This window comes from Lissotriton vulgaris, chromosome 7, assembly GCF_964263255.1.
Source record: "Lissotriton vulgaris chromosome 7, aLisVul1.2, whole genome shotgun sequence".
Classification (NCBI taxonomy): Eukaryota; Metazoa; Chordata; class Amphibia; order Caudata; family Salamandridae; genus Lissotriton; species Lissotriton vulgaris.
In genome coordinates, this window is record NC_141695.1 from 1,666,386,706 (window position 1) to 1,666,526,077 (window position 139,372).

A 139,372-nucleotide genomic window follows, 5' to 3' on the forward strand; every position below is an offset into this window, starting at 1 on the left:
ACACGCATTCTTCTCTGCATAGCAGACATCGAAGCACAGGTAAGATGTAATTTTGCCAGATTGGTCTGAATGAAAGAAACCAGGTAGTATTCAGATCTCTTAGCCGGGCCAATCCGAGGACCTTAGTGATACGGTCTCAGTATCGTATTGCTAGGATCGTTTCTTCCATCGTAGCCTGAGTTTTGTCTGGGACTTGGCTTGCCATATCTGAGCAGAAGGAACAAAAATAAAATTCCTGCTACGAGTCCCAAAATAAGAGGCAGGCCACCGAACAGAGAATGCACAAAATTCGGGAAGATGCCCAGAACTGTTTCAAAGGGTGCTAACAGTCTCGAAAAAATTGTCTTAAATACATGTGCGATGCCACTGGTATCTGACATGTTTAGGATTTGGCTTAACATTTCTACGAAATGCACGGGGCAATTTCTCGATAAAAGGGTATGTATCTCTGCCGCTGTCCTTGCAACTTGCAGGTCATACGTCTCTTTGGACGAGGTTAAAGGCACAGTTGTTTGTAAAAGAATAGACTTCATTCTGCTTAAAGTATCAATTCAAATAGAAGAGATATTCACATAAGGCCATATTGCTGCCTCCATGTCTGGATTGTTGTTTGGATACAATACTTGCATACAACAAATGACCCTGGAAGTAACGCTCACGTGATAGGCTTTTCCTGGCATCATGCCACAACAGCTGTGGTCACTTAATATAACATAGCTACCGTTGGAAAGTTGTCGGAAAAAGGGCTTTATCTGTGTAGCAGGGGTGCCGTGCAGATAACATGAAAGGTTGTTTGATGAACCCTCGCAGGCTCCATGCAAGTTAATACCTTGACACAGAAGTGTACCGCTTAGTGATTTTTTACAATTGTTACAACTAAGAAATACTTCTTTTTTCCCTTCACTATAACATCTATGTATATAAGGTAAATTCCAGGTTGACTTGATGTATCCTTTACCCAACCTTTCATACAGGCCTGCTGGTATATACTTTTGGCAGTATTGAAACTGAAAAGTTGTTATCGGGATTGTAATGGTGCCATGTATTATCCATTCAATTACAGGTCTTTCTGACATCAATGGTAATCTTTCTAGTTTTTCAATGCTCAGCACCGTATAGTCTGCTCCTTTTTGTGCCAACGTGATTTGTCTATCAGTAAGGTTAAAGATAGAAAATAATGACGGTGTTGATTAGACGCCATGGCACGTAGCCTGAACGGAGGTTTTGTAACGTCCAGCCTAGCTGTACAATAGAACGTAATTGGGACTGGCCATGTTGTAACATTAGCATATCCTGTTCTATTATATCAATAGCAGATGATACAATGCTGTCCAGTGAATACATTCTGGAGGACAGAGTCGTTAACCCATTGTCCACTACAGAAAGTGATTTTTCCAAATTAATACAATCAATTTCTCGTATTTTTTCTGCAGTTTCTATTTGTGATACTTTCGAAGCTTCATTGTAAGCTGCGTATATACCGGCGTATATAAAATGTTTTTGACGCTGTTTGCGAGGTCCCATTATGAAATCTCGCAAGTCAGCACCTTCTTTAAGTAAAGTTAAGTGTTGCTTAATTTCGGAAGTGTGGATCTCTCTAGCCAATCGAGGCATAGTTTTCCTACATTATATGTTGTAATTATCTCTGGATGTTGTCTCTGGGAATATCTTGGGTCTGGCCTGTTCCGTTTGAACCCCTGTATTTTGTTCAGGAATCTATCTTGACAGCTATTAGTGTCTGTGGGCCAGATCAACCATTTGTTCCAATCAGGAATTGTTCTGTTTTGTTTTAAAATATAGGACACGTCTAACCCCTCATCTGTAGTGGTGTTTCTATCAGGCATAGGCTTTGGTATAGACGGGTTGTTTAAATCTTTTATCTTGGCTAAACCAAGACATGTTGTTTGTTGAATGGTGTCATTCAAGAATATTATTTGTTCTGGGATCATGCAGGCTCTAAACAATGATTCAAGACCTTGTACCTGCCACTCTTTTGTATCCCAGATGGTTTTTGTTTCAATGTTATTTTTCCAAAATTCAAAACCAAATGTAGATATATTTTCATAAAATTTTTCAGAATAAATCAGTTTAGTATTTGTCAACATGTTTTTCACTCTTGTCTTATTTATCATTTTGTAATAAAACGTTTCTGGATTAGTGTGATTAAACCCCGTGAAGTATGGAAATTTCTCATAAAATGGTTTTTGAACTGCCTTTTGGCGGAGTTGGACAATGTTCCCATTGATTATAAATGAAAACATTTCTAGGATTAGCAGATTTATGTAGATAACGATGCCCAAAGTGATTGAAACAATACATTTCCTCATAATTCGATGAACCCAGTAAATAATCATGTGCTGTAAATTTTGCTGACATTTCTAAATCTGACATCATATTATTAATATTTTCAAAGTCCCAATCATTCGAGAAAGTACTAGGTGATACAAAGTCACTCAAGGAGATCTTAAATTGGTGTGGATATTTCAAGAGCTCAACCGGGCCATAGATTTCATAGTCCGTTTCGTCCCAAGCTATACCACCAGGTATAGGATGGCTGTGATGTTCACTGATGATAGTTCTCTTTTTTCGAAGTGAGAGGATCTGTGTGGTTTCAGAACCAAGTTGATGTTCTGACTTGCTGTGTCCATTGTACTATGTTTTCCATCAATAAATCTACCCAAACTTAAAACTAAGATGAGCCACAGAAGGAGGAAAAGTACACCTAACACAATCCATAAATTAATCCATGGTGAAGTTAGATATGTTTCTCTGAGTTGATGAAAGAGCTCTGTGATTTTCTTTTTGAAAGTTTTTGTTGCTGGCTTGTCTCCATGTTCACTTGTATCATCAGAAAAGTCATCAAAGTTGATAAAGTAGCCAGATGCAGTTCTGTCAATTGGTGGAATTGCTACCGGATTTCCATTGATCTTTGGATTTTCTTTTGTTACATTTGTATAGTCAGAGGCTACATCGTTGTAGACAGGTGTTTCTTGACGAACTGTTGCAATTTTGGGTTTCAAGAGGTACAAGTTCCATGGCTTTGTTGCATAGTCCTTTTTTATTCACTGCAGGTTTATCAAATGTGATTAGTCTCTCAGTTTGAACCTCTTGGATTGTAGCAAGATTTGGTCTTCTGCTATTTCTTGGGAGTCCACTGGGCCTACTACTTAATATTGGCCACATGGTTGTGGTTTCACCGGGTCGATTGATACAACTCGGTTCTCCTTTTTTACTGATCTTGTTCCGCTGACAGCTAAGACAGGTACTGCTTTTCTGTAAGAAGGCCCAAATTCCTTCTTAACCGTGATCTTTTCTCTGACAAGATCCCCAATCTTTGGAATCCAGACATGTCTTGCTGGGACAGGTGGTTTTGCTTCAGTGGTCGTTGGCTTTAGCTTTTCGTTACTCAGACTTTTTCTTGTTTCATTTAAGTCCTGTAAAACAGCCAAACAATCTTTGATATCAAAGGTTTTTTGTTTCACCACTGAAGTCTGACAATCCAAATCCTGGATGATCATTCTAGTACCAAATAAAAGTTTGTACGGACTGATACCTCCTAGAGAATCTCTTGGCATGTTATTGAGACTACGTTGGACACTTATTAGATGTTTGACTCACCCGTCACCCGAACCTAATACCCTCGCTGTTATAGATTGCTTTATGTCACAGTTTTTTTTCTCCACTGCCGCATTTTCCTCGGGATGGAATGGACTAGAATACCGCAATGCAATGCCCATGCTGGCCATGGCCTCCTTGTAATCCCGAGAGCTAAAGGCAGGACCCTGGTCAGAATGTAGTACGCCAATTGCGTATGTGCCGATAAAGACTCGCAAATCTTTTATAATAGTTCTGGCGTCAGCCGAGCGCTGGGGCCACATCTAAATGAATCTCGTCTTAATAATTATGGGATCGCATTTTTCCGTCTGGATGTCTGCGCATAGCCTGATGCTGTCTAATAGTGGTGTCTGGGCAGGTGTCTGGTCCGGTTCACAACTGCGAACTCTGTTGCAGTCCAGACAATCCATTGCAAAGTTATAAATTTGCACGCTCATCCCCGGCCACCAGTATTTTGATTGTTATTCTATTAGAGATTTCAGGATCTCTTGGTGCCTCCGACCCAATCCCATGTGTGTTTCTTCAATCAAGAAGACTTTCCGGTTCGTGTTTGGAATTACTCTATCCCCCACTCCAGGGATTTGAGCAAACGGAACGGAGTTCGCATCAATTATGTATGTATTTCCGAGTGGATAAGTTAGAGGTAACGCCTCATAATTGCCTTCCATTGAGGCTTTTACTGCAAGCAGTGTTTCGCCATCTATTTGTTTTTCGTACGCTTTTTTGTAGCTACGGAAGCCGAGTGATCAGCTGAAGCTGTGGCTGTCAGCCGATGAATTCCCTGCAATGTGAACGCCATCACGTTGAAGACTCTGCGTATGTATCACGTGAGTCTTTTGTAGTTCTTTCTGCAAAATAACTACTTGTTCCCATAGGTTTTTATGCTTTATTGTGGCACCCGTCTCATCTCTGTAACTTTTTTATCCAGGTCTGCATGGAAGTATTGTAAGACCTGACGCAGTAATGCGAATCGCACACTATTAGTGTCGGGAATTCGCGATCTGCCTTTTCAAGCGCCATCTTTAAAGATCTTATTTCAGCTCGCTGAGCTGTACAGTTTGAGTGATTCAGTTTTACTGACCATCGGTCTGAATTTACCTAAGCGCCAGCGACCTTTAACAATCGCGCACGCTGCATTGTAAATCTGTTTTTCCACAACGTAGTGTTGTGCAAATCTGTCCGTGTAGATTACACAGGTGTACTGTTCGAGAGGCAGAATTTTGATTGACAGAGGGCATTCATGTTCGTATTCCAGATTTTCGAGTTTTTTCATTTTCGTATCAAAAGCGTGTTTCACGTCTTCTGTAGCAAGAGAATTTTCCCATTGTATCCATTTTGCATCTAGAGCTATAGCATTTGGAATACCTGGTCTTGTTACTGCCTCAAGGGCTGATACTGCTGTTAAAACAGATATCCTTTTCCCTTGGGCTAGGGCTCTTTCCTTTGCTACAGTAGTTTGAACCGCAGTTAGAATTTTTTCAGTAGAACTGAATGTCATTTCAGCTTGTGTGTACAAGTGTGATTTGTAAGCTATTGGTACAGTTTTTCCCTCATTAGAGGTCAGGTATGTGAATCCGCATCTTCCTGGGATGACTCGGATTACAAGGTTGCGTTCGTTTGCGCGTGTTTACAGTTTTGTTTTAGTTAACATGTCTGTCTGTAATGATCTTAAAATTTCTGAGTGTTTTTGAGTCCAATTAATTGGTTTGAAATCAGGTTTTATTAATTCGTAGAGCGGTTTAACCCTCTCTGCATAATTTAGAATGTATGTTCTTCCGAAATTCAGGAAACCTAGTATAGATTGTAAGCTATTCAGCGTTTTTGGAGCTTGGAGTACTGCACACTTCTCTAAGAAGTTGTCTGCTAGGCTTTTGCCTCCACTTGATAATTCATATCCTAAAACTAGGACAGTTAGATGGGCAATTCGTGATTTTTTAAAGTTGAATTTGTACCCTTCAGCTGCGAACCCAAGTATTATGGTGTTCACTCTTTTCAAGTGAGTCTCCAGGTCATCGTCTGTAAGATACATGTCATTGACATAAGATAATGCCTCATCATCATATATTTGTAGTAACTCTGTTACCCTGGCTGAAAATAATCTTGGGCTGTTCTTGAATCCCTGTGGGAGACGACAAAATTGTTTTTGGGTCCCCATGCTGGAGAATGCGGTCAAATATCTGCTTTCAGGTGCTATGTTTTGACAGAAGAAACCCTTTGAAATATCTAATGTTGTTTTATATTTCTTGCGCACAATGTTATTCATTAGTGCTGCACTGTGTTTGTTTTGTTCTGCAAATGTTTTACAGAAGGAGTTTAAGTGTCTGTAGTCCAAAACTAGGCGATCTGAATCGTCTGGCTTGGAGACAGGAAACAAAGTATTGTTCATTTGCAAGGTGCATGTTTCAATCACCTCCCGATATTCAAGTTGATCTAAAATTTCTCTTACTTGTTTTTTAGCTTCTTGCTTAACAGGATACTGCCTCTGTGCAGTAGGTTGATTTTTTAACTGGATTTTATGGTGAGGAGAATCCTCCTCCCATCCAACATGATTTTTATATAATGCAGGGGCTTGGGCCACTGCCCATTTTCTAGCACGTGTGTATTTTTTATGAATTGGAATGTAATTTGAGAAGGTAGGCATAATCATTTCTTCGCCATGTGGGCACTCCCTGACAAACTCTGGTGGCCAGTCCTTTTCTGCTAGAAGGATATCATAGCCTTTAGATAGATTCTCCCAAAAGAGACCTTTTATTTTCCTAGTTTTATCTCCCTCTATACGTAATGTTATTTCATATAGTTATGGGGCACGCTAACTCGGGTGTCTGCAGTTTCCACTTGAATGTATTCATGAGTGTCCACTGTATCCAGAAGATTCATCAGGATCTTGCGAGCTATGGTCACTTCTGCTGCGCTGTCTAGCATTGTCTGGGCCCACTCTCCGTTTTTCAGTTGTGTCCTCAGGATTCTCAGCATGTTTTATTTTAATACTGGCTTCCTTCTTTCTGGGAAATTTTAATTTTTTACTTTGATGAGCAGGTTCCTTGTCTTTGGACTTGACGTGCTCTTCTTTATGTTCTGACCATCCTCTTCTTTCCGCTTTCTGTGAGGAAGTCTGAAAAGATCGAGAGGGACGTGTATCAATATCTTGATATGTCAGATTTTTTCAAATTGTCCCTATTTCGAAGGTTGTATCTTTTTTCAGAGGGCTCCCGTTGTGGAGACTTGCCCCCCCCCCCCTTCTGGAGATCTATTTCTTCGTTGGGGAGACCTTCCTCTGGACTGAAATGGTTTTTCTCTGGGAGTGGTTTGTTTATTACCCTCCCACTTCTTCTTTTGAGTAATTAAATTATTTTTAATGAAAGTTTTTTCAGGATTTTCTGTTAGTGTTTTTAGTCGGTCGGTTGTACCGTCAGCTGTTAATTGAACTAAATCTCTATATGCTTTTGTTAATTCATTTATTTTAACTAAGACTTCTTCGCTTGACATTTTCAATGTCGGGGTGTGGTGTATAGCTGGCTAGAACCGGCCATGTGGCTCCTGGTCTACCTAGTGGACCGAGCCTGGTAATGTGATTTTGATGTTTTAGGGTGCCATTAAAGTAGAGCAGGTGCTCTTGGTATGTTAGTGGAATTTCAACTTCCTCGAAAGGAGAGTATTCCTCTGGAGATTCTGCTATTTTGTAGTAGTGAAACTCATGTGTTACAGCATGTGCTGCTGGGAAATTTATCCAGGAATAGAATACCTCTGGCTGCCGATATTCATGTCCCTCTACCACAAATACGACCGTACCACTTCTTGATGTTACTCCATTCTCTATAAGTTTTATAGTTATGGTTTTTCTTATATTGACCGGGATGATTATTGCATCCGGGTCGTTATCTTCATTAAACCATGTAACGTCTGCACCCGGTTGATTCGCATTTACTGCGGCTTCACCGGTTTCGTTGTTGTCGCCGTTATTTGACATTGTTTAATGAAAGTTTGCAGAGCAAGTTTTGAGGAAACAAAGATTAGGTGCACAATATTTTGGAACACTTCAACGTTGACTAAACCAAAAACTAATACATAGGAATCTCTTCCTACTAGGTTTCAGCGGATATTAACCTTTCACCCATTCCAGACGTTTATTGGAGTTTTTACGGGAAAAAGTGGTCTGTGTGAAAAGCACGACTGAGTTACTCTAGTATGTTGCGTTAGATTATCGCCTTACCAATCGTTGGGCGCCATGTAGTGTAGTTCCTATATTCCCAATAGGCTCTGCGCATTGGAATAACAAACGGCAGTTTAGACGTAGGACTGAGGTCGACTAGGTCTCTACTAAATATGTTAGACTTAATTAGGAATGCCAGCTAGCTCAGAGGTCACTAGAAACTTTCTCGAATGAACAGGGAGGAGTTAACTTCCCTGATTAGACAATGAAGGGATTAGCTTCTGACAACCGCATAAACATGACAACTTCGCTCCCTCCAGAATAAGGAGTATATCTCCAGAGTGGTGTGAAAACAATAGATAGCTATTTCACTCAGTCAATAGTGCATGCTTAGTTTAACCAGAGTGCAGAGAAATAGAGAGACGGGCGTTTTCAATAAAAGGTGTTATTTATTGAGCAGTCTTCTTTCTCATGCAAGAGAAGTGAATTGCCACAATTGCAATACATGTCATAAAGTAAAGTGCGTACAGTAAAAGGAGTATTATGGAATACTGTAAAAGCATTGATATGGTTTCTGAGCCATATGATACTTAAAACGGATAAAATATATACAATTATATACAATGATAAAAGTTGACTAAACGTACTCAACTGGTGCTTCTAAGATACGCCTACCCCAGTGTACCAAACCTAAGCCTAGTACGTGGGAAGGAGTAAGGGAGTTGCAGTTTAAGTTAAGTTAGTTTTGCCAAGAGTCTGAATCAAGAATTCTCAAAGGGTCTAGTCAGCTCCGTACCTTGGTTTTAGAATGAAGGAGGTCTTGTATCTCGTTCTCAGGACTCGATTTCCCAGTAACCCGCAAGGGTGGCTGGAAACACTGGAGCTGGAGTTTCTTGGCAGGAGAAAAGACAGCGTCTTTCTCAGTGCGTCAAAGGGGAGGGACGGCTTCCTTCAGCACTCGCATCAGCTGGGCTTCGGGTAAGTAGATAGCCGCTCTGCTCCAAACCACTGTGTGTTGCTTAAGGCAAATGCTGGTATAGTTATCCTGGAAGGTGCCGTGTTTGACATAAGGTTGGACAGAAGACGTCAATAAGAACTGTCACTAAGAACTGGCAGTTCTTTCAGGACTCTTAGGAGTTCTAGGACAAATCAAAACAAAAGCAGGGGGAATTCCCGGGTTGCTGTAGGTTTTTGGTTTGTTTAAAGAACTCGTTGTACTTTCTAGGAGTCTAAGGAAGTAGCCTTGCCGTATTTGGACTGCATTGGCTATTACTAAATAAGGATATGATTTGTTATAACCACATGAGGGCATACATCGGAAATATTTAATTAGGGTCCTAGATACGTTCACAACGCCACCGTCGTTTCCATCGCACTGCCCATCGAGTCCGTGGTATCCAGCCCACACCGGATGGAATACCGTGCCGCATCTCGACCCTCCACAAGGGCTTGGGTGAGTTTAGTCCGGACCCCCTCCAGACATTGTGGCAACACGTCCGCAATCGTGTCCCACAGAGAGTGGGTGTAACAGCCCAAGAGGCATGCGGTGTTGACTGACCGCAAACCCAAACTAAGTAAGGAGAATATCTTTTTACTATACTGTTCGTACCTCCTGGATTCCCGAGCGGGGGGAGCCGTCGGGAATGCGGTCTGGGAGTTAGAGGCCTGGATGACCAGGCTCTCGGGGAGGGGTGGGTGGACAGGAAGCAAGGATCGCCCGGAGCCAGGCAGTGGCACCTGGCCACGTTCCTATCTACAGGTGGACCTGTAGCGGGCTTGGACCAAGTGCCCAGAAAAACTTCTGACAAGGCCTCATTAAACGGCAGCAGAGGCTCAGCCAAGCTTGCCTGTGGTTTAAGAACCTCAGTGAGGAGGTTAGTCCTCACGGCCGCGACGGGGAGCTCAAGGCCCAAGGCATTGGCAGCCCGCGTAAGCACCACACTAAGGAGGGGAGACAAAACTAGTGTCGGGGGAAGTGTCCCGACCACTGGCCTCCCCTAGCACACCTGACCATTCCTGAGAAGACTGGCACTCACGTGCCAGAGGGTCCTCGAACCCCTCCCAATCCTCCTCGCCACCCATCTCCTGATACTCAGGTTCAAAGGATGGGGCTGAGTCGTAAAGATAGAAATCTGCTAGCGGCGTCGAATACAGCGCCGCTCAGACGCCGGACCTGAAACAGAGGGTAGGACCGGGGGTGGCGTCGTCCTGGGAAGGCGCCGGGGGAGACAACCAGAGGGCCGGCGCCGGCAAGGTTGTGAGGTCGGCCGTTACGAGCAGGATACAGAGCCGGATCTGGCGGGGCTCTGTGGCATCGGGATCGAAGTCTCCGATGGCGCTGGAGCACCAGACGGCGCCAGGGCCCCGAGCACCAGACGGCGCCGAAGCACCCGGCCCGCTTGGGGACCCAGTCGGGCCACTTGGCCCGAAGGCGCTGCGGTACCAGACAGAGGAGTGAACAACCTCATGGCCATGAGGAAGGCCTCGATCTCCTCCGGCGTCGCGTTCTGCCCAGGCACCGCCGGGTATGGAGCAGGCCGCCACGGGGGCGGTGTCGGCGGAGGCCACGGGGGCGGTGTCGGCGGAGGCCACGGGGGCGGTGTCGGCGGAGGCCACGGCCGGTCGCGCGAGTCAGAAGAGCGATGTCGCCTCTTTCGACTTCTTGTGCCTTACCTGAGGACTTCGAGCCCGAAGACTGATGACGACTCCCGGAACTGTGGTGACCGGTCCCTCGACCTCCTTCCGGACCAGGACCTCGAGCGGCGCGGGGCTGACTGCCGGTGCTCAAGTCGCTTGCGGGACCGCTCCAGTCTAGATTTAGACGTCAGAGCCCGGCCGTCGGAGCAGGACTTGTCGTCGGGGTCCAGACAGTGAAGGCACCAGCGATGGGGGTCGGTAACCGACATCATTCGGCTACAAATCGACGAAGGGTTTGGACCCGGGAATCCCTACCGGCACAAGAAGAACTGACGTCAGTGTGCGAGGGCGGCGTCTAAGTACTCCGGCGACGTCATCCCCGCGCCAACGGCGCAGACGACGGACGCGGAGCCGCAGACGACGCCTACTGACGCGCAAGGGTACTGCTACGCAAAAGCTTCCGGATCCAGTCTGACACCTGGGGATATTCTAAGGTAAGGAATCTAATACTAACCTGTTTCTTTCAGATGTCCGCCCCTACCACCATAAGACCCTGCGGGAGGGAGGAGATCACTTGTGTAAGGTGGCAAAGTGTTGGAGACAGGAATGGAGGGGGAATGTAAAGGCATACGAGGCTCAAGAAGCACCCCTCAATGGTTCCCGAGACGGCCACATAGCGGCCCTGCGCATCAGACTCGGCTTTAGCCAGGGTAAAGGGAAGCCCTTTCCTCAGTAAAATGGCCACCCCCCCCGAGAGCCTCGTGTAAAACCAGAGTGCCAGACCCTGTCAAATCCATAGCGAGCTAGGAAGTTGCATTGTGTACCTAGGAGGTGCGTCTCTTGGAGGAAGAGAATGTCCGGCGTGGGGCGGTGAGCAGCGCGGAGGACAGCAGTGCGCTTAATTCGGTCTAAGAGGCCATTGATATTCCAGGAAAGGATGTGGATAGGTCTAGTGAGGGTGTAAGTCATCGAAGGGAATGGACTGTGGAGGGGCGGATAACTACGTGGGACCTTACCCACCCAGAGGGGAACACCCACCCGAATCCGAGCCCAGAAATAGGGCCATGGAAATTGGTGATCTGCTCGTCAACTGTGGAAACCAAGGAAGGAGGACACACAACTAGCGATGGGAGCCCCCGATGGCAGCCCATGGTGGCCAAAAATAACAAACTGATGGAAGATGTGATCTGCGTGTCAACTGTGGATCAATCAGAGAAACATAGCGACCAAGAAGAACTGCAACCAGCGGCCCGTAGGCGAGGAACAACGGCCCCTGTCCCTCCCAGCCCCCCCAACTCACACCACCGTACACTTCTGAAGTGGAAGTATCTGTCGCCCCAAAACCCCAACTACTAACTACACCACAAAGAGGTGATTCGCTACTCTAAAACGGTTAGCAACAATCAGTCAGGAGCATGGCTGAGTCGGGCCCCCCTCCATGTATACGGATGCATACCCACAATAGATAAGCATGGAGTGGATAACAAAGAAGTGGCAAGATGGTTTGGATCCAGGATGGTAGTGAGAAGGTAAACCCTGGCCAGTTCTTCCAGGGGAGAGCCCCGTTCCCGGGGTCAGGGAAAAGCTCACTATAGCAGGTCCTGAAGGGTGGAATGAAGGCATACAACTTGTAACACTGATCACACCCCCTCCTCCCCACTAGAGCCACGGATCACAGGGCTTCCAGACAAATCAGAGTCTGAAATGGCCCTCTGCTGGGTGACGTCTGATTGCAGGTCGCTACCCATGTCGATAAGGGAAGACACCAGAGTAGGGGAGGAGGCCCTCTGGCTCAAGGTCTGAATCGGGGAGCGCCGGTACCGTGTCCCCGGCGACTGAGAGTTCACCCCCCGGCGGTTGCCCAGTCGTCTGGATCCAGTTCGGCGCTGCTGCGCCTTGAGTATCACCAGGCCGGGTTGGGTCATAGTTTTCAGGTCAGGGGAGGGGGCCGCTCTTCCATAAGCCAGGTTCACGCCGCCTGTGGGGTGTCAAAGAAAAAGGTTTTGTCTTGAAAAAACACCTTAAGGGAAGCCGGGAAGAGGAGTCCATAACGGAGGCCCATGGCCCTGAGTTTCTGCTTGATCTAGTCGTAGGACCAGCATGGAGTTTGCACCTCCCTAGAATAGTCCGGGAAGACCATGATTTTGGAGTTTTGGAAGTGCAGTGGACCTAGCACCCTGGCGGCCTCCAGAATCCCATCCCTTTCCCGGAAGTTGAAGATTCGCAGAATAATGGGGCGAGCTGGAGCTCCAGGAGGGGATTTAGGAGCAAGGGAGCAGTGAGCTCGCTCCACCGCAAACCAGAGGGAGAGTTTCTCTTTGGGGATCCAGGACCGGACCCATGTCTCGATGAAGGTGTCAGTGCGCCCCTTCTCCTTTCCCTCCGGAAAACCCAGGAGGCGCAGGTTGTTTCTCCGGGTCCTATTTTCTGCGTCCTCGGCCCTTCGATGTAGCTCCGCGGTCTGTGCCTGCAGGCGGCCCACTTGGGATTTGAGAGTGCCCATGTCGTCCTCCACCCTGGAAAGACGAGACTCCGCCTCTAATACGGGCCGTGGCATTACGGAGGTCTTGCCGAATCAGTGCCACGTCAACGCGCACTTCACCAATCTTTGTTTTTCACCAAGGCCTGCGATGCGCTAATCACCTGCAGGATAGTGGAGAGGTTCCATCCGGCCGCCCCAGGTGCAGCCGCAGACCCAGCCGCTAGGTCGCAATCAGGCTAAGTGAAATGGTCCATTTTTGTTTGGGTTGAGGGAGTGGTGGCCTGAGAAGCGCGGTTCCTGCCCATGTTCCCAACGAGTCAGGTGGAGGTGCTCGACTGGGGGGGAGGGGGATGCAGCAGCGGCACTGCCACGGCACCCGCCACCTGGTATGGTGGCCGATCCCTCTCCCACTCCCCTACAATGGAGGGAGGCGGCCGCTCTCCAGGGTAATACTCCTCTTCGTGGCAATGGTGGCCCTCAAGGCAACCTCGGTGGGCCCAAGACCCCAGGGCCCCTCCACAGGCCTCAACCTTAAGATCCTGGGCCTCCAGGTAAGAAGGGTGCAGGCACACCCGTGCGCCACCCGACACAGCAGCCGATCTGCCCCTCCCCAAGTCTCAACGCGCCTCACAGCCTGCAGTCAATGGGGGGGGGGGGGGGGGGGGGAGAGGAACATCCAGTCCGCAGGTTCAAGGTAGGCCAGGGAACCAGACGGGCCCCTGGAGTCGGGCACCCTACCTCTCCGGTATCCGGGTGGGTAAAGAGGGTGGCTCACTTCACTGCAGGGCCTGCCGCCCGCAGCTACCTGCCTCCATTGCAAGAGGAAAGAGTTCAAAATGTCGCAGGTCAGACTCCCTGCAGCCGCTGGGGGTCACCCAGCGCTTCTCTACACCTCGCACCCCAAAATGGCGGAGGGCACGAACATCACAGCTGGTCAGGGGGTGGCGCACCCCAGCGGGGGACGCATACGGGGGTTCAATGGGGCCTACGCAGATAGCGATGCAAGTCCAGGCCCCAGGGCCGGCCCGCTGCCCACCGCAGCGCAGTCCCGCTGCCCACCTCAACCACAGTCTTGTCGTTTCTCGTCCACGCGGCCCGACCCGGCCACCGAAGGGTGCAGGAGGGAAAGGAGACACGCATAGCAAACCCCGCCTCCTCCAGGCTGTAGCACAGGCTGCCCCCAGCTCCAGGCGCCTCTTCAGCCGCTTCGGCAGTCACGTCACCCAGGGCCCGGCATCCAGCCACCCCAGCAAGGCGTCAAGGCCACAGGAATATAAAAGTTTCCAGAGAAGACTTTCAGATACGCCGTGGGTGTGTGTGCCCTGTCCAGCCTGAGACCGTACCTAGTTGTGCCCTGTTATCTTGGGCACCTGGAGTTTAAAGGGTAACTCGGACACGCTGGGTGCGTGTTGTGGTGCAGCCCGGGTGTTGGTGAGGAGCGCCTGTGCCTCGTGTGCACCAAAGGAAGAAGCGAGACTTGGACATGCAGTGTGCATGTCGTGGTGAAGCCAGGGAGTTGGTGAGGAGCACCTGGACATCGTGTGCACCAAAGGCGGAAGTGAGACTCGGATGTGCTGGGTTTGTGTCGTGGTGCAGCCCAGGTGTTGGTGAAGAGCACCAGGGCCTCGTAGGGACCAAAAGAAGAAGGGCGTCTCTGTCGTGCAAGAGAGTCTGTCGTGGTGCAACCAGGGCATTATGGAAGAGCGCCTGGATATCGTGTACACCGGGAGAAGATTTGAGATGCAGACGCGCAAGAGTGTGTGTCATGGTGCAGCCAGGGCGTTGGTGAAGAGCACCTGGACCGTGTGCACCGGTAGAAGATGATAGGCTCGAACGCACAGGGCGTGTGTTGTAGTGCAAGCAGAGCATTGGTGAAGAGCGCTGGATTGTCGTGAGCACCAAAGAAGAGGCGAGTCTCGGACGCGTTGTGTGCGTGTCTAAGTGCAACCTGAAGGTGCTGGTGAGGAGTGCCTAGTTCGGGTGTGCACCGAATTGAAGTAAAGTCTCCACAGTGCCGAGGGCAGATCTTGGTGTGGACTGAGAATGCCGGAGTGAGGGCCAAGTCATTGGGGCCCTCGGAGTCAATTAACAGTGGCCCGGACCAGCAGCCACAGAACTGAGCCACCGGCCAGAGTCCGCCGCAACCTTTAACAGAGTTCTGGATTAAGACTAAAGTCGCTGACGTTGGGGAGGAGAGAGTGGGATCACATCTACCAGGGAAATATTTCTCATTTTGTGCTTTGTATGGCATCAAAGAAAGAGTCATCTAAACTGTGCCATTTAGCTGGAGGTTCTCAATCCTAGAGACCATGAAAGCTATATTATCCATGTGGCAAGCATTTACAGAATTTTTGTTGAGTGATGATGCCAAAGGCAAGAAATGTGAAGATCTTCAGTTGCATATTGATAGTGATGTGAAGCCTCACTGTGGTACTCTGCACAAGTTTTAGATCCCTTCTGTAAAGGGGAATTTTCTCCAGACTTTCAAAAGCACTGCTTCATTTTTGACCGCTTCAATAACTATACATTAATCCAAAGAAAAAAGCTGTTTCATCTACAATGGCCGTCCAGTTACTCCATCGGACAGAAAGCCATCACTTGCACACTGGCTAGTCATAGGAGATTCCAATCTCAACTTATTCCATCAGAGGAACTTTTTGAGGCAGTGGGTACCCTCCCTGAGCAGGCAATGAAATTGAAAAGCCGGAAGGATACCCTCGGAAAAGAACTAATAAAAGCCTGTGAGCTATGCGTCCTTCTGGCTTTGAACAGTCAGAAACCAGCAGATACCCCTCCCGTCTGGATAAGAGTCAGGACAACGCGGCCTCAATCTTAAGACTACACACTAGTCTCAATGTCTTTTTACAAATTTGTCTGCAACATGACTATAGTTCATTGCATTGAGAGTGACCACTATCCTCCGGTTATTATCGTGAATGCAACCATGGGTAATCGGGAGGAAGTCCGTATGTTCCAGGGGGAGATTTGCACAGAAAATCTCAAACTTCTGAAATGGACCGCAAACTGTGTTAACCACATAGTCGAGGAGGCGGTCGCAAGCCTTCAAGATCTAGCACTAAAGCGCCAAAATCCACTTGCAGTGTGGGAGATATTCTCAGACAATATAAACAAAATCCAGAAAGAGAACAGCTATAAGGTTTCTTGACTTGCCTACTATATTGCGAGAACTATGCCCGTCCAGGTTCGTAAAATAAGGAAAGTAAGTAAACTCTTCCCAAAATCAAGGGTATTTAGAATTATTGCAACAATTCCGCAATAAGAGATGTCGCCTAAAAAAAATAAAATAATAATAATAAAAAAAAAAAAAGATCTGGGAACTTGAACAAGCTAAATAAGAAACATTATGGGTCCAGCTGCTCTATGCCACCAAAAGAAATGATTCGAAAAGATTCTGGCAAATCATCAATAAGAGCGAGAAAGGTCCCGCAGTGGCTAATAATGCGAACATCAGCAAGATGGAATGGGTGCAATACCTGAAATCACACTTCAAGGAAGATTCAGTGGTTACAACTTGCCCTCCTAGCCTCGAAAAAGATAAAACTGCCTTTCTGAAAATGACATCAGTGGAGATTGAGAGTTATTAAAAAATCTCGGGCTGACTGTGCCGCCAGCCCAAATGGGCATCCCCAAGCACTTTTTAAGCACTTTAAATCGCACTGGGCTGGTTTTCTGGGGGTCAATGTCCAACTACATTCTGGAAAAAGGAATCCCAGACAGCTGGAGTTCAATACTTCACCCCAAAAGTGTCAGGCAAGCTCACCTAGTAACTATCGACTAATCGCTCTGATGGACATGGAATTTAAATACCTCTCCACACTACTACTTCATGACTTGGAACTCTGGTCCTATGAAAGTGGAATACTCCCCTTAAATCAAACAGGCTTTTTAAGGGACCAAGGCACTCTAACCAACCTGATGGCCCTGAGCCTAAGCAAAGGCTACAGGGACATCTCTCTACATGTGTTTTGCAGATTTTAAGGCAGCTTTTCACTATGTGCCCCGGAACAGGTTATGTGTGAAACTATAGCTATGGGCCATTTCTCCCAACATCCTTTGTGCTATCAGGCTGGTTTATTCAGGTACATAGATCAAGATAAAGGTCGGTGATGGCATGCACATATCAAGGAAAGTGCAAACATCTGGCGTAAAACAGGGCTGCATGCTTGCCCCCCTTCTTTTTAACTTGTACCTGGCAGGTCTTTCAGCCGAACTGGATGAGCAGACATCTCATGCCCAAGCATTGGAGGACGACCAATGTTGCGCATCTTATACACGGATGATATTCTGCTGTTAAACAATACTCGAATAGGCCTACAAAGGCTGCTTAAATCCCCCAGCACTTCTGCCAACAAGAATGGCCTGAAGTAAATTATAACAAAATTATTGTGATGGCTTTCGGGGCCCCAACAAAAATCGAAAATGGCATCATAATGGAAATAAAATAGAGGAAGTCCCCACCTAAATATAGTTGGGGGGGGGGGGGGGGGGGGGGGTCTAAGAAGATGCAAATGGTACATTTGCATCCCAGAAGAAGGTGATTCAGGTAAAAGCCCAGCCCATCAATTATGTTTTTTCAACACAGGCTAAATCAATAAAAGGCCATGAATTGAAATCAATGGGAGCAATCATGAAAGACAAATGGTTTCCAACCCTTGCATATGGATCGGATATAATGCTAGGTTATGAGGCCCCTTTACTTGATAAATTGGTCATCAGAGCCTATAAACAAATCTTCAGGCTACCAAAGTCAGCCTCGCCTGCCCAACTCGTTTAGAATTTTTACTTCCGAAACAGACAATTGTCAGGCCAGCTGCATTTGTAAAGCTTTGTCATAAATTACGTGCAGCGGCCGATGACACCTTGGCAAATCTTGCCTGGTTCGAGATTAACCTACAAATGGCTCCCATAAAAAAAAAAATCTTGCTACTAGCATTAGGTCATTGGAGTTGGGCGACCTTTGGAACTCAAAGATCAACGATCAGACCTTTAAGAAAGCTGTCAATAAGTCGATCAGACTGCAGAGCTGGTCCGTAGACAAGGAAACGTCGTCCAAACGTTGCCACGGGTGGCTGGTGTTGAAATTGTACTCATCTCAAAGAAAATCGCACCTGCTGGCCGAAGGTCAAACAGTCATTCCTGGCCCTTTGATTTGGAGAGATTCCCATGTTAGATCTTATCCCAAAATGGAGGGCGGGTGATCCTTCCGAAGTCCAGACTTGTCTGTGCCAAGTCAAGTCAAAAGATTTGTATAGCGCGCTACATACCCGGAGGGTCTCAAGGCGCTTGAAGAAGGGTGGGGAATTACTTGTCAAATATCCAAGTTTTAAGTTGCTTTCTGAATGCTAGGTGGTTCTGAGTGAGACGAAGGTGAGTGGGGAGTGAGTTCCAGGTTTTAGCTGCGAGGTAGGAGAAGGATCTACCTCCCATGGTGGTTTTATTGATGCGAGGTACGGTAGCAAGGGCTTGGTTGGAAGATCGTAGCTGGCGAGAGGGGGTGTAGAAGGAAAGTCGTGTGTTGAGGCATTCGGGTCCAAGTTCGTAAAGTGCTTTGTGTGCGTGGGTTAGGAGGTGGAAAGTAATCCTCTTATTGATGGGGAGCCAGTGGAGGTTTTTCAGGTGACTAGAGATGTGGTCTTTACGCGGGATGTCTAGTATGAGTCTGGCTGATGCGTTCTGGATGCGTTGGAGTTTTTTCTGGAGTTTTGCGGTGATACCGGCGTATAGGGTGTTTCCGTAGTCCAGGCGGCTTGTAACCAGTGCATGGGTGACTGTTTTTCTGGTTTTGGTGGGGATCCAGCGAAATGTTTTTTTGAGCATGCGAAGAATGTTGAAGCATGATGATGAAACGGCGTTGACTTGTCTGTTCATAGAGAGTGAGGAGTCCAGGATGACGCCCAGGTTCCGTGCATGGTCCGTTGGGATGGGTGCTTTTCCAAGGGCCTCTGGCCACCAAGAGTCATCCCAAGCGGAGGGGGAGGTACCCAAGATAAGGACTTCTGTTTTGTCTGAGTTCAATTTCAGACGGCTGTGCTTCATCCACTCGGCTACTTCTTTCATTCCTTCATGTAGGTTGGTTTTGGCGGTGTTAGGGTCTTTGGTGAGTGATAGGATCAGTTGAGTGTCATCCGCGTAGGAGATGATGTTGAGGTTGTGTTGGCGTGCGATGGCCGCGAGGGGGCTCATGTATACGTTGAAGAGGGTGGGACTGTGTGAGGACCCTTGGGGTACGCCGCAGATGACTTCAGTGGCCTCTGAGTTGAATGGTGGGAGGCGGACTCTCTGGGTTCTTCCGGTGAGGAACGAGGTGATCCATTCCAGTGCTTTTCCTTGGATTCCGATGTTTCTGAGGCGCTGTAGAAGGGTGCTATGGCAGACTGTGTCGAAGGCTGCGGAGAGATCGAGGAGGATGAGGGCGACTGTGTCTCCATTGCCCAGTAGAGTTCGAATGTCGTCTGTTGCTGCGATGAGGGCGGTCTCCGTGCTGTGTTTGGCTCGGAAGCCGGACTGTGAGGAGTCGAGGGATTTGTTGCTTTCGAGGAAGGCGGCGAGCTGGTTGTTGACGGCTTTCTCGATGACTTTGGCCGGGAATGGAAGGAGCGAGATGGGGCGGTAGTTTTTGAGTTCGGTGGGGTCCGCTGTGGGTTTTTTCAGAAGGGCGCTAAGTTCTGCGTGTTTCCAGCTTTCTGGGAAGGTGGCGAAGCTGAGTGAGCAGTTGATGACGTCTCGGAGGTGTGGTGCTATGATGGAGTCTGCTTTGTTGAAGATGTGGTGAGGGCAGGGGTCTGTGGGGGATCCTGAGTGGATGGAGTTCATCAGGTGGATGGTGTCCTCAGTGGAGATTGGGTTCCAGTCATTAAGGATGTTCAAGGGGGGGTGAAGGTCCTGCAGAAGGTTGGGTGGGTTGGTCTCCGGGTCGGTTGTCGAAGCTGTTGTGGATGTCTGCGATTTTGTTGTGGAAGAACGAAGCTAGGGAGTTGCAGAGGGCTTGAGAGGGGGTGATATCATTGGAGTTGGCTGAGGGGTTGGTAAATTCTTTGACGATGTTGAATAATTCCTTGGTGTTGTGGGCGTTGTTGTCTAGTCGGTCTTTGAATGCGGCTTTCTTGGCAGATCGGATTAGTTGGTGGTGTATGCGGGTGGCGTTTTCGAAGGCGTCCCTGGTGCTGGTGTTTGGGTCTTTTTTCCAGGCCTTCTCGAGGGAGCGACAGAGTTTCTTCGATTTCTTAAGATCATCGTTGAACCAGGAGGCGTTTTTGCTGCCTAGTTTGATTTGACGTTTTTTCAGCGGTGCTAGGATGTCGGCGCTGTTGGATAGCCATTGGGTGAGGTTAATGGCTGCTTGGTCTGGGTTTGAGGAGTGGGCAGGGGGGTTTTGAAGAAGCGATGAGATCTGGTCGATGGTGATTTTGTTCCAGTTTCTTCGCAGAGTGGGTTGAGGATGGTTGTGAGTTGTGGTTTTATTGTAGATAAAGTGTACGCAGCTGTGGTCCGTCCAATGGAGAGTAGTGGTGTGACTGAAGGAGACATGTTTGCTGGAGGTGAAGATAGGGTCGACCTGCGATGTGGGTGGGCGTAGTGACAAGTTGTTTGAGTCCGAGGTTGGCGAGATTGTCCAGAAGGGAGGTGGCGTTGCTGTCATTGCTCTTTTCCAGGTGAAAGTTGAGGTCTCCCAGTAGAATGTATTCCTCGGAGGGGAGGGCGTGTGGGGTGATAAAGTCGGTGATAACGTCGCTGAATTGTCCACGGGGTCCTGGAGGTCGGTAGAGGAGTGTGCCTCTGATTGTACAAAACGCGGCCGCACGCCTGCTATCCAAAACACCCAAATTCGCTCCTATCTCAGACACTCTGAGAACCTATCACTGGCTCTCTATCCAAAATAGGATAAAGTTTAAAGCCATGTGTATAGTTTACAAGGTAATGCAGGATCAGGGGCCTCGTTTCCTGAAAGAGCAATTAAAACCTTACAAACCAGTCAGAGCACTTCGATCCTCTGTACTGAATCAACTAATCACTCCACGTAGTAGGACAGTTACATGGGGCGACCGTCGCTTCCTTGTCGCAGCCTCCAAGATCTGGAACACCCTACCTCACCATGTTAAATCCAGCCCCTCACTCCTACAGTTCAGAAAAAAACTGAAAACGTGGTTATTCGACCAGTAACACACTCACTCAGTCCACCGTTCCATCTTCTAAGGAGAGACATTACTGCAGTCTAGCGCCGAGACACCCAAGGGTATTTGGTTGCGCTCTATAAATGCCAGTGATAAATAAATAAATAAATAAATTGTGGTCTTGGGGTCGGTGTACATCTGGAAGTGAAGGTGTTCGGCGCTAGCAAGGTTGACGTCTGAGCTGGTTGAGATGCGGATGGAGTTCTTATGGACGATAGCGATGCCTCCTCCTGTTTGGTCGGTGCGGTCCTTACGGCAGAAACTAGAGACTCTGCTTCACATTATATGCATCTGCCCAAAGTTTATTGACCAACGTAGAAGTCTATTAAGGCGTGAATTTCTTGACAGGGGAATCTGATCCTGTAGGACTGCGGTTGTGGAGTCAATGGACCCCACGGACTCGATAATTCTCGCTCCGGTGCCTTCTCAACTCACGGGTTCACACTCTGCGACTCTGGGCAATAGCTTGCTTAATCTCGACAACGGCCCCTCGCGGCGGGATGCCTGGCTTTCACCTTGTGGATACCCTGCCGGGGTTATCTCACAGGGGAATACCAGGACGGGTTCCCTAAGCAAGTGCCGGGAAACCCTTTGTGGGTAGCTGTGCGCTATATAAGCTCAAATACATTTACATTTACAATTAACACAAAGTTGAACCTAAGACTAGTGCAGTTTTTGGCTATTTTCAAAAATCTTGTAACTGATGAATATATAGTGTGATGAGTGAACTCCAGGAGGAGGGGGTCCAGGCTCTTGATTCTAGGCCGTGTAAATTCTGGTATTTTTTAGGCAAAAGTTTACGAGCTGGTAAACTGCAAGGTCAGGCTGCTTTTAGTCCCTATCGCGTCATAAGGCAATAATGAATTAACATTGCACCTTTGTCCATTATATTGGCTCAATATCGAAGCAGTTTTGTATATAGGTATCATAAGCACTTTAAAACCCATAGTAGTGTTTTTATCAGAACGATAAACAGCAGTGCTTCAGATTTGTTGCTGCTGGAGTCCACCAAAGGGGCTGTTCCCTACCGCAACAATTTTACTCAATTTGGCACTACCGTCTTGCATATTTTTTTTTTCTTTTAAAGCAGCCTCGTACTCGGGTATCATATTTGATTGAAAAACATTGTCCACTTAGCATATCACCTACTACTGCTGCTGCTTGAATTTGCACTTAAGCACCTTAACTGATATAGTGGTGTTTTTAGGAGGACGTTATTTGGCAGTACCACAAAATTTGCTGTGGCTTGATCAACTCATTGCAAGACTTTATTTACGGTATTGACCTTGTTTTATTTTAATATACTGGAAGGGCTGAAGGAAAACAAAGCCCATAAATATAAGGTTTTTATGGGGATGTGAATCTATGATGTTTTTTTCTTACTGTTTGGTATTGTGTAATGTGCTAGGTTTATAGCTTCAATTGACTAATAAATGATATCAAAACAACAACAAAAAATAACTCTGAGGGCATATGCGTCCAGCTCAACGAATTTGTTGCAGAACCTGTCCCAGAGAATCGCAATCTTCAGGTTCACCAGTATTGGCATGGAAAGCTATGTCAGCGGGCAGAATTAGCAAATTGTGTACTGGTTGTTTTGCCGTTGCCCATCTCAAGTGACAATGTTCAGAAGACCTTTTCAGAAATAAAAGTTTACATTGGAAGGAAAGAGCGAGCACGCATGACCAAAGACTCACTGAAGTATTGTATGGTGTACTACAATAGGTTTGATCAGTAAAAATATATTTGGACCCATGCACTTTCAGAGCAGAAAGCAAGCAATAATAACACCAAAACGTTCCCTAAACACTGGAAAAACATTTTTTTTTTTTTTTTAATGGCGGGAAGTGTGTAACCACTGATAACCAGTTTAAGGTACTGAAATCACGAAAACACTAAAAAAATACATCTGCAAAAATTTACCAAAAAATAGAAACTGGAAACAGGAAAGCCTAATTATAGGCATGTCTCCCATAAGAAAGGCTTATGGAGGATTGAGGCAGGGAGCTATGAGGTAGGGCATATGCTTTTAGTCTGTCCTGACTAACCCTTTCAGATTGTCCTTTTCCTGTGGAAAAGTTAGTATCCCCATTGGCTAACACAAAATTATCAGCTGACCCCCTCAGCCCGGCTAACATGGGCACTTTAAGGTATCAAACTAATCGTGGCATTAAACCGATTTCATACCCAAGTCTAATTTCATATCACTTTTATGGAAGAGCAGCTTTTATAAAGTTGCCACACGGAAACCCAGTTTGTCGAGAAGTCTCAAACGGCTGATGGCCACCACACAGCTTTCTACCTTCTAGGGGAGTTTTGTAAACAATACAAGTCTTGGGAACAATGGTAGCTGCTACAGAGGCAGGCTTGACCTCCTCTCACAGGAAGCCACTCAGGGCGTTGGCCCAAAAGGCGATCTTCAAAGACAAAGCTGCCTTTGGTGAGAAAATGGCAACCATACACCTCAGGGGTTGCCCCTCAGTTCAGGTAGACATGCTGGTGATGGGAACAGAAATGGGAAACTTGTCACCAAACCAATAGGTGGACTACCAAGCTCCTAATATCAACTGAAGAGTGAACATCTTGGTTGTGGGCAGAACAGTGCACCCTGGGATTGCTAGATGGCACACAAAGCCAGAAGTCGTTGAGGGGCAGGAGGGATACTGGTAGCCCATTGGCTAGTGACCAAATCATCCCCACCAGGGCACTTTCTGGGCAAAATGATGGCACCCCTGGTACCCTGAACCTTAGATCACGTCGGAACAGGAGAAAAGTCTGAAGGATTGCCCTGCTGACTCCTGGACTTGACAAAGAGAGGCAGCACCCTCTACTGGACTACACCTGCCCCATCTAACGCTATCAAATAGAAGACTGTGTCTGTGGCTCCTGGTAAGAGGAAACGTTGTTCACAAGCCCCAGACAAAAGTAGTGACTCCAAGGGTCAGTTAGCAGACTCCCTGGGACCAGCACCAGGTCAGTCAAAGCTGAAGTAGCCAAACTGCAAGTCGGTAGCCACCTCTTGAAAATTGCCACTGACTGCCGCTGGGTGCTGTAGGAGAGTAGGGTCTGCTTCCTATGGTTACCCCCACTTTTTGCTGTGATTCTCTGGTTTTTCGACATTAGTGTGGCTGTGGACCTGCTAATCAGGCCCATAGATCAGCTGTTCTCTCTCTAAATTGATACCATGTACTTTAGGTACATCCCAAAATGGTTACTGGGTCACCCTTGTAAGCCCCTGTATAGTGTAACTTAGGTACCCAGGGCATAAGTGCACTCTAGGCCTACCAGGGGCTGCAGCATGTATTGTGCCACCCATGGTTTGCCTTCCAAGCTGACACCACAGTTCTGGTCACACAGCCTGGGTAGGGTGGTGTAGTCACCCCTTACTTAGATATAGTATACCTATTTAGACACATATATACCTATACGTCACTCCTATGGCATGCCTTAACAATCCTGGAGGCAGAGTGCTTCGTTTTATGTGAGAGGGTGCCCTAGCATGAGCTGAGCCCCTCTACAGCTTTCAGAAACATCTCTATAAAGCTGTTCTATGATATAGCCATACCATATACTCTTAAGTGCATTATACTTCTCGTGGTTAATACTAACTTTGCTTTGGCTTTAACAAAACATGTCATGTAAGGTGTCAAACACTTTGGAATACTACCCCCCCCCCCCGCCAGTTCTGGCGGCGGGGAGGCATTCCACCCTTCTAGAGGGAGAAGACATGTAATGACTGGTAAACCTGGTTAAAGTTAAACAGAGCCTCAGCATCACAAAATGGATGCTGCTGCCACAGACACGAGTCTGACCTGCTGCTGGACGGAAACTCTGGCAGGGGAGGCCTGGACAATAGGCTTCCTGTCCAGGGAGATACTGGCACCTCCCTAGGCTTTAATGTATTGGGGTAGGGAGGGCTGCATTCAGTGAATGCTTTCCAGACACTGCCTGGGGCACACTAGGTGCTCCATGCATTTCCCAGTTCAAACTGGTTGCTGTAACCATCCCCTTCCCAGGTCCACCCATAGGAGTGACCTTAAAGGTAGTCCAGCCCCTAAATATAGTATAAGTATAGGAACCCAGTCCCTAGGATTTAGATTACCCTGGATGAAACGCTGAAAGATATAACCTGGACCTTCGGCATTCCATTTCGACTGGAAGACGGAAGATATCTCCCTTGTGGTCAAGGAGTGACCACCCTGTTCCAACCGGCACCAACAGCAACTTTGCCAGTCTGCATTTTCGAGGCTCCCGCCGGATCCTGAAGAATCTGCGAAACAGGACAAGACTTCCAGACATCTCTGACCCCGACCTTCACTCACAGCAAAGCTGAGACCTGTGGCGGACATGAGACGTGGGACCAGAACTCCTGGACATTTTGCAAGCTGCACCTACTTCACAAGGTATATCGAAGTTGTGCACTGGGGTGCTTGAAGCCCCAGACCCGAGCACCATTTGCACTGAAGCTCCGAGGCCCCCCACTTCATGAGTGTCCCGTGGGCCCCGCTTTTGAATTTCAGCTCGACACGTCTTCGTGGTTCCTTGCCCGTTGGCTAGTGATCCCCCGAAGACTTTTCTTTGAATCCAACTTGCTTTCCTGGTTGCTCCAGCTTCCCTGCAAAAGAGAAGTTCCTCACATCTTGCCGGTCTGCACCGAAGCCCATCTCGACTTCCTGCGTGGGTTCCGTTTGACAAGGCTTGTTGGGTCCAACCTGGATACAGACACAGCAGTCATCTAGATCCTTCGTGGGACAGCTCAAATCCATCTCCTGGTCGTAGTCGATGCCTCCTCGTCCTCGTGGCTGAAGAGGCAAGCTTCACCTCCTCACCTGAAATCACCAGACATCTGTTGGCATCTTCCTATCGCTTCCCTGGTCACTGGCAAGTGACCCACACTCTGTCCCTTCTTTTAGCTTCTACATATCTTCAATCCACCCTTGGATCCTCCTGGACACTTTCCTCTGGTCGCCTGCAGCACTTCGTTGCAGATCTCCATTGAAAGCGACGAAACCAGATACCAAAAGAGACCTATACACCCAGCTTCCGTGGGTGAGGTAACACAAGTACTCGGGTAGTCTCGAGGGTATTGGTCCTCCTAGTGTCCAAGTCTAAAAGGGTTCCATCGTTGTTTATTTAGAAGTGTCCTTAAATTAGAAATTTTAACTTGTTTGTTCCCCATAGAAAGTCAATGGTAACCCAGTCACTACAAGCGTCTCCCGTGGGCCCCCTACATCCTAACCTTCGGTTGTTTAGAGTAGCCCCAGCGATTCCACAGGCCGGCTTTCTAATTCTCACGTGGTTCTTATACCACTATTTTAGTATATGGTTTGTGAGGCCCCTGGGGCAAAACGTATACTGTGCAACTTATCATATGCCAATTAAGTAACTTGTACTGTACCTTTACCTCTGACCTCATAAAGAGTGCAGATGAGTTATGTTTAGAATATATACATATATATTTGATATATACCTTGTGTGGTGTGCTTTCATTTGGTACTCAAGGGATTATAATTGGTAAAACAACTCACTTAATTCGCTCTCTGAAGTCTTACCCTGAAGACTGCTCATCACTGCTACCTCTAAGATAGCTTTCTAGAAGGTTGACTTAACAACCACCATCAATAAGGGTCGATTAGACTGGTGCAAGGTGCCCACTAGAACTAGTGGACATCATACGCCAGGCTAACTTCTCACATTGGTGTGCAGCGGATGGGATAAGAGCTTACATTGTTTTACCAAATAATCTTAAGAATATCATTTGAAAAATCACATCAAGGTACATATGAATCAAGTCTTATAATACATACGTTCCACTGAACTTAGCAGCTGTAGGTGTTAAGGGTTAGTACACCCACACTACAACTTCGAGAGGTTCTAGTAGGAAAACAAGTAGTGTAGGTAGTGCACACACCACACCTCACTAGTAATGTCCTTAAGAGCAGGAGCTAGTGGCTCTCTGCCAGATGTCAGCCAAGTGCAGACATCCAAGTATGACACCTTCTCATTCCAAGATTTGAGAGGATTATGTGTCACAAGAAAATTAAGGCAAAGACAGAGTCCAACCACCCAACACCTCATAGATATACTGGTGGCAGATGACTTAGCAAAAGCATCAGATCCAGGTACCCTAGGTAGTGGGAGGGGGGGGCCATCCATCATCAGAGGAGGAGGAGGAGGAGGAGGATCCTAGTGGGGTTCCCCACCAGGACTCTGAAGAGGATGCAGATGCACACCAGGCACTGGGTGATGACCCAGACCTGGGAAAACAGGACTAACTGGAGATGGCCATGAGGGTCACTCCTTTAATTCCCCCAGATAGGTCTACTGGTGGACCCAGAAGACAGATCTAACTCAGGTGAATCTCACCATTCTGGTTCATCAATAGGGTCAACTGCCTTATCTCTCAGGAGAATGAGAACATCCCTCAGAGAAAAAAGCATGAAGCAAGAATGACAGAAGTCTATCTTAGGATAAGGAGGCAAGAAGTTGCCCTGGCCAAAGAGACCCTATCTCTTGAAAGTGAGAAAATTGTGTGGGTTAGAGCCCACTAGTGGCAGCAACAACCCTAGCGCTTGTCTTTTTGGTGCTATTTTCACTTAAATCTTTGAAAATTAACATCTCCAGTTTCCCCTGATCATATTTTTCTCTTTTCGGTGCCAGTTTTCAAATTCAGTTAGAGGGTTCTATGCTTGATTTTATTACTGGTTTTGGTGCTGCATAAATACTGTACACATTGCCTTAAGTTAAGACTGTCAAACTGTGCCATAGCTACCAGGGAGTGGAGTTCAGGTTAAATGAGTGACAAAGGTTGTCATTACTCGCTGAGATGTCAAAGTATGCACTAAAGTGATGGATGGAATGCTTGAATTAATCTCAGCCACTGGTAATTACTCGTGCTGGACCTTTTAGGAGAGCCCTCGAAATGGGTCAGACGCCTGTAAGCCTGTTCAAACTACTAGAAAAGGTCTTAATGGTACTAACCGGCATGCAGGGGATCATTGAATATACCAGTATCTGCAGTCTAAAGACTTGATCAAGGAGGAGGAGGGGGGGGGGGGGCGGACCTCTTAAACTAAGAGGTGTCAAACGATTATCAAATAAAAATAGTTTTTCCTATTGTCAGGTAGGTGGTTCATGAAAAGTTTGCCTAATTCCCCTAAACAAATTGAAGTCAAGACTTCAATATTAATTAGTTTAACACAAAAACATTGCCCCCGTCAAACACAGAGATGTCAGCTATAAAGCAGGATATCTTTTCAGCAGACAAGGAAAGCATACAATTCTCAACATGAACATCGTCAATTAAAAAAAAAAATCTTTATCTGTTGACCATTCCCACCTGAGACACAAATTCTTCAGAGTGAATAATGTAAAAAAAAATCTGATACCTACTGCATTAAAAAGGTTTTGTACATAGGTTTTTTTTTTTTTACTTATGAAAGAAAATAATTAATTCATTTAGAGACCTATTGGAAGTATAGCTCTTCTTGGACTGTTGGATCCTCTATGGTACATATTTGTTTTCTGGATGATTTCAAGAGGGAAGTAGCCTGAAGGAGTGAAACCTGCACTGGTTACCCACTGGTGATCTTGTAGATTCAGTTAGTACACTTATCCTGTGATTTCAAATCACTATTAATGGGCAATCAACCAGATTTGTCCACTAGTTTCACAAGTCACCCATGAGTGAAATCCAGATCGACAACATGGATCTGATCTCATTAGTCGCTGAGGCACATTCCATACATTTGAACATAAGAGAAGCTACAAATTTCTCTTCATGCAAGCCCTAGGTGTCATTGATAAAGCCTTGTATAACTACATTACAATCAAATACAGACTATGCAAAGTGAAGATATCCTACTGCAGTTTTCCCACTATTCTAATATTACCATTGAATCCATCTCCACACCCTTAACAAATGGTAACTTTCTATAAACAAAGTAAACATTAGGAGCCTAAGATTAAACACTCCATTATTAATTGCCCATGATTAATCTACCTGAGAAAATCACATGCCTCTGAAAGTAATGAAAAGCTCATCAAGAGAACATGTGCCAGTTCTAACAACGTGAAAGAAGAAAGCACATGGGGGCATCAAAAACACGAAGAATCCCAGACAAAAACGTTAACAAATAACTATTTTAAGATAATTTGGCTGCATCTCGCAAACAGAAGTGGAGCGAGTCCTCAAGACCAGCTTGCCCAATTAAACATGATGCATGGTTATAAAATTCAAACTGCTTAAAAGTACAAATGGAAAGTCAAACTGAGGTCAGGGAGGTTGTTTTCAAGAAAAGGAGCAAAAGATCACAGAATGAGTTTTGCATCAATTTGGTCAAGACCCAATTATGGTTCTAAGAGACCAAAGTGTGTTTCCTGACAAACCAATGTGCCCGAGATCTCACATTTCATACTAGTACCTCAATGTTGGTGGACTACGATGTAGCCCTAACTCCACCATTACCTCCAATGAAGGACTCACAGAAAACCACCTGCATTCTGGGCTTGTATACTCGGAAGAGAGACCATCTACAACACAAGAGAGCAGACATTTTCTGTGGCACGGCATAGTAGCTGCACCTTACCCGTGTGCTCTGCTTGAGGACTTCCTGGCAGCCTCCAAGATGACAGCCAGAGCTCTGGTGGGTAGCTAAAAAGTCACTGTTTGGATGCTCACAGGGCTCAAAGATGCAATTAATATAAGTGGAAAATTCCAAAGAATCCAGTACCTACATGTGGTAGTGGCGGAAACCTCACATGGTGGTTTGCTGCTTCCCTTAGGCAACACACTGCGATCACATTAACACCACTGAGGCTCCATTGGGAGGGGGATCTGAATTACCCACTGTCTGATCGTGAATAGGTGGCAGTATTAAAGAGCCCTACATATATCCCCCGAGACAAGAGTTTCTGCCAAATTCATATTCCACAGAGCAAACCTTACCCCAACCCAGATCAGCAGATATTTTCATCATACCAATGCTGCCTCCCCTCGCTGCCACCATGTTGATGCAGACCTCCTACACGTGTTATGGGAATGCTCCTTCCTTCAGGGATAGTGGAGCGTGATCGCAGATTTCCTCTTCAGTTGCAAAGAATGTAACTTTCCTTTTGAGTGGAAGACTTACATCCTACATACGAGTAAGAAGCACAAAGTAACCTCGCACTTCCTAGACATAGGCTTGGCAGTAGCTAAAAGGTTGACTACGAGGAGATGGAATGCCCCTGAGCACCGCATGTGCTGGCTTCATTCCCTATTGACATGGGCTAAAGCAAAGAGCATCGGACTACACTGGGAGGACATACATGGCATCTGCATGCTCCCAATTGCTACAAATTGGAAAGCAATAATTGTTGAACTGCAAAATACACACAGTGCTGAGTTGAATGCACCAGATCCAAATGCTGGCGTTGCCTCTGAACATGCACGCAGGGACTAACGTGTGGCCCGTCGCAGCCGTAGCACAGGGCCACTGGCAGGTGCGCGCACTTTTGCTACGCTTGTGGCGGATCTCAGAGTAAGCGCCAAACTACTTGCACACAAAGCAAGTGGAGGTCAAGTGGACAAATGGTGGGGGTAAAAAGTGCTTCAGTGCATTACACAAACACTACATTATGTTTTACTATGTTCCAGTTCATTATTGCCGCCTCCCGTGTTAATGCACAAGTTACTACTTGTGTAACAATTTATCTGTAAGAGACATTAGTTAGTGATAGATCCTTTACCTTAGAATATAACGAGGCGTCAGACTGGATCCGGAAAGTTTTCACTTAGCAGTACCCCTGAGCATCAGTAGGTGGCGTCCTGTGGCTCTGCGTCAGTCACTGGCGTAGTCAGCGCAGTGATGACATCACAGAGTACTTAGGCGCCACCCGTGCGCGCTGAAGTCAGTTCTGTACACTACTTTCCGCATCAGAGCCATGCAAGTTACGGACCATTGGGCCCTGAAAGGGATGAACTTAACACTAGTAATCAGTTCACAGAACGAGGAGGATGGGTGGGGCGGTAAGGAATCTATCACTAACTAATGTCTCTTACAGATATATTGTTACAGAAGTAGTAACTTGTGCATCTGAAAGAGACATGTTAGTGATAGATTACTTACCTTAGAAGAGATACCCCAGCAATACCAACCACGGAGGTGGGTATGCGAACAGGATTACACCAGAAAGTCACGGAGCACAGAACAGCCAAAGCCGCCATCTCTCCGGACTGGACTGTCAAGGCAGTAGTGCTTTGTAAACGCGTACAGCGAGGCCCACGTAGCTGCCTGACAAATGTCCTGCAAGGGAACGCCGCTTCCCAAGGCAGTAGTGGCTGCAGTTGCCCTGGTTGAATGTGCACGCAGCCCCACAGGAGGCTCCTTCTTGGCCAAGGGGTAACATGCTTTGATGCACAAAACAACACACCGGGAAATGGCTCGTTTGTGCAAAGCCAGACCTTTTTTGGCGCCCACGTGGCCAACAAAGAGTTGATCATCCACCCGGAACAGTTGTGTACGATGCAGATAGAAAGCAAGCACGCGTTTGGGTCCAGGCGGGGGAGGCTCTCCTCCTCCCTGGAAGGATGCGGAGGTGGAAAGAAGGTGGTCAAAGTGATGGTCTGCCCGATGGGGAAGGGCGTGACAACCTTTGGCAAGAAAGAAGACGGGTCCTTAAAACCACCTTGTCCGAATGAACTGAAAGGTAAGGAGGTTTAGAAGAAAGAGCCTGGAGCTCACTCACTCTTCTGGCAGAGGTGATCGCTACCATGAAAGCTGTCTTTAGAGTAAGAAGACCCAAGGGACAGTTTTGAAGGGGCTCAAAGGGAGCGCACATCAGGTAAGTCCAGACAAGATTCAAGTTCCACTGAGGCATTATGATTAAAGCCACAGGAGGGAACTTGTGCGTAATGCCTTTGAGGAAAAGGTTAACAACCGGGGACTTAAAACGAGAAAGCTGATCAGGAAGCCTTAGAAAGGCGGAGATGGCGGAAAGAACCTTTGATAGTGCCCAGAGCAGAGCCCTACTGGGCCAAAGACAGAAGAAACAGTAGTACCTCAGAAAGCGGGGCAGAAAGGGGATCCACAGCCTTTGCTGTGCACCATGCCACAAATGTGTTCCATCGGCAGGGGTATACCGTTTTAGTGGAGGGACGCCTGGCTGCCAGAATGACATTACAGACTTTGGGAGGAAGGTCGAAAGCTGTCATCTGTCGCTGCTCAATCTCCACGCATGGAGGTGGAGGCTGGACAGGTTCGGATGAAGGACCCTCCTGTGCTTCTGCAACAGAATATCCTCCCGTAGAGGCAAACAGATTGGGTGATCGATGCTCATAAGGAGTAGCTCGGGATACCATACTCTTCGAGCCCAGTCTGGATCCACAAGAATAATTTGGGCCCGGTCGCGCCTGATCTTCCTCAGTACTCTGGGCAGAAGTGGTATAAGCATGCAACAAACCACAGCTCCACTCAAAACGAAAAGTGTCACTGAGTGATGACATTGCGCGTTCTCTTCGGTGGCGAATAGATCTAACCAGGGCTCTCCCCACTGCAGAAAGAGACCCTGCACCACGTCAGAGTTCAGACACCATTCGTGACCCATCATGCACCGGCGGCTGAGTTAGTCTGCCCTGGCGTTCAGAGAACCTGCCAGGTGTTGAACCACCAAGGTAATGCCTTGATGTTCCAGACATGTCCAGAGGTGCAGAGCCTCCGGACATAGGGTCCACAACCCCACCCAGCCCTGTGTGTTGCAACACCACATGGCGGTGGTGTTGTCCGTGAACACCTGCACTACACTTCCCTGGACAGAGGGAAGGAATGCCTTCAGTGCAAGTCGGATCGCCCGCAGCTCCAGAAGGTTGATATGGAGCCGGGACTCTGCCGGAGACCAGAGGCCTCTGATCTCCACCTCTCCCAGGTGGCCTCCCCATCCCAGGAGGGACACATCCGTCACTACTGTGTGCTCTGGTTGGGAAAGGGAGAGGGATCTGCCATTGACCCAATCGCGATTCGCAAGCAAGTGTTGTGCAGTGCCCTCCGAGATCTGAACATGATCGGACAGGTTGCCCCGATGCTGCGCCCACTGGAACTTCAGGTCCCACTGCAGTGCCTGCATATGCCATCTGGCATGATGCACCAACAGGATGCAGGAGGGCATCAGGCCCAGGAGCCGGAGGGTCATCCTGACAAACTCAGGATAGAGGCTGAAAGATCGGAATCATAGCCTGAATATCCAATTCGCTGCTCGGGAGGATAAACCCGAAACCCCAAAGAATCCAGAACCGCTTCGATGAAGGGGAGATTCTGAGAGGGACTCAGGTGAGACTTCTACACTTTGATGGAGAACCCCAGCAAATACAGGAGGTCGGCCGTAGTCTGAAGGTGGGCGATGACTGCTTGGGGAGAGCCCGCCTTCTTCCCTGACCTGCGCAGATGAGCTGTGACCACCGCCATCACTTTCGTGAAAACCCAAGGGGCGCTGGTAAGGCCGAAGGGGAGAACGGCAAACTGAAAATGTTCCTGGCCTACTGTGAACCGCAGGTAGCGCAGGTGGGCCGGCAGGACGGGAATGTGAAAATAAGCATCCTGCAAGTCTCCAGGACAGCCAAGACCTGAACCAGAGTCAACATCTTTAACTTTTTCTTGAGGAAGCGATTGACGTCCCAGAGGGCCAAGATAGGACGCAGACCTCCCCTTGTCGTTCTTGGGGACCAGGAAGTAGTTGGAATAACAACCACTCCCTACTTCCTGACCGGGAACGTCCTCAATGGCCCCCTTGGCCAGGATAGCCGTGACTTCCTGGCGGAGAAGAGCCAAATGATCCCCCGACATGCAGTGGTACCGAGGTAGCATGGCTGGAGGGGAGGACTGAAAGGGAAGTGAGTAACCTTGGCAGATTATCTGCAGCAACCACCGGCGTGGGGGGCTCCCTGAAGCTCTGATTAGGAAGGCTTGGAGGTGGGATGACCTGCACGCTGGTTCCCAGACCCACCCCTACGGAAGACAAGGCCATGCTGAGGCTGGGTCTGCAAAGGCTTGTTGGAGGGGGCATGCCTTGGTGCCCCTGCCCTGGCCACGAAAGGAACGAAATCCAGGAGTGGCAGGGTTCTTTGTAGAAAGACCCAAGGACTTGGCCGTGGCCCGTGAGTCCTTAAAGCACTCCAGAGCACTGTCGGCCTTATCGCCAAGAGGCAAGAGCCATCAAAGGGCATGTCCATGAGCGAGCCCTGGACATTGAGCGAGAACCGAGTCGAACGCAACCAGGCGTGGTGCCACAACGCCACAGTCGTGGAAATTGCCATGCCCAACGAATCAGCGGTGTCCAAACCACACCTGATGGCAAACTTAGCTGCATCCTTACCTTCAGCAATCGTTTGGGAAAGGACAACCTGGACCTCTTCAGAACACTGAGGCAAGACCTGAGTCACGGCATCCCACACTGCGTGGGAGTAACGGCCCAACAAGCAGGCAGTGTTAACCAACCACAGCCCTAAACTGGCCCAGGAGAACAACCTCTTGCCAAATTGTTCCTGCCTTTTAAAGTACCTATCCGGCAGAGCCGTGGGGAAGGCACTCTGCGACGTCGAGGCCTGAATGACCAGGCTCTCAGGCGTGGGGTGAGTGGCAGTGGCTGCTGGTGACATTTGAAAGTGGCTGTAGTGTAAGAGTTCTGTATGAGTGCTCAGCCATAAGCGTAGCAAGTGAGCCCGACCCCCATAAGAGGGGGCAAATGGTGCATTTTTAAGTAAATTTGAGGAAGCAAGAACGTTTATGAAGAAACAGGAAAGTGCAGTTATGACAACAATAAAGAGATTTCATATGATAATGACATAGGTAGGTAGCTGCTTACGTAATGAGCAGGGAAGGTAATTTATGTTTAATGACCTCTATTCCCTTCTTGTCACATCCTCACCTTTAACTTAGCATGTGTAACTCAGTGAGCAGAAGGTTATCCTAAATTTGCGAAGATTCTTGAATTGATCAAGAAATTAATTTGCCTCTAAAAGATGCAGATTCATTATATAGGGAGGTATTGGGTGGATGACTGAATGTAAAGGAGGTGTAGCCCCTGGAGATACTTTGGAGTAATTAAGAAGAAAGAAGGATAAACAAAATCACCATTTAAATGAATGAGCTAATATGTTCTGCCTGTGATAAGATCTTGTAAGTCATAGAATCTGTAAAACAGATTTAGACCTATATTTTCCATGTAAAACAGTAACTAAAAGTGGGACGAAGTGGTGGAATCTGCTCATGAGTGCTTTGGTTTTACTCAGTTATGAAGGGGAAGTGGATAGATAGAGCAAAGGGGTTGCTCAATGAAACATTCTACTTTATGATATAAAAAAAACAGTGAAAACAGGTACCCTCACTAATTTACTGTAAATAAAGTCATATTTTGCCTCCAAACTGCTCGCATTAGCTGCAGCGCTCTAGCTCCTCTGCCTGCCTGCCAACAATTAGACTTTAGAGACTAACGTTCTTCTTAAATTATGGTCTATTTGACTGTGCTCTAGTCTGTGAAGTAAGTGTACTTCAGTATGAATAGACCTCACGAACATTCTGTGATAGAAACTAGCAATGTACAAAACCGAAAAGAGAAAGGTGACTTAACGGGGCAGTGGCAAAAACTGTGTGATTACATCAGTGGAGAAAATCAATACTTCTAAGTCACCATTACGGGACATCCTCACTGTACCGTGTGTGCAAAATTAGCTATACAATCTCCGATACGATACTCCTTTAATGCAGTGTAATCGAGCGCTCTTGCACTTACAGTATAGCAAGACACAGGAGTGCCCTACCAAAAGAGACACAGGCTGTACACTGCAGGGAAAGATACAGGATGAGCACTACAGCAAGACACACCAGCTCGACACAGTACACGAACAGAAAGAGGATGAGAGTTACAGCAAGAGGAAGACGCAGGTCGCGTGCTGCATAGGAAGTGCAACACAAGAGAAAGGGACTGGCTGCCACGCTACAGAAAGCTGCGTAATGTACTCTGCAGAGACAGACGGGGTGACCAAAACTACAAGACTCAGGCATACGATGTGCACTTCCAAAAGGAAAAAACACAGACGGTGCACAAGGTGAAACAGAGTTTTGATAGAGAGAAAAAAAGCACTATGCGCTGTTTGAGTTTTGGCGCTGACTATTTCCTGTGATGAGATTCTGGTCAAATCACTTAACATGGTGCGTGCCTATAAATAGCTGCTGAACTCTCTAATGTAGCCAGGGCTGTGCTCATGTAATCGCAGCTTAAAGGTAACATATGTGCCAACCTGTATTATTTTGGGCCTGTGTTTCGTCGATGAGAGAGGTGTCCACAGAGAAAGAACTCTGTTTCAGCTTCCAAAAGTTAAAGCACACGAGGAATGAAGAGAGAATCTAGCTGCACCCCTCCACCAGCCCGCCCCCTCTCGTGATGAGTTTCAATTGTTATCACCCATTACCTCGTTCTCCTTCTCAGTCTGCCCCGCCCCCTGCCATTAAAATGAGTTCTGCGAACTCCTCCTAGGGCCATTGTGTAACCGTCCGATATCAAACCTTATTCACGGCATTGAAAAACAGCACACCCTCTGCACTGATATCACAGCTGTAGCTTGTGCCAGCAGGTCGAAGAATACCTCGCCCAGCAGGCACTTGCACATTCACAGCAGGAGCAGGGCATCTGCAAAGTTCATAACAGCTGCCCATAAAAAAATAAGAGAGCAGGAACTACAAGTAGTAGTTTCTTTTCAGCTGCAGGACGTGACTATTTTCTAAATTCTCTTTTTGCCTCTCCCCTCAGAGTGGTAGGGGCAGGGCAACACCCACTTTGCCCATTAACACCAGCCGCCCCTGGTGAGTGGTCAGGAAGGAGGGGGGGGGAATTAACAGGCACCGGGTAGTGACGCTTTGTGACGTTTTTATCCAACGGTGACCCGTGGCCAGCCGCAATCAAGTGCCCAAGAGGACTTCGGTGAGGGCCTCATTGAAAGAAAGCAGCTGCTCCGACAATGTAGACGCCGTCTTGAGCACCTCCGTAAGGAGGTTTGTTTTAAGGGCTACTGTAGGGAGGTAGGGGTTGAGAGCCTCCACAGCCAGACGGAGCACCACGGTGTAGGAATCACCCTCCTCCATAGTAGGCGAAGGAGAGGCAAACACCCAGTCAGAAGAAACAGAGTTCACCCGCGTCCTCTAGCCCGTCCACCAAATCTTGCTCGGAATCACATTACAAGTGGGCCCTCGGATCCGGCCCGGTCGTCGTCCGCCTCTGGCGTAGAGGGTGCCGGTCGAAGTGGCAGAGCCGGGACAAATGGCATCGAGAACGGTGCCGGCTGGGGCCGTGCCGGAGCAGTTTCCCACTGCGGATCCCAGGCCGGAACAAAAGGGTCCTGAAACCAGGGCAGGGGTGGGATAAACGGCACCCAGTGCGGCACCGGGGGGTAGAGCAGAGGGCGGTGCTTGGCAGCGCTGCACCTCGTGGTGCCAGAGCCAGCGGCGCAGGATCCTGTGGCGCCAGAGCCGTGGGCGGAGCCGCCGAGTCAACAGGATCTGCACACGGGACCGCGGGGCCCGAAGGCGCGCAGGCCAGAGCCAGAGGTCTATAAAGGCAGTCCAAAGCAGCAAGGAACTCTTGCATCTGTTCGGGAGTCGTCAACGGACCCGGGTATGGCGGGTAGGCCGCAGGACTCCCGAGCCGCAGGGGCAAAGCCCCTGTCCCGCTCGTCCGCCTCCGAGGGGAGACGTCTGAGAGCGAACACGCTTCTTCGACTTTTTTATGGCATCGCTTACCAGAATACGAAGGCGAAGACTTGGAGCCCGAGGAGCGACTACTCAGGTCCCGCAAGCGGTCCCAAGAACGGCCCCTAGATCCAGAGAGGTGACATGACGAGTGCCGGACCTCCAGCAACTTCCAATGCCACTCCCACAAGGCCTTCGGGCCATGGCAAAACAATTAGGGCAGTCCCGGGAGTCGTGATCGGTCTCCAGGCAGTAGAGGCAAACGTCGTGGGGGTCCACCAACAACATATTTTGGCAACAGGCCCCACAAGACTTAAAGCCGGGCAAACCTAAGTGCACCAGGAGGAAAGTGGGGGCACAAAGTCTCAAAACAGCAGTCAAAAAGTGACCAAGGTACGTGCTCAATCTGGATATGCGCTTGCTGGCGTGAAAAAAGAAAGGACTGATGTCAGCGCACATGGGTGGCGCCCAAGTACTCTCCGTGACGTCATTTCGGCGCGGACGACGCCAGTGATAGACGCGGAGCCGCATGACGCCACATACTGACACGCAGGGGTACTGCTAAGCGAAAACTTTCCAGATCCAGTCTGATGCCTGGGGATATTCTATGGTAAGGAATCTATCACTAACGTGTCTCTTTCAGATAGACGACTACACAGAAGACATTGCTAGCAAGATGTACGTGGACGCTCAAACATTGTAGTTAACATCCGAAGTCAGATGGGATAGGATTCCCCTTTCACGTTGCCTACTAGTGCATGATCATTGTTCTTACCATTTGCTGACATATCTTAATCATCTCTGTGCCATTTCACACCCACCGTCTACCAATGCCCTAGCCCATCATGACTGGGGCGGAGCATGAGTTACACTGTATATGTCTGTGTTAATCAAAATTAATAGAAACAGATTCAAACAAAGTGGAACATTCTCAAGAAACTTTTTGAGATGGGGATAGCTGCTCAGGACGTTCTGTCCAGGACACTGTAAAAGTCAATCAGAAACATGTCTTCAGAGATTGCCCAAGTCCCATAGCTCAACTCCCCATCAGCAAAGTTGTGGGGTGCAAGTTCCCCCTTTCTTTTCCAATCCAGTCCTTTTTTAACTGGAAAATATGTATGTGCAGGGGAAAATCAGGCCAGTCCCATAACCGGTTGATGTGGAGATGCCTGCAGGGAGACTCAATTAAATTGCACTGGTTGAGAAAGATTTATGGGCACAGAAGGGACAATCTATTAAGACATTCAATGCATAAGCCCAGCACATACGACTGCTAACTAGAGGTTTAGAATACCTGTCCAGTAACTGATGCCAGTGCTCAGCCAAACAGAGCTGTGGAGAGCACATAGTGTGCTTGGCTTCCGGAACCACTATAAGCATGATGCCTGCAGTCCCAGAAGCTTCAGAAGTATTGTGCAAAGTTGGTGTTTTCAAGGAAGTGGTACATACGTTGAAGGCTGGTCAAAAGAAGGCCCAGGAGAGCAAAGGCATTTCCATGTCCCAAATCAAGATACACACCAATGAAATTAATCTTGTTTTAGAGTAGAAGGATTTTGGACACTTGACCAAGTAAAGACTGAACAGGGGCCAGAGGATCATGCCAAACCACACTTCACATTACCAGAATGATTGCTGTCTTAGAGCTTTGTCAAAGGAACTGATAATCTGTGAATCTTTTGCATCCACAGGAATCTCTGCAAAGTCCCTAGAAGACGTGACAAGGTCAAAAGGCAGTCTTTTACGACAATGTTTACAATCGCACCAAAGACCACTGGGTGGACGATCAGTACTTAATACGATTTTCTGGGGCAATGAACGACAATAGGGTGCAGAAACAAACTTTGTCTAGATGGATAGTCCTCTGCATTAATATTGCCTACGGGTAGCAACTTGGTTACCAAAAAGGCAGCATCCAGAAGAGATGGGGGTCCATTCCACCAGTGCCAAGCACGAACATTGAATTAGCACACAGAGTGCAAGCCCTGGATATTTGTCATACTTCAACGTGGGCATCAGTGCACATGATCATAAAGCACTAATACCTTGACAGACAGATTTGACAGGAAGGACAATTTGGCTGTTCAGTTCTGCAGGACTTTTTGGTCCAAGTGATTCCACCAACCCACTATTTGGGAGGTACTGCTTTGGATTACATTCTAAAGGTGACCTCTCCACCTAACACTTGAGACAAACCTCATAGGGACCTGCCAGTTTGCGACAGTCCTTATGAGATAAACCCTGTAGTTTTAGGAGGGGACATATTCCCTTGGAACGGTACCTACATAGGATTCCACCTATTACAAGGGTGGGGTGGAGAAGACGCAGAGCCTAGTCATGAAAACTACTGGTGCACAGGGGTTATGCTAAAAACATCTTCGGCGCAGAGTCTAGCACCTTGGGATACTCCAAAGTTAGGAATCTGCAGTTATAAGTATCCATCACATTACTTATTCTAATACAGGATATGGAGACAGAGGGAAATGTCCAGCAGGTCCACCTAATACAAATTGCTGTCTTTTAGGACATCTGCTTGATCTTTTCATAATTTTTAACTGCTGCAATGGAAGATACTGGTTCAGATCATAACTTTTTAAAATTAGGAAGAATCAACTACCCGTCAACCTTACAAAGAGTATGATCCCAGTCTGCTTTTTGGCCAAGACCAGCTCTATTGATCCTAGAAAATGATATGCCACCTATGGATATTCTTGGACTGCCAACTCTGTTGGAGGTGGTAGAGGACAAATGATCGTCATCTGGGTCCGGTGGCTATAGTGACAAGAATGTCTACTCCTCTTTCACACACTGGAAGCATGCTGATATGGGACTTAGGAAGGCAGCCACATCTCAACATACCTGGGGGTCCTTGGTACCCTGTTGAAGCCAGATGGAAGTATTGTTTCCCCAAACACTTCTATTGCCCTGTGATGCACAGTTGGAGGAACAGGCAGCTGCGTCAAGTCTGAATTGAAAAGCACCTCTGGCATAAAGTACAACGCCTAAGTTGACGTGTGTGTTGGGGAATTTTTGGGGAGATGCAGGCTGTTTGGGATAAGGGAATTTTCTTGCAAGTAACGAGATCAGACTCGGCGATTAGGCTTTGACCATGTTCTTCTAGCACAATGTAGGATCTTGGCGGAAGAGGGAAACATCAAAAGGAAGGTAACATTTTCACCTGGGTTGGAGTATTAAGGTTTACAGGCTTCAGCCATGCTAGGCTGTGCATAAAATGGGCAACGTTTATAACTCCTGACAGCAATAGCAAAGCAGACCCTAGAACTCCATAGTTTTTGCTTTGCTGCTACTTTAGGCATAGAATTATACCCCTTCTAAGCACAGTCTGGTAGCAAGACAATTTACTGGTCAAACTTATGCTAACTGAATAGCCCAGGGCAAGAGATGTCATTTGCATTAACTGGCAAGTAAAACGTCCATGGACTGGTGCATCTCTTCACAATGGGAATCCAGACCTTGTTGCTCCTTCATGTAATACAAAACTACTGAGAAGTTATCAATACAACAGTCAGAGAGGAGGGTCATCACAGAGAAAAAAGGGGCAGTTTGAGAGCCCAATATTTATTGTCCAGAAATACCTTTAGAACTGGCTCGGGCGGGTTTTCTTGGCCTACTGTGCTTTCAAGGAGACTAAGCTCTTCAACTTGAGCCAGGTTGGGGGTGGAATGCATGGACGGTAGACAAATCGTGAACACTGTGAGGGAAGCAGAGCAGACTGGGTCAACAATAGAACTGAAAGCTCTAATTGAGCCAGAAATAGGCTAAATGAACATGTAGAATATCTTACCCTAAAAGCGTGGGTTGGTAATGATTGGACAATATTTTTTTAAGCAGACCACTGTCGGTCTTTAGCCAGTCTGAAATTGAAGGTACACTTCAATTTCTCCATGTTTTACAAGCAATACCCTGTTGTGAGCACTACTCCCTGATTTTACAATGTGCTTAACTCTTTTGGAAAAATACAACGGGCTAATCAAAATAGCCTATATGTGAAAATGTACGAAGGGTGTGAGGAAAAAAGTTAGTCAGGTCTGGATGCTTATTTCACGTTTTGCTTTAATTAGCTGTGAATTTTGGAGTCCATAACTATTTTCCGAGAAAAAAATCTAAAGTGTTTAAAAATGGGTATGAATCATCCGTCCAGAGAGGCTTGTAACGTAACTATTGAGAATAAAGTATCTTGTATGTTGGTCACAAAGTTATCTGAATTTAAGAAGCAAACATTTAGCTGCCAGTTTGACAATTTGTCTTGGTCACATTAGGACGTGGAAAACCCGGGTCCATGGAAAGGTCCAGATTAGTCAAAGGACATGTAGGTACTGCAAGTAATCAATTATTGAATCAAATGCATATCTACTGGATTGAGTATTGTTGGTACTATTCATGAAAATGTTATTACTAAATATCTAGGATATAAAAAGTTGTGGTGATGACTTCTAAAAAAGGGGCAAAAGCGGTGTACATGGACTAGAATTCTTTTTTAGGTAGTATCATATTGTGCTTATAGATATGAATCTGGGGATTTCACTGTAAGAAAATGTGATGCTGGGTGGGTACTTTTATTGCACTTATGTTTAAAAAGATTAAATGGATTCAGTAAACTAATAAATTTTATAAAATAAACAGTAAGATAACTGACAGAATAATTGGAAGTAAACTCCGCCCCTGATACGTACCCTAGGCCACAATCCAGTTTTTAACATTGTTACCTTTTACATGCCACCACATGCAGAAATCTACCATGTGCAAACCTGCATTGCTCACGAAAAAGGACATTAACCCCTTCGGCGCTGGTGACTGAACCGCTCCGTCACCAGCCTCGGTCGCGCTGTGCTGGTGACGGAGCAGTTCCGTCACAGCTCGCTCGGTGCGCCGCTGATTTTGCGCCTGCGCAGCGCGTTCTATTGAGCGGGCGGGCTGTGACGGAACCGCTCTGTCACAAGCACAGAGTGCCCGAGGCTCGTGACGGAGCGGTTCCGTCACGAGTACGGGAGAGCCGCGCCCCCCCCCCCCCCCCCTACACCTACCTACATATACTGCATGAGAAAACACCCCAAACCATGTATTTTATTTAGTCTTGGCAAGCTGAACAGAGTCCTAGTGTTGTATGTTGATTTTTATTACGAATGAATTTCCTGATTCGTGCCCTTACATAGGTACAATTCACATTGCCGTTATATAGGCATAGAAAAACACTCTTTTTAGGCATAGCCCATGCTACCAAAATACAGGCATGGCTACTTCCATCCGTTCATCTACGTCACAACAATTTCTTGGTAAACCAGACTCTTAAGCTGAAGGGACTTCTCCTAGCCTGGATATTGATTTCTCCAAGAAACAATATTATGCATGAACATCTATTCCTTAGGGGTTCATCCAGGACGTTCATATGCCCAACTTTTACGTCAATACAGGCATTCCTAAACACCTTCAAGGTATAAATATACCTTCACTAGATATAGCAAAGCACGGTGTGGTTCGGTGCAGTTAGACTACCTACTTGCATGACGCAGCTCGCTACAGCAAGTGCTGAAGGAAGCCAACTCTCCAGCTGACGCAGTGACTAGACGCGGACATCCTCCTGCCGAGAGTCCAGCTCCAGTGTTTCTGACTCCCCTTGCGGGGTGTTGTGAAATCGAGTCCCGTGAAAGAGATACCAACCTCGCTCATTCTAAAGTTATGGAGCTGATTATAACCTAGAGAAATCTTTGGCAGTTCTTGGCAAAAAACTAAACCTATGCTAAAAAACAAACACCTACTTCTTGCCTGTTACTAGACCTAGGTTAGGTACATTGGGGTAGGTGTATTTTAGAAGCACCAGTTGAGTATTTTAGCCTGTGTTATTTATGTATGTATTTTTATATATGTCATAGCAACAGACAATGCTATTACAGTATTATTATATATTACTGTTCTCGCTGTACGCATTATACTTTGCATTCTAACGATTGTAGCAGTTCATATCTCTTGCAGAGAAATAAGACTTCAATAAACCCTTTTATTGAAACGCCAGTCTATTTCTATGCAACCATGTAGAAACAAAGCATGCACGATTGACTGAGAACTAGTTATCTATTGTTTCTACGACTCTGGAGATATGTTTCGGTTTTGGGGGAAACAGAGTTGTCATGTTTATGCGGTTGGCCGAGACTAATCCCTTCTTGTTTATTCAGGAAAGTTTCTAGTGACCGCTGAGTTAGCGGGCACTCACACAATTAAGTTTAGTATACTCGATAGAGACATACTGACCTCAGTCCTATGTCAAATCTATAGTGATTATTATTCCAATGCGCAGAGCCTATTGGGAATATAGGAACTACACTACACTAGGGGTCTATGAGCAATGAGACCCATATCTATGCAAACCCATTTTACTTTGTGTCAACACAGAGGGTGGAAAAAGGTGACAAGTGAAATGGTTGAATCACAGGCATTGGCAATTTACTGTGGGTCACATTTAGTGCCATTCATTTTCTGCTCACTGTTGTTCAGATCGGCACATTTTCTATGAAGCTCGTTGCATGAAATGCTAAATACATTTTCACCAAAGCACCATCTCCACAACAGAGCATTGTTTGAGAATTGCCTTAAACTGTTTCTTTAACTATCCATTAGATGCTGATATGCTGATAAAATGAATATTTTAGCCTTAAGCGTAAGATCCTCTGAAAGATACTGAATATGCAGCAAGAACACTAGCGGATCAACATCTAGAGGAAACTTTAATGGCGGTACTTGAGCCAACTTAAGAAGCAATGCAGTATGTGGGAAGAAAAAGGATTAAGCAAAAATCTGTTGTAAAGATATAAAAGATTACTCACTCAGCAGGCTTTGTAGAAAACTGCACAGCATTTGATAACTAAAAGAGTGGCTACCTACATTAAGACGGATTTTATTTTAGAATGCTTTTGTGAACGCTGCACAATCCCTGAACTAAGCTTGTTATTAATGAGGCTGTTTCCAAATCTCTCAATCTTTGCACAGGAATAGTTACCCGAGCCCACCAGACTGTAGAATATATGGAAGCAGAAATTAATTATTAGAGCAGGTTACTGTTGTCAGACTTTTTGAAAGCACAAAAGGCTCTTTCGCAGTCCTTATATTTAATAAAATCATACACGCATAGATCAAGCAGCATTACAGTACAGCACTGGTGGAGCCAAGTATCATCAGTTCATCAAAGTATGTGACAACAGAAAGTGGAGCCAAATACAGTATGCAAATCCACATCCACCATGACACCGCCCAGATCCTTCGCCTCAACTATGGGCAAGCTATTAGCGCCCTCGAGACTCAAGTGTAGAGATGGTTGCGGCTACCGTTGTCCATCGCCGGCAAGAGTAGAGATGCTCAAGATGGTGGTTCTCCCCAAATTCTTGGATCTCTTAAACAAATGTCCCCATATCCCTCCCGAACAGATTATTTTTGACGTTGCGTTCACACCTTATCAGATTAGTGTTTTGAGGGGGGGAGATGGGGGGTTTAGCAACACGATCTACAATTGTACTACCTGGAGGCCCAATGCTGCTAAGCCCATGCATGGTTTCACCCCGACGCCAGAATCCTGTTTCTCCACCCAGAGGCGGATTTCATCCTACCTGACCAGTTGTCCACTGTATTGCCTAAGGGCATACCTAGAGACCCTAATGATATACAGTCTCTACTACCAGTTGGGCCTGGGACAAGCGGTGATGTCTCACTGGCGCCGCCACACTATATTCCTCTGCCCTGTCGGTCCCAAACGCCCGCTGGCTGCCAATTATCGGAGAAAGATTGGTACAGCACACTTTGGCCAAATTTGATATTACCAAGATGGGAAATTTGTACCCAGATGGACAAGTCTTCTCAGTGACAGACGATATCCGCTTTCACTGCATCGTAATCATGGACAGCTTTGGATTGGGTAGGATGCGTTTGGGTCTTCATGCCATGCTGCCTGGTTTTCCTATTGAACCGGACTTGTTTGCTTCTCTCACGCTGATTGAGAGCACGAGTGGGGTTCACCTCATATCTAAACTATATAAGTCTTGTTCTGGGATGCGGCCTATCATCAATGACAAGATTCGCAAAGATTGGGAAGACTTAGGCTGCCCCATCACAGACGACCAGTGGACTAAATGCTGTGCAGTAACGAGAGGTCTCTTTAAATAGCAGGCATAAACTTCTCCATTTTAATTTCTTGCGTAGAATATACATCAACCCTGCCAAAGTCCATAGAGTAGACCCCACTAGACTCCATAACTGCCATAAATGCACCGCCCTGCATGCGGATTTTGCACACTTTACATGGACCTGCCCAAAACTCCAGTCTTATTGGGAGACTGTACACAGAACACTAGGCGACATGATAGACCTGTGCCTTTTATCCACACCTGAAGTGGCATTGCTGGACTATGCGGTAAACTTCCCCAGAAGCGTCAAGAGATTTGTATCCCTTAGTTTGCTGTTGGCGAAAAGAGAAATTGCTATTCACTGGGGCCGCAAGTCAGCTCCCACTTTGCAAGGATGGCTGAATAGTCTGACCTACTGCAATACCAACTGTGATGTATATTCCAGTATACTGCCTAGCTCCTCGCTTCTCAAAGACATCTGGGGTCCATACAAATCCCATGTAGAAACTTTACGTCAAGCCTCCAACTCTCAACTGGAACGGGGCTTGGTCTCCGAGGGTGTGGGGTACCAGGTTCACGATGCCAGTTTGTCTCCTTTACGCTGCTCCTATGTTCCCTACAGTGTACGTGATTCTTTGATTAGGGTGGCTTCATGCGACTGTTAAGAGGCGGGTGGACCAAGGGACCTGCTGTTGGACGGCAACTGATTGCGCCCCAGGAGATGGGATGGGCCTGAATTTTAAGGATCAGCTAAGTCTCTTCTTTTGTAAGATTCATGACATGTTGACTTTTGTAATAATGCCCTACGTTCCATTTTCTTATTTCTGTTTCAACTGTAATGATGGTGACAGTAAACTACTATGCTCGAGTTGCCCTGATGTACAAAAAATGGTAAAGAAAAAAAAGAAACTACTATATGCAAAGGCTAGTGTAACAGACCTGTGAACCACTCTGTGGTACATTCTATATAGCAAAATATTTTGATGAGGAATTTTTTGTAGGCATTGGAGGGATTCCGTTTTGGACCGATGTGGTTTGGAAAAGAGCTTGTAACCACCAATAATTGTAGATAGTTTGTTTGTATAATTTATGAAAATATTTTTGGGTTCATTTTTTTTTTTTTTACTGGTAATTATACCAATCAGAATTTAGAGGCATGATACATTTCTTTTGTTACGCAAGGAGGATTAAAAAGTCAGTGAAGAGCAAGAAGGATTAAAAAGTCAGAGTTAAAGTATTTTAAAGGTTTCTCTTCTGCATCGCTTAAAAATGAGCGGAAAATTAATTTCTGTACAAGTGTTTTCCAACGTACAGATACAGAGTCCATCAACAATCTGCTTCCAATAAAAAATCTAGGTATTTTGCCTCAAGTGTCCACGGGGGTCAGAAACGCTGTTTTCTTACCACTAAAGGCAAATGCAATGAGCTACAAGAATTCTTACCATAAAGCTGATAACATCCTGTACATCTGAGTTGAGACTAGTTCCAAGGTACTTTACAGTTTTACTAAATCAATATCTTATCTCTTCAGATTAAAATTGTAAGTTACGGACATTTCTGCTCATTGAGCTAGGATTTCAAAACAAATATAACAAGCAAAGCTTTTGTAAGTAGTTTTCTCACAACCAACACTCACTACGCATGAAAAAAAGACCAATAAAAAATTGTTTTGCCACTCTTGCAAACTTAATTCGGAGGAACATGAACAACTAAATTTACATTTCTGAGCTGTACATGTCATTATTGGATTACTTTTCCTATTTTACAGTAAAAACATTCTCATATAAAGCAAAAATACTCAAATATAAAGAGGTTACTCACTGTGTTTATAAAAGTGCTATAAAGTTACGAAATAGTCCAAAAGTCCAGCATGAAGGAGGTGAACCAGGGGGCATAAAAGCTCTTTGCAAGAGGAGCTCATTGGAGTACTGAGAATATTTATTTTCCAACCAATGTCTTAGCCAATATTAGAGGAAATGGATATGTGTTCGGGAGGTGGAAATATATTTGCTTGTCAACAAATTGTCCATGAGGCTCCTCATTAAAATGCCTGAACTTGCTCATTTCACATCAACCATGGCACTTGTCAAAAGTGAGGAGTTGGGAGAAATGGTTTGCAAAAGTCAGGAAAGGTATGGAATACTAGCTGCTCTCCGGGTTCCCTCCTCCTTGCAAGGTTAGACTCATAGCTTCATTGTAGTCATGAGGTGATGTGTTGCATTTTTTTTCCAGAGCTTCACTGGCATGTCCTAGACTAGTAATACCAGTCCTCGACAGAACATTTATCTTGAAATATAAAATCTGAAGTACATTTGTTAGATTGATACTGTACAATATAAAATGTTAAAACATGTTTATACTACACAACTCCTACTTATTAGGAGAAACTAAAACAACAAAAAAATACAATGAGACGAGGAACAGTACCCTATCCAAAATCTCCAAACACTGGAAATGAAATAGGAATAAGGCACATTCTACGTCCCCTTATCTAGAAAACACTCTTCTCAGCAAAAAGCAGCTGGGAACTCCCAGAATCAAAATGAACACAAAGCTGAAGTTACATACATGGAATCAGAGAAACAAAGTAATCCCTTAGCGGGTAAGACATTGGCTCTGGCAATAAAACATTTTCCAGCAAGGGGGCCGGAGACTATTGGGTGGATGGGAGAGTTCCTCAGCACCTGCAGCCTCTATCAAACTTCACAGCATCACGCTAAACATTTTAAGGACTGTAGACGGAGCCTCACTGGAAAAAACAGAAAAAATATGATTAAACAGAGAAGATTATCCTAGCATATTCAGACTATGGAATAAGTATTATTCTGATCATTGCACGAGGTGCAATGTGTACATCTCCAATCCTCAATGGGCAGTCCAGGAGGCGATGATCCAGTGCTTACAGGAAATCAGGACATATCCACAGTGCATGTAAATGCTCATCTTGCCTACAGGGAGGCATTCACATGTCTTAGTAATTTTTTCTTGGATAGCTCTACTTGGGGAGGGGGGGGGGGGCGAAACCCTGCATCTTAGCATGTAATGGCAGGGCATGCATGTGCACCAGAAAATTATCGTTATGTTAAGCACTGAAGAGGTTTGTAACCCATTGAACATTTCGGTAACACGTTCAAGATTTCTGTAGCATGATGTAGAGATGAGGTCTTGTTGGATAGTGTAAACAGGCAAGGCAAAGGTGCTCATGTATAAATTTCTGCTGATACATTATGTAATGGGTGGAAACATGAAATTCAAAATAATTGATGACAGCAACTGATAATGAAGAGACCTGGAATTTAAAATCAAAAGGGCATGTGAAGTGCCAAGGACTTGAGGAGCGAAGATCTTTTTCCAAATTGTTAACACTACGTCTTGTGAACATAGCAAATAGTTTTTATCAGTTGAAAAAAAGCATGTCTCCCTTCAAAAGGATAAAGGCCCACATAATGTAGGAGTGCTAAGGAAAACACAAGGAGCATAAGTATAAAGGTCATGTAAAGGCTCTCATACCAACAACATTCTTTGTGACAACGTAGATATTAGATGATGGAAAATCTTTTACTAATCACCCAAAAATAAGAAACACTATAAACAAAGCAGCAAGCTAGTCCATGCACATGCATAAGCCCAAGGCACCAAACAATAAGCTCGGACCCAACAAGAAATTACATACTAGATTTGGACCCTAATGGAAATAAACACTGCTGTAGGAATCAGATCCCATGGAATGAAATGTGGGTAGGTTGGGGAGAGGGTCCATTTAGCTTCTGACTAAAAGATGGTACCATTAAAGGAAACCAATAATAGAAGACTACAGATGAAGAATCTCACAAAGGAAGTACAAAAGAAGGCTTCACAGTGGATCTTGACAGAAGCATATAGAAATTGTTGCTACAACTAGATAAGGCAAGGGGTCTTGAAACTGGGGGGGGGATTGAAGTGATCTCAGGGGGGCACCAGACTCTGGACAAAAGAAGCATTTGCGGATAACAATGCTTTGTTTTCAGTGGAAACAAATGAGCAGCAGTAAGTCGCTCTGTAATGAGCCATCACTAACATCTTTTGTTACTTATATACTGGCTGGGAGAAGGTGTCAAAACGGAAGGGACACGTTCTTCAAACCCCCCACCTCCAATTTCTAATAATCACACTGTCGATACTTTTACACGTTAGTAAGGCATGCCTGACCAGAATAGTATGTTTAGTAAACATGTACTTGACTGCATTTTTAAAGCAGTAACATAACTTAACTGCAATGTTTAAATAAGTCTATACATATTTGAACATTGTCAGTTTAATAGAATGTGAATAATACTGAGGGCGCGATTTTGTGTTTTTTACTGGGGAGGGCAAGGCATTCAAAAGTTTGAAGACCATTGATATAAGGGGACATTTGAGTACCAGAACAAACAGAGGGATTTAAATTAGATCTTATAAAAGTGATGTCAACAAACTAATATTCTGACCCACAGAGATGAAATGAAGCGGAAGGAAGATAGCATATTCAATGCCGATGAATAACGCAGCGAGTTGGCCTGCAACTGCATTACTTAAATGGAAAGTTACACCCCTATTCACATATTGTTATCCTAAAATTGTAAAAACGACAATTAAAAATAAAAACTGAAATATTTTGGCTGGCTAAATCTCAGCCAGTTTGTTGTAGGAAGCAGACATCAGCTCTCAGGTAACCAATCAATTTCAAACACATACACAAAGCTGGTGAAAGGCACATACAAGGGGGTTGGTACAGGGGCAAAATAATTCCTTGGAGTATTAATTATGGAAGTGGCATGGCACTCCCAAAACATGCCTTGATCAAACAGGATGAACGAGCAAGGAGACTGATCAGAGAGGCCTACTAACTTTTAACAAGGAGGCTCAAATACGGCATGTGACAATATCCCACACACTCCACAAATCTGGCCGCTTTGGCACGATGGCAAGATGCAGGTCATTACTCAAGAGAGGACACTTAGTGTGCATAAGCAACCCTGAAAATCATTCAGTGACAAATGTTTTATGGCCATAGGAAATTACAACTGCACTTATCAATCTTATGCTACAATTGATCAAACATAACACATAACCTAAAGTGCACTATCCTGAAGCAAGGTGATGGCAATATCATGTAATCCAGATGTTACTCATCTACAGGGACCAATGCACTTGTCAGGACAAAGGGTAAAACCTAAAGAAAGTTTATGAAGAAAATATGCTACACTCTGCAAGAAAGCAGATACTGAGGCTCAAGTGACTCAGCAGGTAAACTCAAAGCAGAGGGCCAGAATTACACCTGAATAGCTAGAGAACAATTAAATAAATGTATCATACATTTATGGCATGGTTTGAAGATGGCTGTTCATCAACGCGCCCCATTGAATAAGACCGAATGAGCAGTTCAGTAAAGAACTCAAATATTTCCAAATGTTAGATGTGCAAGTTGGTAGGCACATATGCTAACACAAGACAGCTATAATTGCCGTCATAAGTACTTTGCCCAACATCATCTTGGGCCTGAAGACTGACCCAATAAGCATACTTCATACTTTAGTTTTGTATTATTAAATTATGGACTATTAGCATACAAGTAGCCAGAAAATCCTCAGTTAAATGAGCTAAACCGGAGCATGGACAACAAAATATGAAATTAATTCAAGGCGTATAGATTTTCTATGGGCACTGATTTTTGAGCAAGTTATAAATTTCCAAACGCGTCCATTTCTGTCTAAAGAGTGATTTCAGTGATATGAACATCACAGCAGACTTGCAAGAGTAGCAGCAACCAATGCCTGGGAGAATAGTGGATAAGCCATGAGGTATTCCAATGAATAATTTAAGTGCCATAACCTAATACAGACTGGTCCATTAAATAAATAATAAAAAAAAAAAAAACACAATTTCAAGGCAAGTCTCTACCAAAGGGATAACCAGGAGGAAATGAGACAAAGTCCCCTAAAAATGTCCAAAACTCACCATATTTTCAACATACTCTGCAAGTTTATGGGTCCATGAAAGCTCAAAACAAATGTATTAGGAGTCACCAGGTATGCGTACCGAAGACAGACCTCAAAATGTATTACTTTTCGGCTTCATTTATGCCTACTCTTCTTTTAAAGTGTAACTATTGATAAACCAGGGGATTGATAATGTGAGAAACTTTGCTAATTTCTCAAAACTGTTGAATCCATTTATTTAATTTTTTTTATTAGCTCACCATTCCAAATCATTTGTAGACTGAAAACCTTTCCCTCGCGTATGTTTTTTGGTCAATGGCTATGATCACACAGAAATCATAAAAATCATAATTTTCATCAAAGAGAGTTGAAATTAACAGAAGGCCTAGCCTACAGGGAGCACGTCTAGGATTAGTCTGCATGTTTTCCAATTTTGGTGCTTTTAGCAGAGTAGTGACAGGTATAATCTTCCGAAGAATTGTAACAGTCATGACACAAGGAGGCAGTATAGTGTCATTTAAATGCAGTGAAGCAATATACTTTTAAAATCTGAGCAACTGAAAAATGTAGCCAAAGCAGAAAAGGTATCTAATAGTGTCCAACCTCAATCTGGTGAAGGAAATCTGCAACTGAGGAAATACAAATTTGCAACACTTATCAGTTACCAAATAGAAACGATCTTATGTGTGAAATACACTATAGTTAATAGATTAATGAAGAAAATTAATGAAAAGAAATGTTTAGAAAGGAAAAACAGTCTTTCATGTAATGCAAGTCACTTAAACATTAACAAACAGATCTGAACCTATAGTTATTAAATAGGATTCTTCAGCCTAAATACCTGGCCCCACAGACGAATCTAATACTTCCAGGGTCTATGCTTCCAAAACAATTTGTGGATAAATATCCAAAACGTTCATAAAATGTTAACAAGAGTGGGTGGCTTGAGATAATGTCACTATGTTGCCACAAAATATCTAACTACTACCAAAAACATTTGGAACCACCACTAGCCTATGTATCCCAGTGGCTCTTGCCTGGCTTTCAAGGATACAAGACAGTCCACATAGAAGGGTATCACCAGGCTATGACAAAACAGTCCAAAATGATTTGGTCAATCCCCTCTTCAAGGTAGCGCTTGCTTATTCAAAGAGGCAATCGCCGAGAGACACACTTGAAGGTGGGAGCTACAGATGTGATGCGCCAGATTACACTGTATGAAAATCTGCACTAGCAAATATAGGAGACTTCATTATATGGATTCTAGGGAACAAACTAGAATATATTGCAAAATACAAAAAAGGATATGGGCCTGAAAATGATATTTCTTCATTTTAAAAAACACAACTCTTACAGTACAGCCGACTATTGTAAAATTCGTTCTGCGGAAATATATTTTGGAATTAACCTTTCACATTTACAGACTTAACTAAATGACAAATTAATTCAAATTTCTTTAGTTTGAAGTTAATCCGTCTCAAATGAAACCGTCTGAAAGCAAATTGTTCCAAAATTACATTTTGCATTCAAAAGTACCACCAGTAGAGAGGTGGGACTGTGGTTTGGTTTCTCCACAATTACTAAAGTTACCCTAATTAACCTCGTTTTCTTCATCCTTCTCTTAACCTTCAATCCTCCTTCAGTTTCTATCTCCTTCTGTGCATTCTTCCCTTACTTTAAAAAAGGGAATGTGCTATACCCGCCATTTTGTAAACCCTATACCCAGTCCTACTCTTCTCTAGCCCATTGCCTTACTCTCATTCCACTCTGGACTCTCCAAACACTATTGTATTGCTTGATTTCATCCACTTTTCTCCAAAATACGTTTTCCTTTGTAAACATTTTCTCATCAAGGCATTTTTATAGCCTTTGCTTCAAAATATAGGTTTTTATAACCAAATTGGAACTGGTCACCCACTACGTAAATTTAAAGTATCACATTAGACAACTTGCGAGATGGAGAACCCATACAAATCACAATAGTCCCTCTGAGTATTTCCCATTTTTCTGGTCATCACTTAATATGCAGTTCCTTGCCTCTTAATGACAATACTCTAACTGAAACCAACTACGCTCCTTTGTCATGGCTGTCCCGCACAAATGTATGATGGTATTCCGCATGCCCTACGAACACAGTAATTTGAACGAATGAGTCTTTAGCACGCATTAGTTCAGCACACAAGTCGTTATAACAACTTGCCAAGGGGAGGGGGGGGGGGGGGGGGGTGGGGGTAGGTGTTGCTGGATTTTGGAATTCTTTAATCTACTATCTCAACTCAAGTCTGTGCAACAGTAGGGTAAGTGTTGGACTTTAAATCCAACACTATTCCACCAATGCACCCCACTAAAACAAGTTGTAATAACTTGCGTACTGAACGAATGCATGCTAAAGACGCATTTTGCCTGCACTGTGAAGGGCCAGTGCTGGATTTTGGAATTCTTTAATTTTCTATCCCAACTCAAGTTTGTGCAACAGTAGGGTAAGTGTTGGGCTTTAAATCCAACACTATTTCACCAATGCACCCCACTAAAACAAGTTGTAATAACAACTTGCGTACGAATGCATGCTAAAGACGCATGCATGCTAAAGACGCATTTTGCCTGCACTGTGAAGGCCCAGTGTGATTTCAGCTTCGTCCTAATGGACGTCTCCCACTCCCCACTACCATCTTATCTTCTAGTGTCCCAACTACGACCAAACATATGCTGCACTCTCAACCTGGCAACCAGTAAGATTGTAGTTCCTTGTGACACGACATGCCTCCGCTATCCATCCTTCATTGCCCTTGGCTTAGAGAGTACTGATGTTGAAACACTAGCAATAGGGGTGACACAATTGGAAGGGGGTGTTCGGGCTCCTACCCCTAACTACACCTTAGGGTTGGTAGTTACCTCCCTACTTTGAACTTCATTGGAGAATGGACAGGGTGAACAAGTCACCAGGTAAGAGATGGTGGTGGGGGGGGGGGGGGGGGGGGGGGGAGGGGGGGGGGACGATTTGGGGGAGAGGGATTGTGCTGGTCTCTTCACCACTGCACTTATGGACTCTGAGGGAAACCGGTGTTTGCTTGTTTGTATTTCTATTTGGGTGAACCAAGTCAAAATGCAACAGAATACTGTATAATGTCAAAGACAAGCATAGTATCAACAAGTGATAAGAGGTAGCTCGGTTGTGGACGGGTTAGTGCATTGTGAATTAGTGTTCTCCAAAGAGGAGAGTCTTCAACAAACCTCTTGAAGACCTAAGAGCTCTCAAGACAGAAAACACAAACAAGCTGTGAGCATTTGAAGGAAGACAATATTCCTTTGCCCCCAGCCCTGTGTGACATTGGATTCCTAGGGACGAACAAAATCTGTTTGTGTTCAGACGCCTGTGCAGACTGTCTCATATTCTTCCTGCCACAGGCCCATAGGTCTCGACTGGTTTCATCCTCCAGGCTGTGGCCAGTGGGCTTACCAAATGATTGAGTAAAACCTACACAATCACAGAATAACTGCATGATTTTCTGACAGGAGTATTTGGACTCAACTCTTATTACTCACGATTTAGAAGTCAGTGATATCAAAGAAACAGATATCCCCAGCCCACTGGTATATTAAGAAGACTTTAAGTATTCTTACGTAATAGATGCCAATGTCATTTAACAGATTGTTTAAAAAGCCATATTGACTGAGAAAACTTTCTTGAAAATCACAACCTAGTCAATAACCCTAGAACGTCCCGACTACATACATATAATTTGGGTTATGCGGGTTTGATACAGCACTCGTCTGGATAACTTGTCTCCTTAGAACGTTTCTTTGCCCATGGAGGGTGTGACCTATGGCAGTGTGTTGTCTATGAGGGGGGGGGGGGGGGATCATCTAATGGAGCTATGGGGTAAACTGACTGATAAGTGGTAGACACATAGGTACACAAAGTCAGACGACTAAAAGATAATCAGGCAAACCGACAGGTAAGCACATTAAGGGAAGTAGCCAATGTGGGCCAGCTCTTCTGGAACTTCTGTGGTCTGTGACAAGTGATGGATAGTGATCTGCTCTGCACTACACAAGAGATTAGTCAGCTGAGGAAGCGCCTGCCCAGCCTTAAGTGCTAGTTAGCCCAGTTGCACGTCAGGGCTAGCTCTATCTACCAAGTGAGAGCTTGTTCTGCAGATGAAGGGATAGGTTTGCGGTCAGTGGCATTAGGACATCTGGCCTCTTCCTAGGACGAGTGGGTGACAGTTTATTCCTGGTCCTGAAGTTGTTTATTTCACAAAACGTTACCCAAGACAATCAGGACACACAGAAAAGCCCTGCCACTGCCTACCATTAAGTGATACATTTGCCTACAGGCAAGCCTTCCTATTTCCTCTTATTAGTTCACATATTTATAGGTAGAGTCAAAAGTTGAGAAGATATCATGGGTGAGAGAGAAAGGAGATTGCCGGACAGTGAAGAGTTAAAGTTGGAGATAACCGTTCTCCAAAAGACAGAGAGAAGTTGCCAATTATACCATTTCAGCGATACTCTGAGGCGGAATACCCTTCCCAAATATGTTTTTGATGTGCAGAAATTTAAGAAATACAGAAGCAAATAAGTAGCAATTTCATGGCTGAAATTACAACAACATTGTAGGTACGTACTAAGTAAACTCTAAAAGGGTACCAGTGTTTCTTAGGTTCTAAACTGCTCAATTGAAAATTCCTCAGAAGAATAACGGTTGTCATCTTCTTCCCTTCTGTTGGTGCATATCTTTTGTAGACAGTGAATCTCAATGGGGAGGTTAAAGGAAATGACTGCTGCCATGGTTCAGCAGCTTCCATCTGGAGTAAAACTGTGGCACAGCAGAGCGGGGTGGTGTGGGTCTGGTATTTGAAAGCAAACCTACAGCAAGATGAATGTCAGACAACGAACAATAGACTACAGAAAGATACCTATTTATATCAGTAACTGCCAATTTGAATTTGTTGCAGCTAACTGAAAAGCCATACCCACGAGCAAAGATTGACAGTGATACTGAAAGGAGCTAAAATAAAAAGGCACATTTTGGATGTTTTCAAACTAATGACATCAAAACCAAGGAGAGGGGGGGGGGGGGGGGGGGCAAGTTTGGGGGGCAGTGAGGTGGCGTGCGGGGTGTTGGTGTAACAAACAGGATAGTGGATTTTTTACTAGCGTTTTAAACTAACAAATCGTTGGTGAAGCATAACATGCACTATTTAGATCCACTTCTCAAACCCAGTTTCTAGGGAATTTCCAAAATGCTACCAAGGAGAACTTTCGAATGGTTCAAGATCAGCATTGGAAATTATATGAAAGATTTAGGAACTTAAAGTTTTGTTTGTAGTGAAAAGTCAGCAAGACAAAAGAGGCATTCAAAAGTCAGAGTGCTAGCACAAGGAAGAGCAAGTACACGTTACTTTGAACCTTAAAATTACAGGAGGACATAAAATAGAGCGCTCAGAGAAAAAGCTTTGTGAATACCTGAAATGGAGTTCCCTTGCACCACCGGATGAAGTTACAATTGAATAGGTGAGCAATAAGACAGAGCTTCTCTGATGTGTTCTGCACTCTTCCGCCATGGCCTACACTTCTCAGTTACACCCAATTTTTAGGGTGCAAACTATTATTCTGACTCCGTAAGTAAATGTGGGTAATGAAAAATATAGGTCTGGAAGTTACGCAGAAGGACAAAACCTGCAGACATTTTTGCAATAACAGAGGCACAAATCATACAATGAATTACTTCGAGATAAGCTCAGTTGAAACAGGCTCAAGTACTAGGTTTAAGGGTTAAAGAGAAGCAGTGCAGAGGACATCAGGCGTTTGTGTGCTGCACCTAGGACACATGATGAAGCCGCCTCCACCTCAACCAGAGACTGAAGCTATCACCAATAGTAGTGCGATTCTGAAAATCTGTCAACCTTACCAGCTCAGAGCTTTGAATTTTTTTGAATTGCCTGTACTTGTTCTTTTATTGCAGTTCATCTATTGGGTTGGGTATACATAAAAGACTGAGATTGGATCTAGTCAAAGGCCAAATAAATGTGCTCGGACATGACCAACGCTTCCAGTTACTAATTTCAAGAAAGAAAAAAGGAAACTGGTGCTCCTTCAGAAAAACAAGCACACTTGCTCATGCCACACAGCTCATGTTAAGGAACACTGCATAAACAGGTTAATTGATGTATTGAAAGAATAAGAGTCTATGGGAAGTCCTCAAAATGTAACATGGCAGTATTTAGCAGCCCTTAAACTTGAATTTGCCGAATGACCTTATACCTCAACTTGGAGTGGAGATATATAACAAATCACTCAGAAAGTAGTGGTGACTTGTTTCTTCTAATGAGGTGGATTTGGAGTACTAGAGAGCTTGTCATACTATAACTTCTATTCCATTGAGCTGAAATTCAGCCATTTCTTTGCAAGCCACTCACCATGATCCCCTGCCGCAACTGTTTTATGGGTAACACAAGTCACTATGGCAACGAACAAACATTTTAAGGCAGCTGGAATTGGATCTCTTGCCATAGGTACAAGTTAAAACACAGTCTTGCCAGGTCAAGAACATTTGGCACGGGTTAAAAGCATTACAAGAACTCAATCGATGCGCCACTACGTCATACAAAGATAGCATAAGGAGTAAGAGGCCCTTTGACTGGAAAAGAGACCATGAGGAAAAAAGCAGATCTGACTGTATATCCCATCTCGATCCTTGAAGGTGGCGGCTTACTGGATTTACCAAAACCCTATTCATTACCTACTGACAGACAATCTCGGCTATCAATTTCCATTACTATTACCCTATTCATTATCCAGTGACAACCAATCTCGGCTATTAATTCCCAAAACCAGGCATTCTTTCCCCAACAAGATATCTCGGGAGGACAAACACAATCTGTGATCACTGTACGTGCCTTAGAAGCTCCCATCTCTGGTTGTAAAAGACTGGTAGATAGTACTGCTCTTAACTGAGACTTTTAGATTTGTTATGAGCAAAAAATAAACATTTCTCTATGACAATCTGCATTCCCAGAATGCTTTGCAAACATATGCCTATGAGTAGGCTAAGTGACAAAGTTTGTATATGGTTAATGGGTGACTTGGGGAGCAAGGGTATTTTCTGGTTTAAAAAAATATATATAAAATCTTCAATAAGGAACACTGTGGTTTTCCTTTTCAAGACTGGAAGCATCCTGTCTCAATAAGGCATGTATATATAATGTGATCATTGTGCAGTAAGGCTCTTCAAGTACCCGCGGCAGCTTCTGCCCACTGTCCTGTTACACCTACTGGAATGCTTGGTGAAACCGTGGCAGAGTAGTAGTACTCAAGCTAGAGGTGAAAACTGGGGGAAACGAGTGAAGAGGTCCAAAGTTCAGGGCCCCCCCAGGTCCTGTGGACTCTTGAGGTTGAGGTTGTAAAGTGGTAAGCAGTGACTGAGCTTCCCCCTGTGAATAGCCCATGAAGAGACCGGCAGTGGACACAGGTGGGTTGCACGGAGGTAGGTTCAGAGGTAGGAAGCCCAGAAGGTGTCCAAAATCCATGTTAGCAGCACAGTAAGATTCTGACAGGTTGGCAGGACTTTTGGACAGCAACGACTCGTCCAATCCAAAGGCCTGAGGTTGCGAACTCTGCAGTTCGCTGGAGGACAGAGCACTGGGGAGCTCTGCCAGGAAGCTGTCAAGGTCACTTTTTGACAGTCGCTCAGGCAGGTATGAGGTAGATGCGAGCTGGTATTTTGAAGTGTGTGTCATGTTGGTGACCGCAGATGAACACTCCAAGGGGTAGCTCAACCCCATCGACAGAGAGCCTGGAACTAAGGAGTGTGAGAGGCCAGAGCTTGGCATGGTCTGAAGATGATGCGAGCTGTACATGCCCATTGGCAGCATGCTTGGAAAAGGTTTACCCATCATCTCCCTTGGCTGCATGCACATAACTGGGCTCAACTCCTCTTTCACAGCTACAGAAGAGTTACAGCTCATATAGCTCAACATGTCAGCAGGTTCCACTTTGATCCTTATTTGATCCTGAAAGTGGCTTTTCTTCACATGTCTGGTCAGATGATCCTTCCTCCCAAACCTCTGGGCACAGTACTGGCACTGGAAGTCCTTGCGCCCAGTATGGACCACTAGGTGCCGGCGGACATCTTTGCGGGTATAGAATCGTCGGTCACAGTGGTCACATGGGTGCTTTTTTTCTTTTGTTCCACCTGACGCCCTGCGTGAATGGGCCTTCAGATGCTCCAGTAGGACTGGTGTGTTTTCAAAGACTTGCAAACACACTTTACAGCTGAGGTCTCCACTGGCTGCAGCATGCATGGCAAGATGACGTCTATAGCCAAGCTTGGTGTTGTAGTTCTTGCCACATTCCAGGCACTGGAGGGACTCCTTGTTAGGGTCATGGGTTTGCAGATGATTTCGTAGATGGTCTTTTCGATGAAACATTTTCTCACAATACATACACTGATGCGGCTTCTGGGCAGAGTGTGTGGCCATATGCCTTTGGAAAAAGAGAAAGAAAAAAACCCCAATAACTATTCATGAAGAGGCGATAAAATCAGGCAGTCAAACACGCTACCAAAAGCAACTCGCCTTATTAAACCATTCATTCCATTTCTTGCAACCACCCCCCCCCCCCATCCTCCCCCATCCTGTTAAAAGACACTGCTTCCAACCTTGCAAAGCCAGCAGAATGGTAGCTTTTGAGATCCTTGTACCTGTAGAGCTTGTATTTGGATGTAAATGCCTTAACACAATGCAGCTGAGGACAGGTGTATGGTTTCTCTTCTGCAGTTGTTAGAACAGAAGTCCTTAGCTTGTCCACATGATGAATGGGGGTTCCAGGGAATTCGAAATGGCATGTCCCTGAACCACCAACTTCCCCACATCGCTGCCTCGGGATTAGTCTCCACAACGTATCTTCTGGCGTTTCCTGTTTCGCATCTTGAAACCAGTTTGGGGCTTCCACTGGGAATACATTCATGGCAGGTGACGTCTAATGGGATATTATCATAGCCCTCCGCTCTCTAGTGGTCTTTATCTAGAATACAAATATTAATCATCATTAAGAGAAAGCATACCCTTCTCTTCCAACAACACCCTCAGGTGTTTAATGCAGAAAACTCAATGCAATAATAATAATGCTCAAATGTGTGTGATCCCCCTCCGTGCACATTCGTTGCTCCAAGTACTCCCATGCTCAGTGTATCTGTAGGATTATCACTTTGTCTAATAGAATGAACATGTGCATCTACATTCAGCATCTACGCCGGTGCACAGGGGAGTGGGGGAGGATCGTTCATCTCCAGTACTGGAAGACCATAGCAATGGAGAAGGCAACTCCGAGGAGGGAGTCAGTCCCCAGGCCTCGCACACTCAGGACGCAGTGTAAAACATTCCTAGTCATACTCAGTATCTGGCTTGTAATTGTAACATCAGGATAGTGTTTTTCCTTATGTGACTGGGGGAGGGGGGGGGGGTAGTTGCTGGTATGTTGTGAAGTTCTTCCCTGATACGATTGATCAGTATAAACTTTATTAAAAAAATAAAAAATGCTCGGTGTATCTGTAGGATTATCACTTTGTCTAATATAATGAACTACATTCAGCATCTACGTCGGTGACAGCCCAAATATAGCTGCAACATCTTGGCTAAGAGGTTGACCTTAAATCGCACTTAACATGTGGGCTGCCTGTAGCCTTCACCTTCTGTTCAGCATTACAAAATTAGAAGCCCAAAGGTTAACTCCTTGCGCCTTGTTTCCATTAACACAAAAAACAAGGAATCCATTAACAAATTGAAGTTTTTCCAATGTATTAGGACGCAGTGATAAGTAGCAAACACTACTTGGCACGGGGGCATAGGGTTTGTGAGCAGTGACAACAACAATCGGATTTAACCGCATTCACATCCTTTAATAACGACCAAGAATTAACTCAGAAAGGAGGTTAGGACCGCTTGTCGGGCTACAATTATGAGAGAGAACCAAGTCACTATAGTACATCTGTGCTTGTATAGAAAATGCAGCAGGTGCTAATTTTTCTGCTTCGATGGTCTCACCAGGTCAGGCACTGAAGTAAATGGCTTATTAAATCAATAATGTATCCATTGGTGATCCTCCCAGTATTTGAAGGGGCACTATTTGAGCTCTCAGCCTCAACATGCACTCTTTGCGTAAAAACACTGCAAACTATTGGTATTCACATTGGACTGTAAGGCATGTGAATTACTAGTGAGAAGTGAGCGATCCTTTTCAGGATACTCAATGGATGAAATCTGCTAAGATTGTTGAAATAAACTGAAAAATAAAGATTACATTAACCTACATGGAACAGACACTTACCTTTCCCGAGGAGCGGGTTCCCAACACACAGCCCGTAGTGAAGAGGTCACATGTGAACAGACAGGCAGCAGGCATCTTGACATGCAATGGACAGTTCTTTTCAGTCTGAAACAAAGATAAGGAAAGTAAGAGGCAGGAAATGAAGACTGCCCATCAATAGTGGGAGCACGAAACACCAACAAACCATTCAGCATTGATAAGGGGTGGTGGTGAAGGGTCAGTAAAGAGTAACCTACAAATACACAGCAGGGCAACCTTCTGATGAATTTAATTTGCGGCAGCCTAGCAGCAGAGAGCTTGCCACTGCAATGGTGTATTTCGGGGCCTGACGACGAAGGATGCTTTTCACGTCGGATTAGCAGGCCCATGCAAATAACCCGCTTTCCCTGTCCGGAGGCCCACTTGGTGTTTTATTGACTTTTAATGAGTGGCAGATTGACAGAACCCACTTGGGAAATACAGGGCTGGTTATTAGGATTATAGGTAACAGCATGCCAGGAGAATTAAGCGCACTTGTGAATAAACAGTGCATGCGTTTAAAAGTACCTTTGCAGCATTTGTCGATTGTCTGCTGCTTTTCCTCTGGTGAAGAGGAAAAGCGGCCTTGAAACGAATTAGGAGGGTGGTTAAAATGAACTTCGGACTGTGCAAGTTTGGTGGCATTTTATTATTTTATTAATGGCGTTTACCATCCCACTGACGGCGTGCTCTCACAGCAGGGCCACCTTTTGAGATATATATATATATATATATATATATATATATATATATATATATATATATTATACACACACACACACACAAGTTACTTACCTTCGGTAACTATATATCTTTAAGAAACATTAGTAGTGAGATTCCTTACCTTAGAATTACCCCCAGGCGTCAGACTGGAACCGGCAAGTTTTTCGGCAGCAGTAGCCCTGCGCACCGGTAGGCGTCGTCATGCGGCTTCCCGTGCGTCGTTGGCATTGTGATGACGTCGCTTGAGCTACTTAGACGTGCCCACACGCGCTGTCAGTTCTGTACATGACTTTCCGCGCCAGGAATGAATGCAGAGCCATGCAAGAAACTGACCACTAGTGCCATGAAACTAGGCCCTGAAAAGGGATGACCTGAACACTAGAAATCAGTTGGCAGAATGGGGAGGATGGGTGGGGTGGTAAGGAATCCATCACTACTAATGTTTCTTACAGATATATCGTTACCGAAGGTAAGTAACTTGTGCATCTGAAAGAAACTTGTGGTGATACATTGCTTACTTTAGAATAGCTATCACAGCAACACCAACCCCAGTTGTGGGTCTCCGAAGCAAGATCACACCAGAAAGTCCTGGAGAAAAGAATGTCCAAAAGCCTTCTCTAAGGACTTGGCTGTCCGGGCAGTAATGCATGGTAAACGTGTGCAGTGAAGCCAATGTAGCTGCCGGACAGTTATCATGCAAGGGTACTCCCCGTCCCAAAGCAGTAGTGGCTGCCGGCGCCCTGGTAGAATGGGCACGTAGCCCCATCGGAGGCTCCTTTTTAGCCAAATAACAACAAGCCTTAATGCACAGAACGACCCACCGAAAGATGGCCCGCTTGTGCACGGCCCGACCTTTCTTGGTGCCTACGTAGCCAACAAAGAGCTAATCATCCACCCAGAACTGTTTTGTGCTGTTCAGATAGAAAGAGCATGTTTTGGGTCCAGACGGTGCAGCCTCTCTTCCTATTTTGAGAGATGCGTATGTGGAAAGAAGGTGGGCAAAGTGATGGTCTGCCCAATGTGAAAGGCAGTGACAACCTTTGGCAGAAAAGATGGACTAGTCCGCAGAACAACTTTGTCCGGATGGACTGAGAGAAATGAGGCTTCGAAGAAATAGCCTGGAGCTCACTCACCCTTCTGGCAGAGGTAATGGCCACCAGGAAAGCAGTCTTTAAAGTGAGAAGACGTAGAGGACAATTATGAATTGGCTCAAAGGGAGCACACATCAGATAAGTTAGAAGGAGGCTCAAGTCCCACTGAGGCATTATGAAAGGAACAGGAAGCAAAAGAAGAGTAATGCCTTTTAAGAACCCATTTACAACAGGGGACTTGAAAAGGGAAGGCTGATCTGGAAGCCATAAAAAAGGCTGAAATGGCCGAGAGATAGCCCTCGATAGTGCCCAGGGATATAGGATTAAACAACTATTTCCTAAACAACGAATCCCTAAACCAAGGAGGGTAAACCACGAGCAATGCCTAACCACTTCATTGTTAACGAGACCTAAACCACGAAATGCAACTTTGTTCTGCATTGACAGAACAATGGCTTTAAATGTTTTCAGGTGTCGAAGAGATGCTGTGGTGGTACTCCAGGGAAAAAATGTGTATAGTTCTGATAGATCTAATATCCACATTAGGCGGCTACTATTGGGAGAGCCGAGAGTGGGCGTAGAAGAATTGGTCAGGTCGGACATTTGTTTGGGAATGGAGATATCTCAGGATTTTTCAGCTATCTTCACAGCTTTAGAACGTCTGGGTAAGCGTTTGTTAAGGTAGAAAGAAAAAACTTGACGGGTGAGGAAGATTTTTTTTTTAACTTTTAGGAGCTAATGCATATAGATTGTAGACCAGGTCTACCAAAAGTTGCAAAACTCAAAGATGTCTGCACCGTTCCCTAGATGGACATGTACATTTGTACCTAAGTCAGGTAACCGGGGAAGGCGGTGAAGGCTTCTGAAAAGTGAGCTATTTGAGACCACTAGCCTAGCATTTCTATCCTTTTTATGGTGATGTTTATGACATCATTTAATATCTGCTTGTCTCTATTTGTGTGTGTTGCAGTTTCATTTGTTATAGTATCATTCTGAGATGTGAAGTCGTAGTTAAGGAAGTCGTGGTTAACAGATTGGTCGTCGTTTGAGATTCGTTGTTCAGGTCAGTCGTTTTTCAAACTTCGTTATTAAGGCTGTTTCCCAGTGCCCAGAGCAGAGCCCTGCTGGGTCAAAGAAAGTAGAAAGAGGAGGACCTTTGAAAGAGAGGCGGAAAGGGGATCAACAGCCTTTGCTGTGCACCATGCCACAAATGTATTTCACCTGCAGGCGTACACCGTTTTAGTGGAGTGACGCCTGGCTGCCAAGGTGACATCACAAACTTCGGGAGACCGCTCAAAAGAAGTCAACAGCTGCTGCTCAATCTCCACGTAAGGAGGTGGAGACTGGACAAGTTCGGGTGGAGGACCCTCCCCTGCTGCTACAGAAGATCCTGCCGAAGAGGCAGACGAAGCGGGGGATCGATCACCATGCTGAGTAGCTCTGGATACCATACTCTTCGAGCCTAGTCCGGAGTCACGAGAATAACTTGGGCCCGGTCGCGCTTGATCTTTTTCAGCACCCTGGGCAGAAGTGGTATAGGCGGAAAGGCATAGAACACACTGCAACTCCAAGCGAGTGACGCCTTGGAAATTCCAATGTGCAGAACTGAGGACATTACGCGTTCTCTTCGGTGGCGAACAGATCTAACCAAGGATCTCCCCACTGCTGAAACAGACCTTGTGCCTTGTCAGAGTTCAGAGGCCATTCGTGATCATCATGCACTGGCAGCTGAGTTTGTCCGCGCTGGTGTTCGAGGTGTTCAACCACCAGGGAAATGCCCTGATGTACCAGCCATGTCCAGAGGTGCAGGGCCTCCTGACATAGGGTCCAAGACCCCACTCTACCCTGTTTGTTGAGGTACCACATGGCGGTGGTGTTGTCTGTGAACACCTGCACTACTCTCCCCATGACAGAGGGAAGGAATGCCTTCAGTGCAAGTCAGATCGCCCGAAGCTCCAGAAGGATGATATGGAGTCGGGACTCCACCAGGGACCAGAGGCCTCTGATCTCTGCCTCTCCCATGTGGCCACCCCATCCCATGAGGGACACGTCTGTCACCACTGTGTGCTCCGGTTGGGGAAGGGAGAGGTATCTGCCACTGACCCAATCGCGATTCGTTACCCAACACTGCAATTCTCGTGCAGTGCCCTCCGTGATCTGGACATGATCAGAAAGGTTGCCCTGATACTGTGCCCACTGGAACTTCAGGTCTTACTGCAGAGCCCGGAAATGCCATCTGACATGATCCACCAGCAGGATGCAGGAGGCAATCAGGCCCAGTAGCCGAAGGGTCATCCTGACCGATACCCAGGATAGAGGCTGAAAGATCGGAATCATAGCCTGAATATCCCGGACTTGCTGCTCGGAAGGATAAACCAGAAACTGCGCCAAGTCCAGATGAACAGCAGCTTCTGAGAGGGTATCAGGTGCGACTTCGGCATGTTGATGGAAACCCCCAGCAAATGCTGGAGGTTAGCCATAGTCTGGAGGTGGGAAACGACTGCCTGGGGCGAGCCCGCCTTTAACAACCAGTCATCGAGATAGGGGAAGACTGGAACCCCTGATCTGCACAGATGAGCTGCAACCACGGCATCACTTTCGTGAACACCCGAGGGGCGCTGGTAAGGCCGAAGGGGAGCACAGTAAACTGAAAATGCTTGTAGCCTACCGTGAACCGCGTGTAATGCTGGTGGGCCGGCAAGGCAGGGATGTGGAAATAAGCGCCCTGCAAGTCCAACGCTACCATCCAGTCTCCAGGGTCGAGAGCAGACAAGACCGGAGCAAGAGTTAACATCTTGAACTTTTCCTTCCGGAGGAAGCCGTTGACATTCCTGAGGTCCAAGATAGGATGAGGCCCTTGTCCTTCTTGGGGACCAGAAAGTAGTGGGACTAGCAACCAAGACCTGCTTCTGGCCCAGGAACGCGCTTGATGGCCCGCTTGGCCAAGAGGGCTGCAACTTCCTGCTAAAGAAGCGCAGGATTGTCCCCCAACATGCGGTGGTACCAAGGTAGCATGGCTGGAGGGGTAGTCTTGAAGGGGAGGGAGTACTCCCTTTGGACTATCTGCAGCACCCACTTGTCCGAAGTGATGTTGCACCAGTGGGGGAGATAATGGCGTATTCTGCCGCCCACTGGCGTTTGATGGGCCTGAAAGGTCTGACTCGGGAGGCTTTGTGGTGGATGCTGCAGGGGTGGAGGTGGACTGACCCACCCGCTGGTTCTTAGACCCCTCCCAGTCCTCCCCTTCCTCTTTAAATCTGTGAAACAGGCTGAAAAGGACGGATGTAGGGTTGGAAAGGCACCATCGGCGTCAAAATCAGCAGCGAGCAACGCCGTTACGGCGCCGCTTCCGGTTCAGGGCTGAAACTGGGGACGACGTAGATGGTGGTGCTAGAGGTGGTGTAGACGCCGGTGGAGGTGTGATCAGGTCAACGGTGTCGCCAGGGGATCCGAGCCCAGATCCTGGGAAGTCCTGTGGCACCAGGGCCTGAGCAGACGGCAGCGCCGGGGTTGGGGTCGGAACCGCAGGCGTCAGAAGAGCAGGACTCCTAGTCGAGCCCGCGGGCCCGAAGGTCCAAAGAATCAGGCCATTGCAGCAAGAAATTCTTGCAGCTGTGCAGGTGTCGCCGACAGACCCGGAAAAGGTGGGTCGGCCAGCAACGACGTCACCAATTCCGCCGGAGCCGTGGGGGTGGCACCAACCCCTACCCTCGACGGGCGAGGGGAAGTCGAAGAGTGACGGCGCTTCTTTGACTACTTCTTGGAATGCCTAGACTTACCGGACTCAGAGTGTTTAGGAACGATTTTGATGGCTCCGCGACCGGTCCCTCGACCTCCCACGGGACCCGGACCTTGAGCGGCACAGAGCAGACTGCCGGACTTCCAACAACTTTCAGGACCGTTCCTGCAAAGTTTTCGGCACCATCGTCCGGCAGTTGGGGCACGACTTGGATTTAGAGGTCGCGCCCCAGGCAAAAGAGAGACATGCGGTGTGGGTCCATCACCGACATAATGTGGTGACAGTCCCCAAAGTTCTTGAAGCCAGGCATCCCTACGACACCAGGAGTCGATCGACTTGAATAAATTAGGTAAAAGGTCTCGTAAAAGCTCAGTCGAAAATTGACTGGGGGTTACTTGCTCTTCCCAGATCTGCGCTTGCTGGTGCGGAAAAAGAAAGAATTGATGTCATCACGAGTGGGCAAATCTAAGTAGCTCCAGCAACGTCATTCCGGCATCAACAACGCATGCGGAGTCGCACGAGGACGCCTACCGACACGCAGAGATACTGCTGAAGTAAAACTTTCCGGATCCAGTCTGACGCCTGGGGGTAATTCCAAAGGTAAGGAATCTATCACTATGTGTTTCTTTCAGATATATACATATATAGACACACACTCTTTTTAGACAAATCAAACACTTCTAAAGACAGCCATTTTTCGAGCAAGATGGAGGTGCAGGGCTGAGCACCAATGAACGTTCCAAGGTGGAGCTTCAGAAGCTCAGATAACTGCAATCTGAAAGTAGTACGAAGGGAACAGAGGGCTGATCCTTGCCTAGGAGAAAGTATGCATACCCTGCTAACCACACCAAGATCACTGGCATACCTTGGAAGTTAGGGAGATTTTTGGCTCTGTTGGAACAAGTCTGCTTCTCTGCTCTGTGGGGATCAGCAAATGGTGTTTCGTACATAGCAAGCCACAGACTTGGACTGTCCCTACTGATGGCTGGAGTTAAAGCTACTCACATAGCAAGTAAAGGAGATGAAGTATGGGCACTCCATGGCCCAGTTATCCTAGAGTCCACCTAGACACTCCTGTAACAACTGAATCTGCTTTTCGCCCACCTGCAGCAGTGTAAACTAGGAGCTAGAGACAGAACGTAGTGTAATAAACAGAGGGCATCGGAAGGTCTCTGAAACTCCCAGATAAAGCCAATTCACGTGGTGTGTTTTCCAAGTGTGTGGACAAGCAACTCCCAGCACAGAGGGAAAGGTGGAGACTCCTACCAAGAGGCCCATAAGCAGCGCAGAAAAGTCCTTGAAGAACGCTAAAGAGACACTAACCAACTGTGAGCGGTCCAGGTACACGGAGACACCTCTCACTCCGAACAAGGGTTATGTGCACCCTGCATTAAGGGTTCCGGTGCCTACATTGTGTAATGTAACTGGTGCTCATGTTAAGTGCTCAAATACCTTTGGGTAGCACTGTATGAAACAGCAACATTACAAATATCCTTTTTTATTTGCAATCCTACACTCCTTGCAAGGCAATTTGTTCCTCCGTTACACCACAAAACTGCAGAGCTCACCAGGTTCTCAGGGAACACTTGGTATCAGACCACTTTCTGGGTAATTTTCTTTCGTGCTTGAGGAAAGTCTGTTCTGTTGCGGAGGAGATTTCAAATTACCTGAAATGCTTCTAACTCTAGAACGACCTCAGAGGAGAGTGACATATGCTCAACAATGGAAGCATGTGCTAATCAACCACCACGAAAGATGCTAGAAAGATTGGTAAAGCAAATCAAGGGAAAGCATCAAACAGCCAGGAACAACAGAATATGGCTCGTCAATGACCGTTCGAGATCATGGGGTAGCTAAACCACAAAGAGTGAAGATGATAGATAGGTCAGGCCATGGGGTAGGCAAGTTGAAGTGAGAGTGTGGGTTGGCATTGCCATGGGAGAGCACCATTAAGTGATAGCATGTGTTGGGCTCTTACAAGGGAAAGTGAGGTGTAGGCACCACCCAAAAAAAAGTGTGCCGTTGGCACGACTATGCTTTACAAGCAGGCAAAATAAACAGAGACCCACGTGGATAGGCATAACCCAAGAAGGGATAGCAACAATTCCAGACACCATGAGAGTGTGTGTGATAAGTATGCAGGTGCTATAACTAATAGTAAAACTTTTTTGCAATTACAGAACATTTTAAAACCCAACACTGGTGCATTCGATTAGGTGATACATTTTGCTAAACCAATATATAAAACTGTCAGGGGTAGTATACACAAAACACATAAAACCATCATTCACCTTGCGCTGTAAACACTAGTCAATCGCGGCTAATGATGTGGTATGTAGGCCCACTCTGTGGCTTTATGAACATAAGCATACAGACAAATCAAATGGCGATTGATGGGGAACAAGAAACAGTGGGAAAAACACCAGCGCTGTATCACCAGGGGAGGGTCTCTGAACAGGCTGCAGGTTACATCTGCTGCACTTTTCTGATACGTCCTACTGGATGAGTCATAACACAAGTAAAGGTCACTGTGGCTGAACAAGCTACTTATGAAATGAGTTTGTACTTGTAAAGCGCACGTATACCCCAACCGGGGTTTCCAGGCGCTGTACACATACCGCTGTGGAACCCTTCCTGGCTTTTTCCCTGTGAAATGTCCACTCCTGGGCACCCCCAAGGTGAAGCCAGGCATTCCAGCACTGTTGGGGCCGTTGTGGAGATTAAGCAAGCTATTGCCCAAAGTTGCAGAGTGGGACCCATAATTAGAATAGGCACAGAGGCGAGAATTATCAGGTCCGAGGAAATTGAGCCCAAGACCCGCCGAGGTGGTAATTGAACCCTGGTCCCGGGCCAGACCTCTGCATCAGGGTCTGCCGCTCTAACCATTGAGCCACACTTCTTCTACTTACCTACATCAGGTAGAGATTCGTAGACATAGCGGGTTCTAATGGCAAGGAAGTTGGAGGAAAGGGGTCCGCACAGAAATAGTTCACCCCCAGCATGGACAGTCTGATGGTGCATTTCAGCTTTGCATACCCTGAGGTCCGTCAATGGGATGTGCCATGAAGGGTGAAGGTAAGGTGTTCGCTGACCACAAGTCCATCGCCATCTGCAAAATGTAGCTGGGCCTTAGCCAGTGTAGCTGGACCGCTGTTCAGAACATAGATGCCCTTTGAGAGTTGTTTAGCAAGAGGTGCTGTATTATTATGACATACTGCACTGATCCTCAAGAGGAAGAAAGATTATATATATATATATATATATATATATATATATATATATATATTAATTTTCAAACGCGCAGCGAAACACCACGCTAGACGATACCATGTGCTGGCCAAAGTTCTTTTATTCAAGTCAGCCCCTCGGACGCGTTTCGCCTGTCCTGCACGTGATCAAGCCTGCAGGACAGGCGAAACGCGTCCGAGGGGCTGACTTGAATAAAAGAACTTTGGCCAGCACATGGTATCGTCTAGTATGGTGTTTTGCTGCGCGTTTGAAAATTAATGTTAAGGACTTGACTACGGAAGTCCTCCCACGACGATACACCCGCTGATCTGGTAGGCGACGGCGTACTCTGTAGGAAGGAGTTGGGGAATATATATATATATATATATATATATATATATATAATATTGGTGTTATCCCGTGCACACTTACAAGCATCAAGCTTCCAGAACAGCTCCCTTGGAAAGGTAAAAAACATCACTACCGTGGGCAACATTTACTATACATGTTGCTCCTTGGCGAGGGAGAAGCGGGGACAGAGAGGTAGCATGTAGAGGATGGTCTGGCTTTAACATGCAAGCAATCAAATTCTCATTTGCTATTGTCATATTAGATACCATGCATAAAGGCGTACAATGCATTTGATAAAATTCTAGCTTTCAATAAAGTAGTGATTACTATTGGTCCAAAGACAAGGGGGCAACAGGGAATGCTTTCCTTGGGCAAGCAGTGGCCTGGGAGGCAGGATAAGCTGAACCCCCGGCTCACGAGAAGGAAAACCAAGACAGCCGGCCCGTGAAAAGAGAAGATGGACCAGCAGGTTGAGTACTGCAATAGCAGCCCTGTGTAACGCAAGGAATCGTGAATAACCTTTAAATGGACGCCGTTCAGAAACCAGTCAGTCACAGCACTAGAAACAACTCCCATCTAGTACTGTGACTGACTGGTTTCTTAATGGCTTAGTATTTCATGACTGTTTTGGGGAAACGATTCACTGAACGGGTCACGTGAGGCTCCATGATTGCATTCATCCAAACAGAAGGCAGCGGAATTCAAGGTCTGCTGCCTAGGGGTGAAACAGTGGATGAAAAACACCCAATCCCCATTAAAATGAAGCTCAAAACCAAAATAACATCCTACTAAAAAAGCCCAACGGACGGTCGATACTGAAAATGGCAAAACAGGCAAAAACAACTTACAAATAGAGCGGGAGGCATGGCGCTGGAGGAAGCACTAACAACGGTGGCATTAAGAGGAGGTGGGAGGGAGAAATCCTGTGAATAAATCTAAGCACCTTTGGCACCGAAGCTGAACGCAGGCAAACAAACAGTAAGAGCAGGAAAACAAGAACAAGCATTGGCATAGCCAATAGGTCTCGCCTTTGGGACCTTAGAAGTGTTTAGTTATCAGCACAATATCCTTGGTGCAATATCAACTGTTGCATGGCTACACACTTATAAGGTTCCCAAAGGCAAGACCTATTGGCTATCAATGCTTGTTACTTTGAACTTACAGTACTTGTTGATTCAAGAATACATTCCAACTACACATGAATTCTTGAGTCCTTAGTTAATGCTTTTAATTTCAGGAGTGCTGAAACTAGGGTTGCATGAGGTGCTGCACAACCCCCAGAATAACCTTTCCAGAATTCAACAAGCATTTACAATGAAATAGGTCTCACATTAGGGAAGTTTGAGCTATTGGTATTGTGAATGGCAATGTTTTTATTTATGTGTTGGTTTTGAAAATAGCGAAATTAACCTCATAGATGCTATTAAACATTCCTCCCCAGTGCTGCGCTGTCCATTGGAACTAGTGCTGAATGGACGTCCAATGGTCGTGCGCAGCACTGGGGAGGTAGTGCTGCCGTCGGCCAATGCACCGAGGCAGCACTTAAGGGGTTAATAGCTTTGTCATTTACAATGGCAATAGTTTTAACTTTTGCAAATGTGACACCTATAGCATTTGTAATGCAATATGTGTTGTATTTTTGTGACTTGGATGTATTGATATTACAAATAACAATGGCTTTTATTTTTTTTAATAATTAATACTTAAATAAAAGTTATTGTAATTTGTAATGGCAATAGCTTAAACTTTTGTAAACAACTTTTGTGATTATGTTCAGTGTATTTTATTGTGACGAAAATACAAGAACAGAAGTGAAATATTAACATCTTTTTTGTGACATTTGTAATAAAGCTTGAAACATTGAAGAACTTATTTTAACCATTTGATAGATAGAGTGAGGGTGATACATAGATAGAGTGCGGGCGATACATAGATAGAGTGGGGGCGATACATAGATAGAGTGAGGGCGATAGATGGATAGGATGAGTAAATGGATGGATGGGATGATGGATAGATGGAGTGGCCAGAGAGCAGACAGAGTGGATGTATATTGCTTATTGGCTATGCGGATGGTTTTTGTAGTTTGAACAAAGGGTACCAGATGTGGTGGGTTTGTTGGTGCAGCTTATTGACATCTAGATGGATACTGTAGAAAGAGCAGACAAACTGTCTGGAAGGATACTACATACTGGATGAACAGACGGATGGCTGGATGGAAAGACGGACGGACGAATACATGGATGGATGAATGGACGGACGGGAAGACGGACGGATGGATGGACGGATGTACTGATGGCTGGATGGATGGACGGACGGATGTAGTTGCAGGCTACAGCATATACCATTTGACCCTCACTCTATATATTACTGCCAGGTGCTTGCTCCGACCACCCAACATGTGTTGAGGATACCCACCCACCCTTGCCCCATCAGAAGCGTGGCCAATGGGTCCCAGAGTGCAAAGTGCTGGTAGTTAAGATTAAGCCATGACCAGGAGTAAGAGTTACACACAACCTGGACCATTTGCCAATTATGACTCGACGCTCAATCTGTTGAACTATTTAGCAAGTTTTTCGTCTGTATAGAAACTCATACTTTTTGATCTGATTGGCTGACAAAAGCTCAGTGACTCTTCCTAAAGCTATCCCTGGAATTCTAGTGGCACCGGCTTTCTTTCTCAGGGGTGTATATCTTGATAATAATAGCATGAAATATCTCAACTGAATTCCCGCAGCTGGTTCACGCCCTGATATTTGGGGGCTTCTCATTAATGTTCCTTTAAAACCTTTGGTACTTGAAATCGGACACTGGATATCCTATCTCCGGCCCACGTGCTCAACATCTGTGGCAAACCCCGCCTCTGTTCATTCACTGCCAAATTAGTGGGTTTACAATGTACTTGATTTTTTTTCTCAGTTTGAAAAAATACATTTCTGTCTTTGGTACTGCGGGGTCACATTTTAGATTATTCCATAGAGTGTATAGAACATATTCTGCTGTTCTTTCCTGTTTCCTGCCAGGTCCTTTCAATACCCGATGGGTGACATGTTAATTTTGTCTTCCCACATGCCCTTCTTAATAATGCTCAACGTATTATTTAAGGGGGAATAATTTAAGAGTTGGGACCTTACCAATGCCGTGCGAGTAGGGAACTGCCCTTAACCGGCCATGGCTTTTTATTCACATCATTTGACCAGTCTCGATAACTACATAATCTCTAGTGCTCGTTAATTAAAGACTTTAAACCTCTAAGCGCGTGCTTCTTTCTCTAAACGCTTCCTCGAGTAGTGCTAATACCCTGTCTTTTCCTGTGTCACCCTGTAATCATTCTTTCGGGAATGTGTCACTAACAGCTCATGAGCCCGAGGTATTGTAAGCTTCCATCCTATTAAGCGCTGGTTTCACGGATGAGGACAAAAGTACGTGCCATAAAACATCAGCGCCCTATAAGAGCCGACCCTACCCCCTCTGAGGGCACAGGGGACCGCGGCGTCTATTGGCAGGACCCTCTCAGCGTTCCGACAATGCCCTCTTCCGGCCGTGCCCTCCCCGCCGGTAACAACTGGAGAATACCCAGGACTCAGAGTGCTGCAAGGAACTCACACCAGACACATTAAACATGTACTGCACTTTACTCAAAGATCAAGTTCACAAGCCTACGACGAGCACAGGGCCTCGCGAGCTCAAATACCGACCTCCTCCCCGTCCACACCGCCGCCACTCTCCCTAAAACAGCTGCCACACTTTCACAAAAGTCGCCAACACATACTACATCCTGGCAGCTGTGCACCCCTCTTCCTAGTGTCAGTTAAACAAGACGTTTGAATTGTGTAAGATCCACCAAGACAAGCTGCCTGGCGCTGCCACGTGGGGATCAGGGTGAAACTGGGCGTGTGTTTCAAATAGCGTCTTTCCGATGAGCACAGAATGTAGTGCTGGCCGCGGCCTCGTCGCCGGTGGGTGGTGGTCGGCAGAGTGCACGGCCCGAGCGCATCCATGAGCGCCGGCATGAATTTCCTCATCTTCTAGTGGATATTAATACTGCATTTGCTGCATCACAGCGCTGTGCAAATGCAAGAGCCGTTTAATACATCGTAACCCACCCACCCCCCTCTTCAGGCACGCAGGGGAGGCGAGGACAAGGCCTGCATGCCGCAGAGCCAGCCGCCTGCGCGGCTTCCACATGCCGGTAATTCCTAGGCCTATTTTCAAATTAGATTTAAGTCGTCTCCTTATGCGGCCCGATCGGAATGATTTGTGAAAAAGACGCGGTGGGTAGCTATAAAAGCAGCGTCTGCTTTATTACGCTTAATTTACTCGACATAAAGCCGTATTTAAATAATAAGGGCTGCGTGCATCTGCCCTGTTACTAGTCAGAGTAACATAAAATGCATCTTATTTCAGAGGACAGTCTGGGCCTGCCTAGCGGAGCCCTTCGCCTGGTACAGAAACGCGGCTCTTTCGCTGCTACCTGCTTTGTTGACACGGGTGTTCCCTACATTTACAGAAAAAAATGCCCAACGGCTAAAAAATGTAAACACTGCTCTGCAGAAGCAACACGATACGGACTTGTATTATGTGTTAGAGGAAACGCTGTGCCCGCCTCCCTGCTCGGGGCCGCGCTGCCATTGGCAGACCCCTGAGGCAGGAAGCCAGGCAACGGGAGAGAAGACGTAGGCCGGGCCAGAAAAAAGAACGAAGTCCCGCCAGCTGCTGGGCTATGATTGGCTGCCCGCCGGGATGGAGCAAAGAAGCCGAGTCCTACCGCGGCCCGGGACTCCCGTGAGCTACGGAGAGCCCCGGGCCGCCCCAGAGAAGAGATATCCTGCGTAGCCGGTGAGTGGGGTCCGGTGCTGGTGTGTGTATGTGTGCGGTTGCGGCGGCGGGTCTTTGTATGTGTGCGTGCGTGTAGGTGCGCTGGTGTGTGTGTGGGGGGTCTCTGTGTGTGCGTGTAGGTGCGCTAGTGTGTGTGTGTAGGTGCGGGGGTGCCTGTGGATGCGTGTGGCTGTGTATGCGTGTGGCTGTGATGTGCGCATGCGTGAGTGTGGGTGCGCGTGCACTGAATCCAGCCGGGGAGAAGCGTGTGGCGGTTTCTTGTCCGTCCTTCCCCCGAGTCAGCTAGCTATAGTTCTCCACCTGGACCGCACCCTTCGGATGCGTGTTCCCAGGCTCGACCTAAAAAGCAAATGATCAATAAATGGGCCTTTCCTTTTGTCTTTATATGGACGCATTTGCTGTGCATCCGAAGGCAGAGGTCAAATTTTAGGTAATGTCTTCTGACAAAATGCTGCTTATTCTTCTCTTAACACGGAGATTGACGTTTACTTTCCACTTTCCTTACTCTAAAATGTGTGAATTTTGCATCCAAGTAACAGTCCTGCACAGGTACAGGGAGTGTGAAAGGAGAAGGCTGCAGTATGTCAAATATTTTCGAACACACAACAAAATCGAAACACTTGTAAATGAACTTTACAAATGTTTCAAAATAAAATCAGCAAATAAAGAGTAAATTACTAAAAACATAGGTCAAGTCAAATATTGGAAACATATAGACAACATGTCAATGTTTCAGGAGAAAAACTTAAAAACAGCATTTGTCTAGCATTGCAGTCGATGGTCACTTATTCCAAGGGTGACCTGGAGCAGTCTGTAGTAGGTATCGGCCAAAGAGGAACAGTTTAAGTGCATATGATTCACAGGATGGGGTCTTGGTTGCCGTCAATAGGGACGCTTAGATTGGTGAACAGTGACGTCTAGTTTATACATCTGACATCTGCCCCCCCCCTCCCCCCCAATGAGTTTAAATGGCAGTAACGCAGGCTTTATCGGTCACCCTTTCCAATTCTGTACATTAAATATAATAAACAAGGTAATAATATGCTGCAATTGCAACGTTAGAATAACAGAAAGGCTACAGGCAAATAGCTCGACTCCTTAACACCCCAGCCGGAGTAATACTGTGAATACTGCAGTAGTTCCACTGGTTCTGCATATTTTCCTCTTAGCAGGTGACCGCACACCACTCCTAAGGGCACGTCACATGGCCCGTGGCCCTGCAGCTCCTCCCGTACCCACAGCCTGCCCTGCCTGGGCCACGCTCCAGGTAGGCTGAACCCCACATAACCCACAGCAGCCTCCCTGTGCTCACCCCTCCTCTCTACTACTTCCCCAGAGTCTAGACGCGGGCAGACAGACCGCAGGTAGCGCTGCCGGCTCAGCCTCTCCCGGGTTAACCTCTAGAGCCGCCAGGGCCACGGTGATCCGCCGCTGAGCCGGGCTCAGACCTGCCCACCTCCCCTACTCCCCCGCAGCAGCTGATCCGCCGCTTCCACCACTCTGCAGCACGCAAGATGGTGGGGTCGCTGGTGGGGAGAGACAGCGGCCTGGCAATGGTAGGCGCCCTTCATGCATGTGGGTGTGTGGGAGCGTGCGAAAGAGGAGAGTTGGCGCGGACCCGGCCTAGCACGGGCCTCAGAACCAACTCAGTGCCTCATGCTCTGCTCCCCACGCGCTACCAGCCCAGCCCACGTCAACAGGCAGTAGCAGGTACCTGGCTGCAGCCACGGCAATGCAATGCTCTGTTCCTGTGACACTGCACCGCAGTGGCATGTGCCCTGCATGTTTACACCAGAGCTGGAAGCTCGCGGGCACCTGGAGAAAGTGTTTTCAGGACTGAAGCGCAAGCAAACCCACTACCTTTGAGTTTCCCATCACTACTGTCTGCTCGAGGGAATGGCTCATGTTTACTAAATCTTCTTCCTGTAGTAAAACAGACAGACCTCGTCCAACAGGTCTCCCACAGGCAGGGTTACGGGATATTTTGAAATCTCCGCGCTCAGAATAAAATCGAGAAAGTGAGGCGGCTGGTGATGTCTGGGACAGCGTGCCTGCTGCTATGAAAGTGAAAGCAGGTATGGCGCAAGATAATTAAAAAAACATAAGGCCCCAGCATGCCTGTAGACTCTGAGGGGGGGCGGAGTGCGGCCGAGAGCACACATACAGCGAGCAAGGGCACCATCTGTTTGAAAGTTAATTACAAACAGATGCTTCCACAGATCGCTCCTGCAAGGGAATCGCCAAACGTGCATGCGTTGCCATTGAAAGCAATGCGTGCACGTTTCTGGCCTCAAAAGCCAATCGATTTCAAGAGGTTGCTTCCTATGCAGCTCGCTGTGTAGGCGAGACCTAAAAATAGTCCCCCCCCCAATAACAGAAAAAGAGCCATAGTGTAATGAGACGGTTGTCCCTGCTCAGTGGGAGGAAAAGAAGATAAAAAGGAGGGACAAAGAGGCAGGACTAACCACTAGCAAGCACATATTTTTAAAGGACACTGACAAAGTTACACTAAAAGCAAAGGCAAGCAATAGGTGGAGTTTAAACTCTACAAACATATGACATGTCACTAAGCGACAGCTAGACCTAAAACGATTCACGCTTTGTATAATAAGGACCACATCTTCTGGCCTTTAAGTAAGCTCATAGGCTGTCTGATACACATGTAAAATTCCCAAAATTTTGCCCAGCTTCAAAAGAATCTGAGGGCCTTGCCCTGACCCCTATATATTCCCTGTTCTGAGATGACTTTAAGCCAAACCTGAGCAAACAAACCAGTTACAACTGCAAGATAATTAACAGCCCTCTGTCAGGGGTTTGAGACAAACTCTGAAATTCTTTGACATCAGACATGCCATAACTGCACTTCATTCAAGAAAACGCTGAGAACAAATGGAACCAAACAAGTTCTCCCATTCAGTTTTGAAGCTCCCACAACCACACCCCAACCCACCTCAGTTAGGAGGACAGGACCCTCCCACTAACAAAGTCAAACCTCTAACAAAGTTCTCATTTAAGTAATCTTCAACCATCCACCAACAGACGGAGACGGAGATGTGCAAATGGGCCAGTAGCGAAGGAGTGGTTAGACGTAGGCAGGCAACCCGCACAGCTAATGAAGAGCCTAGAAATGGCGAGGGCATGGGAAGACTTAACGCAGACGTTCAAAAATAGCTTAGAGAGCGAAGAAGGCTAAGCTTGTAGGGTTATGAAAGGATGTTCCTTGAGATGCATTATATATAGTGTATACGGTCAGGTTGGTCTCTTCCTTATGTTAGACATTGTGTATTAGTAAGGCCCACACCAGTTGAGGTTAGTTGGGGGGTTGGGGTCGGAGGGAAGGGAATACCATGCGGCTGCAAGTGATGTTGACGTGGGAGGGTGGCATGAACAGCCACTGAGAGTAGTGTGTTGGAACCTTTATGCCGAACTGAGGGTACATGGGATTTAACCCCCCCCAAGTACGTCCATGAGACAAACAGGGAGGTTAGTGGAGGTTTAGTTCTATAGTGGTGGCATAAAAGCTAGGAGCCCCAAGGTGAGCTTAGGCATGAACTGTTCAATGGTTGGGGAGTGGGGTGTTAAAAGCAGATACTAGATCTTCTGACCGAGTCACTGTCCTGGTATCCCGGAGCTACCTCCAGGTTGGAGTACTATCGGACCTTGCGCTGCCAGGCGTCCGGGATGTGGGCATGCAGGCTGTGTAATGGGTTGATGGGGGGGATTATATATGACGGGGGGGGGGGGGGCAGTCGCATCGGTGTGTACAACTGTATGTTTTTTTTTTTTACATCTGCAATAAAAACTATTTAAAAAAAAAAAAAAAAAAAAACAATTGCTAAGGAGCCAGTCACTATCGTAGGACACTTAGGTGGGCAGTGTTTATGCTGAGTGGCACGTGCGAGCTGCCATGGCCAACACGCACTAGGATTGGTTGAGGTGCTGACAGTACTCCAATCCTAGGCCGCTTTACACATTACCACTATTCCCTGCCACTCGACTACCAAAATTGTATTCAGCCAATGCCAAGTGACCCGGAAGTACTCGCATTATAAACACATGTTTGTCAAATGAGAGATAACAGGCAACGGATTTAAATTTCGATTTACTGATAGTCTTTCTAATTAGCGGCCAACGACTTTAGCTGTATGCAGAATGCACAATCGGAGCTGGTTGGTGATGGCAGTGCTCACGGGTCTGGACAGTACTCTAAACTCTTACTCTGGTAAAGCATTTATGCGATATGTGAGCTATGCCACCTCAGATAGAATTTGCTGCAGGACTGATTAGGGCAAAATTCACTGCTTTCGCTCTTTTATAGGTGCCACGTTTTTTGTGTGCACGAGTTTCAGGTGTGCCAATGGGGTGATGCTTTCATGAGTCAAGCTCTACACTTAATTGGAATCAGTAATTCTGTTTTCTTGCATTCGGGAACATGCAATTTTGTATCCAATTGAATTTTTATTTATGGCTCACATTTGCCCTGCTGCTATTACTTTTCAAATATCGGATAATGAAAACATCATAACTACAAGTACTAGAATGCAAATGATAAAGTAATGACAATGAACTACTTGCACTGAACGTGAGACTAGCGTGCGCACCACTCCACTCCTCTTGTTTCTCTTTTTGATTGTTTCCCTTGTACCACCCTAACCCCCACATTTTTTTAAAACGCATCTCCCCCTTAACCCTGATCTCCCCGCCCCTCTTCCTGATCTTGCTTCTCTCATTTTTGCTGTTTTTTTCTTTTTCATATATACCTCTCCCTCTCCATTCTGTTCCTAGAGTTCTCGCGCTCACTTTCAGCCCCACCGCCTTCACCTCCCCAACCTCGCTCCACCCTCTCTCTCGTAGGCCTCAGCAAGTATCCTTTTTCTTTCTCTCAATTATTACCAGTGCCACCCCCTTCCCGTACTGTATGTTCTCTGCTTCAATCACTCATGTTTCTGCCAAATGTTCGGTGCCCAGATCTCACTCTGCCCTCCCTCTCCTTGTCTCTGAACAATTTCGCCCCTTCCCATTCCAGCCGGCTCTCTTCCATTTTCGCGCCCTCCTTTCTCTTGTCGGGTTTTCACCCATTTGAAGCACTGGGCCCTTCTCAGCAGGTATCGGCGGCTTTCCAGCAAGATGCTGTTTGACATCTCAAGTGACTTAGTGCAACAAGCATTGGCATAGCCAATAGGTCTCGCCTTTGGGACCTTTTAAATGTTTGGCCATGGAACAGTTGTTGTTGCACCATGAATATTGTGTTGCATAACTAACTACTTAGAAGGTCCCAAAAGCGAGACCTATTGGCTATGCCAATGCTTGTTAACCCTTACTTTCTGCAGGTTATTTGTATGCATCAAAAGCCTGTGTGACTGCCAGCAGGCTTATCAGTTGGCAATTGTCTCTCGACTTTGGTGTAGGGTAGGCCATGACAGAGAGGGACCTTTCATGGTTTTAAATCACAGTAAGTGGAATGGGTGCAGCTTATTCAGTCCCCGTAGCAATAAAAGGACAAAGACCCATAAGCGCAGTGCAGGGACTGTTACGAGGACCTTGTTCAAGTAGAAACAGTGCTGTGAGGAAATGCTTGTGGCATGTAGCGCTTTATAAAAGTGTGTAAGCCCCACTCTTTTAAGCATGTTGTGGTAGGAGGGTGTAAGAAAACTGCCAAACAATCTGTGTACTAAAAGCACGCTGTTCAAAGAGACCTTAAAAGGCACCCAGAAGAGCAGAGCAAGTGCTTCGCTGCCCTATAGATTGGCAACACTATCACGTAGGCTAAGATAGTATTACAAATGGTTTGTGTCAAATTGATACCTATATTGTGCTCCCTAATGCCCATCCCAAACGCCTAACATTAACCAATCAGTGTCAACATTAAAGCTATTATGCATATGGCCACAAATCTTGCTTTCAGTACACAAATACTACCCTGGGACATCTGGATGTCGCTAAAGAAACAAAACAGCAAGACCCTCACTGGTTTAGTATGAAGAGAAACCGTATTGCTGCGGCTGCCATTGAAACCCCATTATCCATGAAAATAAGACATTACAGAAGTAAGGGAAAAGACAGAGCAGTGTTGGGGGGGGGGGGCGCATTCCAACGAGAGAGAAGAGAGGGCTAGTAAAGAAAGTGTGAGAATAGGTGTGCGAGAAAGCTTAGAAAGTATAAAGAGTAGGGGAATGAGTAAAGGTGGTGCAGAGAAGGGAAGAGAGGGAGGGTGAGAAAGAGGAGAAGAGAGAAATGTGAACGCAGGGCAGAGCACAAAATAAAATAAAAAAAGTGGATCGAGAGGGAAGGGTTACAAAAGGAAAGAGAAATAAGCGGTTAGAATATCTATAAATGGGTCAGAGGGAGAAACCAGAAAAGGCAAAGACAAAAGGGTCAGAGACAAAGGGAAGGGACAGAATGAAACAAAAAGCAAAAAATCAAGGTGGAAGACCGAAGAAAGAAAAGACAAATGCGGACAGAAAAAGGGAACAGTGTGAGAGCAGAAAAAGAAAGGTAAAGAAGTTAGAGTGCCTTGGCGGCCTGTCCAAATTGAGCCAGGTGTTGCCAAGGTCACCACTGGAGTGGACAAAATTCGAGAGTAAAAACCGCGCACTGCAGCGGGAGAGAGAGGCGGAGGGGTGCACCTGCGAGTGGTGCACGCTGGAGAGAGCAATCTGCTCTTTTTCCAAGCACATACTCGTGCTTGTGGCACACCGCTGCGCAGTCCGGCGTATGCCGCCATAAGCACTAGTATGTGCTTGGAAAAAGAGCTGCACGACAGCTAAAGGACTCCTATGCAGTGCATGCGCACTGCGTAGGCGAGACCTAACAAAAATGTATCTCAACTGGGGGAGAATCAGGGAGCACACCACAGTGAACTCAACAATTATTTACAGCAAAACATACTGAGCACTAGCACACACCACATGAACGCGATTCAACTTAGTTGGCGCCCAAGGAGTCCCATAGTGCCTCATGCCACAATATTGCTGGTCTGCAGAGACTGAAGAATGAGGCGCCACAACAGCCATTGCTGGAGGAGCCGGAAAGTAGCTGGCTTATTTGTTCTTGGGCAGAGGCCAATAACAATATGCATTCAATGCAGCTTGTTTATATTTGCCTCAATAGTGAACCACTTGCAGATAATATACTTATACTATTTACATGATAGATAAAACAGAGACCCATAAGCATCTAATTAAATAACTTATATGAAAACTATGTAGTGACCTATATACATCTTAAACATAGATTATACGTGTGTGTGTATATATATATATATATATATATATATATATATATATATATATATACATATACACACATATATCCGTATGTAAAGGTAGTTTGCATTGTAATGTTGTGGGAGAAGGAATTTAGTGTATGTGGAATACTAGACAGACACCTTGTGGCAACAGGGTGTCTAACAATGAAAAATAAGTATGTTAGGCATCAATACTGAAAAGTAGATCTCGCATCACACCAAAACAAGTTTAACTGGCAACCTTCAAACAATAACATATGCAGATCTTCAAAGTGGTAATGGGTGAAGTTTTTTTTGCTTTTGGGTAGTAATGGGGGTGGGGGGGGGGGGGGGAGCTGCCATGGGGCAATCAGGTGTTACTTGGTTCCAATTGTAACAGTCCTTTACCTTTGGTAACACCTTACTAATAAAGTATACCCCTTCAGCACTTGACCTTAAGGGTACCAAAGCAGTGAAGTCCAAGGCTTACTCAGGGAGGTTGCAGGGATCAAAAACTCAGAGCTACCACCAAGCAAACAAGAACACATATCAATTTCAAGCCAGTGTTCCTACTTTTAAGAAGAACAATTACTTTAACTGACAACTAAATATGCAATTTATGCAATAAAACAAAACAGATGTCTCTAGCTGCTCTTCAACACGGAACTTGAACAAGATCTTGTTAAGCAATGTAAATTCCCCTTCTGACACAGTGATCACGGAGTTCACAATGTGAAACCTCTTCCTATATTTGTCCCAATGGTGTCAAGGGAGAACAGATTTATACTGTATTTATAAATATTACATCATGCCAAGATTCCTTCTATTATATTTGACATGGGGTCAGTATGATCAATGCCTATTTGTTATTAGCAACTGAACTACCTCATAAGTAGACTGCTCCCCAATGAAATGCCTGCGCAACAAAAAAGTGAAGCCAAAGCTCCTTCATACTGCTATTTTTTTTTATTATGTGTCTACTGGTAACAGCTAAAGCTCGCTCCACCGACATTTTAAAATGAAACATTGAAACTGGACTCCTTAATATAACAAGCATTTGCAATGCAATAGGTCTCGCATTAACGCGAGTTTGAGATATTGACATTGCACATAACAATGGCTTTTATTTTTGTTTTTAAAAACATTTAAAAAAGGCATTGTCATTTACAATGCCAATAGAGTAAAAACGTGCGTAAATGCGAGAAAAATAAATGTGACTGGTGAGCTGAAATAGCCCACACATACAAAATTTGCTTAGACAGCATTTTACTGGATTGTAATTGCATTTATATAGCGCTTACTACCTCCGACGAGGAGCCAAAGCCTTTTTTTTTCGGCGAGTAGCAGACTACTCCGGAACCCAAGAAGTAGATTGAATTAAGAATGTCCTCCTCACTTGCTTTCATTGAAAATACAGTCTGTTGTGTTTGTGTTAAGTGCGCCAGGCTAGAGCGCCTCTTACTGAATACGTGTCTTGTATCCTGGATATCAGCGTAGGAGACAGGAACTACAAATCCAATACCTAGCGCGACATGACTACGATACAGGAACTTCTTATTTAAGACGCCCATTCCAGGAAACCGCGTCGGAAATTCTAGACGGCGAAAGCACTTCCAGGTTCAGGAGCTCAGTTGCTCCCGATCTTGGTTTCACCGATCCTTGGATGCCTCTCCTCGCTGGAGAGCTACTTTGTCTACACGGTACAGAAAGGAGTCGAACTGCATTGTCGGCCGCTTTAAACCTTTGGTCCTCCGTTGGGGAGCCTGCGCGGTGAGCGGCTCGTGCGGAGGACGATAGTAAGTGAATTACCGATCTGTAAACGGCATTGTTGGCCGTTCTAATCCTGGATCCTCCGTTGGTGAGCCTGTGTCTCGTGGCTCGTGCGGAGGACGATTTTCTTAAGGGGCTTCGCGTGGCATTGTCAGCCGTGGGGTCTTCATTGTCTTGCAGCTCATGCGGAGGACGTTTTGTTTATCACAAACATAATTCTGTCATTAAGAACCACAATAGTCCTCCTTTGGAAAGCATGCGTAAGCAACTATTGCGCAGGACGGTATTCCTAAGCCTGCCCAAGTTGATGCTGGAATAACACGAGTTACCTCGAGAAGTACGTACTGTGTGGATTACTTATTGTCGAGGGTGACGTAACCCAATATTGCTTTTGTTTGCATTCCGGAAAGGAGCAACACCATTATAGATTGCATTATTCATAACATTGGCCAGTGGTTTGGGTCGTTCTGTGGCTATTTAACAGGGTGACACATAAGACTACCTGGTGTTTTCTCATGCTTTGGAATCAGGTGTATTTAGAGATACACAGGACAGTAACTCTGAAGCACCGAATGCATGAAAGAGGTTATCTTCTTCAGTTCCTTTATTTCCTTTACAGGTATAGCATGTTCTTGACACAGTAAGGGAGTACAGTTGGGGTCGTAGGAAGTATTGCTATATGATTTCTTGTTTTGTCATTTCAGATCTCCCTCCATGCAGTTCCTTTCCTTACCTTCCCTCGCAATTGATCCCTCCATTGACCAAGGCTATTATAGCAATCTGGTCTTTGTCAGATCAAGAGGTGGACCCATTTGAGCATCACTCTGATCCTGGGGACGTGACGATAACAGTTTGCTAATGGGTACAGTTGCAGTTATTCACCCTTTCACAGCGACCATAGCGCGGTTACAACGGCTCTGTCGGAGGAGTGTGAAGAATTACGGAAGACAGTTATTTTAGCACAAGCCCTCTTTTCAGGGATAATTGGGTTATAAAAAAGGTACTATTTCAGAATGGGAAGGTTTGTTAAAATGCAATTCTATTTTGCGGTTAAAGACCAAAGTGACGACTCCTCGCCTCCAATTCTCCCATCAATCATTAGTCTCCCGAAGGTCTGACCGAGCTCGCAGGCTGCAGATTAATTAGCCCCATTTTGTGACCAGTGTTCGATGACAAAAGATTGCCCATCAGACCTAATGGAAGACGCGGGGAGAGGCAGTCAAAAGGGGGCATGCAGGAGTGTTTCTTAGGTCAGTATTAATGGGAGCCCGTGCAGAAATCACTGGCGCACATAGCACGTGGAATCTAATCTCACAACAGGATACAGCCTGCATTGCTAAGAAGCAAAACATTTGCCAGAGTCATGCATGCCTCCCCACAGATGTACTAGTGGTGGCAGTGTGCAAACTTCAGGAGTAGCAAAGAAAACAAGTAGTCCCTAAATGAATAGATAACAGCCAGCAGCAGAACTAAACTGTAGTTGGTCGGTGCTGCTTCCTGCAAAACGGAGGCAAAAAAGTAGTGACGTATCGGATCAAAAGCCAACCATAAGTCCGATAAGAAAGACCAATGCCAAAATCAACCAATGGCAAGCGACAGGAGAAATTACCCTCCATATTTGTGTTTACTATAGGTCTTGCGACAACGCATGCGCTGTCTAGGCGAAACCTAAAAAGTGGACCGAGATGTGCTTGTTTTTGATAATTTGTATCAAATCCGCTGGCTATTTATTAGAGGGAAAGATTAGGCATTTACCTTACAGCATTTCCAGAGATTCGATTCACTGGATCATTTGATGCCAATTCAACAACCTTGTTTAGTTATTGTTTTTTTCAACTCAGACCACAAGAAAAATCTGTTACTAGTTGCACTACTTCGCCAATTAAACCAGTGAAGAATCTGACATTAGGCAGATCCAAATAGGATACAATTTGTATTAGACTCAATCTAAGTAAACCAACATTGGCAAAGCCAATAGGCCTGGCCTTTTTTTTGAGGAGGGGGGGAATCTGGCTACAGATATTTATATATTTATCACTGTCTAGAAGTCCCCATGCCAACAATTCTTCAAAAAAACATAAGTATACAGGAAGAAAAAGTTTTGAATCAGTTACGTTCAGCTATTGTTTTTTTCAAGTATTTTCTTGGTATGCCATTGCAAGGCCATGGCATTTGCTGGATGGTTACATTGTCCTATTTGTGCTCCATTCAAGTTTTGGTGCTGGGTCTCAAGTAATCCTTTACTTAAAAACCAACCACTGTATGCTCTGTGGGGTATACGATTTGACAGGTCAGCAACATTTTAATAGCTGGTTTATGGCTTTTTATTTAGATTTGTTTGTTTTTTGTTTATACTAGCCTGTAATGAAGAGACCGTGCTATTCACCGATTGCTCCTGCACATTAGTTTGCTTTACACTGCGGATATGATAAGTTTGGATTTCTGGTTTCTGGTTATAAAGTAAAAATGTGTTTGCACGCAGGGTATCTTAAAGATGCAATTGAAATACCGTCTGTCAAAAGTATCCAATCTGCAACATTTTGCCATTGTTTTGAGTTCTGGCTTCACAGCACAGTTTGCCAGATCTTACATGATTAACCTCTAAAAAAAAAAAAATACAAAAAAAAAAAAGAAATGTTTAAAGCCTTCAGTAGTCCAAAAAAAATGGCTTTGGCTACACCCATATGTTGGTGGGTGTGAGCAAAGGATTTAATTGGCAGAAAATGTGTGCATGATCGTTAAGAGTGTTTATCGCACTACAATTTGTTCCCCAAGATGGCCATTAAATTAAAACATAATGACAGCAGCATGACGATCATAAAGCGATCAGAGATGTCTAAGTTTATTCATACAATGCATTGTAAAGATTGACAAAGTGCACACATTTTTCTTCTTTACTTTTGTCTGATTTATGCCACTGTATTTTCTTTTGTTGCGTGCTTCCCCAAAAAGCGCGGACAGCCCCAGGCCGCGCTATTGAATTATAACGCACTGGAACGGGAGTGGATTCCACTCATGTTGGGTGCACAGCTTAAGTGTCCATTGCATTCCAAAAAATGCCATCACATTGATCCTTTTGTCCAAATCCTTTTTTTTCATTCATCATCTGAGTCAAAACTTCATCATTTCTTCTTAATTTTACGCAAATCACGAGAGAATGCTTACATCTTCGCTCGATTCTTTCTGAAGCAGACATGCTAATCCAAGCCTTATTCTGCGCCATGAAAAGTGTATGCAAGTTTTATACACATCCATAAAACTTGTTTACCCAATGCATTGCAGGCCTTCTGTCCAGCCCATCGTCCGGGGTTTTCTAAAATGCAAAATACATTCTGTTAGACTATGCTATTGCCTAATCTTACACAATCCTGGGTGCACAAAACAGTCCATCCCGCTCTCCCAAATCAACGTTTTTCCCGCTAAAAAACGTAGCATAGTGCTACTCTTTCTGATGAGTATCCCTGCTCTCCTCCGTGCCTTTCACTCTTCGTGCCCATCATATTACAACCTCCCAGCAGCGTTGCATAACTACCACCTTTCGACTCTCCCATGTCCCCTCCCAATCGATCCTACCTCTTTTCTTTACTTACACAGCCCTATCTTTCGTTCAGCTGTATATTTCTAAACATTGTAAGCTCTTCCCAACTCCTTCATGGTAATAACTAATCCATACCTTCCAAAATGTTCACGTTTGTATTCGCAGCTCTCTCACCGAACCAATCTCAACCTAGTGTGTTACGCCCTCTAAACCGGGCTTCTCATACCACAGTTCGTCGCCGCCCCTCAAATACACCTGTTTCCAAACAATGTCCTCACTTCACTAACCCTCCCCACTTGACCACCGCCTCCAAAACCCACAATGCACTCCGTGTGTGAAACTGTTTCTCCGATGTCAGGCACCATATTTTCTTCCGTAACCCCACTCGCTGTTTAATCTTCCTAGTCTAACTCAGCAACGCTGGTGGGAGGTTGTAATATGAGGGGCACGAAGAGTGAAAGGGTGAAAGGCACGGAGGAGAGCAGGTGTATTTGAGGGGCGGAGACGAACTGTGGTAGGAGAAGCCCGGTTTAGAGGGTGTAACACACTAGGTTGAGATCGGTTTGGTGAGAGAGCAGCGAATACGAACGTGAACATTTTGGAAGGTATGGATAAGTTATTACCATGAAGGAGTTGGGAAGAGCTTACAATGTTTAAAAATACACAGCTGAACGAAAGATAGGGCTGTGTAAGTAAAGAAAAGAGGTAGGATCGATTGGGAGGGGACATGGGAGAGTCGAAAAGCACGAGAAAGGTGGTAGTTCTGCAACGCTGCTGGGAGGTTGTAATATGAGGGACTCGAAGAGTGAAAGGGTGAAAGGCACGGAGGAGAGCAGGGATACTCATCAGAAAGAGTAGCACTATGCTACGTTTTTTAGCGGGAAAAACGTTGATTTGGGAGAGCGGGATGGGCTGTTATGTGCATCCAGGATTGTGTATGTTTGGGCAATAGCATAGTCTAACAGAATGTATTTTGCATTTTAGAAAACACCGGACGAAGGGCTGGACAGAAGGCCCGAAATGCATTGGGTAAACAAGTTTTATGGATGTGTATAAAACTTACATACACTTTTCATGGCGCAGAATAAGGCTTAGATTAGCATGTCTGCTTCAGAAAGAATCGATTGAAGATGTAAGCGTTCTTTCTTGTGATTTGCATAAAAGTAAGAAGAAATTATGAAGTTTTGACTCAGATGATCAATGAATAAAAATGATTTGGACAAAAGGATCAATGTGATGGCATTTTTTGTAATGCAATGGACACTTAAGCTGTGCACCCAACATGGGGTGGAATCCACTCCCGATCCAGTGCGTTAAGTTTATTCATAGCCATCCCATGGCTGAACACATTCTAGAAGTCATCAGGATTGGTTTTCGTAAGGTGACTCAATGCCCAAGCTTCCCGAGACCTGTAGTTGGCTTGTGGGTTCCTGTTCTCCAAAACATAAATTACAACCCTTGCCAGAGTGAATCCTCAAAGTCCCTAGCTTACCCCGGGTAGCTATGGCACAGGGCAGACAGGCTTAATTTAGGGCAATTTGTAAGTTATTTATACAGGACCAAGGTTGAAATGCAAAGCAGTAAAAATCCCAAACTGATTTAAAAAATAAAATAAAGAGTAAAATGTCAGAAAATGAAAAAAATCAGGGGGCTGAAGATATTCATTTCAAGTCGTAGTTTAATGTTTTTTGAATTTCAAAACCATAAAACGTGCAATATAATACTCCAAATACCTCAAATACAGCAATTAACACCTCCTCATAAAACCAATGAACCAAGAGATGCAACAGCCCTGCTATGCACAGTTAAAGGAATAACGACATTCCAGATTGAAAATTCGGAAAATACAATACAATGAACAAAATGCAAGACTGGCGATATTTTAAAATAACAGTATCCTTACAAATTCCTTGCCAACTCATTAAATGAAAGCTAAGATGATCAGCAGGGAAATGTTTGCATAAAGTATTTTAGGTGGCCAAGTAGCTGCACAGTTGCTGCATATTTCTGCTGGGATACCAGGAACTTAAAAGAAACTACAGCTGAGAACGCAAGTAAGAGTCTTTCTTCAACTTGCGAATCATTCAGGCAGCATGTAGAAATTTAGCAAAATGACAAATTCAGGGAAACCGAAGATTTTAATTTTACACGTATTAAGTAACAATTGCATTTGAGAAAGGGGCAATGATAACCAATGGTCACAGTCTAGTTGGATGCGATTTGAGACAGACAGCAAATGGAGCGTGGCTCAGAAACACCAACATAGTTCTTCTTAGCCAAAGATTTTACCTTCTGGCTTTGCGTTTTGAATCCCAACAGCCAGGAGCAAAAGTTTTCAAAAGTTCCTAAACATTTTCCTGGTGCCCAAACAACCACAGGAGTACAATTTTAAAGTCCCCCAAGACCTTGGTGGTGGCACTTGTTCACTGTGTTAAGCAGAGGCCAACAGCAGCGTCTGATCAGGTCCAGATACATAGGTCTGCTGGGTACTTACCAGAAAAGGCTTCTTGCAGCTTGGTGTGTCCCTGTAGTCACACAGGTCAGCCAACCAGCACTTGGAGTCCACTTCTTTGTTCTGGGTAGAGGAGGGAGCAGATCGAGTCCTTCAGGGCTCCTCTAAGATCAAAGACAGCAGGTCCAATCCTCTTCTGCACTTCCACAGGTTGAGACCGTGCTCTAAAGTGAGAGCCTGAAAGTGCCACATTTATGCATGTGTTCAACTATTGAGTGGGGTGACCACTGGGCACTCCCAAACCAAGGGGATAAAAGTTCTGAGCCCAACTCTCAACACATTCAAGTAGCTCCTGTGTGGCCTACAGCAAACGGGTCCAAAATACCATGTGTCAGGGGGTTTTCTAGATGGCAAAAGTCTTCAGCGACCCTAAACTTGGGCTCTGAGGGCTGGAAGTGTGTGTGGGTGTCATAGGGGAAGTACCGTTGTCCTTCCACAACCAACATTAAAATCCAGTTTGAGGCAGGCACTGTACCCAAAACAAACTCCGAAACAGAAGTCTGGTAGGAAAAATGTGGGTCTTTTAGTATCCAGACAGGGGATCCACAAGAATAGTCTTGGCATCCTGTCCTCTCCTTTTCGAGCATGTCCAGGTGTTACATGGGGCTCAACAGATCCATCGATCTGGATGTGACAGAGTGCTGTCACAGAATGCACACAGGATCAACTTGCAAATCCTGTGAATTTCTCTACCCATTCCAGAACGGCTTTTATTTGCTCCTGGGAGGCATTTCACACTTTCCAAGCTGAGCACCGGATGAGAGCTGGCAGAGGCTTATGCTCATTAGCCTTCCAACAATTCAAGAAGGTAAAAAGTAACTTTCAAAAACGTACTTTTATTTAATATTAAAGACAGACGTTACTACTGAATTGGATTTTTAGTAACTCTTAACGGATGACCTGTGGTTCAGTAGAATTCTCTAAAGGCTATATTTCAGTCACTTCTGTCCAAGATCAAACCTATCACAAGCATTTACAATAGGTCTCGCAGCATTAAAGTTTGAGTTATTGGCATGGTGTATGACAATGCGGTGCATAACATTTTTGGCAAACTTTGAATTGGTGAGCAGTGAGAGTGTATGCAAGAGTATGCTGGTTTTGAAAGCAGTGTGGTTGAGAGTGCAGGAATTTGGGTGACCGGAGCAATGTGGATGATGCACCTCACGCACGGGGCTGCCGCAGTTATTCACACAGCTCTGATGGTGCACTTCACGCACAGGCTCACAGCTGTATTATTCAAACAGCTCTGATGATGCACCTCACGCACGGGGCTGACGCAGTTATTTACACAGCTTTGATGATGCACCTCACGCACAGGCTCACAGCTGTATTATTCACACAGCTCTGATGATGCACCTCACGCACGGGGATGACGCAGTTATTATTTACACAGCTTTGATGATACACCTCACGCACCGGGCTGACGCAGTTATTATTTACACAGCTCTGATGTACCTTAGGCACGGGCTCACAGCGGTTATTATTCACAGCTCTGATGATGCACCTTAGGCACGGGCTCACAGCTGTTACAGTGCTTCCTTCTTTTTACTGGGGGCAACCTGGCTGGATAAATGCAGTGAAGCTTCTCAATGTAAAGACTTTGCTGCCTCAGCTGCGTGTTTCAGTCTAAGCTCGGGAGAGGATCCATGCAGTTCAGGCCGGACCCCGCTTCACTCTTCCACCTGTTGCCCCGCAGCAGGAGCCCTCGGGAAGCATCACACGGGTCGTGAGGAGAGTTCAGCCCACAACGTACAAAGTGCTCAGCAGTCGGAAAAAGAGGTCCCCCTATCAGGCTGTTCTGGGGCCAAACCAACACAAGCAACACCTTTGGGTAAATTCGCGCTATACAAATTTGCATTACATAAATACCAATAACAATAAAAACAAGCATTAGAAATGCAATAGGTCTCGCAGCATTAGAGTTAGTGCTTTTAGAATTGTTAATGGTTTTTTTTGTAAATCTTTAGCATGAGGTTGAGGGTGAGTGAGGGTGAGGGGTTGAGGGTGAGTGAGGGTGAGGCGGAGGGGTTGAGGGTGAGTGAGGGTGAGTGAGGGGTTGAGGGTGAGGGGTTGAGGGTGAGTGAGGGTGAGGGGTTGAGGGTGAGGGGTTGAGGGTGAGTGAGGGTGAGGGGTTGAGGGTGAGTGAGGGTGAGTGAGGGTGAGTGAGGGTGAGTGAGGGTGAGTGAGGGTGAGTGAGGGTGAGTGAGGGTGAGTGGGGGTGAGTGTGGGTGAGTGTGGGTGAGGGGTTGAGGGTGAGTGAGGGTGAGGGGTTGAGGGTGCCTGACCACCTGTCATCGACAGGAATACTTAAATGTGGCATTTTGTGTCGGTATACAGTGATTAAATGCAGTATCACATTTCTTATGTGCCACTAATTTTTATGCGGTGTGCATTCAAAATAAAATTGGTTCCTAAAAGTCTTCAAAGTCCACCTGATTTTTGGAAGCAGTGGCACTGTTCAATTAGAATATGCAATATTTAATTAAAGCACGTTGGCAGCAAGCCCAGATGTAGACTTTTTTTTTGCTATTCTTGTGGCACAACCAAAGACCCCTGCAAAGCCAAGCAACCTATTCAACAATTAAAGAGTTGTTCCCTACAAAATAATTAATTACCAAAAAGCCAACAACCGAACCAGACAAACCCAGTGAGTAATATACACATCGCATGTGTTAATAAGACCGGCCCATGTCACTCCTGTCTGGGCTCCACCAGTCCATATCTGAGCTATTTTCACTAACTAGACCCAAAGAGGGATATCCATGTGGGGTCAGGTTTCTACGCCCAGCACGCTTGCTTTGCGCTTCGAAACTAGGAATAAGCTTGTTACACTATTCCATCTTTTCATAGAAAGGGTAAATGTATTTACACCCTTAATAAACCAACAATGATCTTGTCTCAAATTTTAAAAGCACCGTTTTCTACCCGCATACAGACAGGCGTCTAAAATCGACTCTCCAAACCGAAACCTTTTAATGTAAGAAACCGATGAAATGATTACTTACTGATATTCAAAAAGAAAACATAAAACAAGTTCGCAAAAATGCACGTCAGAGTAACAGAATGTAATCTGGATTTTCATGTCGAAAACATCTACTTAATAAAAGATGCAATTTAACTACAGTTTACGGGCATGACCATATAAAGAGATTAAATCTCCAAGTAACAATATATTTGAATAACATCGAGATTTAACTTGAAGAGCTAAATCCTCTGACAAGAAGCATTCCCGATAAAAAAAATTAAACAAGTTGAACGCGTCCTGGAACTGCGGTCAGTGGTAAACCCTACCTGGTGAGACCTGTGGAGACCCCTGCGACACACCAACCGCTTGCCGCCAGGATTAAACAGATTGGGTGGATCTGGTCGACCCCAAAGTGCAGCCTGTGCCTGCACGCCATACTGTGAATGGGCCCGCTTTCTCTTTACAAGTGGTAACAAGAAAGGGTGGAGGGGGCAGGGGAGGAGGGGTCCGGGGAGGAGGGAAGGGCCAGAGGGACTTGATGGGAGTGGTGGGGGGGAGGGGGAGGGTATAGAGAGGGAGAGGAGGAGAGACAGGACAGGGGGAAGCAGCAGAGACACGGCGGGTAAAATAAACAAACAAGCCTTTCACCGTAACACGGCGGGCAGGGGAGGGGGCGGAGAGGGGAGAGGTGCGACACGGCAGGCAGGCAGGGGAGGAGAGTAGGAGGAGGAGGGGGGAGGAGAGTAGGGGAGGCACGGCCTAGCGGCAGGCAGGCAGGGGAGGAGAGGAGGAGGGGGGAGGAGAGTAGGGGAGGCACGGCCTAGCGGCCGTGCAATCAAGTAGTGAGGGGGCGGAGCTGGGGGAGGCTGTGAGAGAGTAGGCAAGGCAGGCGGCTGGGGGCATGTGGCACGCGCATTTAAGCTCAATGCGCATGCGCATTGAGCTTAAATTTCTCGTGCACTGCAAGGAATCGCCACGATTCCTTGCAGTGTGGATAAAGAGCGGATAAGTGCCAATACTCTCGCCTTGCTCGATGCGCATGCGCATCGACAGGCGAGACCTAAAAACGATCGCTATTGTAAAAAAAGGTAAAACCCATACCAGATATGCGACCCCTGGGCGGAAGCAGGAATAGACGTGCGCGTGCACTGTGGAAACCTGCCGTGGGGCGGGACTTCCGTTTCTGCTGGAAGCCTGCGCCCACGGAGTGCCCGGCCAGGGGAGCAGTAGTGACGCAGGGCTCCCATGCCAGAGGGAGAGCCCCGCGGTGGCGGCTGGAGTCCGGAGTGAAGTGAGTGGGGCTTAGTTGAAGTGGGGGGGTCGCGGCAGGGGGAGTCTGTGCGCTCGTGGGTGTGTGTGCGCTCGCTTGTGGGTGTGTGTGCGCGCGCTCGTGTGTGTGCGCGGCGGGGGGTGTGTGTCTCTGTGCGCTCATGTGTATGCGTGCGTGTATGTGCGCTAGTGTGTGTGCGTATGTGTATGTCTCTGCGTGTGTGCAAAGAAAATGAAAGCTGGCAACACTGTCGCTCTAACCGCTCACTCCCAGAGCCATCTAGACAGCAGTAAAAACGAAACTTAAACAAAGTGAAAGCACCATCTCTAAGCACGCATTGGAAGGGAACCATAAGCTGCTCAATGGAACGCGCGTTCGCGTGGCCCGCTCAATTCCGACTCTTTCACATGCGCGTGGCCAGTCTTGTCTCCTGGAAAGCAGAGTCGCTAACAATAGGTCTCTGCTGAGACCGCGCTTCGCGCAGTTAACGCCATGACACCTAAAAAAGGAATCATTGACTGTGTGAAAACAAAAACATCCACAAAAAACACCTGAATTCACCCATTTTCTTCTAGCCTCTTTGCAGTGATGAAGCTGCATCGCTCTTGGCCTCCCGCTTCCTCCAGGGGCTTCTGTCCCTGCTGTGGAGAATGAACCTAGCACAGCTTCCCTCGGATACCCTGTCAAGAATTGTAGGACTTTTGGCATTTTCTATCCAGGATATTTTACAAGGTTGCCAATGTTGCAGGGTCCGCCAATGGCTGAAAAATTACCATTTTCACAAAGATCTTTCTTATTCAGACACATTGCTCTCATTGAGGAAAGCCATGCTAGAGGTACAGTTGGACATGTAACATTTAGAAACCTAAAATAGCCGAGCCATCTTCAAAAACTTCTTAGATCTTGTCAAATATTATGATGCTATAAAACGGGGAGGAAAAGCCAGGTGCAGAGATCTGTGTAATTGGAAAATGGTCAAATGACAAATTATAGTTGCCCATCAACGGCCTGGAGCTCCTTGCAGCTAATTTGAGGTGAAGTATCTGACTTGCAGCAAGAATTAATGCTTTACTATGTTGAAGGACAACGGGCTCAAAGGAGTTTCCTACCCTTCCGGAAAAGCGTCACTTGTCTGTAGTCGAATGCTAGAAGAGTAATGAAGAATGAACTTTATACAGAGGGGAGACAGTTAATATATTTCTGGATAGCGTTTCATCTGGTTTCTTTCCCTAGTTTGGTCATCAGGGTGCGATTAATTCTGATGGAGGCCAGTACAAATATTAACAAATCTGGTGCCCACTTGATCCAAGAAGCAAGAACCACAAACTCCATGGCTGGGAAGACTAAACAATGTGAAGGTTGCAGTCTGTTCAGCATAATCTACTTTTAAAGAGCGGTTTCAAACCAATTTCTGAAGAAAAAAAAATTGTGACAGAATAATCCCCTCCTCCTGACAGTATTTAAAATAATACTAGCTGTAACAAACAAAAATCAAGTAGCAGAGACAATTACACCCCCCCCCCCCAAAAAAGGGGGGGGGGGGGAAGAGAATTCAGATCCTTCAATAATCTAACTGCTCATAAAAAGTGAGCATTCCAACCCGACTGGGTATGCATCAGCAGGGCAGATCAGATATTCAATGAGCATGCCTATGGTATCGGCAATCAAGCCTCACTATATTGCCCAGTCTGTGGGCATGCTTAACAAAAATATATTTCCTAGTGATAATCCATGGACACATAGTTGCTTGTTTTTTACCTTTTCAGGTAGCAGCCTACCAAGCGCAGCTGTGTGGTATGTGAAAGACATCTTGTGGAGTTTGACAGTTGACATGGGAATGCATTCTGCCCATCGCTTGCCATTGGCTTTGTGGTTTGTAACTCATGTTTTCTTGCATCCCATTTTCTTGCTTCATTTACTTGAGGCTGTCCAGCTTGAGTGCGTACTTCCCCATGTGAAAACTGTATTTACAGTATTCTTCCACGAACTCGAGTTCCATAATAAATAGGCCGTAAATCTTGTTCTTATTTCGTCACATTTGCTGGGTATTGAAAGACAGGTCAAATGTCAGGCGCTGTTTTCCGAGGGCGCTTTTTAGGTCGAGCCTAGGGCAGTGCGCATGGAAAACGACCTCTTGGAATGAATCCGTACTTTTCACACGCGTGCGTGTGTTTTTTTTTCTGTCTTTCTATTTGTCTTTGCGTAAGAAGGCAGCACGCAATTGAGCAAAGGTGGGTGCATGTCCCACCTTTCCCAGGAATTGTAGGTGTCTCCCGCTTGAGGTTATGCGCAGCAGCGCACAGAGTGTCATCTGTTTTTCCGCTGCAGCGGTGGGCACAAGCGCGCGCACCACTCACGGGCTTGTTAACTTTGGGATAAGAAAAACTGCACCCTCATTAAAGACCCCTGCTGTGCCTGTAAACTTTCAGTGGCATTCAGGATACAGTCGGGAGACCTTGCTGCACTGTTGGTATTGCATACATTGTTTCTTTTATTAATGTGTTATTTTTGATAACTGACCCAAGAGTGATCGCGCCCTCTCTCAGTAAAGCCACGCTCGGTGTCAGTTACGGTAGCAGCACAGAGAAGAGTACAAGTTGACTCAAGTGATGATCCCGACCTATGTCTATAGGCGCTGGGAAAATTGTGCGCGTTGGTGTGGGTGATTTATACAAGCGCATGTGGCAGGAAACTGCAAAGTGCCTACTGTTGGTTTACAAGGCGCTGGCTGATTGGAGCCTGCAGCCATTTCGCATCTCTCGTTTAGACAGAGTTCTGTATTTTCTTCACATGGCCTGACTCCGTGATGTGTGCCTACAGATGGCCGTGTTTCTGTGGCTGTTTGTGTGTTTATACGGACAAGTAATTCAGGGGCACAGACAGGGTGCACAGCGAGAGCTCTTCTGGGAAGTCGGCTGTACACTCTGTTCTTATTCAAGCCTTCTCTTTTCCACCCTCCATGGCGCACTGGACATGAGCACAAGTAACTTTTACAGACACTGAAAAAGACACTCTTCGCTGTGCGGTCTCCTGTTTTAAAAGGAACAGTGAGTGTCAATGGGCATTAGATGAGGCAAGCACAGGAAGACTCAAAGGCCATTTACGGTCTACGCTTGGTATGAGGCACCATATGGCTTCAGCAAACGCTGAGGTAGAGCAAGGCAGCTCAGTTGGTAACTGCACCTAGAGCGGATACCTGCATGTAACCTGTACGCGACGTACTGAAATCAAAATCAGTTGCGTTCAAACTCAGTCTCATGGAGTTTTTGTTATTTCATTGAGTGGATGTGTCTGGAAATGGGTAAGCTCATCGGGTGTGCCACAATTTGTGTCATTTGTGACTGTGGCGTATTACGGGTGCCACGGGCCCATATGATAGTTTTATAGTAAGAAACTTAAATAATTGGGTGCAGTAGGTAACCAACACCGCCGGTTCCCTATGCAACTGTACGTGTTGCATTACAGAATGCTACGCCCCTGAATGGTGTAGACTTGAAAATGATGACACCGCAAGAAGCTATTAGGGCTGGACCCTTTTGGTCTTAACCTGATCTGACAAAAGATCAGGATAAAGAGACAATCCAGATGTCCTATTCAGTGTCAAATCTCTTGCATTATGATTTTGACCAAGAATGTAATTGAAATACACATTATCATATAAAATAAAACTGTAACAGTTACACTACTTGGCACAAAAATACCAGCACTCTAGTTAAATAAAAGGATGGAAATACCCAGCTCACAAATTCTAAACATATCAAGTGTGAGCAGTGGCTAATTTGTAAAAGAATAAATGCCAGGGCACAAGGTTTTTCTTAAAAGCCCTCCGCCAGCGCTATTCAATGTCTGGTCTGCGAATATCAAGGCCATCTGGTCTTGATTCCACCTCACCCCTCTTACATACACCACCCTACTCTTCGGTCTCTTACCTCACTTTGAAGGTTCTTTTTCTTCGCTGCTTTCTTGGTTACTGTTCTTCTAGGTTTATCTCCCTCCTCCTTTTACCCATATCTGCCTTTCTCTCTAGTTTTGGGTCAAAGTCTGAGGGTGAAAAATAAATACAAATCCCAAAAATTCATACTGGTGCGCTCCACCTGCTCAAATTAAACACTGTGTCCGGGTATTTCGTCCAGTGTAGGTATTTTCTTTGAAGTTTGGTATGTGTAGTTTTGTTTTTCCTGGTATGAAAGAAAAACTACAAATGCGATTCTGAAGGGAGACCACAGGACACTGAAGTCTATTAATATTTCTGGTGCTATGGACCGGTCCTCACTCAGGCCCATGGACAGAGTGAAAACTGGGGGGTTTTAAGTAAAGCTCTGAAGTCGTCCCATGTCATTTGTGAGTAATTCATCCAAGACTTATTTTTGCATTCTGACATGGTTAGTGTTGCAATGATAAAGAAAAAGCTAAACTACTAGTCCCCAGAACACCAACTTAAAACCAATGCTGGATCGGATACTCGTACTGCCATCGGAGAACTTGAGAGCTCTGCTTATTGTGGTGGAGCTATAGGCTCTGTGGAAGAAGCCACGAGTTTCAGAAATGGGCTTGAAATAAACTGAGATCATACTTTTCAGGAAATCCTTTCAAGAACGTGAAATCCAACTCAGACATTTGTCTGTGAACATGATGAAGCTGCAGTATTTAGTTATAAAAAAGTTTATATAGCGCGAAAATTAACCTTGAGGGTATCAGAGCGCTTTACAATGTTCAAGGCAACGTAGAACAAGCATTTGCAATGCAATAGGTCTCGCATTTACACAAGTTTAAGCTATTGGCATTGTAAATGACAATACCTTTAAGTTATGTTTTAAAAACAAAAATAAAAAGCATTGTCATTTGCAATGTCAATAGCTCAAACTCGCGTAAATGCGAGACCTATTGCATTGCAAATTCTTGTTTTTCGTTACAGAAACCTACCCTCTTCCTCCTCCTGTTTCTAAGTTACCGAGAGTGTGTCGGGAAGCCTTCGAATTTTTATTACACTGAACACCTATTTAGGGTTTCATTTTGCCAAAGAAGCATGGGAAACTTGACAGTTTGTATTCATGCCACGTTAGCTTCATTTCATATTTTTTAAACTTTTTTTGTCACTGTTTAATTTAAATTGTGCGTTCATATTGGTCTGTATGCCAAGATTGTTGTATTTTTAAAAGTAGGTTTTCCCTAATTGTTTGTTCGTGAGAGCATAAAATACAGCTATATACTGCATACAATTCAGTATATTCAAAGTGATTGTGGCATAATGGAAATCTAGTCCGTTTATTAACCGGGCGGGTGCCTCTGAAAGTCTGATGGGTCTCCCATGGCAGATTAATTACATATGCGTGACTCACTGCAGCCCATTTGGCTTTTCCACAAATCAGTTTATGTGCCAGTGAGTACTTCTATGCAGGCTACTGTGGAGTTTACAGCAAGATGACGGACCATACCACAGAAAGCGGTCTTCAAGTAGAACATCAGTGTCTCCACAAAAGATGTTCCTCGCCATAAAGAGTTTGCCAAGAGACAGTGATTTGCTTGAGGGCTGTCAACAAAAAACGCCTGAATTAGCCATTTCCTTCTAGCCTCTTTGCAGTGATGAAGCTGCATCGCTCTTGGCAACCACCATTGCATATGCCATAAAGCTCTCACATTTAAGTGAAGGGAGGGTTGCGGAGGATTCACAGGTTAATGGATTTTGTTTAGATCAATGCAGGAACCCCAAAAGGAATCCAACAGAGTTGTAGGCACTGTGGTGTGATTAAAGGATATCTCCTGGAAATTTTTAAATATGTGCCTTTATCTGGAACAGGGTTTTTCATTCTAAATTCAAGCGTCACTCCACCGATACGTACCACTTAAGGATGGTCCTGTCTATAGTATGTATATAGCAAACCAGTAGCATGCATAAGATTTATTAGAACAATTCAACCTCTAATGCTATTTTTTGCAAAGCACCCAGCAAAAACCTCATCAATGTCTGCATATCGAAGATCCTATTAATTTTCATGTTGGCAGCTTGTTAAATGGCATAGATGTGATTGTTCAATGAAAATTATTGCCAAAGTCAACCGGTCTCCCCTATGTGAGATCTATTGACTGTCAATTTTTTTAGCCATACTGTGCAGCAACGCTAGCTTCAGTGCATGGATGTTGATAGGGAAATTTTTTTAGCCATACTGTGCAGCAACGCTATCTTCAGTGCATGGGTGTTGATAGGGAAAATAAAGTGCTGTAACACGTTCAGCACTTGCTGAGTCATAAAGCTTTTTGTCTTTACTGTTAGCCATGTTGCCTGGCTAAACAAAATTGGTAAAGCCAACAGACCTCACATAGGAGAGACCTACTGGATTAGCCATTGCTTGTTCTATAAAATCGACACCTCCCATTTCTTTATATACAACTGTATGCACTATTTAGGTTTCGCCTGTGCTGTCGGTGAAAATGACAAAATAAAAATCAGGCTTAGAACCTAGCCATTACTTACCATTGGTTGGTTTCCTGGTCATTCTTGAATCCCTGCTTCTTACTGGCCAGGCCTCCCGCTTCCTCCTGGGGCTTCTGTCCCTGCTGTGGAGCATGGACCTAGCACAGCTTCCTGTTAACGGTCAGTGTCCTTCCACTGTCTGTGCGCTCCCCCAGGCACTTTAATACTTTTTTCCATGCACTTTGTAAGAGTGCATAGCACTGTATGGTCTCTCCCCCCGCCCATGGTTAATTCTCTCTCCTCCAACTGCACCTCTTTCAAGTAGCTTGCTCCCCTCCTACCCCCCGAAACCTGTTGGCCCTGCCAATGCTGGTTTTCAAGTCTAACTGCAGTTTACTCTATTTAAAAATGTACAGTACAGATTACCACACTAGTCTTTAGCAAACGTCTGTCTTCACGGTGTGTATTATGTCCAAGCTAAAGGCAATGTTTATCAATGATTCAGTAGACACACATGTAAGGATGCAATGTAGAAGAAACCAATACAATTCAGAGATACACACACATATGTACAAGCACAAGTTCTTTGATAGAATAGACACAGTTTACAAAAGTTGAGTAATGTATTCCATATATTCCTTATGCACTGGCATCAGCAGAAAAGTCTGGTAGGATTCAAACTTCAAGAGTCCATAGAAAAAGAAATAAATAATTCTATCCTAATCATCAAATACAACACTGTCACACTCTCCCCCACACAAACGTCACACATTTTCTCTTAAGATTTAGCTTTGTCAGGAAAATTATCAAAACATGTCTTATAAAATTCTGTATGGCAAAAGACACCAATTGTTTTCTATTTGCACGGCTGTTTTCATAATGGTCTTCATTTGATCAATGTTGACATCATTACTACTGCAGAAATGACATGGCGCAGATTAGCATTTTGTTGCCCCTCAGAGTATGTGGGGCTGTTTTATGGACAACTTGATCTGATTTATACTTTTGTTTATGTTTCAAAACTTCCAAAATGTTACCGAAAATGAAAGTGTCCCCCCTCATTAAGTGCTATAAATGATCTCAAAAACACACTGCACGTTCTTGATTTTCAGATTATTCTCTATGAACTGTAAGTCTGCAAAAGTTCTAGCTAACCCAAAATGCCTGTTTTATATTTGAAGACACTGTCGCCTGTGAATGGTCAGTTGCTTCGGTTGTTAATTCAAGGCATTTATTACATTTTCTTTGCGTCAATAAATTATTTTTCCAGTGATAAACTTTAAAACTAAAAATCATTGTTATATCCAAATATCTCATTATAGGATGAGCCCATACTGCTCGATTAAAATCACTAACATTTCTTTGTATGTTTTAACACAAACATATTGCCACCGTGTTTAGATAATAGCATTTTAGTTGTATAGGTTTTAATACTATATATATAGATATATATATATATATATATATCCGCAGCACTAGATAGCTAAGGTCAAACATATTGGCTTTGTCAATGCTCGTTTGCATGACCATCCTCGGTACGGTAATCTTTCTCCTTTGGGCAAAAAGTGAAGGATTACTCCTGATGCACCTGGTAGAAGTTCTCAACATTTTGCCTGCGGGTTCTCTCGTGTGGAAGGCGCAACTCTCTACTATGGGGTCTGGCCTGCGCAGCAAATGGTCTCAACGGGGGCCTTTTGGTATCTTAAAGAGAGTTGCCCCCCACCCCCTTATGTACACGAGCTGTACTGAACCGCTAGTTCCTAACTTTCACCCACCCACAGCTAGCAAAGCTGTCTGTTTCTGGCGCAACTGGGAAGAGATCTGGCCCCACACACACCTTGTAATACATTTTGCACTCCAGAAAAGGTGTGATGAGTGTCTGACAAAGTTAACGTCTCTAAATTGGGTTGGTTTTAGTTTACACTGTGTGTGGTCTGTGGGAAACTTGTTTGTGGGATTGAGGGCGGGGCTCCCGCTGGCTCCTAAGGGGAGGGGGGCAGTGTCAATTCCTAACCTTTAAGTGGAGGACCGCAGGGTGGGGTCTTAACCTGGCCGCTCTACACGTAGTAGTGCTAGTGCTTTGGACTTCCGCTGTCCTTACCTCTGCCAAAGCTTCCCGCGAAATTTAGGCCCCAGGCGGCTCCATTGCCCCCGGCGGCTGGGAAGAGTGAGCCATGTCGTGAGGCATCCTGGGAATGACGTAACCACGCAATCGCCACGTTCCCGCACTTCGGACACCGACGTTGGGGAATAATAAAAGATCGAAAAGTAAAGTTAAAAGTAAAGACACAAAAGAAGGACGAATCGCTAGTTCGCGAATCAGATTGTATACCGGCCATCTTAAAGTGATGTTAATGTTCACTCAGGAACAAGAACCCAATGCTGCGGAAATAACAAAACAATACATTGTCATTTAACATAACTTTGAAGCTCCCGCCTTATGACGATACAATTTACTCGGCTACCTTTTATAACTATATATGTTAAATTCGATAAAGACAAGGTTACTCTAGGATTCCTATATAATTTCTTTAGAAATCGTTATTTGTTTGTAAAACTATTTTTAATCGCTGTGGTTTTAGGCGGGAAGACGCCTGCATTGCTCATGATATGAATACTTCTACTTCAAAATGGCCCACTGCTGCTTGTCTACGAAGACAGAGAAGTTGATGCCGCTTTTGCCCCTCTTTTGTTTCTTTCAGGGAAAGTTCTTAGAAGATGGGTGTTGTGCAGATCGAGTTCCAATGAACTTCAGGGAACATTTCTGATTGGCTTAGAAGCGTCCGATCTTGACATTGGCCTGAGAAATGGATTTAACATTTTTTTTTCTGTAATTACTACTTCTTCCCGAATTTCACAGGTAACGAGTATTTCAATGTCTTCGAACGTAACACGTTTACGGAAAACTTTCCTCAATTCCACACGATTATTTCAAACTTGTTACACAATCACCATTTATGCAATTTTCTCTTTTATCATTGGATTAAAAAATGACTGTGGAATAGACCCGTAGCTCCAAATTTATTATAAATTGATACGTATGTGCAGAACTTCAGATAGCCTTTTGGTGTAACGCATTAATTAACTTACACATTCCTTTAGAGTAATTTAGAGGTTGATGCATTGTTTCACATACGTTTGCCACCTTCCCATGGGCGTGGGGGGGGGGGGGCAAGGAGGGGCGCTTGCCCCCCCCCCCCCCTGGAGTAACCCTCCTTGCCCCCCCTGCGGACGCCCATAAAAACCGTGATTTGAGGACGGGGGTCTCACTCTCTTTCCTCTCCTTTCTTTTATTTGCTTCCCTGTGAAATGGATCCAAAAAAGAAAGACGCTTTTGCTGGAAATGTCATATTTTTCTGACATTTTAATTCTAAAGTGCAGCATTGGGAATAAAAGGCAAAAAATATGACAAATAGATAAATAACTAAATAAAGTAAGAGAGAGTGGTAGCAAACTGGCCAAACTGATTTTATTCACACTGAAACACATTAGCGCCATTTTTACAGAGTTTGCCAGTGAAGCGCTATTTTTGTTTTCTTGTCTTTGTTTTCCCTGGACTTGGAACTAGTGCACCAATCATGGAGGTACTGCAATGTGTGGATTGGAAAACAAAATGTGTTCTGCGGCTCTGCGTCCGTCCAGGGATGAGGCTCTGCGTCCGTCCAGGGATGAGGTCTTTTTACCCTACTGCTTATGTTTTGTAAGGATATAAGCAATGGCCATTGAAATGGGTCCATTCAGGGCCCTGTAGTCGTGTCCTTAACTTTCCAGGCAAAAGCACTAACCGATTTCTGAATAGTGAGTGCAAATGCATTAAGGTAACCATGTTGTTCCTGCTTACATTTCCCATAGTTTGCTAAATTTTGCATTCCCTATAAGTGTTTGCTTTTTCCAGGATGTTGTTTATTTTATTTTTGTAGGCCGCATATTGCTCTTATCTAGTGCGTAATTTAAATTGAGCTGCATCCAGGTGTTTATAGCAGGCAACAATTGGGTTGTAGTTGAAGAAAGTGGGAGTTTTTCTCAGTTTGGCAGTACGGTGTTCAGTGGGGGAGAGGATGTGGCACTATGGTCAGAGCTGCTGAATTTGGAACTGGGCACCAGGTTCAGCCTTAATAACCAGTCCACCAGACCACTTTCCAGGGGGAGCACAATCACATGGTAGACCTTAGAAGGCTTCGCAGCACCTTAGAAGTCCTGGTGTCTTCGCACCTGCAGGTGGACCCTAAGTGTAGGTTAACCTTCAAGGCTTGTCCACCACTATCCATACTGAAGTTCACCTCCAGTCTTGCGGGCAGGCCTATGAAGCAGCACACCCTAGAACAACAGTCACTGAGGTCACAGGACCCTTGATAAGGGCCAGCTCTAGGGCAGTGCAACCAATGTGACCACACCGGGTGCTGACTTTAGGTGGAGGCATCATGTTTGCAAGTATATTATGGTTGTAAAAACGTTTGCTGCCTCCTTCCTGGCCTCCAGCAATTTTCGGCAACAATAAAAATGTCATGATGACTCTGGTGATTAATGTTCTTCCTAGAGAGAGATCAGAATTTTGTCTAGTGGAACTTTTGACTCATGGAAAGGTAGCTTAGAGGGTTAATGTACCGGCTGTAAAGAACATGCGCCATGCAGATCACAAAGTGCACATAATGTAAATAGGTCAGTGGGCTACTGCTTTTGTCAGAGAGATCCTTTTGTTACCTGCAGTTTATAAGCTAAAATCCTAACTTAGAACAGTGAGCTATTAACTGTCATCTAAGAGCTGCCTACAAACTGCAAGGTATAAATTAGAGCGTTATGTTCCCCCAGTCTTTGATTATCCTAATGTCCCAAAAAGTGTTCTTTTGGACAGAAATCAATTCTGATTATTAGGAGAACCCCCAACCATTATATTACGTTTTAAATTCCTGGTATTGTGTTTCTCCAGACCAATCACTATAAAACTATACGTGCTACTAGTATCGTTGTCATGTGACTCCTACACCTTGTAGTCCTTAGTCTTATGTAACATTTTCTATACAGTGATTTACACACATATTGATTGTCTCTGTGTAATGTATGTGATGTAAACTCTGACACCCTACAATGGTATGAGTGACGCTGTAAATCAAATTAAATGCATCTGCAAGAGAGTGGTTATGGAAACTTGGGGGGCACAGTTAAAGGGTGGTAGTGAGGGAATCCATGGCAGAGATGGTCATTGGGGGCACTAACAAACATTAATGCACAGGACACCACCAGTGCTATGGCTGGCCCTGCCCTTGAGGCCAGTCTGCCTCACCCATAGGTACCTCCATTGGCCTTGTTTCAGTAGTAGTAGCTGCAACTCACCAGGGATTGGCAATGCAGGATTTGCACGCACACCAAACTAAGTTTGCAGACTTAGAGTCATCCGGCTTCATTCACAAGCACATTTAACATGTGCTGCCTGCTGTGGGGCCACTGGAATTAATTATGCAGCAAAGGATGACAACATTATGCCGTAGTGTTGACTTAATTATGCATTAAAAATAAGGCTGCAGCATAATGCATTATATTTTTAGATATTTTATTATTTTGACGTGTGTACACATGCTGACAGTCTCTGGAAAGATTTTGCCTTATTAGTACCAGTGTAACATACAAACACAGCAGTGAGAAAGGTGACCAGTCAACCTTTACAATAGGCCATCCATTCCGCAGCAACACAAGTCACATTTTTTATTAACTTTTGATATGTTTGAGCTACAAACAATTTATTAGTTTAAATGGTCAGATCATGCAGCAGATCTTGCATTATGAGGCAAATGTGGCAGAGCCATAATTTTAGAGAAAACATTTGCAAACTAGGATACTTTGCCATTTATATTTGAACTGCTGATGTGGGAAAAGGGAGTAGTGCTGATGACAGAAACTCCATGGCTCGGAGACAAATGGCTTGTGTTTCCACATTTTATCGTATTTGGTACATTCTGTGATTAGAAGCATATCCCATATTGTGAATGTATTTTAATGTCAATAACTCACGTGTGTCCATTGGTTGATTAAACTGGGCAGTGAAATGCCAAACAAAAAATTGGGATGTCTGCGCATTCTGGCCACACCTCTGGCTTCACCCACAGATCCAATCCTTGGGTTATTCCATCCCTTTGATTCTCCGCCCACTGTTCCCCTATTTTTTCCCCCCACTTCGACCACTGTGTAAGACTCAGCATTCCTGGACCTGTGATGTGCGGCCGCTGCGGGCACCGCATGTGCCACACATTTTCGGTACCGGGCTTCTGCTTAAGGGAGCTGGCCATTATTGTATCCCTAAATGTGGGTACTTTGTCAGTTTGACTTTGACTAAACGTAGAGGGACTCTAAGTTTCTTTTAAAGAATATAGCTAACATTTGGACCTATACATTTTATTTTGTATAAATTAATTGAATGTGTGTAAAATTTAGCAATGCCTGGGGAATTCTAGTAAAAGGAGCACCCATTGGCGAATCACTAGCGTGTGTGATTGCTGCATTATTTATTACTAACTTTGAAGTTGTGCTTTAACTTTGGATAACAGTTATCATGAATTCTAGCACCAAGAAGCCAATATTGGTAAATATGTGTGCTATAAATAATCCCTAACATACACTGTGCATACAGTATATTTAATCTGGGGCTTTAATCATAGGCTGTTTTAAAGTATTCTGATGAAAATCGAATCGTGCTGAAGACAGCCTTGATTGGTGTTGGATCGAGCACCCGGAAGCCTGCACACCTAGCAGACAGAGATAAAGCACCTTGTCAGAAAGTTTAGCATTTTCCCTACAGGTGGTGTTTGTTGGCCTGTGGCAGGGTCAGTCACATGTCCTGGGTTCCTGGCATTTAATTGAGTCTATCCCAGTTCTGCGCCCCAGTGTTTCTTGTGCCCCACCTGGCACACATCATGTCGGAGGATGGGGATGACGTTAACATTTTGCCCCCCCTGGAAAAATTTCTGCGGACGCCCATGCACCTTCCTCAGTAAACATATCAACCGCTTGTGTATATTTTATAATTCTCAACACAACCCAAAATACAAGATATCCTATGTGAAATATTCAATGAAAGCAAATGTGAGCCATAGTGTGTGCTTAAACACAGAAAAACCTAATGATTTAATCATATGAAATGATGACTATAGAGAGCCCTAGCCAGTGGCCACATGCAGGTACTGAAATTAGTCAACCAAGATGCCCTGAAACCGTACAAAGTGCAAAACAACATTATCACTTATGTCCCTAATAGCAGTGATCGGGCAACGCAAAACAGTGGCCAAAACATGCACAATGGACCCAGTGCAATGAAAGAATCCATATGGACCCAAATACAAACACCCAGGAACCATAAATGCGTTCAATCACAATTAGCTCCGGGTGCTGGGCTCAGGCAAAACATGTTTACACCCTAAGATATTGGGGCATATTCTCAAGGATTTATCACAGAGTTATCTGCACTTTATCGCAGCCAAAGTGGCGATAAGGTTATCGTCCCATTCACAAGCTGGTGCTAACAGCCGATATCACCATTTACCTGCGATTGCAGCAGCCAAAAACATCGCCACAGATGACTCTGGCAACTATTGCTAATGAGATGCAGAGTAGGCGTTCCTGTGCAAAAAGCAAGGACAACACCACTCCACAACATTCTCAATGACCAGCCAGATCGGCGATAACATCCCAAAACATGCGATAAGACGCGTTAGCAGCAGGGATTTAACACCTGCTCCTACCTGGTGCAAAGTTGGACGACCACGTGCACCATAAAAGGGAGCCAAGCCCAGAGCCACACCTGAAGAGCAACAGATGACATGGAGCTACTGATCATGCAGCTCGGAGCCCCAAGAGGGACACAACACCCACGGCCCGCCACCCCATCCCGGACCCCCGCCTCCCCCGGACTACCAAAGAGGGAGCTCAGACAAAGACTGCAGACCTTCAAAAAACGCACCAGCCTCACAGACCTCACACCAGAGAATGTCATTGCCCACTACAGGCTCAAAAGGACAACCATCCTTCGCATCCTGAACATCATTGCCCACAGGCTGATGGTGCCAACACAGCGGACAACCAACATCCCTCTGCAGACAAAGCTGCTGGCTGTGCTGCATCTGTTGGCTCAGGTACCTTCCAACTAACAACTGCCAGAGTTAGAGGAGTCTCACAGCCAGCCCTATCAAAGTTCCACACAACTGTCTTGGATGCCATCATCAGCTTGGTAACCCAGTACCTTTACTAAATAGGACAGGTCGGCCAAACAGGACTCGAAAACAGAATACTGAGAAAAAATTAGCTCCATGGTACAATCAAGAATTAAAAATAGCACAGGGGGAGCTCCGTAGAGCAGAACGCAGATGGAGAAAAAACTATAGCATGGAAGAGCGGGGTAAATATAAAAGGGCTATAAGCACCTACCATGCGCGAATTAAATCAACAAAAAGGAAATTCTACGAATCTGCCATAGTCGCTGCAAAAAACAAACAAAAATGTATTTTTAACATTGTAAATGATTTTAATAAACCCAAATTTTTAACACAGGAAATTCCACCCTCAAAAGACCTCTGCGAAAATATAGCTGATTATTTTGAGGACAAAGTACAGGGTCTAACCAAAGATTTTGAAATTCCCTCTCTGGAACCCAGTAGAGAAGGTGGAAGTGCTGATGAAATTATGAACCAGTTAGCAACCTTCCACCCAATTAGTCCGGAAGAAACAAGGCAGACAATCTTAACCTCAAAATCTGGATCCCCATTTGACCCCTGTCCCATAAGACTCCTGCATCTCATGGTAGATGAAGTAAACCCTATGATTAACAAAATCGTAAATCATTCACTTTCCACGGCCAATGTGCCACTGGAATGGAAACTTGCGGCAGTGAAACCCTTACAGAAAAAACCCCTTCCTGACCCTGCAACTCTTTCCAATCTGCGACCTATCTCACTTCTCCCAGCATTATGTAAGATCGCTGAATCACTGGTTAACAAACAGCTGACCAGGTTCTTAGAAGTCAACGAGATATGGCATCCCAATCAGGCGGGGTTTAGAGCCCAGCATTCAACAGAATCGGCTCTACTGTACACGACAGAGACCATTCGTACTGCCCTAGACCAAGGAAAGAAGGCCGTCCTGATTTTATTAGATCTGTCGGCGTCCTTCGACACGGTCTCCCATGCCATCCTATTAGATCGGCTAAAAACATCTGGCGTGAAGGGGACGGTACTAGAGTGGTTGGAAAATTACCTAAGGGACAGGAGACAGGTGGTAACCCTGGGGGAATTTACCTCCACGGAAAAACATCAGACGATGGGAGTACCCCAGGGGTCCAGCCTTAGTCCGACATTATTCAATGTCTACACTGCGCCCCTGATTAAACTAATATCATCCTTTGGCATAGATGTAGTAGCATACGCCAATGATACTCAGTTAATACTGGTTACGGATAGGGACAACCAGTCATGGGAAGAAACATTCAAGGAATGTTTAACTGCCACCTTCGATTGGATGCGGAAGAATCACCTAAAATGTAATACAGGAAAAACAGAGATCATTCCGCTAGGCCCTAATAATGACTTTATTCCCAGGCAATGGTGGCCAGAAAGGGCAGAAATACCGCCTCATACCACCATAGTTGCTCGGAACCTGGGGGTCACGTTTGATTCCAATCTTGCCTTCAAGCAGCAGGCAATAAAAGTGGCAGGAATGTGCTTTGGCTTAATTAAAAGCCTGAGGAAATTCTTTGATATACTCCCATTAGAGGCGAGGAAAACTGTTGCAGTAGCGCTGGTAACGTCTCGCTTAGATTATTGCAACAGTTTGTATGCTGGCACAAATAAAGAAGTAACTTACAGGCTTCAGCTAGTGCAAAGCGCCGCTGCCAGATTGGTGCTAAAATGGCCAAAAAGATCGTCAGCCTCAGGGGCATTAAAAGCTCTTCATTGGCTTCCCATTGTAAAAAGGATCCTGTTCAAAGTTCTGATTATAACATTTTGAGCAATGCACAAAATAGGACCACTATATCTACAGAAAAAATTCAAGAGATACTGCCCAACCAGAAGCCTACGATCATCAAATTCCAATACTTTGGTGGTTCCTAGGTTTCGTTTAAAAACCCGTGGAGGAAAGTCCCTGGCAGTACTGGGTGCAAAGGCTTGGAATACTCTGCCTCCTGCCCTGAGAACTCTGGATAAAGAAACAGAGTTCCGCAAAGAATTAAAAACTTGGATATTCAAACTGCAAGATAGCATGGCCAGAACTCTAGTTTGATGCATGCCTTTGTTTTTGGTCCAACTTTGAGTCACTTTGTCATCTGGTAATTTGCCGGAGGTAGCGCCTAGATGCTCCATTGGAGCGATTGCTGCGCGATATAAATACAATTTTACGTTACATTACATTACTTCCCCTCCACTGCACAGTAACAGATTGAGACCAAGCAAGGCTTCTACGCCTTAGCTGGCTTCCCGCATGTGTTGGGGGCAATAGACTGCACACATGTCCTACTTGTGCCCCCTGCCGACACTGCACACCATTACCGCAACAAAAAGCACACGCATTCCATCAATGTGCAGGTAATAGTGGACCACCGGGGACTCTTCACCAACGTCGTCGCCAACTACCCAGGCAGTGTGCATGATTCCTACATCTTCGGACAGTCCATCATCATCCAGCGCTTCCAGGATGGCAACTACAGAAATGCTCTGCTCGTTGATAAGTACCAAATGAACACACCACACACCCCAACTCCACAATCATTCAACTCACAACTTTGGTAATGCACATGTTACAAACTCACATACAACAAGACAAACAACATGCCCCAGACACGACAGCACAACTTACTGTGGTAACCTGGGCTAGCCATGTACATGAGCCATCAACGGCATGGCACTCCAGCCACACAATAGCAGAATGTGGGGAGAGGTGGGAACCAGGCACGTGCGAAGGGGGCAAGTGACCCATGAATGTAAGTAAGTAAGTAAAAATGTATTGTTTTCAATTAACGAAAACCATTACAAAAATACATTCTAATAAAACATTTTGGTTAGTTAAACTTTTCAGTCAGTACTCTATTAAAATGCTTATGTATTAAAACATGCATGAATAATTCAAAAGTGCAGAGTGTCCATGGTTACATTTTGCTCAGAGCCTCCGGAGTCTATACACAGTTTACAGTTTGTAAATATTTAAGGTTTTTGTTGTATTTGTGCTCCCACAGGGTACCACTGGTCCTTGCTTGGGTGCTACTACAAGCTTCCCATTCAATTGTGAGTCCCTTGGGTTAAAGCAATGAAATACTGCTTGTCTCCGGGTAAGTATGCCTCGTTCATTAAAATGAGTTTTTAGGAGGCCTACCCTTTCCTCTTTTAGCTCAATGCAGGAGCATATTATATGTTCAATGTCCTCATTTCCAACTCCGCATAGCCTGCATAAATTCCCACAATTCTTTCTTAGCCCTGGTGGAAGATGATTTATTCCTGGCAAGATTCCTAACCTTTATTTTACAAAGGCTTCTTTTGACTTCCTGGAGTACCTCAGTTCAAAGTATGCCTGCAACCCAAATGATTCGTATTTGCACAGTCATCCATGCGTGGCTCCTGTTTGCAAAGGCGGCTTTGTCTTCTGAGAGAGAAAGTTTCTTAATAACCTTATTTACGATGTGCTTAACGTGCAAGTGCATTGTTGGGATTTCCCATAGGTCGGCTAGACCAGTGATGGCCAGGGATTCCTCCAGGTATGCTTTAGTCGTCGAGGTGGATGTGCTGCACAGTTCCAGCCAGAGCTGGTGATTCAGTGTATTTCTGGCAGAGTTCTTGATTTTGTGCCAGCACTTGATGTACGAAACTTGTCTTGCGAGGAGTTGCTTTGTTAGTCCAAATGCAAGCCGAATCTGTGCTGGCGAGTTGTATGGCGGGAGGTTTAGCATTACTCTGTATGCTTTTGCCAAGGTGGTATCCAGCTGTGTAGCATCCCTGCCTCTCAGTACTTCACTGCCATAAGTAACTAACAATGGAATTTTTGCATGCGCAACACGGAGCAATGGTGAAAATGTTGGTCCAGTCAGTTTTGTTTTAAGTTGCCTTAGCATTGTCGCAGTCGCCATCCCTTTCCTCTTGATGGCCTTAAGCTGGTTTGAGAATTGGCCACCCTTATCAATCATGAAACCTAAGTATTTATACTCAGAGCAGTTTGCAATTGCAGTTTTTCCAAGAGATCAAAAATAAGACAGTTTTTTTCAATTAATTTAGAGTTTTAGTTTTGTCAATGTTAACTTCCAGATAGTTCTTGGCTGCGTACCCATGCAGTGTGTTGCATAGCCGTTGTAGACCTACTTGTGTGTGGCTAGTTAAAACAACATTGTCCGCATAGACATGCTGGAAATGGTTTTTCATCCTATTCGAGGGGCATGCGCATTGCAAGCAGTGAGGGCTGATGTCAAGTCTGCTGTATAAAGGTTAAAAAGAGTTGGTGCTAGGATGCACCCCTGCTTGAAGTCTTTTGTTGTTGGTATGCGCCATGATAGGTGGGAGCCGTTACCAAGCTTAACCCGTATCCACGTGTTGGAGCGTAATTCTATCAGGAGAGACGGAGGAACCCCTCCAGAGAGCTAATTTCCTCCAGAGGTTAGCTCGGTTGACATTATCGAACGTTGGCTTAAAATCGACAAAGTAAAAATTGAGAGTTTGTTTGGTCAGTTTTGCTTTATCGATGAGTAATGACATTGCGAAAAGGTTGGTTGTTGTTCCAGTCTCTCTACAGAACCCTGTTTAGCTAGGGGGAATTATATTTTGCTCTGTTGCCCATTCATGTAGCTCAGTCAATAAATTCCCCGCAACGTATTTTGCCTCTACATCCAGCAATGCGATCAGACTGTAGTTTTTTGGTAGGGTTTTGTCCCCTGCTTTATAAATTGGTTAGATAATAGAGCCCTTCCATGATGCGGGCAAACACTCAGTCTGTCTAACAGAGCTGAAGAGAGGAGCTAGGGTTTCTGACCAGTATTCTGGATCTTGTTTAAAAAGAGCTGGTGGAATCCCATTTGGCCCAGGTGCTCCTTCTTTCCTCCCTTTGGAGATTTGTTCCCTGATCAAGACGGCCTCAATTTAAATTACCTTGACCTCGTTAGTCATCACAATTTGAGACGGAGGTGCAGGCTGGTCATCCTTGTTAGTATTTAATCCAGATACCTGTTGATTGAAATGAAGTTCTAGAAAAAGATGTCCAAGTGTTTTCTGTTATGTGTGTTTTTAAACCACCATGTGCCGGTTGTAAGAATTTATTTATCGTTGCCCAAAATCGGGCACCAAGTTATACAGGGCAGTAGAAGATGATACTTCATACCACACAGCTGCCAGTTTGGCTCGATGGAACACTGGGTTGGACCCCCCCCCCCCCCTCACGGAAAACGACTGGGCGAAAATATGTTCGGTGACGGGACGGCTAACGCCCAATAGTAACCTTCGTATCATTCACGTCAAATTTTTACACCAAACATATCACACACCCCAAAAACTGTGGAAGATAGGGCTCAGAGCGTCAGGCAGGTGCAAACGCTGTGGTCTGGACGGGGCTGATTTTGTACATTTAGCGTGGCAATGTGGGCAGGTACTGTGTTACTGGGAGAGGGTCCTGGCTATGCTCGACACTATGACAGGCCTAGATTTACATAACACACCATCGACTTGTCTCCTGGGCCATGCTCCTCAACTTAAAGGTGTGGTGGGGACATTTGTACAAGTGGCACTGCTTCTGGCCAAGAGAAGGACTTTGTTCACCTGGGATAGCCGATTGAGCCCTAAGGCGGATGCCTGGTTGAAAGACATGGTATACTGCAGGGAACAGCTGGTGGCATTTGCTGAAGAACTACCACGGTCATCTCGGCCTAAGGATATCTGGGCCCCACTGCGGGAATAATTTCTGACCTGCAGAGAAATGGACTATGACTGAGAAACATAACTGAGAGTCTGGTCGCTGTGTTTTCACTAAGGAGCCAGGACGTTTGTTGCTATTTCCCTGGGTGGGGAGGGACCTTTATTATGTACTAGCCCATTGTATTAATTTATATGTATAGTGCCTGCAATTCTTAGCTGCCTGATGAGACCTCTGTCTTTGTTTTTTTCGGATTCACTGAGCATTGCCTGCTACTATTCGATAATTTGCTCTGCACATAATGTGTGTTTTTGTTTGAGTGCTCAATAAAGTTTGATAACTTAAAAAAAAAAATAATTTAGTTGAGCGCCTATGGTGTTAACAGCTGGGAGTAGAGGCAGTAATTCCAGCGCACTGTGGATTTTTGTTATTTTGATATAAGTAGCAAGGCCACCTGATAGGCGGCCATAATTACTTTTCCTTAGGGCGGGAGTGTGGAAACAAGTATATCCATCTACTTGCAGAGGCTCCTCTTGCCATGTTTCCTGCAATAAAATGATGTAGAAAGATTTTAAATAATCAAGAAATTCAGCGTCTGCAGCCTTGTTGTTTTGCCCGTTAATATTCCATGAACATATCCTCAGTGGTAGTATATCGGAATTTCCACAATGCCTCATTGAGTTTCTCTGTCATTGAGGGTGACTGGTTGTGTTAATGATCTAGTGATCCGAAGATGATCAGGGGCAGTTGAGTTGTTAACTACTGTGCTCATTTGTGTATTCGGCGCTTGTTCTTTTTGTGGTGACGATCCTCGGGCTCCCCTAAGTACAGACAATGTTTTTTTTTGTGGGTTGTTCCTTCTCTTGCTCTAACAAGCAGAGGGAATGGGTATCCTGTATTATGAAACACAGTGAACTGTATCCCCCAAGCTTTAAAGGTTTCCTGTTCTTCCAGGACTTTATTTGTGATTTGGATGGTCCTCCAGGTGGCTTTAGTGGACACCATTCCTTGTGCTTTGTACAACTTTACAAATTCTATTGAGAGAAGGTCAGTTGAACATATGCCTTTTAATGTTGGATTGTACCTAGGAGTTGGAGAATATTCCCTCTATTCAAGATGTCGAAGGGTCCTTTCGATTCATATTCAGGGGTGAAGATAGTAATGGCAGATTTCCTAGTTTGGTTAACTAAAGGAGTTGTTGCAAAATTTGACCCAAAGTGATTTTCCCTGGTAAGGTTAATGGATTTCTGTATCGGTCCAATAGAGATAAACGGAATTAGGGGCTCTTGGTACCTAGGGCCTGTGGGTATCGCTAATCCACAATCTGAATTTAAGTTTCGTGTTTAAGAGAGGCCCAAATGCCCGATTTTAGTTGTCCTCGGCTTGTGAAGGACTCCCTGCACTTCACTGCAGGCTCTACTTGTGTTGTTGTTTTATTCTATTTACTTCCCCATATGCCTTAGTTGAGTCCTGAGTAATCCTGTGGGCTGGCGGCTTGATTTGCAAGCTTGTTGTTTTGGGATTGGTGCCCAGTGGAAATGGCAAAAGTACGGTTGAGCCCAGCTTCTGGTTTAAACCATCGATGAGAGAGGGCTCCCTTTCCTCAATTGGTTTTGATAATTGACTATTTGTGCTGTCATCTGATTGACTATTTGTGCTGTCACCCTGTTTCAGTCCAGCTTTAGTTTTTCTATTGCCTTGGGTGTCGGTTTGACTACTGAATGGTGACCAGACTGCCCCCAAAGATGGTGTTTCCTCTTGTATCGCATCCATGTTTTTCATAGAGTGGGTTTCCTTTGGCTGATTAGACCTTCCTCTCAACAACAAAGGACCTGCCCCTAAAAGATGTGGACTCAATGATCTCCCATATATTTTTTATTATTACCTACTCGTCAGAGGATATATATAAACCTTCCTGTCTCAGTGTGCTCAATCTAGTCACAGGTTCAAAGCTAAAAACATGTCAGTAACAATATTGTGGCAACCAGCTACCCTCACAGTGCCTTTCTAAGAAGAAGTAACCTTCGAGAAAAGGAGGAGGGGAGTTGGCAGAGCTTCACAGGAGCAACACACGGGGAGGAATTAACAGACTGGTACTCGCCTGTGTCCTCACGTTCTCATCATCAGCTTCTGCCAACTTACAACATAAAGGGGATAACAAACGGTGCAGACAAAAAAACCTTATAAGTGCTCTGTGTAAGTGACCCAATGTGGATTGCCAAACTTTATCATCGAGATCTGGTCCCACCACCATTTAAAAAGAGCTAGGCTACATTGGCTACACTAATTTTATTCCATGCTGTGTGCACATTGGGTCACTTACACAGAGCACTTATAAGGTTTTTTTGTCTACACCGTTTGTTATCCCCTTTATGTTGTAAGTTGGCAGAAGCTGGGGGGCGACCTGTTTAAACCCCAATATTCCTCCTAAGGCTCCTAGTAGTTTAGAGTGATTAGACCTTCCCTCAACTTTGTGCTATAGTTGTTTGTACTTGCGCTTGCTGCTGTGATGTTCTTGTTGTACATAGGAGATAACATTTTGTGAGGCTCGGAGATGATATTTCATTACGACCTATTCTCCTAAGTTGTAGGCGTCGCTTAGCGTTCTGAATTGATGTTTGCTCCTTGGATAATGAAGGGGTCCCAGTGGACGGGCTGCCTTCATGATAAGTCGGGAGATTATTGCCAGCGATTTTTTGGACACAAGATCCCTATTCCGTGACTCATTGGGCACTGCTTTGTCTGGATTTGCCCTTGATTTCTCTTCGTTTGGGCCCTATGGCAGGTCTTCTATAAGAGTAGAAACAATTGAGTGGAGTGACGATAATTTGTCTATAATAGGACCACAGCTACAGTTCAATTTTGCTTTCTGCTGGGCTCTGCTGATTGCACAAGTTACTACTTGTGTAACGATATATCTGTAAGAGACATTAGTTAGTGATTGATTCCTTACCTTGGAATATTCCCCAGGCGTCAGACTGGATCCGGAAAGTTTTGCTTAGCAGTACCTGTGAGCATCGGTAGGTGGCGCCATGCGGCTCCGCGTCCGTCACAGGCGTCGTGAGCGCCGAGATGGCGTCACGGAGACTACTTAGGCGCCACCCATGCACGCTGACCTCAGTTCTGTACACGACTTTCCGCGCCGAAACGCAGAGCCATGCAAGATACCTGACCATTGGTGCATAAAACTAGGGCCCTAAAATGGGGTGACCTTAACCCTAGTAATCAGTTCGCAGAACGGGGAGGATGGGCGGGGCAGTAAGGAATCTATCACTAATTAATGTCTCTTACTGATATATCGTTATACAAGTAGTAACTTGTACATCTGGAAGAGACACTTTAGTGATAGATTCCTTACCTTAGAATAGATACCCCAGCAATACCAACCACAGTGGAGGGTCTGTGAACAAAATTACACCAAGAAGTCACGGAGAACAGAAAGGCCAAAGAAGCTGTCTCTCCGGACTTGACTGTCAAGTCAATAGTTTTGGTAAACGTGTGCAGCAAGGCCCACGTAGCTGCCTGACAAATGTCAAGCAAGGGAGCGCCGTGTCCCAAGGCAGTAGTGGCTGCAGTTGCCCTGGTCGAATGGGCACAGTCCCACAGGAGGCTCCTTCTTGGCCAAGGAAGGAGTAACATGCATTGATGCTCAGAACGACCCACCGGCAAATGGTCCGTTTGTGCACAACCCGACCTTTTTTGGCACCCATGTAGCTAAAAAAGAGCTGATCATCCACCCGGAACTGTTGTGTACGCTGCAGATAGAATGCAAGCGGACGTTATGGGTCCAGTGGGTGGAGCTCTCCTCTTCCCTGGAAGGATGCGAAGGCGGAAAGAAGGTGGGCAAAGTGATGGTCTGCCCGATGTGGAAGGATGTGACAACCTTTGGCAAGAAAGAAGGACGGGTCCTTAGAACCACCTTGTCCGGATGAACAGAAAGGAAAGGAGGTTTAGAAGAAAGAGCCTGGAGCACACTCACTCTTCTGGCAGAGGTGATAGCTACCAGGAAAGCCGTCTTTAGAGTAAGAAGACGTAAAAGACAGTTATGAAGAGGCTCAAAGGGAGCTCACATCAGAAAAGTCAGGACAAGATTTAAGTCCCACTGAGGCATTATGAAGAGCACGGGCGGACACGTGTGCGTAATGCCCTTAAGAAGGCTGACCTGTAAGCCGTAGAAAGGCGGAGATCGCCGAAAGATAACAATTGATAGTGTTCAAAGCAGAGCCCTGCTGGGCCAAAGAGAGAAGGAACAAAAGAACCTCAGAAAGGGGATCCACAGCCTTAGCTGCACACCATGCCACAAATCTGATCCACCTGCAGGCGTACACCGTTTTGGTGGAGGGACGGCTGGTTGCCAGAATGACATCACAGACTTCGGGAGGAAGATCGAAAGGTGTCAACTGTCGCCGCTCAATCTCCACGCATGGAGGTTGGACAGGTACGGGTGGAGGACCGTCCCCTGCTGCTGCGACGGAAGATCCTCCCGAAGAGGTAGACGGATCGGGGCATCGATGAACAGAAAGGAAAGGAGGTTTAGAAGAAAGGGCCTGGAGCTTACTCACTCTTCTGGCAGAGGTGATAGCTACCAGGAAAGCCGTCTTTAGAGTAAGAAGACGTAAAGGACAGTTATGAGAAGGCTCAAAGGAAGCGCACATCAGAAAAGTCAGGACAAGATTTAAGTCCCACTGAGGCATTATGAAGGGAACGGGCGGAAACGTTTGCGTAATACCCTTAAGAAAACGGCTAACAACTGAGGACTTAAAAAGGTACGGGTGGAGGACCGTCTCCTGCTGCTGCGACAGAAGATTCTCTCGAAGAGGCAGACGGATCGGGGCATCGATGCTCATACTGAGTAGCTCGGGATACCATACTCTTCGAGCCCAGTCCTGAGCCACAAGAATGACTTGAGCCCGGTCACGCCTGGTCTTCTTCAGCACTCTGGGCAGAAGTGGAATAGGCGGAAAGGCGTACAACAGACCGCAACTCCACTCGCGATGAAAAGCGTCTCCGAGCGAGTGCGCCTTGGAAATTCCAACGCGCAGAACTGATGACACTGCGCGTTTTCTTCGGTGGCGAATAGATCTAACCAAGGCTCTCCCCACCGCAGAAATTGATCTTGCTCCACTTCCGAGTGCAGACGCCATTCGTGATCCACCATGCACCGGCGGCTGAGTTTGTCCGCCCTGGAGTTCAGAGAACCTGCCAGGAGCTGAACCACCAAGGTAATCCCTTGATTTTTCAGCCATGTCCACAGAGACGCAAAGCCTCCTAACATAGGGTTCACGACCCCATCCCGCCCTGTTTGTTGCAATACCACATGGCGGTGCTGTTGTCCGTGAACACCTGCACTACACTTCCCCGGACAGAGCGAAGGAATGCCTTCAGCGCAAGTCGGATCGCCCGCAGCTCCAGAAGGTTGATATTGAGCCGGGACTCCGCTGGAGACCAGAGGCCTCTAATCTCCGCCTCTCCTACGTGGCCTCCCCATCCCAGGAGGGATGCATCCGTCACCACTGTGTGCTCCGGTTGGGGAAGGGAGAGGGATCTGCCACTGACCCAATCGCAATTTGTGAGCCACCACTGCAACTGTCGTGCAGCGCCCTCCGAGATTTGGACGCGATTGGACAGGTTGCCCTGATGCTGTGCCCACTGAAACTTCAGGTCCCACTGCAGAGCCCGCATATGCCATCTGGCATGTGTCACCAGCAGGATACAGGAGGCCATCAGGCCCAGAAGCCGGAGGGTCAGCCTGACAGAAACCCAGGATAGAGGCTGAAAGAGGGGAATCATAGCCTGAATATCCCGGACTTGCTGCTCGGGAGGATAAACCCGAAACAGTGTTGAATCCAGAACTGCTCCGATGAAGGGGAGCTTCTGAGAGGGACTCCGGTGCGACTTCGGCACATTGATGGAGAACCCCAGCACATGCAAGAGGTTGGCCGTAGTCTGGAGGTGGATGACGACTGCCTGGGGCGAGCCCGCCTTCAACAGCCAGTTGTCGAGGTAGGGGGAAGACTGACACCCCTGACCTGCGCAGATGAGCTGCGACCACCGTCATCACCTTCGTGAACACCCGAGGGGCACTGGTAAGGCCGAAGGGAAGCACGGCAAACTAAAAATGCTCCTGGCCTACCGTGAACCGCAGGTAGCGCTGGTGGGCCGGCAGTACGGGGTTGTGAAAATATGCGTCCTGCAAGTCCAATGCCACCATCCAGTCTCCAGGGTCCAGGGCAGCCAGGATCTTGAACTTCTCCTTCCGGAGGAAGCAATTAACGTCTCGAAAGTCCAAGATGGGGCACAGGCCCCCCTTGTCCTTCTTGAGGACCAGAAAGTAGTGGGAATAACAACCACTCCCCACTTCCTGACCGGGAACGCGCTCTATAGCCCCCTTGGCCAGGAGGCTTCCTGATGGAGAAGAGTCAAATGATCCCCCGACATGCAGTGGTACCGAGGTGGCATGGCCGGAGCGGAGGACAGAAAGGGGAGTGCGTAACCGTGGCTGATTATCTGCAGCACCCACTTGTCTGATGTCATTTCACGCCAGTGGTGGAAGTGGTGGCGGATCCAGCCACACACTGGCATGGGGTGCTCCCTGAAGCTTGGATTAGGAAGGCTTAGAGGCGAAAGCAGCGGGGGTGGAAGTGGACTGACCCGCACGCTGGTTACCAGACCCGCCCCTGCGGAATTTACAGCCGCGCTGAGGCTGGTTCTGCACAGGCTTGCTGGGAGAGCGTGTCTGGGTGCCCCTGCCCTGGCCACGAAAGGAACGAAACCCAGGAGTGGCAGGGGTATTCGTGGAAAGACCCAAATACTTGGCTGTGGCACAAGAATCTTTAAAGCGCTCCAGGGCATTGTCGGCCTTATCGCCAAAGAGGCGGGAGCCATCAAAGGGCATGTCCATGAGCGAGCTCTGGACATCGGGTGAGAACCCAGTGGAATGTAACCAGGCTTTGGCGCCGCAACGCCATATAGTCGTGGAAATTGCCCTGCCCAACAAATCGACGGTGTCCAAACCACACCTGATGGCAAATTTCGCCACATCCTTGCCTTCCGCAATTGCTTGGGAAAGGACAGCCTGGATCTCCTCAGAACACTGAGGCAAGACCTCAGTTACCGAATCCCACACCGCGTGGGAGTAACGGCCCAATAAGCAGGCGGTGTTAACCGACCGCAACCCCAAGCTGGCTGAGGAGAACAACCTCTTGTCAAATTGGTCTAGCATTTTAGAGTCCTTATCCGGCGGAGCCGTGGGAAAGGCACTCTGCGACGTCGTGACCTGAATGACCAGGCTCTCAGGCGTGGGGTGAGTGGTCAAGAAGGCGGGGTCACCAGGTGCCGGGCGATGACGCCTGGCGACGCTTTTATCCACCGGCGCCCCCGAGGCTGGTTGCAACCAAGTGCCTAAGAGGACTATGGTGAGAGCCTCAATGAAAGGGAGCAGCGGCACGCTGATGTAGACGCGGTCTGGAGCACCTTCGTAAGGAGGTTGGTCTTAAGGACCACTGTAGGGAGGTCGAGATGGAGAGCCTCCGCAGTCCGACGCAGCACCACGGTACAGGAAGCGCCCTCCTCCATAGTAGGCGGAGGAGAGGCAAACCCCGGGTCAGAAGACACATCAGGCTCACCCGCATCCTGAAGGTCATCCACCCAATCCTGCTCGGAGTCACATTGCCAGGCAAGGGGGTCCTCGGAGCCGTCCCAGTCCTTGTCCGGATCCATAGTAGATGGAGCCGGCTGCGGTGGCAGGGCCGGAGCCGGAGAGGGAGTGCTGGTGTTCGGGTTCTGGAGAGTGATTCGATTTATGTCCACTTGAATCCTCCTGCCCTAAATTTGTGGCCTTACCATTCTTTGTTGTAGACTCTTGTAAGAATTGCCCTTCCTTCCCCTTATTGGCATTGGTTGAATCAGTTGTAGCGTTACAGGTTAGGGTGAAGATGGGCAAGGATTGACAAGTGGCAAGCTCCTCAACACGCGTTTCCACCTCCCCCTCTTCAGAGTCAGAGCGTGCTGCAAGTTTTAAGTTTACAGATTTTTCCTGGTGTTAACAGGGGGACCACAGGTTGGACCGCTAGAGTTCCCACTGTAGCTTGTACCGTGACTGATGTAGTCGGTGGTTGTAGGGGTAATAGGCGGAGTAATGGATCTTGAAGGCCCAGAATTTTGCCACTGGAGGAAAATATGGACAATGCTGGGTCCTTAAGAAATTGGAATTTTTTGGATATTTTTGGTTGATGTAGGAGAGGTTGGTGGCTTCCAGGCTACTGCTGGGCTTGGCCACTAAGACCGCTGGGGGGCTCTACTTCCTCAGAAGGCATTACCACATTTGTTGTGCTGGGTTTTGTTTTTCCATTTTGTTTGGCTTTGCGCACGGCGACCACGAGCTGCCACCTTTTCCTACCAGACCTCATGGTTGGAAATACTCCAGAACCTACGGAGCTGCGCTACTTTCTCACGCTTGCCCGTTGCGTTGGGGCCCTTCCAAAAACGAGTCTGTCAGCTACCAGTAGGAGGGTAGCTCATCAATTCAATTCAGCTCAGGTTGAGTTCTGCAAGATTGGGTTTTGATTGACTTTTCAACAGTTGACAGTTTATTTGCTGTTTTAAATGCTGTTTGTCCTGACTCCAGCAGCTCTTGCTGCTGCTGCACGACTCGCAAGCCCGGTCTGAGGCAGATTGGCAGATAGACAGACGGGCGATGACAAATCGGCTCCTAGTTCAGATTTTACGGGTTTGGTGATGCAATTCTGGCGCCCAACTGCAAGTTTCACCGATCCGTGCAGGGTCTGGAGGTCTGCCGGGCAGAGGAAGAAAGGCAGAGAACGAGGATGAGGGACAGAGAGGGCGGAGGGCCATGCTTACTCTCACATTTCCCACCCCCAAGCACCCGGCTGCTTTCTGCTTGCTGCGAGGCACAGGGGAAGGGTAGCAGGGTAGCAGGGGAGGATTACAGCAGCCACCTTGAGAGTGCCGGAGGCTGCGGAGGCCTCCAGCGATGGACGTAGGGTGGTCAGGCAAGGTGTTGACGGCCACTCCTCCCCCCCCCCCCCTAGCCACCTCAGCCGCCATACTGCAGTCTCGCCACCTCTCCACTCCTAGCTCAGGTGATTCAGCCACCAGTCGTCGCTGCCCCAGCCTCAGGGACCAGCCTCAGGGACCAGCCTCAGGGACCAGGGGTCGAATCGGCACAGGCTCAGGATCTAGCCCTGGCTGGTGTTCCGCCTCTCACTGACCAGAGGCACCTCGTTGACGTCCAACCGGCACAGAGATGTAGCCGATGTCAAGAAGCTGAAGAGACCTGCAGCAGCAATTACGGCGAGGATCTGTGGCAGCCTCCAGCCTCCAAACTGAAATCAGAGGATTCCAATCTGCCGAGCCGTAGCACACGGCACGCAGCTCCCCAGCCGCAGTGCCTCTGCTTCACAGCTCACTGCTCACGCTGCTCACACTGCTCCGGAAGCACTTCCTTCCCATTCTGCAATGAATGAGAATGTACACAATGCCAAGTGTGGCATGGATGTGCTGGCCAGACTGCAGTATGCAGACCACAAACATATCCATGTGCATCGCAAGCTAATGACACGCAGCTGTGTGCCCGTGCTGTCTCCTTCCTCCAGGCTACACTGTGGTTGAGTAGGTCACACATTTGGAAATTAGTCTTGATTTATTTATGGCAGGATATATATCATTGTACTGGCCTCATCGCAGACTGCATACACTTTCAGCTCCAGTGCCACTAACTCTGTGCCTCAACATTCAAGGGCACTCTCTGGTTGAACTTTGCTGGCGTCTGAGTCTATGGCCTGGGGGTTGTCTTCCTCACCATGTAGGTGATACTGACTTGGTGGCAAAAACAAGGCAGTAGCATTCCACTCCTCCATTTGCCGGTTTCTGCCGGCTTCTGCCCTCTGCATCATGCCCAGGAGGACTCCTTCCACTGTCCCCCGAAACACTCCGCGACATTCTCCTTGTACATCAACGAGGACCCGCTCAGCTTGTGTGGCCCTACCTCAATGTAACGCAAGTCACCGTCCCATGGGATTGTGCCTGTGCCGGCTGCAGTGCATCCGGGGCAACTAACTCTGTGCTCCTCAAGTAATGGACCCTTGCTGTTTGAACTTTGAACTTCTGATTGTCTGATCACTGTTGTATTTGTTGCCACGCCCATCCAGCACATGTGTCACTGGACATGTGACGCTTGCAATAAAAGGGGTCGGGCGCACATGCCCGTAGCCAGTATCACAAACTATATATGTGTGTCCGTGTGGTCATTATGTATGCATGAGGGCCCTGGGCCCTTCCACATTACATTGTGCTGTGTACAGCGGATGCAAACATGTCACCTCAGGCAGTGGTGTAGACCTGGGCCATGTAGCTGCGTCGTACCCCACTGGGAGCTTAAGCGTAGTGGACTTGCATAGGACAGTCCAGCGTAGGGGTGTGGTTAATCAACCCAGGGCTCTGGGCGTGGTTCAGTTTAGGCCTTGCCAAGGAAGTAACTAAAGCGTGTGTGTCTGTTGTAGTGTCAGCGCCACCCGTCCCGCAATACACAATACTGCTATGTAGCATTCCCTCTGAGTGCGGGCTCGGCCGAGGGGGTAAATGAGGCAGCGCAAGCCTGCTCGGGGTCAGGGATCATGTATGCTAACTGTTGTGTGTGTCGCTATTCCTGCAGCATAAGGCAAAGGTCTACCCTCAATCGCAAGTTCAGCCAGCCATGAACTCTACATCTGTGTCCACCCTATCCTTACCATAGGCCTAGACACAAGTGGTAGCCCAACTTCAGCGCACAGCGTCAAAGTGTCATTGTCAGGCTTATGGACATGCACAGACAGGCATGACAGCGGTGTGCGGTGGGAGTGCAAGTGACGCGCAATTGTTAATAGGACGGAGGAGCAGCAATGAGGCTACGCAATACACATTGATGCCGCACATTTGCTACATGCAGTACATGTCATACAAGAATCACTAAGTCACACAATTCAAACATCAATGTACCAGTGAGCCTGCCAACACATCATGCAGAACAAACTATTGACTCATGTCTCTCTCCACTGTCACAGGTGATCAAGGATATGCACTCTGCCCTTAGATGATGACACCCCTCTGAGCCCAGAACACACAGGCCCAGAGGCAGTACAATGCGACCCACAAACGCACCGAGAATCGTGGAACGCACACTTGGCGTGTTGAAGTCGCTTTTCAGGTGCCTGGACATCACAGGTGGTAGGCTCCTGTACAGCCTAGGCATCGTGTGCAAGATGATCGTTGCATGCTGTGTGTTGCACAAAATATGTGTACTCACCAATGCCCCCTGGCTACAAGTGCCAGATGCACCGGACAAAGATGATGAAGGTGAGGCAGGTGGTACACACCCCACTGCAGCTGCAGCAGGAATAGCCCGTAAGAACACCATCATTAACAATTTCTTCACATGAGCACTTCACATTGTGACAGTCCTTAGCAATCATGGGCCAGTACAAAATGACCACAGGTACATCATGTGCTAATAATTGCATTCCCAGACACATTATATGAGTGCATGTCACTCATCTGTACAAGCACATCACTCAGACAAGTTTGAGTGCGACATGTAGTGCTAACATTTTCATAATTTGATGATAGATGGTAGGTGTGTCACCTCTGTATGGAGAGGCTGTTTAGGGTGTCACGTATTCGAAATGCCAGTTCTGTGTGTCACAGATTGTACGGCGTTTCACATGTGTCCCAAATCACATTACATATAAGCTGTCATTTGTTACCTACAAGTGACAACAGGGCTTCTTAAAGGGGTAATTTATGTACTACCATGGTGCAGGAATGCACCCTGTGATTCATGGCCCACAACATGAGCAACATGTACGTGAATGAATGAATGAATGAAATATTATTTATAATGCGCAGCTATGCCCAGTGGGCGTCAAGGCGCCTAAACCAAAATATAAAGCTGTTAGCAGACAGAAACAGAGCCTACTGGTATGCCTTAATAAAGAGCCAAGTTTTCAATGACTTCCTAAAGAGGTCAAGGGAAGGAAGTCGTTTGATTTCAAGGGGGAGTGAATTCCACATCAGAGGTGCCAATATGGAGAAAGCTTTGGACCCCCATCTAGCCTTCTTGGCTCTGGGGATTACCAGTTGGTGTTGCTCGCTGGATCGTAAACATCTGCTCGGAACATATCTGGTAAGTAATGAACCAAGGGCATCAGCCGAGCCTGCAGTTAGAGCCTTATATGTAAGGCAAAGAAGTTTGAAAGTGATCCTTGACGGAATGGGGAGCCAGTGGAGGTTCTTCCTCGCTAAGGTCATAGATGACAACCACGGCAAAGCGAGAGCAAACCGCGCTGCAGCGTTCTGTATGACCTGTAGACGCTGGAGCAGGCCCTTGTTGGCCCCGGCGTACACTGAGTTACAGTAATCGAGCCTTGAGCCAACAAGGGCAATCACCACCTGTTTCCGCGCCTGTGGGGACAGATAGTGCACAATCCTTTTCAGGGTCTTGATGACACCCCAACAGGTCGCCACCGTTCTATTCACCTGTAGCTCCATGGAGAGCTGGGTGTCAAAGATGACACCTAGGTTTCTAGCAGATTTGGTAGGTATGGGGCAACTGCCCAAAGAAGGGGGCCACCAGTCATCTGACCATATGTCCTGGTCCTTGCCAAAGACCAGGACCTCTGTCTTGTCCCCGTTCAACTTTAGGGAGTTGGAGACCATCCACTCTGCAACAAGTTGCATGCAGGCCCTAAAGTTAGAAGCAGTTTCACTGACAGAGTGGGTCAGGGATACCATAATCTGCGTGTCGTCCGCATACGACACTACCTCCATCCCCTGAGATCTTACAAGTCTTGCAAGGGGGGCCACGTAGATGTTGAACAGGGTCGGACTCAATGCCGACCCCTGTGGCACCCCACATTGCAAAGACTTGGCAGGGGAGAGGTATTCACCTAGCATGACACGTTGCTCTCGATGTTGTAAAAAGGAGCTCAGGAGACTGAGCGCTGGTCCGACTACCCCTGCCTCCCTTAACCTAGATGTTAAAGTCAGGGGAGACAGGGTGTCGAAAGCTGCTGAAAGATCAAGCAGCACCAGTACGGTGGTGAGACCCAAATCTACTTTTCTGCGGATGTTATCCATGACTTTTGTCAAGGCAGACTCCGTGCTATGTAGCTTTCTAAAGCCATGTTGGGACCCATCCAAGAAGCCAGAGGCGTCGAGGAAGTTCGAGAGATGGAAATTCAAGTGGGTCTCCAACATCTTAGCAGGGGCTGGCAGCAGAGAGATGGGTCTAAAATTTTTCAGCACTCCAGGGTCTAAGGTGGTCTTTTTCAGAAGCGGCTTTACGATGGCTCTCTTCCAAAGTGATGGAAAAATGCCCTGTTCCAAGGCTCCATTCATTACCTCAAGCATCGGGGGAAGAATGATCTCTCTGCAGTTTTTAAGTACCTTGAGGGGCAGTGGGTCAAGGGGAGATGAAGATTTAGTTTTATCCAACAGGCTATTGAGATCTTCTAGCGTAAGAGCCGGGAAGTGTTCAAGGGACTGAGGGGAGTCTACATTCCAAGCCTCCAGTCGTGTGATTTGCACGGAATCCTCCGAACTGAGTAAATTCCTCTGCGTCTTTAGGGCTATGTAAATATCGTCTATCTTTTTATAAAAAAAGTTCGATATGTCATCACATAGCTCCTGGGAAGCAACTACTGGATCAGGAACCTGAAGAGAGCAAAGGGAGTCTACAATTTTAAAAAGCTCTCTGGAGGATGTTAACGAACAGGTTAAGCTGGAAAAATAGTCCTGTTTTTCCTTAATGATTCGCTTTCTATACTCCCGTAGTAGACTCTTGTAGCCTTCTCTATCTTTTAAATCCCAAGATTTACGCCAGCCACGTTCCTTCTGTCTACATTTTTGTACGTAAGGGGGAGTCACTGCCCCTACATTCGTCCATGCTTTCATACTTGATTGATCATAGACATGACACGTCTGTGTGCAGGAGGTGTTGATTGTCCCTCTGCAATGTGAAGGGGAGATGCGGTTTCACAGTATGTTCCATGTATGTTTCCGCATTGGCGCAGTTTACATGCAGACTACAGGTCAAAGTACATTGTGATTGTGAGGAGATGCCTATTTGATGCGGGACAATGGACATTTATTCTAGATCACGAATGTGTGGTTGTACTCGTACATTGGCAACTCACTTTTTTTCTTTCGCTGCTTTTCTGGTGCATTTTCCTGCATGACGCGTGGAAATTGCAGGCCTGTCGCTGATTATTGCATAACTTTGTATCGCGGATTGGGACATCGCCGCTTTTTTCACGTTTGTGTTTTGCATTTTTACGGCGTCGCGTTGATTTTAAAGCGATCATTTGGCGCGTTATCGTGAGACTATCGCATGGTACCGCAGTGTTGAGAATACAACGTTAAAACAACGTTATTTTCCCTCGATAGACTGCGATGTGAAGAGTTGTGTTGAGCTTACTTTGCAATAATTATCACACGTTCTTGAGAATATCCCCAATTGAGTACTGCTGCTAGAGTAATTATCCAGCAAATGTAATTCTCTGAGATGGTGTTAGATTTGAGCACAGACGGTATTGGCATTGAAATACTTGATCAGATGAAATCATTTTTGAGGAAGCACTGCCTGTGTAGGCTGAAGTTCAGGTTCAGACCAGAATTAATTGGACCCATCTCTTGGGCATGGCATAGAATGTTCTGTCACAGCTTCGCTCATGTGTGGGGAAGAGACTTGATGACTAGTTGCATCTGTGCTTGGCAACAGTGTTTATTACTAGGTGTTGGGCTTATAATGAGATTAACCTCACTAGCGTTCTCTGCTGGTAAATGGCTCTTCTTAAAGAAACTAAGTACACAGATTTGCAGCCACACACTTACTTAAATCCTCTATTTTTGAGGGAACAAACCATAAGAGACTTCCTGGTTCGTTCGGGTATATCACTCAAACCCTTTTATTATTTATTTGTTTTTTGTCTTTTTTTAAGTATTGATGTTTGAAAGGGACACCTTATCGTTTTGTACACCTTATATACAATTATTTACAATTCGCGATTATTTACAACACAAACACATACACATACACATAACTAGTTGTATTATACAAAGTGAATTGCTCTGATATATATACACTCAAATATTCATACTACGAAGAAAAAATCATCCGTAATTCCATAAAGACCAGAGTCAAAAGTATAAACTTGATGACAATCATAAATCAATGAACTACAGTTGAATGTAGGCAGTTCAAAAAAGGAAATATAGACTTCAAATTAATTCATTCAGTCCATTCAACCAATAAATGGCTAATCTTTTTACGCCAACGCGTTTCGAATCCGGTATGTCAACTCTACGGATTCTCATCAGGGCTCTGTCTTAATACGGGATATCTGCAAGTGTATAAAATAAAACTTGTTTTAGCTACATTTCTGACAGTTGTTTAGCTTCCAACTACATTTAACTCGGATTCCTCAAATTACCTGTTGAACCAGCAGCCGCCGGTCAAGGGTAGGGTATTAGTTCTGACTGAGTTTCTTTTCTTTTCGGGATCTAAAAACAAACGCAGGTATCATGACCTGTTCTTGCTCACTTTCTAAGACCAGAATGGGGCACATATGTTATCAACATACCTTACTGGATCATGCTCGTGATCCTACGTTTCCACCAAATGGGAGTTAATTTTCAGTCTTGTATTACAGCCTGAAAATAATGAGAATAACGTTTTACGCGCTTTTTATGCACAGACGGAGAGAGTATGGCACTCGTTGCTCTACTCAGCATACCTGCTCTGAGGGATTCCTCGCTTGGGCTGTTCGTGTTCTAATCGGTTGCAGCGGTAAACGTTTTCTAACCATGTAGGCACCGCTTTCCTCAGTCCTTATTATTTGCGCTCGCTTTCCCTAGAGGAAATAACAGCGTTTTATTAGGTTTCTGGGGCTACTGCAATATTGGTGGCAAATCAAACCCATGTTAGCTCTAGACTTACTTGAACAAGCTGTGATTCGGCATCTAGCTCTCATTCACTTAGTTTGGCAGCCATGTTGTAACATGGTTTTGGACCTACTTATAGCTACTTGCTTGGCGGCCATCTTAGAGTGGGGTCGCTAGAGAAAGCTCTCATTCACTTAGTTTGGCAGCCATGTTGTAACGTGGTTTTTGACCTACTTATAGCTACTTGCTTGGCGGCCATCTTAGAGTGGGGTCGCTAGAGAAGGCTATCATTTAGATGTGAAAAAAGGTGAATTTAAACCACATATGAAAACATACGCGCAATTACCATCGACCCTTTCTTTTGGAGGCACTATACCAGCAGCGGTGCGTCCGTAGGGGCGTAGCCCCACCAGCCCAGGGACCCGCCGCGGCTGCAAGTATAATAATGATTATGAAAACGTACTACTGTATTTTTTAAATTCATTTATTCGGTGATTATCCGCCTGGAATCCGGGGCGAACCCGACTGAAACGGGATGCGCAGAGGGGGGCTGGGCCGGGCGGACAGTCGAGTCGAGACCTCTACGTCAGGTCTACGTCACAGTCAGACACAGCCGGGCATGCAGGCATACTTAATGATTATGCGCATATGTTGCGTAGGGCTGAAACTTGCCCGCGCATGCGCGATGAAAGTGCCCCCATGATAGCTGGTGACAGGGGGGTGCTGATTAAACCAGGCAGGAGCCCCAGCGTTCACAAGGGCGACAGGGCGAGCAGCTAGTGTGCCCCCCAAGCCGCCAGGATTGGCCGGTCACCTTGCAGCAGGGCAGGGCAATCCATTATTGGATGCCGCCCGTGGGTGACTCAGCCGCACTGCACAATGGCCAATCACTGTGTCTGACTTCATGTAGTCTGTGCAGTGATTGGCCATTTGCGGTGCACGGCGCTGCTGCCGACGGTTCTGGGCCCTCCTCGTCGTCACCGTGGTGTGTGGACTTGCCTTTGCCTCGTCGTCACTCGTGCCGACTACTCTTGTTCAGCCTGCTCTCACTGGTGAGTGAGTATCATTATCAATCTCAGTTAGTTTGAGCGAGGATAAAAATAAAATGTTCTACTGCTTTGAGTGCAGAACATTATTCAAAAAACCCTGGATCGCAAAAAAGGTTTGTTCCTATTACTTTGTGCACATCACTTGTAAAGAGAGGTGCATGTCTAAGTACACATTTACATTGAATGAGATTTACAGGCATCAATCATACATAGGACGGATGAAATTCTTATTCATGCGATTAAAGTTAAAAGACTGCTGATCCTTTTGCATATATAGCGCATTCAGAGGTTTGAGGCTCAATGGACGACCTTCTAACGAGAGACAGTGAAAACGTAATCATGGTAATTAGCAGAAGCATGTGTTTTACTGTTAGACAAGAGAGTTTGGCTGGGATGACTGGAAGCAAAGCAGATGGGCCGATGATTGAAAAACGGGTAATGGGGTATGAGGCGCCAAATGGTCATCCAACTGTCTCGAAAAGGGTTGCAAGATTAGGGCTGGTAAAGGCAGAGAAAAGATAAAACAAACAAAGATGTTAGGGGGAAACTAGGGAAAACACAGAGTGCTGAAAGAGATCAAGAAGATAGTTAAGAGAGGAAGAATGAGGTAGCACATAGAATTAAAGAGATATGCAGAGAGAAAGAGGAGCTGTTTTAACGAGGAAGAAAGTACTAAAAGAAGCAGAAATGAGTCAAACGTGTACATTTAATAGCAAGCAAGATAATGTTAGCAACCTGAAAGGTAGAATATTTGACACGTGTGAGGGGGAGAATGAAGGGGGATGTGCATTTCTGCATGAAATCCGAAATAGGAGGGAGGGAGTAAGGGAGGAATTAAGGGAGGAAGCGAGCGAGGGAGGAAGGAAGGAAGGAAGGCAGGGAGGGAGAGAGGAAGGAAGAAAAGAGAGAAGGAAGGAGGGAGAAGTTTGTTTGTCTGCCTGCCAAGTCAGATGAATTACACCATCCCTTTAACAGCCCTGTCACTTCCCGGCACACAGAAAGAGAAGTCTTGGGCTGCCGCCAGTCACAGCATTGCACAAGGGTTTGGAGCCGAGCATCCTCCCTGCAGGAGGAGCGGCTGACGCCTCCCCCGGCACACTGTGAGTGAGCCAGGTAGCAGGGGTACAAAATAATGAATCCTCGCTGTAATTAATCTCTCCTCTTTTTGTGCGAGTGGGCCCCCCTTCCAGCGAAAGTTACACAAGCAGCAAAGCAAAACCCATGGCAGATCGAAGGGAGGGGTCCGGGGCAGAAAGAGGCAGACAAAAAAACAGAACAGGGTTTGTTTTGTTCCATTTTCTAAAGATTGCTATTGCTGTGCATGCAAGACACGGAAGGCGGTATGTGCAGGGATGGTATTATGTTTATGACCACTTATTTCCCTGCAGACATTTGCGCTACAAAGGCTGCCCGTCTTTTATTTAGTTATAAGCACTGAGGTATAAACGCTGGCAATGTCTATTTTCAATTACTGCCTTCACGCTTGACCACACGCATTGAAACTCTTTCTCTTGTATTTTGATTCACAACAGGCTTTTCACTTGCACTCTTGTTTATAATGGATTTCTTTGTTTTTAAACTTGACTCGGCACTGTCATGCCTTTATTTCCTGTTAAGCTGCCTCAAACTACGTTTATCTTAAATTAGCAGTTCACACGCTATTGTTTATTTTCAAATCTCTTCACATTTGGCTTACTTCCAGTCAATTTCTTTATTACTTAACTGCGCACAATGAAAAAATATATATATATATATATATATTGTATAGTCAATTTTAAATTTACTTACAGTTTGAAATTACCATCAAGAATGTTTGGAGTTTCCATCAATTCTCCTCTTGTACAAATTTTGCGCAATTTGAAATGATTTTCCTTATTAGCCAGTTCAGTCCACAGCTGATTGGATATCTCCAAGCAGTCAATTGCCAAATATGTAAATCCAGTAAATTGCGAGTCCTCTAAGAAGATTTCCATAAAATGTTCCTTTGCTAAAAATCCTCACTTTCTTTATAAATGTTTTTCTCCCTTCGTCGCCATTGTAAAGAAGTCCATTAGACTCAATAAATATAATTAATTAATATCTCTTTATTAGAGCTTGTAAGTCAGCTTCCATTTCTATCTTAATATATCCTATGAATGTCCCTTCAACATTCTTTATCTTTGACATTCTTTTACATCACACATTATGATGTCATTTATACATCATTACATGCATCAGGATAGCAGCGGAGAGCCCGGCCAATTCCTGCCGGGACCACAAAGCCAGTCAGCAGAGACGTCTTTCTCCGCACTTCATCTTTTCTCTCTTCCCTCTCTCCACATAATTGTGGCTATAATCGGTTGCTTATTTCCTTGAAATCCTTACTGCAGGCGAGGGAAGGCTCAGAAAATCAGAGCTCACATTTGTTATAGCTATTGGGGGTCGGTGCATGTCAATAACGCTATTTTAACATCGACCATTACTATTGCGCACATCACACCTTGAACGTGTTCTAGGCACTTGCAGACGCACTTCAATGGGGTCAAAAGGCTACATCGGGCACAGCAGGAGTCAAACTTAACATTCATAAGGTTGGAGACAAATTTCTGGAGCGGTTGGACAACTAGCCCATCTCTGTCAACAACGTAAACAGAAGAACAGTCATCTTCGTAGACAAAGGGCTGCCTGCCGCTGTTGCCATAGGCAGATCTAAAGGCGCATGTGTTGCTAACTCAACTGAATGGCAGCCGCACAACTGGTGCTAATGTTCCTATTTATTTATTTATTTTTTTAGCGAGAAATGTTGTTTACTGCAGCGCTGCGACCTAAATTGACACTAGGCTCCTTCCTGGCCTAATTTACAGCAATATCCTCCAGCGGTAGTTCTGTTGGCATCGTACACTATCAGGGCTCTATTTTGTTGTTTCTGCCCATCTTATCTCGTGTTTTTCTGCACTGTCCAAATCTCTGTTGCATTTTCTGTTCTAGACTTGTCCTGTCCATTAGTAGCTGCAGGTTTGGTTTTCAGTAGTTTGTCGTATCTTCCTCCTTGTTTCACAGTCATCTGTCTTCATTGGTCCTGTCCTTGGACAACCTTTGCCACTAATATTATCTTATCTCTTTGTCACCCACTCTCTGCTCTCTGGCACGGTCTTGTATTAGTTAAGGTTGGTTTGAAACATAGTGCAGCTCTTTGTCGCCCTGACTTCTCTCTATTATCCAGCAATGTTGATAGATGCTGAGCTGTCTTCATTAACATCATTTCACTCTCACCCCTACCTTCTCTCTATCAGCACTCCCTTTAAAATTGAGTTGAATGTCATTATCACACTTCTGTAAAGCCATCTTTGTTCCTTTCTGCCACACTGTATATCAGCAGTCACTGAGTTGGCTTTTAATCATATCACATTGCTTTATTGGGGTTTCTTCTCGTTCACTGTTGGGTTGGCTTTTGATAGTTACACACAAGATGGCCGCCTGGTAGGAGCTCCTCGAAGGAGCTCCCCGTGCTTGGGATCCCTTAAGCGGGTATATCCCTGTTAGCAGCAGCCATCGACCTCCCCAGGAACAGGAGTCTTGTGCTGGACACCGCAGTGACCCGCCAGCATCACAACGGAGAAGTCCGTGAAGGAACGTGCTAGCGGAACAACAACTAGGCGGAGTGAGGCTCGGGTCGGTTGTAAAAGACACCCGATTTCCTCCACAGCCGGGGACAGAACAGAACGCACACCGGAGTGTCCCCTCCCTCCTCCGAACGAAAGGCAGTCGCGGAGATCGGGAGCCAGGGAGACACCTCAGCGGACACCCCAGGACCGAAGGGGGCTGAGGCAACAACAACAACATCGGAACATCCGCCGGTCTGCTGCTGAGGACGCCGTTCGCTGCACCTGCACCGGCATCGACAGGAGATTACCGAGAGCAGCGAGGAGCTAGACGACAACGGAGCCCCCCCACCCCTTTGCACCACCGCCGCAGCAGAGGATTCAGAGCGGGGCAGAGGGCACCAGGAACAAAGCGGAGCATCGGACCCCTCGGCACAGCCGGGAACAGAACAGAACGCACACCGGAGTGTCCCCTCCCACCCCCGAACAGAAGCGGAGATCGGGAGCCAGGGAGACACCTCAGCGAACTCCCCAGGACCGAAGGGGGCTGAGGCAATAACATCAACTTCGGAACAGGACGACAACGGAGCCCCCCACCCCCTTGCACCACCGCCACAGCAGAGGAATGAGAGCGGGGCAGCGGACACCAGGGCGAAAGCGGGAGAAGCACCGGACACGGTCGGTGGTCGGTCCCGACGGCAGCAAAGGCAGCACCGGGTCACGGCGACCCACCCCACCCCCCCCTCCTCCCCCGCACACCGCAGCAGAGGAGCACGAGCGGTCTGGAGAGCCGGGAGGGACGTTGGTCACAGGTGCTGGCTCACACGGCAGGGGTCACAAGATCTCGAAGCGGAGCCGTGAGAGCTAACACAGCTCACAATCAAAAAGAGCAAGTTAGGATCGGTTGGGGCGGCGGAACACCGAAGTCTGCCCCCGTGACATCGGTATACTGCTGGGATGCATTTTTATAACCAGTCACATACACCCACGAAGGGGAAGGAAGCCAACCATGGATTTTTGTAATGCTTCTGTACAACGCTGCTGGCAAGATTGACTGAATTACAAAAATCAGGTATTTACTTTTCCCACCCACCGGCTCTCTTTTTTGAAAAGCCTAACTCACTGAAAAACTCTATTCCTTTGTACAAAATGGCTGGGGCCATAAAACTGTAGCAATAAATCCCCCCATACCTTCTGTCTTCCACGTGCCCCTTCAACTCAACTCCCCCACATAGAGATAAGATTCCCAGCCAGACTTGAGCTCTGGTTGCTTGAACAGGAAGTGGAATCTCTTCCCCGGTGCTCAGAGCAATAGCAGCAAAAGAGGACTATTCTCTCTTTCTCCCAGCCTGCTTAGCAACAAACAAAGGACTACTTGCCTGATCTGAACTACTTGGCGGCCATCTTAGTCTAGTCTCTAGTTTCTATGGGATTATAGTATTTTAGACTAGTAGAATAGAATGCCGGCCTATGCCTATATTATTATACTCTCACTATAGTTTTATTATTTGTTTAGACCTGATTACTACCTCAAATATGAAAGAATGCCTACCTATTACTATATTTGTGCAATATTGCTCTCTTAGCCTTTTCTGAATGTATGTACTACACAGACTGCTACCTCATATAGGAAAGAGTGTTTGCCATCACTGCATTAGTACGCTCTAGCTCTACTCTAAACATTTGTATTGCTCAGATTACTACCTTATATAGGCCAGAGTGTTTACACGTCATTGTAGTACTACACCTATATCGGTATTTTGAACACCTGTATGCACAGACTACTACCTCGTATATTAGGAGTCCTCTCTAGTGCCACTTTCACTTGTATTCTGAACATTTGTAAATGCACAGATTTCTACCTCACAATATTTGAACTGACAATCAGTGTCACCCTCAATTTTTGAATTTTGAGTCTTGTAAATTGTGTATCTGGATCCTTCCTCCATATTCTATCAATATTATCAACTATAGTATAGTGCACTCACCCATTGCACCCTACCCTTATATTTTTACAGTATTATGCTTATTCTTACACCTTGTACCTTACTAGTTACCGTATGTATTTGCCCCACTGCTCACTCTCATTCCCTGGAAAGGCTGGCTGATTACTAGTGTCACTTTGTTTTATAACATCTTGCTTGCTGTAACTTATCATTGTGTTTCCTACTGTAAGCACCCGTTTTTCTGCAAACTTGTCTTTATGCACATTGGTACCACTATAGTCCACTACTGCAACCTCCTATACCCACCTAATCCTGCAATGCAACATGGACCCCATCGGCAAACATACATACAAAATCATATACCCACCATCACTCACCAAAAAAGCCGCCAAACGCTTTAAACACAACTTCCTTAGGTCACACTCGGAAAAGCCCTTCGCTGACACCTACTTCTCACCGGTTAATGGATCCCTGAACACCGATATCATTTTCCACACCACACGCAGAGCTCAATGGAGAAAAGCGTTCTTCTCCCTACTCACCGTCTCCTCGACTAGAAAATCCGCACACAGCCAAACTCTCTCCATCTCCCCATCCCGGGTCTTTCCAGGCAGAGCCACCATCACTATTTACAACACCGGGATTGTCCTATTACAGTCCACAGACAAGAACCTGGAACTGCTAGACAACATGTTCCCCACCTTCAAAGAACACCTCTCCAAGTCACGGACAAACACGCATATCTCCCCCAATCCCACCAACCATGACCTCTCAGCCGCATACTTTTCAATCAGGGACACACCTACCACCCCTGACCTCCCATCCCCTACCCACAACCTCACTATCCCAACTCAGCACCCCATCACAGACATAGATCGCTCCCCCTCATACGCCGCCCGCTCCCCCGCCCCCTCCACCAACGTGCGGACCTCCACACATACCCTTAACACACCTATCACACCTACAGCGGGCATTAACACCCCGCTCGGCGCTGACAGCACAATCCCCACACTTAACACTCCCAACTTAGTCCAGCACCAGGACAACACGCATTCTGACAATTCCCCCCTGTTATCCCCCCCCATTCTCAGTCCTCACTACCCACCAATCAACTGCGCA

The 139,372-nt window shown here is 46.0% G+C and overlaps 1 protein-coding gene across 2 annotated transcripts; it reads right to left on the reverse strand.

Annotated features, from left to right (window-relative positions):
- Window positions 1-47,726: 47,726 nt before the first annotated feature.
- Window positions 47,727-104,117, reverse strand: PLAGL2 (PLAG1 like zinc finger 2). Of its 2 annotated transcripts, XM_086932673.1 has the most exons (5): window positions 103,983-104,117; window positions 62,204-62,308; window positions 60,579-60,901; window positions 59,153-60,361; window positions 47,727-48,666 (listed from the first exon to the last, which is right to left on the reverse strand). In XM_086932673.1, exons 3-5 carry the CDS (start codon window positions 60,842-60,844, stop codon window positions 48,621-48,623), a joined length of 1,521 nt encoding a protein of 506 aa, XP_086788799.1. In that variant the 5' UTR covers window positions 60,845-60,901; window positions 62,204-62,308; window positions 103,983-104,117; the 3' UTR covers window positions 47,727-48,620. The 2 variants fall into 2 exon arrangements, with proteins under 2 accessions (XP_086788799.1, XP_086788800.1); XM_086932674.1 differs by lacking the exon at window positions 47,727-48,666 and having other exon boundaries at window positions 56,717-60,361.
- Window positions 104,118-139,372: the final 35,255 nt, after the last annotated feature.

Coding starts and splice junctions, on each gene's coding strand:
- PLAGL2 (XM_086932673.1), bottom strand. CDS start 60,844: ATGAATGTATTCCCAGTGGAAGCCCCAAACTGGTTTCAAGATGCGAAA. Junction 60,362..60,578: donor TCCAAATACAAGCTCTACAG/GTACAAGGATCT, acceptor CTTTTTCCAAAG/GCATATGGCCACACACTCTG. Junction 48,667..59,152: donor CGGTTTCACCAAGCATTCCA/GTAGGTGTAACA, acceptor TGTTTTTTCCAG/TGAGGCTCCGTCTACAGTCC.